This window comes from Dermacentor andersoni, chromosome 11, assembly GCF_023375885.2.
Source record: "Dermacentor andersoni chromosome 11, qqDerAnde1_hic_scaffold, whole genome shotgun sequence".
Taxonomy (NCBI): Eukaryota; Metazoa; Arthropoda; class Arachnida; order Ixodida; family Ixodidae; genus Dermacentor; species Dermacentor andersoni.
The window spans coordinates 35,902,259-36,027,192 of NC_092824.1; the positions used below are offsets into that span (position 1 = coordinate 35,902,259).

At 47.0% G+C, this 124,934-nt stretch overlaps 2 protein-coding genes and 1 long non-coding RNA gene across 6 annotated transcripts; all 3 read right to left on the bottom strand.

The window, feature by feature from the left end:
• Nucleotides 1-21,473: 21,473 nt before the first annotated feature.
• On the bottom strand, nt 21,474-89,988 carry LOC126518156 (solute carrier organic anion transporter family member 4A1-like). Of its 4 annotated transcripts, none has more exons than XM_055064845.2 (11): nt 89,283-89,988; nt 78,165-78,329; nt 57,146-57,342; nt 55,677-55,776; nt 51,721-51,995; nt 49,868-49,957; nt 33,861-34,053; nt 31,520-31,661; nt 24,554-24,738; nt 23,446-23,510; nt 21,505-21,976 (listed from the first exon to the last, which is right to left on the bottom strand). In XM_055064845.2, exons 1-11 carry the CDS (start codon nt 89,636-89,638, stop codon nt 21,741-21,743), a joined length of 2,004 nt encoding a protein of 667 aa, XP_054920820.1. In that variant the 5' UTR covers nt 89,639-89,988; the 3' UTR covers nt 21,505-21,740. The 4 variants fall into 4 exon arrangements, with proteins under 4 accessions (XP_072141790.1, XP_072141789.1, XP_054920820.1 ...); XM_050168005.3 differs by lacking the exon at nt 89,283-89,988 and adding an exon at nt 66,430-66,782 and having other exon boundaries at nt 21,506-21,976; nt 78,165-78,278; XM_072285688.1 differs by lacking the exon at nt 24,554-24,738 and having other exon boundaries at nt 21,504-21,976.
• Nucleotides 89,989-100,751: 10,763 nt separating this feature from the next.
• LOC140214113 (solute carrier organic anion transporter family member 4A1-like) lies at nt 100,752-123,393 on the bottom strand. The gene is made up of 4 exons (XM_072285448.1): nt 123,144-123,393; nt 103,749-103,933; nt 102,660-102,724; nt 100,752-101,198 (listed from the first exon to the last, which is right to left on the bottom strand). Exons 1-4 carry the CDS (start codon nt 123,252-123,254, stop codon nt 100,963-100,965), a joined length of 597 nt encoding a protein of 198 aa, XP_072141549.1. The 5' UTR covers nt 123,255-123,393; the 3' UTR covers nt 100,752-100,962.
• On the bottom strand, nt 108,238-112,490 carry LOC140214191 (uncharacterized). The gene is made up of 2 exons (XR_011891106.1): nt 112,255-112,490; nt 108,238-110,909 (listed from the first exon to the last, which is right to left on the bottom strand). It is a non-coding gene; the product is annotated as an uncharacterized lncRNA (long non-coding RNA).
• Nucleotides 123,394-124,934: the final 1,541 nt, after the last annotated feature.

The window sequence follows — 124,934 nt, forward strand, 5'->3', positions numbered from 1 at the left end:
AACATATTTAGTTTTTTCGGTGTTTAAAGTTAGATGATTATTACGAAACCAGGTCGAGATACGTTGGAGTTCATTGTTAATAGGATTTTCTATTGACTCAAGTGAGTTGCCAGTAAAGATAAGTGCAGTGTCATCCGCATACATCAAAATTTGAGAACACTGTATCACCATCGGTTATCTTCCCTCCTCATTACATGTCCTGCCCATGCCCATTTCTTTTTCTTGATTTCAACTAAGATGTCATTAACTCGCGTTTGTTCCCTCACCCAATCTGCTCTTTTCTTATCTATTAACGTTACACCCATCATTCTTTCCATAGCTCGTTGCGTCGTCCTCAATTTGAGTAGAACCCTTTTCGTAAGCATCCAGGTTTCTGCCCCGTAGGTGAGTACTGGTAAGACACAGCTATTATACACTTTTCTCTTGAGGGATAATGGCAACCTGCTGTTCATGATCTGAGAATGCCTGCCAAACGCCCCCCAGTCCATTCTTATTCTTCTGATTATTTCCGTCTCATGATCCGGATCTGCCGTCACTACCTGCCCTAAGTAGATGTATTCCCTTACCACTTCCAGTGCCTCGCTACCTATTGTAAATTGCTGTTCTCTGCCGAGACTGTTAAACATTACTTTAGTTTTCTGCATATTAATTTTTAGACCCACTCTTCTGCTTTACCTCTCCAGGTCAGTGAGCATGCATTGCAATTGGTCTCCTGAGTTACTAAGCAAGGCAATATCATCAGCGAATCGCGAGTTACTAAGGTATTCTCCATAACTTTTATCCCCAATTCTTCCCAATCCAGGTCTCTGAATACCTCCTGTAAACACGATGTGAATAGCATTGGAGAGATCGTATCTCCCTGCCTGACGCCTTTCTTTATTGGGATTTTGTTGCTTTCTTTATGGAGGACTGCGTTGGCTGTAGAGCCGCTATAGATATCTTTCAGTATCTTTACATACGGCTCGTCTACACCCTGATTCCGCAATGCCTTCATGACTGCTGAGGTTTCGACTGAATCAAACGCTTTCTCGTAATCAATGAAAGCTATATATAAAGGTTGGTTATATTCTGCACATTTCTCTATCACCTGATTGACAGTGTGAATATGGTCTATTGTTGAGTACCCCTTACGGAATCCTGCCTGGTCCTTTGCTTGACAAAAGTCTAAGGTGTTCCTGATTCCATTTGCGATTACCTTAGTAAATAGTTTCTAGGCAACAAACAGTAAGCTGATCGGTCGATTATTTTTCAAGTCTTTGGCGTCCCCTTTCTTATGGATTAGGATTATGTTAGCGTTCTTCCAAGATTCTGGTACGCTCGAGGTCATGAGGCATTGCGTATACAGGGTGGCCAGTTTCTCTAGAACAATCAGCCCACTATCCTTCAACAAATCTGCTGTTACCTGATCCTCCCCAGCTGCCTTCCCCCTTTGCATATCTCCCAAGGCTTTCTTTACTTCTTCCGGCGTTACCTGTGGGATTTCGAATTCCTCTAGACTATTTTCTCTTTCATTATCGTCGTGGGTGCCACTGGTACTGTATAAATCTCTGTATAACTCCTCAGCCACTTGAATTATCTCATCCATATTAGTAATGATATTGTCGGCTTTGTCTCTTAACGCATACATCTGATTCTTGCCGATTCCTAGTTTCTTCTTCACTGCTTTTGGGCTTCCTCCATTCCTGAGAGCATGTTCAATTCTATCCATGTTATACTTCCTTATGGCAGCTGTCTTACGCTTGTTGATTAACTTCGAGAGTTCTGCCAGTTCTATTCTGGCTGTAGGGTTAGAGGCTTTCATACATTGGCGTTTCTTGATCAGATCTTTCGTCTCTTGCGATAGTTTACTGGTATCCTGCCTAACGGAGTTACCACCGACTTCCATTGCGCACTCCTTAATGATGCCCACAAGATTGTCGTTCATTGCTTCAACACTAAGGTCGTCTTCCTGAGTTAAAGCCGAATACCTGTTCTGTAGCTTGGTCTGGAATTCCTCTATTTTCCCTCGTACCGCTAACTCATTGATCGGCTTCTTATGTACCAGTTTCTTCCGTTCCCTCCTCAGGTCTAGGCTAATTCGAGTTCTTACCATCCTGTGGTCACTGCAGCGCACCTTGCCGAGCACGTCCACATCTTGTATAATACCAGGGTTAGCGCAGAGTATGAAGTCTATTTCATTTCTAGTCTCGCCGTTCGGGCTAACGTACTGAATTGCAAATATTTTCAAATATATTCAAATACGTGCACCCGCCCTGGTTGCTTAATGGCCAGGGTGTTGGGCTGCTAGGCACGAGGCCGCGGGATCAAATCTCGGCCGCGGCGACTGCATTTCCATGGGGGCGAAATACGAAAACACCCGTGTACTTAGATTTAGGTGCACGTTAAAGAACCCTCGGTGGTCCACATTATTCCGGAGTTCACTACAGCGTGCCTCATGATCAGATCGTGGTCGTTGCACGTAAAACCCATAATTTAATGATAGTAGTAATCAAATACGTGCCTTGGTAAGTGTCAAACAAGAAAATTTGTTATCTCTCAAACATTTTCACTTACCGACTCATTAAACTAATCCAACCTTACCGGACTTTACCTAAACTGAGTGATTCATTGAACCGTGGGATTTAATGTCCTATAGCTACGGGAGAGAATGTACTGGACGGGTCCAGGTTCGTTTTCACCACATCGAATTCTTTAATTAATAGCACCTATGTATATATACATATATAGTTTAAAGAATAGAAGCATGTTGGAAAAATAACAGGACTTTAGTGACGTTTCGGCCGGGGTCAGGCATTGAGGCCAGATCCCGGCCGAAACGTCAGTAATGTCCCGTTATTTTTCTTAATTCGTTCTATTCCTCCATGTCTGCGCCGAATCATGTGATTCTGTGCACCATATATATATATAGGGCAGCCGGCTCCATAACACGCTTCCTCGGTTATGGAGACGGCCACCCTGCCACTGTCAGAACCGCCCAGCACACCGTCCGGGGACGGCGTCCAAGGTTCTTCGGCGGCTCTAGGGCAGGACTCTACCGGTGATCTCATCCAAGCAATCACCAAGCTGTCACACCAGCTCAAGGTTATGACCAACGCCTTCGCATCCGTCAGCGGTTGCGCCATTGCACCTCACACTGAGACAGCGTTTTGATCTCCCAGTCTTGGACCCGTCCTGCCTGGGAACGCCGTCCACACTGCTTTTAGCGACAATATCTCCTCACGTACTACTTCGGTCTCCAAACCACCGTGGTATGCTGCCGATGCTTCCATGGTGGTAGAAACATCTAAACATCTAAAACATCTAAACATTCGAACAGCTCCGAGCACGCCTAAAGTAGCTTCACTGAACACGGCCTCCCAACCTAAGCCAGTTCTGCCCCACTGAGGATAAATAATTGCGGTTCCACATATACAGCTTAGAAAACTTGACGACGCGGCTTTAGAGACCTTTGTTTCGTCGTAAACACTCTATATTCATTAACAGCTACAACAGCGCACGATCTCACCTTTATAAGTGCGGTCACATGACGCGATTCTCGTGCTAAGTGTCTCCAATATGACATGACATGACAAGAACTTTATTGAGTCCTGAGGGACTGAGATCTTGGGTAGCCAAAACTGAAGGCTCCCGAAGATCAAGTCGGTGGCTCTGCCCACGATGGGACCGGGAGATCAAGTCCCGCCGCAATGTCGTGGGTCCTCTGGACAGCCTGGAGTTAAATGTGGAGATTGCTGCTATTGAGAAAGTCCTGTCATTGTTCTTTCGTGATGGGTGGAGAGGCGTTAAGGGCTGGGCACAGCCAGAGCATGTGGTCAAAAGAGCATGAGTCATGAACACATTTGGGGCACGACTGTGAGTGTTCAGGATCTATCTTGTCAAGGGATCGAGAAGTGGGATACGAACGGGTTTGCAGGACTCTGAGTGTGGTAGCCTGAGGTTTGTTCAATTCGGGGTGAGGGGGTGGAAATGTCCTCCTGCCTAGTCAATAATGGGAAACAATTTCGTGGAAAGTACATAATGGATCTTTGTGGATGTTGACCTCATTCCAAGCCTGCCTACCCGCGACAGGCGCTGAATGGCACGGGGGAAGTTAGCAAGACACTTACTTTATAGGTCATACAAGTTTCCCAAACGGGATTGCTATAAATGTTGTGCAGAATGTATCACAACTGGTTCTCTCTGAGGGAATATGTTTCTGACCGACGGACAGAAAAACCGTCGACAGTCCTAGGCCAAACCATAAGATACTAGGCGAAAAATTGTATTAAGGAGAAATTTTTCTGGAAAGTGTCCGCCTTCGTCTTCGAGATTTCGTGAGTTTCAAAAAAAAAATTGCAGTGGCTTAGTTCGGGTATGCCAGGATATACGTAGCGAAAGCTAAGGCATAGCGTGGTTAGCCTTGATTAATCTTAATTGCAAGTCCAGGTTAGTCTGGTTGTCTAGCTATGTTGCGGCGTTTAGCCAGTTGTTCGGCGCGCTGTTCGTATGTTTCCTGGGCGATTGGTTTCCTCTTCATCTCGTTCCGATGTCGATTCCGGGCCTCCTCCTGCTTATCAGAATTGTGGCCGTCCATACTGCCGCCTCAACTATGGTTGCGGCGCACGCGAGCTCTCCTTTTCAATCCTCCGACATGTTATCAGGCATGCGACGCAGCTGGCGAAGCGAGCGGAGGCGAGTGCAACGACCAGGAACGCGGTGTGACGAGGAACGTGGTATGATGTCATGTGCCTCCTCGGAGCACGGCCACGGCGAAATCGCAAGTTCGCGGCGTGTAAAGCTTTCGCTTTAAAACACTCGAGGCCTTACTTTGGTATGAAAAATGGTCGACTAAAATTGTTGGGGCGCCGTTTGCCACTAATGTCACCAATCTCACTCGTGAAGCCATCGCATGTACAGTGATGTAATATAATGCAATGCAATGTAACACGCAGCTTAGATAACCGCTGGACCATTCGGGCGACAATGAGTACCAAGAGAAGGGAACCGCAGTAGAGGACGCCGTGAGACTAGGTGGAGCGATGAAATTAGGAAATTTGCGTGTGCTAGTTGGAATCGGTTGGCGCAGCACATGGGTAATTGGAGATCGCAGGGAGAGGCCTTCGTCCTGCAGTCGACATATGGTGATGATGATGATGATGATGATGATGATGATTCGAAGACCAGTAAGGTTGCTGTCACATTACCGGCCTAGAATTTAACGTGTCAGCTTCATTGCGTCCATCCAGAACATGTGTCAGTGGACCATTGGTCCGAAGGAGTGTGAAACAAAGTGGGTGCAGGGCGGTATAAGGCAACTGTTAAGAACGGCCTGCTGAGGTGCAAGTTTTGCCAGCCAGTTGCGACAACGGCGACAACTTTTCCTGGAACGCCACCGCAACTCCCTAGCCACACGGCGTCACGATGCCTACTGTGTCCGCAGGAGAATGCGCACGCCCGCCACTCTGCGTCGCGGGATTGCCGAGATGAGTTCGACGAACCACGCTTTGTGACTAAACACGCCAACGCCGACGCGATCTGCCGTTAGCCAGGAGAGGTCTCGAGGGAACGTCTTTGGAGGCCCCTTCCCACGCGCCTGTGAAGACGCAAGACAATGGAGCACCGGCGGCCGCGCTGCGGGGGTCAGCTCGGGGAATAAAATGCGCCTTTCCTGACGTGAGCCCCGAGCTCTGCGAAGACCGTCTGACGTTCTTGGAGGCCGTGAACATGTGCGGAAGTGTCTGTGTGAGTGTCTGTGTGTCCCTCCGGCAGAGAGGCGGCTCGTCTACTGGTCGAACGTTTCCCTCACCTAGGGATCGAGGGAGGACCGAGTGTTTATAAACCGCTATTGTGTGGCTGCTCAGTGTACTTTTCTCTCGCAGTCATGCTAGACTGATCAACTGCAACGTCCTTACCTTATGTATATACTGTAAATATACCCATATTCCTCGTTCTCAATGAGAACCAGTCCTTTCCTTCAACAACGTCCTCAGCGTGGATAAGTTGGACGACGGCATGGGCCAGCTACCATCTAATTCATCTCCGACTCCAATCTTGACAACTGGTTAAGGAACGGTGGGATTGACCTCCCCATCCTCACACAACTAAGAGGATGTCAAGAGATTACGAATGAGCGAGAAGAGGAATATGTTGTGGTGAGGGAGAGGGTGTCGAGAAGAATTCGCGCACCACCAAATACATGCTCACATGCCTATTACCGCCAACGTGATGGTACGCAACGTATGCAGAGGTGGTCACAGCAAAGGCTCCCAGCCAGACACTCGCATAGTGCATTTTTCTCGCACTTTTACCCGCCCTGGTTGCTCAATGCCTATGGTGTTGGGCTGCGGAGCACGAGAGCTCGGGATCGAATCCCGGCCACGGCGGCAGCATTTCGATGGGGGCGAAATGCGAAAACACCCTTGTACCGAGAGTTAGGTGCGCGTTAAAGAACCCTAGGTGGTCCAAAGATCCGGAGTCCTCCACTACGGCGTGCCTCATAATCGGAAAGTGGTTTTTGCACATAAAACCCAAAAATTTTTACTCGAACTCATGACAAATGCGTGGGTAAAAAGCCTGTTTTCCGTCTTTCAGAAGACGGAATTTACGAGTTACAAGTTCCCGTTTTTACGCTCGTCGGCGTTATCTCTTGCGCATTCTGCCGGCGCAACCAATAGCCGTCCGTGTTATCACTCTTGGCAATCGCTCGCCGCGTTTTCGACAAGTGTCAGTACAGAAAGCAGGTATATGTTGTTGGAGGGGGGGGGGGGGGGGGGCATAAAAATCGTCACAAACTTGTCCCAGTAAGCTCCAGTACACGTGAAACTGTCGTCACCACACCACAGCCGAGCTGCTTTTCGGTAGCTGCGTCAAAATGCCGGATGCGGCCACCGTGCTCCAAAGTATGCCTCAAAGAGTAAAGAAATTAGTTAAGATAATGTGTGGGGTCAGAGAAAGCGCCACAAACATGTCCCAGAAAGATTCCGTACAGGACAAATTAATTGGCCATAACGACAGAGCTGTTTTTCGCTAACTGTGTAGTGCCGTAAACGTCTAAAGTGCTTGAAACGCAGCGCAGACGACTTTCAAACAAAATTTCTCACCTTGCCCTAGTCCAGTCGCGCAGGAGTACCACGTGTAGAAGGAACGCAGATTACGCCGGAAGCCCAAGAAACCAGGCTACATTAAAAGAATACAGGCAGGTCGCCATACAGGCGACAGCGCTCATACGTGTAGCTGGCCTCGCTCGCTTCGGTGACGTGTCTGGCCCATGACGCTTGCATCTAGTGCATCTGGCATGTATTGTCGTGTCCCTAGGGAACGCAAGGTAAGTAGGTGGCCAAGTGTAGCTTCTTTTATACGCAGAACGTTTTAGTTTTATCGCGAGAGAATTAAGAAAATATAAAACATTGTCTGTAGGTTCATTTCACACTTTTTTTTTTCATATGCTCGCGTCATCTAACGGACGAGGCGAACACGAAGCGTGACGTGTATCCTGTAGCCAGCTTTAGCCGAGTGTCCCCTCTTGTTGGCATTTTCTATCTATGGTGGAGGGATATATAAACTCACGTGTAAAACCAGCGGGACCTGAAATTTTTCCCATAATCGGGCAATGTTTGTCAAGCATGCGTTCTTTCCTTTTTTTTATTATTTGTTGCAGCGCAATGCCAGCCGCGAAATGGTGGTGGTGGTGGTGGTGGTGAATTGTAGCAACAGGCGGGTTTAGCCTGGCGAACAAGGCCAGCAATTGCTCCGCCTGAGCGTCTCGCACAATACCGCTCAATGGTTTCACCATATGTCCATCAAACCAGTCTCTCTTAAGAAATCGATGAGGAGACGTGAAGTTTCTTTGCGCGCTATAACTGATCCCTCGGGAAACATAAGGTGTTGCAGGCGCGCATGCGGAAGGTCCTTGTTTTGCAGATTCTTCAGGAGAGTGTCTCTTTCATCTTGGAATTGCTGGCAGGACCACGAAAAGTGCTCAATGTCTCCTGTCTCGTTGCATGCCGTACAGTTCGGAGAATTGATTCGCCCCGTTTTAAATAACCAGGCCGGTGTATTAGCAGATCCTGTCCTTATTCGATATAGAAGTGTGGCTTCCTCTCGGTGCAATCTCTTGGTTACGCAGGGCATATGCCGTGGAACCCAAAGCGACGCAAAGTGATTTCGAATGTAAGATTTTTGCACTTGATTACTCTTTGGAGCCTTGATTTTGGGAGGATGATAGAGCGCTGCGTATGCAAGCGCATCAGCTTTTTCGTTTCCTGAGATACCAATGTGGGAGGGAATCCACTGAAACTTTACTGTGAAGCCTTTGTTGTTGAGTTCTTTCACGATGGCTAGTGATTTGCGTGGGAACTTGAGGGATGGCAAACCATGGTATACTTGTTGTAATGCGGCCTTTGAGTCCGTAAGGACAACCACATTCTGCGGAGTCAAAGTCTTCAGTTTGCGCAGAGCAGAAGCTATTGCTACGCCTTCCACAACTGTCGACGAGGCTATACAGTCCAGACGGCCAGACCACGTATATCTTAGAGAGGGAATGTAGAATGCAGCTGCACAGCGGTCTTCGTCTGCCTTGACAGAGCCATCTGTGTATACTTGTAGGTGATTCGCGTAAGTCGTGCTCAGGTGTTCCAGGACTAATGACTTGGCTTCTGCAGATGGAATGCAGCTCTTTGATTGCAATCGTGGTACACTTAAGTTGCATGTGATGTCCTCGAATGTCCAGGGTGGTTCTATCCTTTCTCTCTGTCTCGAGCAGCGCAATCCTAATACGCGAAGCGTGTTCAATACTGCATAAAAATGTGAGCGCGGCCTGTTACCTATACGTCGTAAGAGGGCTCTACCGGGCGTAGACTCACTCAATCGTAGTAGCTGGATCATCAGAGCCTGGGAAGCCTGAAGTCGTAGAGGGCGTGACTCAGCTTCGTAGAGCACTTTCTTGTTTGACGCTGTCTGAGGGACTCCAAGACAAAGCCGGATACCTTTTCTGTGGATGGCTTCTAAGCGCTCGTATTGGCTGACTGAGGGTGGCATCAGAGGTAGCTGATACAGGATTCGACTCGTAACCAACGCTGTATGTAGCCGTAGCATCGACGTCGGGTGGTTGCCCCAGCGTATGCCAGCGACTCGCTTGAGCACATGTAGCCTGGGTGACGATGATGCCCCAACGTGGTCAACACCGCGGCGCCAGAGTAGCCTGTGGTCTAAGGTAACGCCCAGAAATCGGACGTTGGTGACTTGTCGAATCTGGTATCCGTCCAAATTGAGCGTCAAGCGTGTAGATTTTCTTTTCACTCCAGGAAATAGTACGAATGATGATTTCTCTGCTGATAGTGATAATCCACTCGTTGCCAAGTGGCCCTGAATGGCTTGTACGGCTCCTTGGGCTATTCGTGCGAGGCGGCGATGCTGGTAGCCGGAGACCCATATGCAGATATCATGGGCATATATAGATATCTTCACTGGTGTTCGATGGTTTAGTACTCTTGGGAGGCTACTCATGGCAATGTTAAATAATAAGGGAGATAAAACACTCCCTTGTGGCACACCGCGAAATATACGTATTTCATCGCTCAAAGTGTCGCCAAGACGAACTCTGATGCGACGATCATTGAGGAACGTATGTATGAAGCGCAAGAGATGACCCGTGACGCCTATAACTTGTAACTGGCTGATGATGGCTCCTTGAGACACGTAGTCGTAAGCCTTAGAAACATCCATGAAAACAGCAAGTGTCGACAGGCCATCCGCACTGTAATGTTCTATGTGGCTTAGCAGGTCGAGCACATTGTCTTGAGCGCTTAGACGCTGCCGAAACCCAGTCATGCACGATGGTAGTTTTCGACCCTGCTCGACATACCAAGTGAGTCTTGTGCACGCCATCTTCTCCATTAGCTTCGCTGCACACGAGGTCAGTGATACCGGTCTGTATGAGTCCAGAGCTGCAGGATTCTTTCCAGGCTTCAGAACCGGTACCACCCATGCTACCTTCCATAAATGTGGTATAGCCCCACTGGCCCAGACTTGGTTAAAAAATGCCAGCAAATCACGCCGTCTCTCAACCGGTAGGTTAGTCAGCATCTGATTACTGATAAGGTCAGGTCCCACCGCACAGCGACGTCGGAGGCTGCTCATAGCTTGTTCCAGCTCTCTGAGTGTGAAAGGAGCATCGATTAGAGACGACGATAGCGGCGGAGGCGGGTTGGTTGTGCCGGCTGACCGGCCGGAAGAGTATATTTCAGCGAAGGCATTCGCAAGACAAGCGAGTGTCTTGCCTAACTTCAATGCTAGGGCTTCAAATGGCTTGTTTGGTCGAAAGTTTCCAGCAAGGTTATTAACGACCCACCATATCCTTGGAACTGGCGTGAAGACCGATAGGCTTGCACAAAATGATGCCCATTGATCTCTTCTTAGTTTCCTTGTATAACGTCGAATAACTGCGTTAATCCTGTTATATATAGTCTTCATTGGTGGGTCGCCCTTCGTCCTCATCAGCCTCCGTTCCGCTCTTCTACGGGCAGCGCATAGATTTTTGAGCTTTAGATCCGGAGCGGGGAAGTGATCGGGTAGCTTCAGCTCAGCGGTAGCCAATCTCTTGCTACGTAGCATGTCCGCGAACAGGTCTCCAGATGATTCGCTTAGGCCGTCCCTGTACGTATCCCAATGCGTCACAGGACAGGATCTTCGGCCGTTGGTTCTATATCCAGCAATGTTAACGAAGACAGGAAAATGATCACTGCCCATTCTATCTTGACTAGTCGTTGAAGATGCGAGGATGTCCGTTGAGTGTAACGTCAAGTCAATGACACTGTAAGAGGCCGGTGGTCGAAAAAACGTTGGCTGTTTGTCATTTGCCACACAGAGACTCTCGATGTTTAAAGCACTAACAATTTGCTTTCCACGTGCATCAGTCGCCTTGTCGCCCCAGAGAGTATGGTGCGCGTTGAAGTCCCCACATATAATCCTCGGAGCTGGGCAGCAACTGCATAGGTCTCTTATAATTTCTCCCATCGATACCTTCAGGCGAGAGCTCACATACACGGAGGCCACGCTGAGGCTTCGGTTTCCCAGCCGCACTTGTACAGCAGTGACTTCCAAAGCACTGCTGCAAAGGTCTTGTACTGGTAGAACGTAATGTGGTATTTCACGTCTCACATATAGCATGGCGCTTCCATTCGGAAATGTCGGAATACTTTTGTTTCCATGTTCGACATAACCAGCAATTGATCTGGAACTTGGAAGACCAGCCTCGGACAGGGCCAATATTGGCACAGGCATGTTGCGTAAGAAAAGCGACAGTTCAGGTAAATGGCACGCAAGACCCGCACAGTTCCATTGCATAATAAGTGGCACCTGTGGACGAGATGGTGAACATTGTGTCCTGACCGCATCCATATTGCTAGGTGCTTTAAAAAGAGGCGGAGCTTAGAATCACTGACTCGAGCGCCAGGACTACTTCGAGCATTTCCTTCATCGAGCTCGCCGGCATCTTCTCTATGTGTGATCGCAAGGCCTTGAAGAGAGCACGTAGCACCTGCTGACAGTCCTCCTGTGGTGTGTTTTCTTCGCAACGCGATTGGGGTCGCTGCAGTACAGACACATAGCTTCGCTGTTCCGGTTGTTCAGCAGTTTTCTCGTCTACGGGGCGGCCTCTGTTCATTGATTTGACTGCTTTAGCCGGTCCGCTGCGCGATGGCACCACTGTGTCCTGGATTCCTGGAGAAGGCTTCAGGCTTGGAAAATCAGTTTCACTCTTTGAGCTCCATTTGATTTCGTCTGACTCTCTGTGACTTTCTGTCTTTTTCTTTGTCGTATTTCTCTCATCGTTTCTTGTTGGCCCCAAGATAAACGTTTTCTTACGCTTTATTGCCGCTGCCCGCGTAGGACACTTACTATAACTAGCTGAATGACCACCACTACAGTTTGCACATAGAAAGTTCTCGCTGCACGCGCATGTTTTGAAATCGTGCGGTCCTCATCTCTTGCACCGCTGCTCACCACGGCAGTACTTGGCCACATGTCCATAGCGCTGACACTTGAAGCAACGAGGTGGTGTCTCAACGTAGTCGATGGTCTCATGTCTTGTGAAGCCCAAGTTGATCTTCTCTGGGCGGTCTTTATTTGGAGCGAACGTAAGAACCACGGAGCTGGTTCGCCTGAGCCCCCAATCGGATTCGGAAATTTGAACGCGTCGCGTGAGTCTCCTTGCATGGTAAACACCTTGTGGTTTTAGGTATAGCAACAGTTCCTCGTCCGTGTACCACTTCGGTACTCCTCTAATAATGCACGTGTTTTGCAGGTACGAATTGGGCACTCGTGCTGAGATTGCAGTCCCTGAGATTGACTTGCAGCTGAGAAGGGAATTCACATGCTCTTCTGTCTGTACATCTAAAAGCAGGGCTCCTTGACCAGTAAATCGGCTCCTAACTGGCGATGCGCCAAGAATTTTTTCAATTTCAGTAGACAGAACAATGGGATTTACTTTTTTCAGGTCGGCTCCTTCTGTGGCAGGCGTAACAATCACTGGGATTCCGACGGTCCTCCTCTTGCGGTGACGCACAAGCCTGAAGCCTTCATCGTCCAGATCTGTGATGTCAGCTATGTCACAATCGTCAATAAGCGTAGACTCGTCGTCTGTTTCTGTAACCTTGTATCGCTTACAGTCACGGTTGCTCTCAGGGTCAGTCGGTGGCCTCTGGCACGGTGTCAGGTCAGGCGTAGTCATGACGGAGCTCTCGCCGCTACCAGATCGGGCTCTTCTGCAGGCTCCTATCGAAGCGACGGGAGGCGAAGGCTCCCCCGGCCTCCGGTAGGGAAGGTACCTTGGCGAGTCGTCCGACGTCTTCGACAAATCTGTTTGACAAAACGTCGAAAAAATTCAAAACACTAGGGAGCGATGGAGCAGTGCGACTGTGTCAAACCAAACTTCTTCTTCCTCCCCCCCGCTAAATGGAGGCACACCCTCGAGTTCAGCATACTATTTGTAGATAACGCCAGCGGTTCAGCAAGCGCATAGTAGACTTTGAAAACGTCACTACCTGCTTACTTTATGGCGTTTCACTGCGCTTGTTTGTGACAGGCAAAAAAAAACACCCACATGTTTGAATATTGCATGCGAGTGTCTTTTTGTTTGTAAAATGTTGCTCTGTGGGGACGTTGAAGAGAATCCTGGACCTGATGTCAGAGATGTTCGAGAGCCATTTGCAGGGGCAAGCGTAAATTCGTTCTGAAGTTGTAGAATTCAAAACGCGCCTTGATTCGACTGAATCAGCGATTAATAACTTTGCTTCACGTTTCAACAGCCTTGAAATAAATGTCAAGCACATGCAAGCACAGACAGGGTCAACTGAAATTTTACATGCAACTATGAACATTATCCAAGGTACTCAACACGGCAAGCTCGTTGTTATAGAAGGTCGCAGTCTTAGTTCTATGTCGTGCCGATTAGCTCACGTTTTAAGAAAGACACGCTGTTGTAGTAGGAGTAATCATTCTAAATAAATGTGGCTGCACGGTTTTGAATACAATCAAGTAGAAAGGTTGCATCAATGAGGAGCACCAAACTTCGCATGCATATTCTAGTTTAGGCTGTGCAGTACTTAAGTACGCTAGTAATTTTACAGGAGGTGAAGCTAGTTTGAAAGAGCGAAGAAAGTTAGCCAGAACACAGTTAGGCGTGTTAGCTATTCTTCTTATATGCTTTGACCCAGAAAGATGGTAGATTAGGGTGATGCCTAATATTGCAAATATTCAACAGGAGAAATTAGTGTGTTGTTAATAATATATTTGGAAGTATCCTCGAACTGACGTCGATGGAAAGAGACCAGGAAAGTTTCGTTAATGTTCTAAGGCATTAACCACGTATTACGCCATTCTTCTAATATATCCAAGCACTGCTGAAGCATATTAAAGGTGCTATTAAGAGGCCGGTAGATAACACAATCGTCCGCAAACTTAAATTCGTTGGAAAAAATGCTGGCCGGAAGTCGTTTATTTATTTATTTATTTATTTATTTATTTATTTATTTATTTATTTTACCCTCGGGGCAAGGCATTACAGAGGGCAGTGGGTAATACTTAATAACACTGAAAATACAAACAACAGCAGAGAACAATAAATTACCGAGACATAGATAAGTTAGAATAAGTGATCAACACAATATATCATTCAATAGAAGCGGTAAAAGCAGTCCGAAACAACACAGGGTCAGCAATTGTGGCAATTGAGGAAGGAAGGTTGTTCCAGTCATGTGAAGTGCGAGGAATAAAAGAATCCGGAAATGTTTTAGTTTTGCATGTAGAAATGCCTACCTTATGTGAGTGATCTGTGCGGCGTGAAATATATGAAGGGGGAAGAAGTAACTCGTAGCAAATAAACTCATGATGAAATATTTTGTGAAAAAGGCACAGGCGTGCAATTTTGCGTCGTGATGCAAGTGAAGTTAGGCCCAGGGTAGTCTTCATAGTGGTTACGCTTGATGTAGGCCGAAAGTCAGAGAGAATAAAGCGCGCTGATTTGGGTTGTACCATCTCCAGTAGGTCGATCAAACTCTTAACACCAGGGTCCCAGATTGATGAAGCATATTCTAGTTGGGAACGTACGAGGGTTGTGGTATAGAGTAGAAGTTTGATGCTAGTTGGGGCTGCGTGAAAGTTACGTCTCAGATATCCGAGCATGCGATTTGCTTTGTTAGTGATGTGCTCAATGTGCGCATGCCAGTTAAGGTTAAAATTAAATTATGGGGTTTTCCGTGCCAAAACCACTTTCTGATTATGAGGCACGCCGTAGTGGAGGACTCCGGAAATTTTGACCACCTGGGGTTCTTTAACGTGCACCTAAATCTAAGCACACGGGTGTTTTCGCATTTCGCCCCCATCGAAATGCGGCCGCCATGGCCGGGATTCGATCCCGCGACCTCGTGATCAGCAGCCCAACACCACAGCCACTGAGCAACCATGGCGGGTTCAGTTAAGGTTAGACGTAATATGAATTCCGAGGTACTTATATCTTGTAACAGGATCAAGTAACACACCATTAAGACTATATACTGGCGATTCACTATTAACACGAGACACGCATAGAAGTTTGCACTTTTCAGCCTTTAAAGCCATATTCCAAGTTTTGCACCATGTAGAGATAGCGTTAAGGTCAGACTGAATCATGTGCTTGTCACTATCATTTGTTGTTTCCCGAAAAAGGACGCAGACATCGGCAAAAAGATGTACAGAAGAAGAAAGGTTACTGGGTAAGCCGTTGATAAATATTAGAAAAAGCAGGGGCCCAAAGACGCACCGTCTTGGGGCACACCGGAAAGAACAGGGTGAACGGTGGAATTAACATTGTTGACGGCAACAAATTGCTGACGATGGTTAAGGAACACTTCAGGCCATTTTAGGAGGTTAGTGTGGAATCCTACCATGCGCAGCTTTAGCAACACAAGATGATGGGAAACCTTATCAAATGCTTCCGCGTAATCTAGAGATGCAGTCGGCGATCAAGCGGCAGTCTAAAATTGCGTGAAGTTTGTGCGTGAATAAGAGTAGCTGTGTTTCGCATGAATAGGACTTCCTAAAACCGTGCTGAGAAGAATCAAAAAACGAGTTTGATTCAAGGAAAGTGACAGTATGTGAAAAAAGTATGGGCTCTAAGATTTTGCATGGGATGCTGGTAATAAATATAGGTCAGTAGTTAAAAGGTGAGTGTTTATTACCACATTTATGCACAGGAACCACCTTACCTACCTTCCAATCGGCCGGTAGTTCACCGTTTTCCAATGATTGCTGAAATATTTTAGTTAAGGTAAGCGACGAATACATTTTAGTACTTTTCAGGAACTTGATAGTGATACAATCAACACCAGCACGGGAAGATATCTTAAGATTATCATTTATTTTAGCTATACCGTCAGGATGGATGACCACAGGGTACATTGGGAGGAAATTGTTATGAGCCAGTTGAGGGAAATCCGTAGTTTCACCACTTGAAAAAAAGCTCGAAAAAACATCATTCAGTACATTTGCACAGGCAATATCAGATATAAGTTCGTCACTTGAATCCGTTAGTATTATTCTAGACGTTTCGGAGGAGTTAATGACACTCCAAAATTTTCTTGGGTTATTAAGCAACATGCCAGGTAGAGTGCTATTCTGGTAATTTGCTTTAGTGTTCATGACCGCAGAATTGTAAGTGTAAGCCGCAGAGCGATAACGGGACCAATGATGTTCAGTGCGTGATTCATTAGCTGAACAGAAGAAGCGTTTCTTACGGTTAGACAAGCGCTTAAGATGCGCGTTATACCATGGCGCATGCAGGTGATAAGATATTACGCGAGTGGGTATGAAACGGCTGGTGAGATCTAAGATTTTGTTCTTGAATAAAAGACAGTTTGCGTTCACCGATCGCGAGTCAAATTCGTCGAAAAAGGTGGCCAGGAAAGAGCCTAGTTCATTATTAACTTTGTTGAGATCAGCGCGATGATACATGCGTATTATTTTAGTGTGACTAGCAGATTTTTGTATGGGAATGTTCACAGAAAAATTTAGCAAGGAATGGTCGCTTAACTGGGGCATGTAAGTTAATTTTGAACACAGTTCTGGGCATGTTGTTAGTACGAGGTCTAATGTACTTCTTGTAACTTCAGTAATTCTTGTAGGCTGAGTAACAATTTGGGTAAGATTGAACAGTGAGCATAAATTAGTGAATTCCTTGCATAGCGCCAAAGAGGAGGATGGTTGCACCGAGAACCAATCGATGCCCGGAAAGTCAAAATCACCCAATAGAAAGATAGATGACGAAGGGTAACGCGTTACTAAGACATTATTGGTGTCATGAAGCTCGCAACAAATGCAGGAGAAGCATTAGGCGGTCGATAGCATGCGCCTAGGATTATTCTGCGGTAGCCTAGTTGAAGGGATACCCATATAATTTCGATGCTTGACGTTATGTGAAGAGCACATGACTCTATTTTTTTACTGACTGCTATTAGTACGCCACCACCTTGCCGATCTTTCCTGTCACAACGATAGAAGTGGAACTGATTTGATGAATCGAATATCTCAGAGTCACGTATGTGTTCATGCAGCCAAGTTTCAGTTAGGACGACGATCTCAGCTGAGCACGCTCTCATGGCAGAGGAGAGTTCAGTACGTCTTTGATGACACTTCGGATATTAGTAAATAAAACTGATGTTTGAGCTGCGCTTAAACGGTCACTGCCCCTCGGTAACCGTTGGCAGATTTACAAGAGCTCGATGCAGCGGGGAGAGACGAAAGCACGCGCTGGGTTACCGGCTTGGTGCGTTCTACGGTAATCTCAAGTGTTTTATCGTTTACAGGGTCATACATGTACGATCTGTCGTTCACGACCAACTTATTGTATTTTAGCTTAAAACATGGGGAGCCGGGCAGAGATTTGGCGAAGCCGATACGTTTTTTGCGAGCTTGGCGTGTGGCAAACGAGTAATCTTCTGTCACTTGAATGTCTTCTCTTATGTCCTTTTTTACACTTCAGAATTTTTTGTATGGTTTTGAAGTTGAACTTCACAACCACCGGACGGCATCTAGAATCAGAATACCGCCCTAATTGATGAGCCCTATCTATGTCATTCGGCGAGAGTTCGGGGTCAACGTATTTTAACAGGGCATTTAGAAGTTTTTTTTTTTTCCGTTTCATCCCATGCTTCATGGTCATTTTTATCGGCGATACCATGAAAAACTAAATTATTTCTACGACTCTGGTCTTCTAATTCATGAATTCGTGCCTGCAGCAGTTGATTTTGTTTGCATATATCCAGAGCAGTGCATTCGAGGTCCTGCTTTACTTAGTCAATTGCTTCGAGTGTTGAACTGTCGTAAGCCTGGAATTCATATAGGCGAGGGCTGAATTAATACTCTGCTGACCACTCCGTAGTTCTACCATGGTTTTCTTTATATCTTTGTTATTTGCTGAAAGGGCGACTGACCGTGCCTGCAATTACTTCAAGGTACGAAGTATTTCCATGTTTTGCTCCGATTGTGTTAATAGCGGCAAGGTTACTCTCCTCGCTCGAGGTGTCTGTGCTCGAATCACCTTCCGATTATTTGGGTACGAGTGTGAAAAGGGCCTGGATTTACTTCCACATCTCCAGACAATAGCAGAGGAAGATATATTAAGAAGATATATTAGGAAGTTATATTAGAAGGTATATTAAGAAGATATATTAAGATAGATTAGAAGATATATATTAAGAACAGAAGGGTGCCCAGGACGGTGCCTTGTGGGACACCGGAATGTACATGAGAATTAGAAGAGCAGCAGTTATTCACGAACACAAATTGCTGTCGAATAGCTAAACGTTCACATATCCAGTTAGAAACTAGGCGATCAAGATTTAAACGCGAAAGTTTTATTAGTATCCTGTTATGGGGGACTTTGTCAAAGGCTTTTTCAAAATCTAAAAATAACGCATCATTAGGTATGTTGAAGTCAACATTGGAGTTGATGTCATTAATCAAAATGTCAAGTTGTGTTTAACAAGAAAGTGATTTCAAAAAATACATGCCGAGAAGATGTGAAAAAATTGTTGGGCTGGAGAAACACTATAATAAGAATGTGGTTCCTCAGCTTAGAACAAGCACTGGTGAAAGAAATACCTGTATAGTTCAGGCAAGAAGACGGATATGTTTAGGGAACCGAAATGATATTACCTCAATTCCAATGCAGTGTCGCCACTCTAGAAAACAGCCACAGCTCTTGAAATATGGCAGAGAACATGACACTTGTAACCACTTTTGCGTTGCTAAAAGTTTGACGTCACTTCCGTATATTCCAGCAGAAAATGTCAGCTCAAGAGAATCATTGTTTTAATGCTACCGTTAGGTTCAATTTTTGAAATTAAAGTGTAGCGGAAGTTCGGGGAATATGGGAGCTCATCGTCAAGCTTCGTTGTGTATACGGAACGGAATGCAGCATAAAATTCTGAAGCGGCATCTTCGCCGGTAATAGGGGCATTATCTTCATCAAAAGACTATAATTGTTTTTGTGGTTTCGGCTTAAGAAATTTATGAAATTGGCGGGGCCTGTTATGTAGCTTGGCTGGAAGTGTGATACTGAAAAATGCACGTTTAGTCTTGTGAGTGAGTGATTGGAAGGCTTCATCCGGGAGTTCTTACTTTTAGCGAAGAATCGAGCTCTTAGATTGTCTAAGGATTTGTAAGAGCCCTTTCTTCCTGTTGTTGAGGCGTTTAAGCGTGTTTTAAACCTGGATGAAGATAGACGTTCCGTAACAGTCATAACATGAATATACGTTCTTATTACCTGCAGTATTTTATCCTTAAAAAGCAATCAGTTGTCCTAAACTTAACACCTAGGTATTTGATCGAAAAAGAGATACCGGGTATTGTATAATTCTTCGGAAAATGCGGTTAGTCTCCTTTTCGTAAAACGTGTTTTTTTTTTTTTTCTTTCCTAGGATGCGTAAACCTTGAATGGTAAGAACCATGTATTATAGCGTGATCGCTTAGTCTGAGTAAGAAAGGAAGAGGCAGATAGGTTATCTGCATAAGAGGCGAACAGATCGAGAGCGCTCGTGGAATGAAGGCTTTGTCTGGTGTTATAACGAGTGGCGATAATTCGAACATAAGGCACGTGTTGACGAATTCACTTGCGATGTTGTTATTTTGTGGTTGTGTTAGCAGGATTAGACCATGTTAAGCCAGGAAAATCTAAGCCGCCGAGTTGTAGGATAGGAGCCTTTGGGTATGATAGTGTTATTTTACAAAGAGTTCCGCGAAAATGTGACATATGGCTGGTATTAGCATCGGCAGAGCGATAACATACTCTCATATTATTAGGTTCATCGGGACCTTTCGTGATTACAAAAAGAATTTCCGACGGGGAAGAGATGTCAAGTGCGTGGCAGTAGAAATGGCGATTCGTAGCTGTTAACACACCACTGCCGCGTCCTTCCACACGGACGTCACGAAATGTCACATGAAACGTCGAGAAGGCAGTTCCGAATTATCTGTTGATGAGTTTAATCAAGTTTGCGTTAGCATGCGAATGCTGCTATCAGAGGTGCTGATTCCAGTGTAATCGCATTTAGGCAGCACGTTTCTGTTGTCAGTGTAAAGAATAGGCAGCGGACATGAACAGGTTACTGTTCTACTATTAGTAGATAGATATGGTGATTGTGGAGTAAGTTTTTGCGCAGAATGATCATAAATGCAAGTGCAGCTCGCGACTATTTGTTTATCAGAGTGAAGTCTGATTGGTTTCTACTGAGATTTTTAAGTACCGTAGGTTGTTAACGGGCGAGACGAGCGTTTGGTGAATATTCGGGGAGTAGAATGCTAATACCAGAGCTTTTTTTATTTTAGATAAACCTGACAGAACGCGTTATTTTTTTCGCGTTAGAAATCAGAAAATTTTACTATGATTCTTTTATTTACATTACCTTTAAGAGACTCCTCTTCGGCGACCATGTTCAATGTCATCTGATCGAACGACAGTATCAAGATTGATTTTTTAACCCTCGATGTCCAAGAGCCTCAGACTGGACCCGTGTTTAGCGGTTGCAATCTGTTGGACCATAGAACACCACGGTCGACCGACGCGCCCTGTCCTCACAGCTGTTCATTCTCGACGCAAACTCGACGACATTGCCGGCGTTTACTTCAGCTATAGATTCTGAATGTCACACACTTTTAGCCCTATTGCAGCGATTGAAGAACAGCCTTGTCTAATTTTCGCAATACAGTTCTTTATATCTTCGAATGCTGCGTCGTCAAGGGACAATTTGGTTCGGATGGCTTTCATTTTATTCACGAGGGACAGTTGTCCCGCTCCTAATTCGTCGAGAGTGAACATAAGGTCACCTGGAGTTTGCATTGCTACAGAACGAAGGCAATGACCAGGGTTAACTTCAATCTGCTGATACGAGCAACAGTGGGAGGAGGGTATAAGTAAACAATATCAATACAGCAGCATAAGTTCGATATCTCATATATCTGATTAAGGCGCGGGCAACAACACACAATCAGTACCGTTTTTCACATGCCGGTGCAAATTTACAGTTGTGAATGGCTCAACAGACCAATTACTAAATATTTACTACATTACGTTATAAATAAAAACATGTGTTCTTTCGTGTACGAATGTACTATATTTATCTTACTAATATATCTATTTACTATATATATATGTAACTTATATATTAATATTAGTTAATATATTTTACTGTTTTAAGCCGACGCTATGCTTAAACCTGCATTCTTCATCTTCTTGTGTTCTCTATTTCTGGTGGAAACCACCATGCGTAAATTTTAAGTGTCGGAGTTGCAGCATCAATAAATAAATAATTTTTTTCCAGTAAGAATATCAGGTACAATGTCTTGTTTGACTGCGCATAATGCCGTAGGGAACAAAGCCAGTCAGCGGCACACCTGTAAAGGCAATACGGACAGCTACACAAGCTGATTACGATGCCTCGAGAATGCCCCGTCAACACGGCGAGAAATGCCCTTTATCTCCCCCCCCCCCCCAATGACCAGGGGCTAGGCAAAGAAAGTTTTCCTTTATATCGTGCTTTTTAAAGTTGGATCAATTAGAAAAAGAACATTGCTGGTACCTACGAGTATTTCGCGATGTGCTTACACATACATACGCCTGCGCGTTCGTTCTCGCACCGGCGACGCGGCCAGCCCGTCCACTAACTACTAGCAAGAGGATGTCGCACGAGCGCAGTAAACGTGAGCAGCCTGAATGGCGCGCTTCGGCAGTTTTATGTGGGAGACGATGTTGTCGTCGTCGGCTGGTAGGTGAAGCTGGCGCACGCGAAGAGCACCACCGACATGGTCTTCAGCAGCAGGAGCATGGCGGCCATGTTGCGGCTCAAAGCCCCGTTGTCGTAGATGGCGCAGTGGCCGGAGTCGTTCGTGTCGCCGTCGAACACGGACGACCAGATCTCGCAGGCCATGTCCACTGCCTTGCCGAAGATGAGCGGAGCCGGAATGGTGCCTGCGTTTTTAGGGCGGAGGGCGAACCTTTAGTTCAGTTTCCCGTTACACAGAAAGAACGACAATCGATCGAGTCGAGCGTAAATTGCAGCATTCAGTCGAGTGAACGTAAAGTCGGCCTGTCCTTTCGCAGCGTACTTTTTTTAAAGCGCACCACCTAGTCGCCCGTTCCTGCGGCCAGCATCGGCGTAAGCAATCGAACGAGCACAGCGAAGGTTGGAACAACGAACGCGGAGCGCAGCGGGGGATGAAAGACGCGAGGAGGAAAGCGGGAGAGGAGAGTGCAGCGGTACCGTGAGGCAGAAAGCGGAGGAGGAGGCTACGTGCGAAAGCGTGAGAAGAAAAGCGTAGTACGGCGACGATGGAAGCGCGCGTCGTCTGGGAGGTCTGTCGGGGTGGCTGCTGCTGTGAATCGCTCACACGGGTCACCCACGCGTCGCCTCTCGCGATTACCAGAGTAGTGAGGCAGTTCCGCCGCACTTCGCTCCATTTTTAGCCTGCCGCACGAGACGGATTGTTGGCCCCAACCAACGTGTCGCGAAATGAAAGCGCGTGTGGAGCTGCGCTCAAATTTCGCATTAGGGAGCACCGTGATCGCCGATGAAGAAAATTGTTTATTGAAGAGGATGGTCCAGCAGTTTTGGTTGTGGTGGCCTGAGCTGGCGGGTCGAAGTCCTTGGATTCGGCCAGCATCTACGGATTGCCGGACGGCCCAGAGTTGGTCTTCCAACGACGAGCTTTTGAAAGCCATCTCCCAGTGACGGCGACGCCGACAGAGAAGGCCCCCGGCGGCCCCCGCGGCTGGGACGGCGTCGGGAAGAAGCGAGCTAGAGGCTAACCGTACGCTGGCAATGGCCGCGGTTATGAACGCGTCGCGAACGGCGGCGCTTTCAGTACCGTTGTTGCCGGCACATTCGAAGAACAGGTGTTGCAGCGTTGCTCTCTGTCCGCACGTTTTCCACGCATCGGTTGGGTATAATCCTGGGTAGCAGTGGCGTAAAACGACCTGACTAGGGTAGGTGTGTTTTTGGAATAATCGCCGGTGCACCCTTACGGGTCTCCTCGGCATTCTTCGTATACGACAAGCAATAAACATCGCTTTCGCCCTCGCGACACGGTTCGCTGCGTCGGCGTCTAGCACTGCGTATTTGCATAAACTGCTGTTTACATTTCCGGATAGCTTGTGAACTCGATAGTGCATAAACATTGCGTGACATTATCAGTTGCATAGAATCACAACAAAGAAACTTGTACGGACTGTATTTGCTTTCACAGCATTTAAGTGGCCGCTTCACCTTCGCGTTACCTCGATATCAACACGTGCGTTGGATTTTCATAAGTTTTTGTCATCCAGAATGTGTGGGAGGGGGGGGAGGAGAAAAGGGGAGAGTGGTGCCCAGCACACCACAATAATGCCGTCAAGGATGCCCACTTGTACCCTGTATAATGGAGGACAACAAAATGCCTTACCTAGGAGACGTATGCAGGCCCACTGTACACCTAAGGCGAACGACTTCTGCTTTGGCATGACGCACCTGCACATAAAGATTAGCGTGTAGAAAAAGACAGTTTACAACAGCGCTGCACGCCTCAAGACGATTCAAAGTAACCGAATGTCTAGTTAGGTCAAACAGGCTATTTGAACTGTAGAATAACGTGGACTTAGCGTACTTGGTAGTTATTGCATGACTTGTTTATTGCACATATGAAAACCTAGTGGCACCTAGTGGTTTACCCTTCATCAGCAGTAAACACGTCATGCAGGTTGTTCATGGACTGTGCTGACCAACACGTCGCCGACAGTGACAGTGGCCTTAGGTGTTTACTTTCACATTCTGCTCCATGGCAACTACGATCACACCGACCAAACACGACCTTAAAAAAAAAAAAAAATATTATTCAAGCCTGCAGAATGATTATGCACTAAAGCCTAAGCACAACGTGCAAGTAACTACCAAAGGAATTCCCATGTTGCTGGCTACGGAAGACCCTCAACTCTACATGGCCCGGCGTGGAGCCCACGATTGAGATGTGTCGTGCCCTAGTTTGGCAAAAATGCCGAGGAGACCGGGACGACTGCACTAAATGGATACTTTACGAAACAGCATTAAAACGGCCCTTTCTTTAGCCTCGTCTGTTAAATGTAGTGCTGTTTCGTTTTCAAATTATGAACACAAACCAACTTATTCAAGTGTCCTTGTTCCCGAAGTTCTCGATGCAAAATGGTTCAAATCGGGAACGCGTCTTACACTCGCGCTGATGTAGGACACCTGTGTTCTGAAATAAGGAAGTTACTTAATGGTACCTTCGACACTGATTAGCTATAGATGATATCGCTCCTCTGTAGGCTCTCCTTGCGCGCGTTGCCTCGTTAACCTGTCATTTAGGCACGTTCTGGTCTGACCGTTAGAGCATGCGCGCCCCATGCGCACCCCACAGTCTTCTAGCATGCAAAGCACTTCGTACCTGCACGAGGCAAAGTGCGCGGCGCGCTCCTTAAAATTCGCGCGGGAAACGTGTTCCACAATTCTAGCAACTGGCAGTACCGTCTCACAGTATTGGTTGTACGGAAGCCCACCTGATGGTGACGCTGATGCTCGGCGCGCTGATGTAGAAGGTGCTGAAGATGCAAATGAATGTGGCCGCCATGTAGAAGGTGTAGGCGGAGCACTCCTGCGTACAGCGCACCCGCTCGGCCTCCACCACGTGTTCGGTGTCGTTGTGGTCGCCTTCTAGTTCGATGCAGTCGCAATCAGTGTAGAGCTGCAGGCGAGCGTCACGCTTGACTTAGCATAATAGCGTTGGAAACGTGCCACCACTGCAATAAAGGAATTTAACTCACACGTATGACGCATTATAGTTCCACGCAATAACTTCTTTTCGAGGTATTGGGGAATAAATAAATAAATTAATTAATTATGACAGGAGCCATGTCCCGTCGACTGTCGATGGTAATGCGGTAGCATTCAACCAAAGTTGCGACAGCACGCGTTGCCGCCGTCGAAACGAGTTTCTGTATGAGGTGTGTACTGCAGCCGGACTCCTCTTTTGCGCTCGCCTAAGAACGCTTCGCGCCATCTAGCGCCGCCCCAGCGAGGCTTGCGCATGGCCTCAGAAATGCACGGCGCGCCGGTGCGAACGAGTGCTGAGAAATGCGTTATGTGGCCACCGAACTCCTCTCTTGCGCTTCTTTCCCGACACGCTGCGTCATCTAGTCACACTACCGAGTAGTCTGCGTTAGGCCTCCGAGACGATAAGCGCGGTCCGCTTGCGCGTGCGATCGCGGATGTTTGTGTAGCGACCAGCCGTCTCTACGTTGTCACCGCTCCGCGGAAAGCCAGTTTACCTCACTTGCTTCGCCGTGGGGATCACTGCCTCCTGCTCTTTCTTGAAATCGAGGCGCCTCCCCGACTGGGGCGCCACCACAGTCACTCGGCAAGCCCGCTTTTACCTTTGAATAAAGCCAGTCGACTTCCCGTGCTGAAGCTGTCAGAATGTGTATTCCTTGCCTCCAATTGACCGAGCTCGCAACAATTCTTCCCTCGCTTTCTGCACACTCAGTGTCACCCGAAGTTGATAGGAGAGGTACACATAGCCAGTGCATTCATGAAGCATCTCGCTAAGGTGATGGCATGGAAGGCGTTCTTTGGAAAACGACACATGCCCGGTTCCTTTGCGGCGCAGCCCGATAATGCGTCGGGTTGCTGCCCTTGAGGAACCCTTGTGGCGTGGGTTCGATGCCGCTCAGTGTAGGATGAATTTAAAGGATCCTTTTTGTGATCGTACAGCGGCTCATTCCAATTGCATGTACCTATTTACTCAAGTTGGCATCGAAGACGTTCACTAATGAGCGGTGCACACCTACTGGTACTTACCAAGTTACCCAAGTTATCATGGCAGAGGTTGATTGAAGATCAACGCCGACCAAGTGACACATATTAAGCGGTCATAAACCAACCCCCAGTAGTCTGTGGATACAGGTATCATACGCTGCTGTGAACATTTCAGCCAAGTTTCGCTGTATTACGCGGTGCGTGAAGCTCGCGGTTGGGGCGCGAAGTATCCTTTCTCTCAAACACTCTCTTTTCAACAGAAGCCTACTTCTCATTCTCTTCCGGACGCTTTATTTCGCAATAAAGCGGATTCCATACGCGGTTGCTTTGGGCAAGAACTAACGCCAATCAATAATGTTGTCTGGATCAGCGCACTTTTTGCTACTCGTAGTGTGTATATTTATTTACGAAGTTCAATAAACAGGATTAAGTAAGCAAAAATTTGCTTTCGAATGTCGATAATAGTTACGTGCTTCCGGAGGAAGCCGACTATAGCCTGCTCATGTACTCTCGGTCGCGGCCGCCCGCGTAGTAATATATACTTTGGGCATCCTGCTTGAAGGTGTCGTAGCGGGTCTCGCTAATTTCGGCTAGTTTTGAACACTCAACTGGCCTCGAAGCACGCGGAACTAAAGGTTAGACCACACGCGCCTGGCCAGACGCATTGGCAGACTAATTGATGGCTCTTCATAAATGCGCAGTTTGCATGTGGCTACAATCCGTCGGTTAAGTTGGTTAAGTTAAGTTAAACTGGTTAAGTTAAACTGGTTAAGTTAAGCTGGCCAAAACGGGTGTCCGCACCACGTAGCACGGTCAGACTGTAGGATTTCCGCAATAGCCTGTTTTAGCTTCAAATGCATTCCTCCCCTTCGATACAAGTCGGTTCAGGGCTCCTTTAAGTACTCCAAGTCGCTGTTTCTTCGAAAAGCGGCGCCCTCCCAGTCCCGCATCTTACAGTGACCCACTCATTTGCTATTGCAATCGATGCTTCGCCTTTCGGGCGAGACTGCCAATTATTTTTTTACTGACCTGATGTATTTACTGCTGGCGACGAACACGCCCCACAACCGGTTGCGCATGAGCACGCGGCCTTTGTAACGCCGGTTAAATTGCAACCGCCAAGTACCGACTGCGAGAGCGTGGGAAAGGGAGGTACCTAAGGCTGTTAACCTTAAGACACCTTTTGTGCAACTTGGGCGTTCTCTTAAAACGCAAATTTGAAAAGAAGACAGTCCGCATGTTCTCTGTTTCCGACATTGACCCCCTTTGCTTGTGACACTGTATCCAAGATCGGCGCGCCGACCATGGCAGGTCGATTCTGCAGACAGACAGTGCAACTGTAAACGGCACTTTACGTGACCACCAAGCGTAAAACACAAATACCGACCAAGCGGATTCGGAAAATCTTAAACCCTGGGAAAGCCGACAAAGAAGGTTGCCTCATTAAAGGAATTGTGCTCTTGATGACCTATATTTGCTTCAATGATAATTTTTAGGCATTAATTATTTTATCACTGAGTCATTTCGTAAGAACCAAGGCTATGAAGCAGGACACTTAGCAGTATAGCGAATATGATAGTGCTATCCTGCGTATGAGCTATTCAGAAGGACAGCAACACCTAAATATGGTCAGAAAAGGCCGACAGGATTTGCAAAAGGTTTGCTTTTAGAAGTCACGAAGTCGCTCAATGGCAAAAGCGAAATTTCGCGAATCCATGTGCCGATACAGATACAGATTATTTTCCTTTAATGGTATAGAGTTCCTATAGAGCGGACGCTCAGCAAAATGTGCCTTGTTGCAGCCTGAGAACCAGTCAGAGCCCGTGGGCCACACGTTATTCGGACAGGTGCTTTGCAGACCCAAATTACAAAACCGCAGCACCGGTAATTTATTTATTTATGTGTTTTAAATACTGCTCGTCTCATCAGGGGCCATAGCAGGTGAACATACCAAAATAAAATACATGGTAATAAACGTCCACGTACAAACTGCGGGTCAATAAGACAAACAAGGAATGCAAAGGAACAAGGTAAGACTACATTAAAAAAAACAAAAATAAATATCACATATCTAGGATACATGCGCAGCGATATAGAGAATACATAATGAAAAGGACAGAAAACGGGAACAAAAATGACAGTAAACACCTTCACGATAATCAGCATGGCTTACAAGAGTTGCAAAGCATATTATGTAAATAAGACTGCGTTACTGATAGCTTGATATGGATTCTAACCGTGATGTGAACTGAGATATTGAGTCTGCAGAAATTACTGAAGGATCGAGGCGATTCCATTCCTTTATCACAAGGGGGAAATAAGAGTACATGAATGTGTCATTAAGGCATGAATATTCTGTTACAGCGTGTACATGTTTATGTCTCGATCGTCGTGACTGCGAAAAACTTATGTATTTTGTTAGGTCTATCTTACAATAGTTGTGAATCAAGTTAAATAAAAATTTGAGCTGTGCTTGCTTCGCTCTTGATGATAGCGTCGCTAAACCCGATATAGCCGCAAGGTTAGTGGGTGAATCTGTGCGCTTATACTTGCAAATAAACAGCAGCGCTTTTCGCTGTACTTTATCCAGATTCGTTATATTATTTACTGGGCGGCGAAACCAAACTGTGTTAGCGTACTCCAAAACCGGTCTAACGAAAGTAGTATACGCTAGAAGCTTAGTCGACTTTGGTGCGAGGCGGAGACATCTTCGGAGATAAAATAGCGTGCGTAATGCCTTCGAGGTCACGTTGGCAATGTGCGCGTCCCGTCTCAGGTCAGAAGTTAGAGAGATGCCTAAGTATTTATGCTGATGAACTTTTGTTAGCATTGTGCCGTTAATAAAGTGCGGAAAGTCGTAAGGTCGTATTATTTTTTCCTTGTTACCGTCATGCAAACTGATTTAGTTGTGTTTATAGCCATATCGCATTTTTTGCACCATTCATTTAGCTGGTCTAGTGAATTGCTAAGCGAAACATGATCTTCGTAGGCGTTAATTGTTTGCTAGATGATGCAGTCATCAGCAAACAGTTTGATGTTGCAGTCTATACTTCTGGTTATGTCGTTAATGAAAATTAAAAATAACAGTGGCACCAACACGGATCATTGGGGAACGACTGATGTGACCGGCGCTGTCGCAGATTCCACATGCTGAAATAGTACGAATTGTGTCCAGTTTGTTAAGAAATCTGTTACCCCCAGGTCTAAAATTTCTCCCTTCCCAATTAAACCTCACAGTTTTGTTAATAATTTACAGTGGCATACACGATCAAATGCTTTTGAAAGGTCTAATAATATTATATCAGTCTGGCTACACTTGTTGATGTTAAATGCGAGGTCATGCACAACTTCCGTAAGCTGCGTGACGGTTGACAATCCATGGCGGAATCCGTGCTGGTGTGGCGTTAAAAAGTTGTGAGTGTCAAGAAAGTTTGCTAGGTGTTTAAGGATGATATGCTCGAGCATCTTGCAAGCACTGCTAGTGAGAGATATTGGTGGATAATTAGAGGGCAATGACGTATCTCCTGTTTTGTGTGTTGGGATGATTTTCGCATTTTTCCCTTCATCGGGTAAGGTGATTGTGATAGGGATTTTCGAAATATGGAGCCCAAGTATCGGCTGCACCACCCTGCGTATCTCTTTAAAAAATGGTTTGGAATGTCATCTGGTCTGCATTATTTTTTAGGGTCAAGGGTGAGCAACATGTTAAGGATACCCGCGTCAGGTATGATTAAAGGATCCATGCGCGATGTTGAACCGCTGCTCAAGTCTGAAAGATTGCCGTCATCTATTGTGAAGTTCAAGTGAAAATAGCTATTGTAAGCATTAGCATTGTCAGTTTTTTCTTCAGGAGACAAGTCCGATAACGTGTCTTTAGTAGGGTGAAAATGGTTCCAGAATCACTGAGGTCTGTTTGTCAGAAAGTTAGGCAGCGTTACATGAAAATAATGTTCCTTGGCTTCTTTGGCTGTCTGTCGAAAATGTGCTACTGCGCATGCTAGTTTATTAGTTTTGGATGGGCATCGTCCATGATTTTTAATAGAGCTACGTATCGTTTCTACATGACGCTTTGCGTGGATGACTTCCCAAGTTATCCATGGGCTTGTTCTTTGTGGTCGCTTGTTGTTTAACGGAACAAAGTTAGTTACGCAGTAGGAAACCATAATCTTAAAATGAAGCCAGGCTGTGTTCACATCGATTGACGGGTCGGAGGTTATTTCAGTAAATGCTTGAAATTCGTGCGCAAGGTGGGTTAGTATGCTGGCGTCATCCGCCTTCTCGAAGTTGGGTACAATAGATGTACTAGAACGCGTTCTTATCGAGCAGTCCAGAGGCAACAAGCATAGCGGGATGTTATGATCTGAAATGCCTTCAATAATTTCTGTCTGTGCTTGGTGCCCGGAAAAATGATCGCTGATTAGTGTAAGGTCAAGGATAATGTTTGCTGAACTTTGCTTACGCGTAGGTTTCAGGATCATTTGGTGAGGTTTAAATGATAACATGAGGTGAACCAGAATTTCTGAAGAAGATGATGTGTGATGCATAGTTACCCAGTCCACGTCCGGAATGTTAAAGTCTCCCATAAGGATAATTCTAGAGTTGTTAGCATATCGGTGTAGAAACTCATGAATGGCAGAAATGTTCTCATCACCTAAAGAGGGGCTTCTATAGAAGCAACCCACACAAATAGTAGTATTGTTACAAAGAAGTCTGCAAAACGCGCTGACCTGACACATCTGGCATTAAACAAATGTGAGGTTTTTCTTTATCACAAGAGCTATGCCCCCACCACGGGAACCCCGATCTTTGCAAATGACTGAATAGCTCGACGGAATGATTTCATGGCTGGAAATATCTTGTGAAAGCCACGTTTCTGTGACGGCGACTATATCAGGTTCGCGATCAGTTAACAGGTTTTCGAAAGATTATATTTTGTTTAGTAAGCTTCTTGCATTTACATTTATGATTGTTAGTTGTCTTATCGAGCTGTTCCCCGCGTCATTGGTGGGCCGCTTGTTTTTCTTTATTCCGCTCCCTTTTTTTAAGGGGTACTTTGTCATTGGTGTCGTCGTACCAAACAAAGGCGCGACTGTTAATGTACAGTTTGTCAAAGGCGAGGGGGACTTTGTCGTGTTATTCGCGATTTTCTTTGGCATTGTTCCACAGTTTCTTTCTAATGTCCCCAATTTTAGGAGAAAGATCTTCCCCAATGGCGAGTTTTGAGCCTTTAAGTCTAAAACCTTTTTTTCAATATCGCCGATCTGTCGCGGGAATTTAGAAGTTTAAAAATTACCGGCCTAGTCTTTTTCGCTTGCGGTCTGCCTAACCGGTGAATGCGTTCTACGGCAGCTGTGTCCAGGTCTAGGATATCTTGTATGATATCTGTGCTAACTATCTGTTCAAGACTGTCGCTCGTTTCTTCTTACAATTTAGGGATAACAGTAGTTTTCACTATCTGCGCTTTTTCAGGAAAACCTGGTGCACAGAGAAAAAGGTTATAGAGGTGCAATTCCCACTCTGTACTCCGGCCGACACGCCGTACTTAACGCTCCCCTAGAGCACTGGCGCCATTTTTCCTCCTAGCAACATTTGTGCGAAACTACGCTCCGTCCTCTACTTCGGTGTTACGAAAACCGCGGTGCGCAATGTTCCCAAACACGGGTCGGCGAAAGCTCTCCGACAGCGCGCAGTCGTGCGACCGAGCCACTGACCGTGGTCGAGGCCTTGACATCCTGGGTCTCGTTGCGGCAGCCGGCCAGGCACGGTGACGTGTACATCTTGTGGTCCCGACCGCAGATGGGATTGAAGCTGAAGGGACACATGCAGTCGCTGCTGCACTTGGGCGTGAGTACCCTGCGGCGAGGAGGAGGAGGAGGCGACAGAGTGATGGGGGCACGCTCGCGCGATGCTCTCTATAGACTATGGCCTCAGAGATCAGGCGACGCACGGTGACACCGCTCCCCCCCCTGTCTTGAAGGCTATGTATAGAGCACGAAGCCTCCTGCAAAAAATTACTAGACGCAACTCTCGCAGCGCAATGGTTCGGCTGCCACAGATGTGGTGAACTTACATGGATTTGTCTAACCTAACCTTCCTCGAGTTTTACCGAGCAATTTTTGTTGGAAACTGTGCTACCGGCAGTTTCGCATGCGCCTTAGCAGCAGTGACCCTACGGCTCCAAGGATATGTGGATCCCGTGCACTGTCAGCCTGCTATGCAAAAAAGTAATACGTGTTTTCAAGGCGGCTCGCACAAGACATTTCTACATTATCAAATGCTACGTTCCTACAACATCCCCTAAAAGTTACTCAGAAGCCGACGACGATGGCCCAGCCAAACTCCCGGCCCTAACAGCTGAACTGTTTGACTGCGTCGGAGGATGAGGTCTTCGATCGCTACAATTGAAGTGCAAGAAACGTTGATTTTCTGCACCTAAATGTAATGTTACTTCTTTCTGCTAAAATTAGTGAGTGGTAAAAAAGTTTGTTGACGGAAATTGAATGCTTTGAAATGGGTAAGTAAAGCTTGCGTTGTATCATGCCGACCAAGGTGATCTAAGTGCGTCTGATACTACGGTGCGACTTACGCATTACAGACCACGTTTTTTTTTCTCAAATCGCGATAAGTAAGGGGCGTGATCGAGTTAAGCAGAGGTGCGACTTATAGTTCCAAAACTGCGATATTTGTAATTAGCCGCACATGAAGGCTGCTAAAAATCTGTGGGCACCTGCTTTGTCTCATTACTGTCGCTCGTCATGCCTTCCTTGCCAGCTCTATTTCTGTGGAGAAGAAAAAAACGAATATTTCAGATGTGCCTGCAAGCAAAATGGCAAGGTGGTCTATACTCAATCTATTTGTAAAGCCACAAAGAAGTTTGAAGCCAGAAGCAGGAAGTTTAGGGAAATACTTGTACTGTGACCATCCTTCCCATGCTCGCTGAACGACCAAGCTTGTAGCTCCCGTAGACACTAGCGCCATAGTTCCCTCTAGTAATTTTCCTAGGGAAATATGCGCAGTAAAGGGGAAAGTACAGGGACGGAGGCGGGACTTCCATGCACGTGTCACTGCGCCGACTAGTCCGGCAGTTTTAAGCAGTTTAGTGTTGCGGTCACTCGGATCTATACTGATTCAGCGTAGCTCGCTCCTTGCGATGGTACCACATTTTCCGAAACGTGGCAGTGCAAAGCAGAAAATTTAAGTTTAGCGCTCAGTGGTGTTTTGCATTTTTTAACATATGAAATTGGTACATTCAGAGCCGCGATGTTGACGAGCCGGTAATGCATTGCGAAAAGTTTTGCGCTGACGGACACCGGCACACAAAGGGTTCCATGTGTACCTTCTGTGTTGGCGTCTGTCAACGCAAAAGCTTTTCGCAATCATGCAGTGAGGTTGGTAGTGTTCACTGTTCCTCAGCAAGTAGAAATAAATACTGACATATGCTGCACTTATTGCGCGGCACAATTTAGAACCACATCAGAGGACCAAGTGAGCCGAAGGGTGTGCCTGAACGTCGCGATGTCCTCTTCCCTGAGATCACGAAGCATACACATCCTGGGTAGCCAAACGGGAACAGGGCCCGTATTCCCCAAAAAGTGTCCCCTGATAGAACTGTTCATAAGAGAAAATTTCCGCCAGTCCTGATGCTGGGCATATTATTAGAAAAAAACGGCCAGCCAATCAATAACAGCACTTACAAACTAAAAGCCTTGTGAATTCGGCCCCGGTTCGTAGAAAATCTTTTTTTTATTAAATTGTTAACGCCAGTTCATGGCTTGTCAGTATTTTTCTGTGATTTGCAGGCCCATGAGGTTCAATTCACGTGAGCAATAAGGAGTTGAAAATGCCGTCCCAATACTCCTTCAGACAAACGCGTACGACATTGGCGATCCTAGACTGAATACGTAGAATGAAACCTCGGGACTATTTTCAGGAGCGCTGTCGTGCGTGTGCTTCTCCTCCCGTAAGTTTCCCTTCGTAGCCGCAGGAAAGACGTGCGGGAGTATTAGTGGCCCTCACGCAATCTGCGCTCGCAGAGGGACCCGCAGCACTCACATCTTCTTCTCAATGTCGATGCCCTCGAAGCGCTGGTTGGGGCAGGCGACGAGCAGCGCGTAGAATACGAACCAGTTCATCACCGAGATGAGTACGCACATGCGTATGATGTTGGAGCAGCTGAGGTTCAGCTTGGAAACCACGTAGCCGCCCATGAAGCAGCCCAGGCTAGCGCTCGGAATACCGATCATGCCTGCAAACGCCGTGACAACGCCCCTGTCAACTGCATGCATCGTTTTTCCCAGCCCTAAATTTAGATACCAACTTAGATAACATATGTTGAACTTAGATGATGCAAGCGAAGAAAACTGAAGCTGTGCGAAACATTGTCGGCACTGGAAAGAACAGCCGAAGCCACTGCTTCGACTTCATGATGCTAGAACTGCTGTATACAGTACGTACCAGTTCTGCTGAAGGCGGAAAAAGGGGACAGGCGGTTCGGTTCTTGTACACACACGTAATAGCGGCGTTCAGCCGTCGAGCGAAAAGATTGTTTGCCAGCTCGAAGCAATAGCGGCATTCCATAATGGCATCATCAATGCGCGTACAATTCCGAAATATCAAAAGCCTTGCTATGCAATAAGCTTGTCCTTTCAAGACGTTCCCAATCTTGTATCATTCTCGCCTATCCCTGTCTACCTTAAGGCAAAGAACAAGTCTCGTAGTAGTATGTGTAAGACATCTTTCTGCGTGTGGCCAGTGCTTTGCATTAATATGTTGTTTCATCGAAATTCTGAAATGGGAACTTGTAGCTGTTCAAGACTTGAGGACCATCTTCGTGGTCCTTACTGCCACATGTTTTCGCCTTTATCATGGCAAGCCAGCAAATCAAGACTATAAGAAAATCATAGGCGAAATTACTTGTACTTCTGATTGAATTAGGGTATAAATTATGAATTATTATTATTAATTAAGGGGGTGTAGAGGTGGCGTAGAGGTGCTGACGTAGAGGTGTGGCGTAGAGGTGCTGGCGTAGGTGTGGCTTAGAGGTGTGGCGTCGATGCTAAGGTTAAGGTAAGTATGTTAATGCATGATGCCCTACGTAGGACAGTAACTAATGTGTTTATTTTATGGTTATGTCAAAGTTTATGACAATGTTGTGCTTAATATTGTTTTGTAAAAGTGTACGACCATGTGAACAAAACGTGTGTGCCTCTGCTGTTGTCTCTGCCAGTATGGGGGCAAAGAACTCCCTCAAGCCATCCTTTAATGGCTTTTCCCTTCGCCTCCCATCACATGTATATGTGATAAAGCAATAAAGAATCAATCAATCAAGGTAGAACATCCACCTCGCGTGCAAGAGGACGGTGGTTCGAATCCCGGTGCCGCGCAATTTTCCACCGGATAAAATACACAGGCCTGGAGTGCGGCCTGATCCCGGTGACCAGAACCAGTAACGCACTCCCTCACCAGAGCACGATTGGCCACCCTGGTGCAGTACTTGGCCACAGCCTCCCATATGAATACAGTCAAACACCGGCCCGCAGTCCCCAGCAGCTGCGAAGCAACTGACCACGGCGGCGGTCAGACCTGTGACGCAGCAGAGGGTGCTAAGAATCTCTGGATGCGGACAGGCCGCCATTGGAATCTGAACCTGACAACGTTTAACGCTAGAGCGTTATGTAGTGAGGCGAGTCTAGCAGTGCTATTGGAGGAATTAGACGGCAGTAAATGGGATATAATAGGGCTCAGTCAAGTTAGGAGGACAAAAGAAGCATATACAAAGCTAAAAAGGGGGTACGTCCTGTGCTACCCGGCTTAGCTGAGAGACGAGAACTAGGAGTCGCCTTCCTGATTAATTAGGATATAGCTGGTGACATACAGGAATTATATAGCATTAACGAGATGGTGGCAGGTCTTGTCGTCAAACATAATAAGAGGTACAAATTGAAGTTCGTACAGGTCTACGCCCCTACATATAGTCATGATGACCAGGAGGTCGAAAGCTTCTATGAAGACCTAAAATCGGCGATGGGTAAAGTCAAAACAAAATACATTATACTGATGGGCGACTTCAATGCCAAGGTATGCAAGAAGAAGGCTGGAGACAAGGCAGTGGGGGAATATGGCATAGGCACCAGGAATAACAGGGGAGAGTTATTCGTAGACTTTGCAGAACAGAATAATATGCGGATAATGAATGCCTTCTTCCGCAAGCGGGATAGCCGAAAGTGGACGTGGAGGAGCCCGAATGGCGAAACTAGAAATGAAATAGACTTCATACTTTGCGCTAACCCTGGCATCATACAAGATGTGGACGTGCTAAGCAAGGTGCGCTGCAGTGACCATACGATCGTAAGAACTCGAATTAGCCTAGACCTGAGGAGGGAAAAGACGAAACTGGTACATAAGAAGCCGATCAATGAGTTAGCGGTAAGAGGGAAAATAGAGGAATTCCAGATCAAACTACAAAACAGGTATTCGGCTTTAACTCAGGAAGAGGACCTTAGTGTTGAAGCAATGAACGACAATCTTGTGGGCATCATTAAGGAGTGTGCAATAGAAGTCCGTGGTAACTCCGTTAGACAGGATACCAGTAAGCTATCGCAGGAGACGAAAGGTCTGATCAAGAAACGCCAATGTATGAAAGCCTCTAACACTGCAGCTAGAATAGAACTGGCAGAACTTTCGAAGTTAATCAACAAGCTTAAGACAGCTGACATAAGGAAGTATAATATGGATAGAATTGAACATGCTCTCAGGAATGGAGGAAGCCTAAAAGCAGTGAAGAAGAAACTAGGAATAGGCAAGAATCGGATGTATGCGTTGAGAGACAAAGCCGGCAACATCATTACTAATATGGATGAGATAGCTCAAGTGGCAGAGGAGTTCTATAGAGATTTGTACAGTACCAGTGGCACCCATGACAATAATGGAAGAGAGAATAGTCTAGAGGAATTTGAAATCCCACAAGTAACGCCGGAAGAAGTAAAGAAAGCCTCGGGAGCAATGCAAAGGGGGAAGGCAGCGGGGGGATCAGGTAACAGCAGATTTGTTGAAAGATGGTGGGCAGATTGTTCTACAAAAACTGACCATCCTTTAGACGCAATGCCTGATGACTTCGACCGTACCTGAATCTTGGAAGAATGCTAACATAATCCTAATCCATAAGAAAGGGGACACCAAACACTTGAAAAATTATAGACCGATCAGCTTACTGTCCGTTGCCTACAAACTATTTACTAAGGTAATAGCAAATAGAATCAGGAACACCTTTGACTTCTGTCAACCAAAGGACCAGGCAGGATTCCGTAAAGGCTACTCAACAATAGACCATATTCAAACTATCAATCAGGTGATAGACAAATGTGCGGAATACAACAAACCCTTATATATAGCTTTCATTGATTATGAGAAAGCATTTGATTCAGTCGAAATCTCAGCAGTCATGGAGGCATTACGGAATCAGGGTGTAGACGACCCGTATGTAAAAATACTGAAAGATATCTATAACGGCTCCACAGCCACCGTAGTCCTCCAAAAAGAAAGCAACAAAATCCCGATAAAGAAAGGCGTCAGGCAAGGAGATACGATCTCTCCTATGCTATTCACAGCGTGTTTAGAGGAGGCATTCAGAGACCTGGATTGGGAAGAATTGGGGATAAGAGTTAATGGAGAATACCTTAGTAACTTGCGATTCGCTGATGATATTGCCTGGCTTAGTAACTGAGGGGACCAATTGCAATGCATGCTCACTGATTGGAGAGGTAAAGCAGAAGAGTGGGTCCAAAAATTAATCTTCAGAAAACTAAAGTAATGTTTACCAGCCTCGGAACAGAACAGCAGTTTACAATAGGTAGCGAGACAATGGAAGTGGTAAGGGAATACATCTACTTAGGGCAGGTAGTGACCGCAGATCCGGATCATGAGACTGAAATAATCAGAAGAATAAGAATGTTCTGGGGTGCGTTTGGCAGGTATTCTCAGATCATGAACAGCAGGTTGCCATTATCCCTCAAGAGAAAAGTGTATAACACCTGTGTCTTACCAGTACTGACGTACGGGGCAGAAACCTGAAGGCTTACGAAAAGGGTTCTACTTAAGTTGAGGACGACGCAACGAGCTATGGAAAGAAGAATGGTAGGTGTAACGTTAAGGGATAATAAAAGAGCAGATTGGGTGAGGGAACAAACTCGAGTTAATGATATGTTAGTTGAAATCATGAAAAATAAATTGGCATGGGCAAGACATGTAGTGAAGAGGGAAGATAACCGACGGTCATTAAGGATTACGGACTGGATTCCAAGGGACGGGAAGCGTATCAGGAGGCGGCAGGAGGTGAGGTGGGCGGATGAGATTAAGAAGTTTGCAGGAAAGACATGGCCACGATTAGTACATGACCGGGGTAGTTGGAGAAGTATGGGAGAGGCCTTTGCCCTGCAGTGAGCGTAACCAGGCTGATAATGATGGTGATGATAAATTATTGGAATTGAAAGTGAATGAAAAAACAACTGACCGTACACGGGGCACAAACCCACGTCTTCACAGTGCGTGTACGATGCACTTACCAGTTGAGCTACCACGGCGCCACTTTCCCATCCACTTTCTAAGGTATTTATGTGGATCTACTAAAAATAAACCTGGGAGTGTTAGCCAGCGCCACACCTCACGGCCTTGACGGCGGATGTGAAGCATGGTATTTTGTCGTAGGCGTCACGTGTACGTGATCTTTTTGGATGAAGGCAACTGGTTAATAATTACATGCTATCTGAAGGCAAGAATGCCTCCGGATTCAACGCCTCGCTATGTATTGAAGGAGAAGAAAGGAAACTGAGGGCCCGATATTTATTAGTCATAAGAAGCCAACAAACAGACATCAAGGACAGCATAGGGGAAATTACGTGTACTCTAATCCTGACAAAGGACAGGACAAGACAGCAGCAAGCAGCGTTGGTAGCATATAAACCGCAGTAGCCCCGGGCGACCTCGAGCTCGCGCCTCCGACGACTGGCGGTGAGCCGGCAGCGCCGGGCATCCTTCTTCACTACAATCACCCCTCCCACAGTCGGAAAAGGATCCATCCTAGCAACTCATGGTTAACATATTATGAGTGGGTCGTGATACGGCTTAAGGCCTTGTACGTGGACGGTTTCGCGACAACGACAGCGTGTGCCCGCAGATGGCGGGACAGGCTCGACGATATAGTTCACAGGCGATGTCTGCGCTCGGACACAGTAGGGACCTTGATATCTAGGGACAAGCTTGAAGGAGAGGCCAGCAGGGACAGCTCGAACCCAAAGCCATACACGGGAGTTTGGAAGAAAGTGACAAGGCGTGTGGTCATGATCACGTCGAAATTTTTTAAGCCAATGATCAACGGTTGTGGCGGAGCGGGCGGGCGAACTGACGGCATTCCTCAGCGTGGCGGGAAGCTCGAGATGGGTCGGCATCAGATGAGTCCCGTCGGTGCGGAATAATGGTGTCGTGTGTGGTCGAAGGTTCGAGGCCATACAAGAAAAAGTATGGGGAAACCTGTGGTCCCCTGTGCCATAACGTTGCAGGCGTACATCATGACCACCAAAATAAGGTGTCAATCAATGTGATCAGAGAGGATGTACTTGAAGAACCTGTCGCCAAAAGTCTGGTTCAATCTTACCATGAAACCATTATATTGAGGATGGTAGGCGCTGGTGGTGCGATGAACGATGTGACATTCAGCAAGGAGCGCGTTTAGGACTTCGGAGAGGAACACGCCCTCTATCGCTCAAAAGTTCGCGAGGTGCGCCGTGACGGAGAATGAAGTTTCGCAGAAGGAAGGATGCCATATTACGAGTTGTGACAGCAGGCTGAGCGGCTGTTTCTGTGTGTAGTGTCAGATTATCGATGGAAACGACTGTGCAGCGGTTTCCGGAAGCCGTGTTCGGAAGTGGTCCGTACAGATTAATGCCTAAGGCCTCGAAGTGCCTGGCAGGGCACGGAATTGGTTGGAGTGGACAAGAAATATGCTGAACAGGAACCATGCGGCGTTGGCACTGAGGGTACGTTCGAATGTACTTGTATACGATGGTGAGCGTGCCATGCGAGTAAAACCTGGAGCAAAGTTGGGCGTACGTTTTCAAGACACACGCGCGCGCATTCTGTGGGTCAGTGTGATAGGCAGAACATATTTCACCACGAAGATGTCGGTGTATGACCAGCAGCCACTTGCGGCCATCAGACAGGTAGCTCCAGCGATAGAGAATGTCATCCCCCAACTCGAAGCGAGAAGCTTGACGGCGAAAAGCTCGGTAAGGTGGAATAAGAGTCGATTAGTTTGCAAGTAAACGAAGAAGAGGGCTTATTCAGGCATCCTTGTGTTGCTCCAAAGTCATGTCGCCGCCTGCTGGTAATGAAAGTACTTCGTGAACGGCAGACAGGCAGGTAGCCCCTTCGGTTGTCACAAGCGAACGTGACAGCGTGTCGGCATTGGTGTGGTGGCGGCGAGACCTGTGGTCAACGCGCGTGTCGAAACCTTGCAACTGGAAAGCCCAGCGTGCTGATCGGCCTAAGTGGTACTTCAACATGGACTGCCAGCAAAGCGCATGGCCGTCTGTAATTACGCCGAACTTAGGGTCATAGAGCTCAGATATAAATTTACCAAGTGCCCAGATGATGGCCAAACATTCCTTTGCCCTAACGAAATAATTCATCTCTGTTTTGGGGAGGGTGCGGCTTGCGTATGCAATGGCGTACTCGTCGAAGCCAGGCTTGCACTGCGCAAGCACAACGCCGAGTCTAACACCGCTGGTGTCGGTGTGTACTTCGATGGGAACCGTGATGCAGTATCGGCGGCGAGGTTAGTAGATGACGCCACTCTTGGAAGGCATTGTCACTGGCGGACGACCAGGCGTAATTGTTCGAGACGCTCCGTGGAAGCTAATTCAAGAGACCGTTGATGGAAGCAAAGTTCTGAATTAAGCGACGAAAGTAAGAACAGAGGAAGCTGCGAAGTTCTTTTACGGAGGAAGGTTTGGGAATATCAGCAACTGCAAGAGATTTGGCGGCGTCGGGAAGGATACAGTCTTTACATACCGCATGGCCAAGGAAGGTGAGCTGACTGGTGCCAAATCGGCATTACTTCAGGTTGCGCTGAAGGCTGGCATCAGTTAGGCTCTGCAACACTTTTAGCCTACAGAGATGTATGAAAATCTCGAGTGGAAAAGTAACCGCATCATCGAAGTAGCAAAGGCACGTTTCCCACATGAGACCACGCAAAAGCTTGTACATCAGACACTCCAAAGTCGCGGGGGCGCTGCAAAGCCCGAAGGGCATGACGCGAAATCCATAAAGGACACCCGGCATGACAAAGGTCGTTTTAGATGTGAAACTTGGTGCCATGGTGACTTGTCAATAGTCGCTGCGTAAGTCGATAGACTAGAACAACTGTGCGCCTTAAAGGCAGTCAAAGGTATCGCCAACTCTCCGGCAAATTGTAAACATCCTTGCGTGCGATTTTGTTAGGTCGACGGTAAGATCCATCAGACTTCTTAACAAGAACAACTGGCGCTGAGCAGGGGCTATTCTAAAGCTGGATGACGCCGCGCTTAAGAATATCGGCTTCTTCGTCATCGATAACACCGCGCTCTGTCACGGACACACGGTATGGTCTTTGTCGCAGTGGTACATGGGCACCCGTGTCGATGCGGTAACAAATTGATGACATGCGGCCCAGGGAAACAGGCCGGCAGTGAAAAGAACCACGGGGATTGTAGCTGGGCGCATTGGGAAATAGACAATGGGTTGGCGATGGAGCTATTTAGAACATCGTTCGAAGTCGGCTGTTGCGCGGGCTTCCAGGTCACTCTGGTGGCCTCTTGAGTGGTGATGGAACCATTTGGCATGTCAATGACGGCAGCGACATACTGAAGGTGGCCAGCGCATTCCCCACTAAGCAAAGTCAGGGGACATGACAATTTGTTGGGTACGAGCAGTCTGTTGACAGACTTCTGACAGTCTGACAGCAGTCACAGACTTCTCAAAGAGCAAAAGGCAGCGGGGAGCATTTGCGATGAAGGAAAATGGTGGATGGCGTGAAAATGGCATTTCTATCAGCAACAATGTTGCATGACACCACGGTAAATTGGCAGAGGAGTGCGATGCAATTGCAACGTCTTCTGCAACAAATACTTTAGCTTCCCGAGGCGTCAAGAAACGGGACGTCTCAAAGCGTTTGAAATTACACTTCAGCACGAGAACAGTCGATTACAGCCTTATTAGAGGAAAATCCCAGCCAAAAATAAGATCAAGACATTAAGAGCTTAGCGCTAAAAATTCGACGATGTAGAGGAGGCCTTTGATCACAATGCGAGCAGTGCATGCAGCCGCCGGCGTGATGCGGTCTGTGCTGGCAGTACGAAGTGACACTTAGAACGACAATAAGCTTAGGTACTTGGTAAGGATTCATAATGCAAAGAAGAGCTAAAGCGTGCAGACGCAGACACTCTTGTGTCCGTGTCTGCACGCCTTAACATTTCTGTGCATTACGAAGTGACACGTCTGACACTGGCGTCGTAGCCTTTCTGAGCAAACGGCAAAGTTTGACACTAAGAACTGAAACTGCTGCGCCAGTGCCGATGAGGGTGATTGCAGCGACACCGTCCACATATACATCAATCACATTAGTCGAAGAAGGGAGAATCCTTGGACATTTCGTGGGTGTCGCAATTCCTGCCTAAGGAATTGCGGCGATTAGTTTTCCCTTTCCGGCGTAGAAGGACGGCGATGCAAGGGTGAAAGCGAGCGGCGTTGAGGCGATGGCGAACGGCGATCAGCAAGAGGGCGGTGGTCCGAGTATCAAGATCCCTGGCCGGGATTCCGAGATGCCGAGGACAACGGGTACAGTGAAACATATGGATCGTAGTCGAAGCTACGGCGCTAGGATATCGCGCTGCGGCGGCATAATCATGCAATATGGTCACACGCAAAACGTACTGGCTCGTTGTAAGGAGTATGCCACTGATGTGTGGGTACGTTGGGGAAACGGAGTGAGTGGCACGGCTGATGGAAATGGCACACGTGTCTGAGGTGGTGGCAATGCGATAGGTTCGGCATAGCTGAGAGGTTCATTCACCTCAGTATAGGCAACGGGAGGCGGCACTGATGGAGTCTCGCGGACAGAAGGCAGAGCTGTGCAAACTTGCTGATGTATAATTTGGCGAAGGTTGGCAGTCAAATGCGAAGCTGGTTGCGCGGCTTAGGACAGCACCAAAAACTGACGAGCGACCTCAGAACGGACGAACTTCTTTAGATAGCAAATCAAGGAGTCAATGTCAGGAGGGGTGACCTTGCTCGCGCGGGTGTCGTCGGACACAGGTGGGCGCCGCTTGAGTTGACGCTGTCTGCAGAGCTCGTCGAAACTCTGGCAAAGCTCAGTGACCTCAGAAACAGTACCAGGGCCTTTTTGACAACATATGAAAGGTATCGTCAGAAAAGCTTTTCATGATGTGACGCACCTTGAACGCCTCCGCCTTTGTCACGTCGACACACCGGCAGAAGTCGACGATGTCCTCCATATAGCTGGCGAACATTTCGGCAATTTGCTGGGATCAGCTTAGTAGGCGTTGTTGAATGCGAAGCTTGCGCACGTCAGGGCGGCTGAAAACTTCCGCGATGCTGGTAGACCACGTGCGGAGATCGGCGTCGTAGTTTTTAAGCAACAGCTGGGCGATGCCCAATAAATGGAAGATCGCGTTGCTGAGCATTTGGGGATCGTCCCATCGGTTGGTGGTGCTCGCTCTTTCACAAAGTGCCAGCCAACCCTCAACGAGTTTCTAATTGGTGCCGCTGAAGATGTCAAGATCCCGCTGACGCTGGGAAACGACACATAAGATGGCGGGTGAAACTGGTGGGGATGTCTGGCTGGCGTCGTCAGGCATGATAGACGGCAGAGTTCGATTGCGTAATTGCAGGGTGGGGAAAACCGCATAACTCTACCAAAACCTAATGCGAACAAAGTACAGGACAAGCGAGCAGCAGGCAGCGTTGGCAGCGTTAAAACAAGAGCAGTCCCGGCAATCTCGAGCTCGCGCCTCCCGGGCGACTGGCGATGTGGCTGTATCGCCCGGCATTCCTCTTCACTGCAGTACTTATTATTTGAAATAAAGAAATTACAAATTAGTGGAAATGAAAGTGGATGAAATAACAAATGGGTGCAGGTGGGCCACGAACCCAGGTCTTCGCATTACGCGTGCGATGCTCTTACCAAATGAACTACCGCGGCGCCGTTCTACCCTCCACTTTTTGGGGTATTCACGTTTATCTACTAGAACTAAACCTGCGATTGTTAGTCAGCGCCACACCTCACGACCTCGACGGCGGCTGTGGAACATCCATTTTTGTTGTAGGTGTCACGTGCATGTGATCTTTTTGGGTGAAGGCAACTGGTTAATAAACCCACAGATGCTGCCTGGAGGCATCAGTGCACCCGGATACGAGGACTCGCTATGCAATGCGAGGCCTCGATGTCATGGGACGAAACTTTATGAAAGAAAAGAAATATCGTATACATCAGGGTAGAGCGAAGCTACTAAGAAAAACCATACATATTTCTCGGAACGAAAACTTTGAAGTTGCAGAAAAATTTGTCCTTGTCCGTGGTTGGACTCCGGAACAAACGCCTTTCCGGAGCCGTCGCTCTAAGATATGAGTTAACTGAGAGTCTAGGAAGTTTTAGAGTGAGGGTGAAATAATCGCCTGCTGAAAGCACACGAACACTTGAAGCAAAGGCGTTGGTCTTGGGTTCGACATCCATCCAGGACGAATTTTCGCTCGGCAAAGGGAAGTAAAACTTCATTAATATTTGCTTTCAGCTGGGGCCGGGAATACACTGAATAAAGTGGACGTGTTTTTAATAAGTTGTCTAGAAAAGCACAATCTCGCCGTTTATAATAAGTGTGACAGCGATTTGCCAGACCATTGTGAAATATGTAGTTGTCAGGCGCTGCTAAGCAAGACAGTATTCTTTAGAAGGCAAGGGGTCAGACTGGGAGGGGTACATTAGAACAGCTGTGTGTTCGTAATGTTTGTAAACATGCATAGAAATCACTACAGCACTGGCACACAGAGACAAGAGGAATATGGTGTTGCCCGCGTCTATCTGCCAGCGCTGTAATTCTTTCCACGCAAAAAAAAAAAAAAAATGCATGCGTGCTAGCACGCCTCGTAAGTTTCTGTGAGACAAAAAAAACGTTTCTTTATGGTTCCACATCCGTGCTTCTGCTTTCAGAGTATATACATAGTTTTCGTTTCCCATACGCAAGCATATACTATTCTTGTAGGCCATGAATGACTAAATCAAGCTACGATGAGCATAACGAGAACAAGGTGAAAGCAGCGGTCATCGTTTCGACAAGTGGACCTGCCTTCTTCAAGGTGTTTCAAGTCCCCTTGTCGAAACGTTGGCTCACGCTTTCAACTTGTTCCCGCTTTGCTCATCCTCTTGCATTTCCATCAAACCACCTTCCCCCTGTTTTCCCTAAATCAAGTTATGAAACTTATAAATTCATGGCGTGTGTCTTGTTCGTTGTTGTTACAAGTATTTGCTTTTATTATGCGGCATTTCTTATAGTAATTGTATTTCTGATAACCTTTTCGTTTTTGAAGTGGTTCTCTCGTCTTGTGTAGCGCTGGGATTAGATTCTCAAATACTTAAGTCTATAGCGGCACCGTGGCACATATAGCTCCTGCATTTTGATGCCAATGTGTATTTAAAAAGCACGAAAGAAAAACTGTAACGTTATACCTGGTCATTGTGTCTGGGGATAAAAACAAAGAAGAGAGTTCCATTTGGGAGTCGGGGGCCGTGGCTTTCTTTCTATAGTTTGCTGATACGTGCGATAAGGTCGCCTGCGTCCGTTGACTGATGCTTAGTTGTTAGTGCTCAAAGTGCGCAGTGCGAGTGGTACTCAGTACAAGGTGCTAACTGCGCCAGCGCCCCGTCGATTACTCTGAGCAGAGATGAAAGTGCATATCTGGAAAATGTTAGTTTGCGCGTGCTTCGATTTCTACTCGTCTTGTCGCTACAGTACCATGCTCTTCGGAAATAAAATAAGTTGGTAGTTAGCGCACGACCTGTCGTCTTTTCCGTGTGAATCCAGCGCTGTGACCTCAATCGTTCCAGGTACAGAGTTCGGGCTTGCGAACACGGCAGGCACTCGCTGCTCGTTGAATTTCTCAAAAACCAAGTGAAACGCGGGAAGTGAATAACAGCCAATCGGACCAAGTTGAGTTTCTTCTGAGAGGTTTTCGAAATTTACCGATGGTTTTCTTTTGGGCAAAGTCACTTCTATTGCTGTAAGTGCACGACTTGGAAACGAATCAAATCAGTCGTAACTGAATTTATCTGTGTGCACGGCGTCGGGAAACACACTATCGGCGCTGTTCAGAAGTCTACCACTCCGAAACTCGAACGAGCGCTGTTTGCCCTCGCTTCTAAAAATCTTGCGCGCAAATCAAATGACAACTCCGCTACCTGAATGAAAACACAGTATCTTCCGCTTGCACGGCTAAACTAAAGCACGCTATGAAAACGATATGCCGCCTCGTGGCATAACATTTGCCATGATCAACTTCAGACGTCCCGAGGCAGTTATCCTTCTTGCTACCGTGTCTGCAGAGAAAAGTACGTTAGCAAGAATAATCCTGCGTTTTAGAGCACTAGTAACTCTGATTCTAGGGCCGATAGTTAGAAACGAAGAAAACCAAATGAATCTTAAAAATTAAAGTACATCACTATACCTTTTCAAAGTTCCTGCCTAAACATTTGATTTGAAACGCCAGCAAGATATTGAAATCAATGTTCTGCTTCCCGGGAAAAAAGAAGACCGGAGTGAAGTGTTCCGAGCAAACCGGTGTACCGCCAGCAGTCGCCACCTTTTCTCAAGGCGAAGTTTCTTATCCAAGTCACACTCCGATGCGCGTCGTCTGCTTCGTTAACGAAAGTATGAAATCACACATTGCTGTCATTCCACCGCGATGACACGCACAATGGCACGCAACAAATCTTTCGGCATCCACATTTTCTTTTCAGCGTATTCCATCGTAGGAGGCCCTCTTTTGCTTCAAGCGTCAACCTGGATGAGCTGTTATCGGTGCGGCCGCTAGTGGTCGAGCATTTAGTTGTAGTCGCCAGACAGTAGGCTACAAAACAGAATGAAGTTAATTTACAAAGATAAGGGGGAGAAATATGAATTCACTCGTATAGACCTTGACCATTACATCGGTCATATACAGGATAGCAATGCAGTCAATCAAATTAAAGCTGCAAGCATGGGCAGAGAATAATGGCATTCTGGGAGCAGGTCAGATTGGCTTCACAATAGGTAGGCGTTTAAATGGGAACTTATTTGTTCACACTCAGTGCACTAAAATATCAAAAGTAGAAAGCAGACCGTTATATGTGACGTTTTTAGACATTACGGGAGCCTATGACAACGTAGACCGCAACATTTTGTGGCATATTCTGAAAGGGGAAGGCTTAGGTGACGATTGTCTACAGCTTTTGAGAGAGATTTACCTAGAAAATACCGCTTGCGTTGAATGGGAAGGGAGGACCGAGGAGAAAATTGATATCAACAATTGACTGAGGCAGGGGTGCCCTTATCCTCACTGCTGTTTATGATGTACATGGTGAGGATGGAGAGGGTGCTAGCAGGAAGTAATATCGGGTTTAATCTCTCATACAAACAGGTGGGTACAGTAGTAGAGCAGTAGCTTCCAGGTTTATCTTATGCGGACGACACTGTGTTGCTAGCTAACAAACAGTGATTTCCAACGTCTGGCTAATATCTGTGGACAGGAAGGCAACAATTTATGTTTGAAATTCAGTGTTAGAAAATCAGGTGTTATGGTATTCAATGAAAACAGTGAACAGACAGTGGCAATACAGGGCCAGGAAATATCTCGGGTAACAGAATATAAATACCATGGTATATGGATAAACGAAGGCATTAGATATATGGAAACACAGGAAAAAACAAAAACAGTGAAGGGGAAGAGAAACGCAGCCATAATGAAGCAGAGAGCGCTATGGGGATACAATAGGTACGACATGCTCCGAGGTATGTGGAAAGGTGTAATGGTTCCAGGATTTACTTTTGGAAATGCTGTTGTTTGCTTTAAATCAGGGTTACAATCAGGACTCGATGGGAACCAAAGGTCAGTGGGACGCCTCGCATTGGGCGCTCGCGGGAAGACTACAAATGAAGCTGTGCAGGGTGATATGGGCGGGACTAGTTTTGAAGTGAGGGAAGCTTGCAGTAAAATTGAGTATGAGGAACGACTGAGGAATATGGAAGAAAGTTTATGGGCTGGGAGAGCGTTGAGGTATGTGTACAGGAAAAGCATTGTGTCACAGTGAAGGAAAAGAACTAGGAAGCTTACGAAGAAGTATGCGGCCTGTAGGGTGTGCAACACAGAAACAAAGAACGTCAAGCGGAGAGTTAGAGAGGCTGAAAAAAATCTCATGGGTGCCGGCGATGGAAAAGAAATCTGCCACGAGTAACTACTTAAGATGAAAGAACGAAATCAGGAAAGAAACAATTTATGACAACTCAAAGGAAAGCTCATTACTTTTCGAAGCGAGATCGGTATGCCTTAGAACACGCACCTATACAGCGACATATAAGTAGGAAGAAGAATCATGTGCTTGCTGCGGTAAAGCTAGAGAAACTATGCAGCATGTTTTATTAGAATGTGAAGACGTCTTCCCAGCGGTCGATTTAGGCGCCACTGGCCTCCTTGAAGCCCTTGGGTTCAGCGAGAGCAGTGGAAAAGTAAACATGTCCGCAATAGGCATTAGTTAGAGGCGATTGGAGGATTGGTGGAAGAAAAGTAGGGAAACAACAAAAAACGGAGACGTACAAAAGCAAAGTTAGCAATAGGGGATCAGAAAATTTTGTAGTGGGAGTTCATAGTGTTTTTTTTTCTTGTTTAACCTGGGTAGGACATTAGGCAGTATAATAGCAAGAGCTTGGTGGCGCAACCCACCGCCCCATTCAAAGGGGACGCTCATAACATCCATACATACATCCATCGCCAATGGATTTTTTAAAAAGAAGAGGTAACATGCATTTTAGAGAAGATATTTTCATAGCTTTTACGCTGATCCCACTCCTCAACTTTTGACACCAGAAAAACAGTTACCGTGTTTACAGTCAAAGTATATCATATGAAATAATCGAACTCACTGAATTCATAGAGCGTAGGCGATTAAACTCTGGCGCCGCTTTTCTGTTGCATTTCAATTCAAGGCAGCCTTGGGCAGAATGACGAGGCAAAGTGCATTGTACGCTTGATTGTTTTTTTTTATTTTCTGGTGGCATGTCTTCCCTTACCACAGCTTCTATCCCATAGTCTCCATTATCTCCCTGCTCATTCATTCCAAGGCCTCAGCCGGTTTTTCACGATAAGAAAACGGGGAAAGTCGGAGGAAAGGAATGAAACATGAAAAGAAAGCTACGTTCTTCGAAGCATACATGCTCTTTCTTCCGCTAACAACTGCTAACAGGCATCGTTTGCAGAAGGGGTGGCGAAATGAAGTTCGTCGTGGACACGCTCTATTAGTTCCTATCACGCTGCTGCCTTATTGTTCGCTGCCTCAGGTTTTGTCTTAGCACTTTTAAGGCTTTAGTCTGCGAGTTAGGCTACAGTGTGTACACGTCCCAGTGCTCCTCCTATTTCCAAAAAAACTCCGAAAATGGCTCCCTCTTGCCGTATTTCAATGGCCGCCTTTACAATGCCGTAATCGAGCGGCCAAGTCGAGCTACTTAAATAACGATTTGAAGAAGATCTTGTCTGGGCGAAAAAAAAATTGCGTTATAAACTGGAAATCGCGTTAGAAAATTGACGTTTCGGCTTCTGGACGGAAGCCTCTTTTACGCAAGTCACGGGAGTGAATAAGGCTTCTGTGTGGAAGCCGAAACGTAAGCCTCCTTTCGCAACACTGCCTTGGGCCGCATTTAGTGTTCGTATAGGTTATATGAAGGCATGGTTGCTCGTAATTTCAGAGAGAATCTACTGATTGCTCTCACCAAGCAGGAGTGCTGCTCCGGACGAAGTCATTCCGAACTGGCTTTCGAACAGTTTGGTGACGAAGTTCGAGTAGCCAGAGCCAATCATCACTGCAGGGAAAATGGGCGACTCCTTGTAGATTTTGATGACACGTGAAGGACAGCAACATAAATAAAATTAAAAATGTGTCCTTGTTGCTTGCAAAATAACACTGACTCTGACTGACTGATCTTAACTTCCCGGCATATAGCTCTATTAAAACTGACACGCATACTCTTTATCTGTGTCCGGTGACCGCATTTTAAGGGCTAACAGGTGTAAAATTTTGTCGCACGGTGCAGGAGGCGCCTACATGAATCCGAATTTTGTCGAGTGTTATTGATGGTTCTATCCGTTGCATGTAGTCACCGAGACTTGTGTAACCTGATGGTATACGCGACACAAATTGTGTAGTACTTTCTGGAATACGCGTGGGCACCAGCGATTACGCTGGAACGTTCGACGATTCTTCTATAAAAGCCGATGCGCTTAACGCACAGATCAGATTATCGACGATCGTCGACTGTGTTCACCGCCACCGTTATGCTACTAATGTTATTTGCTTTTAGGGGCATAAGCTCGCTCTATAGAAAGTTAGTTCCGTGATTCTCAGTTTTGCTGCAGCGTTCTTGACCGTCCCTACAACGTGACAATACTAGCACACTGTCGGCTGTATTCGTCGCTTAATAGGGCTCTGCGGTACATATCAAGCAAACCAAGTAAATCACTAGACAAAGCCACCAAGAGAACCCGAGTTTGGTCGTTTTCGCATGGGTCTCGTACGCTGTGCCTTTTAGCATAAAGTTACTGTATATGCTTTCCGCCAAAAACCGACATTCCAGTATTCTAAACTACATTTCTTCGGGTATCTGAAGCAGACGTTAAGTTTGCAGCATGGGTGACATGCTTACATTATTCCTTTTTTTTTTAATTACAGCGGAAATAAGCAACCGGCTCCTTAATAAACGGTAGACATTAGGTTTTGCTTGTAATTGCAACAAACCTAATAAAGTTAACTGTATTGAATCCCGAGCAAAGCAATTTCTCCTTCCTGTGTAGTTAAATGGCAACTCCCGACGTAAACCCTTCTTTTAGACTGCCAACGCATCTTACGGGCTGTATAATGCACCGAAACGTGGAGTGACCGGGTGGGGGGGGGGGGGGGGGGTTGAGAGAGGCTCGAGAACTAAACCTCGACCACACGAGACTGTTCAGCGTGCCCAGAAAGGGCAGTACACGAAAGTGCCGCTGGTTTCCTTCCATTAGAATGCAGTGGTCACGGGTGGGAAGACAACCCGCTATGTCGTGCTCGGCCAGCAGAGCACCGAAAACCGATGGGCCACCACGTCGGCTGGCTTTTACTCGAACAGCCTCGACTAAGCAAAGGTCGGCATACTCACTCACATCTGCGCTGAGTGGATATATTAGAGTGCACTAGTGGACACTCACGAGTGGTATAGTGTGAGTGAGTGAGGAAGGCTCTGAGTGGAAGTCAGAATTAACAGAAGTGAGGGCCGAATAATGTCACTAAGAACGAAATTCGGTGACAATCACGTTGCGTGGGCGACAGCATCGGCGTGAGTGACTGTAAATTAGTGATAGTGGTCGTAATTACGTATGTCAGTAAGTGCAGGCTACTGAACGCAAGTATGAGGGTGACTGCCTGCCGGTGAGTGTGAATGGCAGGAACTGTGAACGCGAGTCAGTGCCGTCAAGTGTGAGAGCACGTGATGGAGCGTGATTACGCAGCTTGCGAAAATATTGATCAGTTATGAGCGAAAACCGGCTTGGGCCGGCGGCCTATGTAGCCAGCGGCTTCTCGAACTCGACTCACTCTCGACGGTGGTGGCCAGGCTGATGAACAGGAACGTGTAGTTTTGCACCAGGTAAAACACGGCTCTGGGCATGTCGGCGAGGCGCACCTGCAAAGTGTCGCCCTTCAGCGCGCGGAAGTCCACCTCGTGTGCCTCGTGGGTGTTCACGGCGTCCGGAAGTCTCTTTGGAAAGCCAAACGTAGGCAAGCTGATGAGCAGCGCCGAAAAGCCGGTAATCACGAAGCCGATCCACCAGGCGCCAATCCACACGTTGCTGGACGGCGACATGCCGATGCTGCACAAGCCACAACAGCGCATCTGGCTATTTCAAAATGTGGCGTTGACAAAATTGGTCTACGGCGGTAGAACGGGGCATACCTCGGCCGGGAGCCACAGAAGCGGTGTCGTAGTCTCAGGTTTATCGAGAACAAGGGCTGGTCAACGTGGTACCCAGACATGTGATCCTACTCCCCACAGAACGATGAGCCGAACACCTTCACAGACTACCACTGTTTTTCACTGTGTTCCGACACGCCTGTACCCAGGAATGTCTGAGGCTAGACGCTAGCACCGCTTATATTATTGCGACGGTAGCGTATGGCATTTCTTAGCGAATCACGGCAACGTTGTGCGACATCGTTTCAATGGGGCGCATTTCGCTTCGTCCAAAATAACCCGGACCCGTCTCCCGGGATTTGCGTTGCGCCGGTGAGTGAAGGCGAGTGCATGGCGGCAGCCCGTCTCACTTTCCCTCACTGCCTCAATGCGATATGCGAGGGTTTACATGCAATCCACAAGACGACTCACTCCGTCTCGAACTGTAGCCTCTCCTGTAGCAATACTCTCATGCACCTTCCTAGCACATTACCGCTGTTTACACGGATGCGATGCGCTAGATATGCGACGCCATGTGGCACTTGTCACATTTATGTGAACGTCCCTACTAAGACATCCCTGGTTAGGCGACTGGTAATCGTTTTTGGGTCTCCTTCTTCCTTCGTGTGGATCATCGTCTGCTCTAGAAGTCGCTGTGAGAAATACTCATCAAGCATGAACTTTGCTTCGGTGTAAAGCCAGTGAAGTGGACGTCGACAAAGTAGGCGCCTCAATGTTACGTGGCAAGCAGGATCACATCTATGCGTATTATGATGCATGCATGGAATGTTTAGTGTGTGACATGTTTAACAGACCTACACTTAGCACAACCTTTCATATATATGCGAAGGGAACGAAACAATTTTTGTTGTTGTTGTTATTGTTGTTGATGTTGTTGAACAGAAAAAAAACTCGATAAGAGAGGTGTAAATACGCGACAAACAATAGCAGAACGAAGATAGCTGCCCTAGGAACTCGGACCACAATAGGAGATTCCATAACAGAGACTTAATAGTTCCGTATCCCTTCATTACATTGCAGTATTATCGGAATCAAAGTTCAAACTTCTGTGCTAAACGGGAAGAAACGTTTTCTCTCAATAGAAAACATTTTACGTACTTCCGCACGCCTAAATCTATTAGTTATTTGGGCGAAACACAGACTTAGTATTTTGTAGCCGAAACAGGCTCTCAAGCAAAGAATTTCTCAGCGCCTGTTCAAGCGTAAATGGCGGGCGTGTTCTTTCGTTTTCAGTTACACTAACTGCTGAAAAACAAAAAGTTCTTCCGAGCGGCAAGCATAATTGACAAAGTTCTGCAGTATTAAGTCGCAGCATACGGTGGGGTACCCAGAAGTAACCCGAAATCTTTGGAAACAGCTATGTATTTATTTATTTTTTTACGAAACAACGCTGTCACCCCGGCAGTACTCTCCATTAAACATAATACATTTGTCCATTCTGCGATTCCATTCTTCGAAACCGAGATTACCGGACAACGCGGCAGGCATCTAGTAAAGGAGGCATTGATCCAGATCATTCAGGGAAGCTCGTGCTGATAGGTTTGTCATCAAAAATTCGACTCAAGACCTTCGTTTTTCGTAAAATTAAATCATTCCTGACGAGATCCAAACCCATAACGAATTGTTGGTGAGTCAGTGGTTCTAAGCGCTGCACCACTGCATGCAGCCATTTTTCTTTTTTTTTTCTGTGTATCCTTAGAAGCCATGTACAAACGTTATATCAATACAGCATTCCAAATAAGTTCTTAAGTTGGGTTGTGCAGCTATCGGCTGACATCAATTTGGAAAGAAATATCATGGCGATCAATTGATTAATTAGTTCTCTGAATATCGTCCTCACAGCTTTTCGCGCGTAAGATTTCGCGCAATTTGTACTTCTTCTACGCAATATGCTCGCCGAAAGACTGTGCACACGAATCGCAATTCCTTAATGCCACCAGTCTTATCTGGACCTCTAAGCACGGCGGCCTGCTTCATCTCATCCCTCTTCGACGAATGATTATATCATGTATCTATAGGTCACGATAAACCTTAATATAGTGCGTGCGATCAGTCAGTGGCAATTCTGTATTAGCTTTTCCCCGGAGTACATGTCAAAACAATATTCTCTTGCAGCAATTAGAAAACACATCCTCAATGATCTCATGCTTCATAAGAAGAAAGTAGTTGGCGCTCCAATGAAGGAATACGCGCAACTACTCCATACAGCACTTCACTGACAAAGTGTGTGAGTGAAGTTTAGAGAAACTATGTGTTAACTTAGGCAAGAACCATCACTCCATTTATTCTCTGAATCACATCTTTCTGTGGCCTCCAACTTTGAGCAAGTTTAGATATACATAAAAAAATATTGAATTGGCTAAACATTGATTTAACCATCTGCACGTCAGAATTTACAGGTATTCTAATAAAAATAGAACCCTCAAAAACTTTTACGAAGAAATTACTTCGCTTAAGAGAGCACTTATTGAATAAGACAAGCTCTTGAAGGCACCACAGAGCCGGATAAAGTGGAAGACAGACAAATGGGAATTATTTTTTTCTTTTCTACAAAGGCCTACTGATCTCTAAAGAAAGAAAGCTACTAACAATGTTTAGCTAACGAGTGTGAAAAGGGGCTTTCAACAAGCACGAAGCATCCTGTATACCGTTACTGTTTTGCCAAAAAGAAAAGCTCCGAACTTTGTGACTTTCTTATGTTACTGCAATGACAACAAATAACCTGTAATAAATGGCATAGTTGGTGAACCAAAAAATTCCACATTGAGGCACGTGCCAAATCAATAGCTCCAGGCTTGCCCGCTTTTTTGATGAAAACGAAAATTTCCGCATCTTCCGTCCCCAAATATTTGTTGCTGCTTTACTGTCTGGCGGTAACACGGAGACAGATTCTTGGTGTCCATACGCAGTGCGCCCAGAACAACAACACGTAACACTGCCGAACACCAGAGAGAAAATTGGAGCATCATGCAAGCTCGCGCACGTGCACTGAGGTAATTAGACGCGCTACTTGACGAGTGATGTGCGTAGGCCTGTGCCTATAGCACTGCAAGCATTGAGACACTGTGCGCGACAGTAAAAAGTCAGATTTCTTTCTGTGCGCGTCACATTCCCTGCGTAATGCATAGGTGCTGAACACTTGACGGTGGGTATTTTGATAAGTGAGTAGACTCTAGATGTCATATTACGGTGTCAATGCAATTTCAGTTACATAAGAGCATCGCAACGATGTGCTTCGCTGCACCTATTTATCTGAGGAAACGTGAGAGTCTCTCCGCCACCGCTTGAAACGCGAACTTCGAGGTGCTTAGCGTTCTTTTTTTGCGCAACCTAGTGAGTAGCAAAGGGCCCAAAAGATGCGCCACAAATTCTGATACGTCACAGACGCGTCAAAGTTGGTCGCACATCTATCGCGTCCTTTGCTTTTCGCTAAGTTTCGCGAAAGCCCTGCACCCCGATATTCGCGTATCAATCGCTGAGCAGAGTACATCGCCTTCACCCCAAAAGCAAAGAGTGTCTCCGATGTACCTCTATCTACAAGCAGCATTCAGCATTAGCATATTCGTGCTGCGAGATTCACCTCGACGGGTCTACGCTGACGTCAGTATAGATGCCGAGAAACATGCCAGCCAGGATGAAGCCGACACCTGGCCCCATGATGGCTGCGGTGTAGTAGATGCCTGCGAGTGGCCCAGTCAAATCACTGCAGTAAAATTATGTTAAGACTGATTCTTGTTCTAAAGCATGTTGGATACATATAAAAATTCTAAGTACTCTAATCCTTGCATGACACACTTTTATACGATGAGTTCGGTGCACACTGGGTAAAATAGAGCTGCGAGACAGTGCTGAGTCCCCTCCTAGAGACCTGGCCATGGAGAATGAAAAAGGACAGGAGGGAGCGTATCACAACGCGATTTAAGCCAAACCCGTCGACCCAACACGTGATCGCACGTTGAAGTGCGTGGTTGATTTTAGTGTTTCCGCTCTGCAGGCACAGCCATGGCAGGGCCGCTGAGCAAGCGCGCACCGAATAGAAACTGCTGGCATAGCTACTGGGAACCAAACGTCTCAGCAGATACCGATTCTCGCTCCGCGATCTCGACGCAAGAAGTCACGTGTTGGACCACCACTGTGGCTTCACGGAGCATTCGCTTGCCAAGACTGAATGGGTGGCGTAATGCTCCCTCCTATACTTTTTCTTCCTCCATGGACCTGACCTTCGCAGCAGCACGTGTATGTAACGCAGCAAACTTGGAGGACCCAGATCCTCTATCTGTTTGCAACGCTCCCCGTCACGTCCGAACATGCTGCCAAGCATGCTCAGTTGCATGATCAGGAAGAAACATGTTTGAAAAGCATGCGCGCGGCAAGAAAATTAATAAGTAGGTTGTACAGGCACTGAGAGTTGAATATCCCCAAATTCTTGTTTATTTTTTATATATTTTGCATAATAGGGGCTTTTTATTTTGCATGAATATCGCTCTGAAATGTTTTTGCGGGTTGGGTATGGATTGGGTTGGGTAACGCGGGTACTTTTGTTGCGTTTCAAGATCTATCTAAAGACTGCTTAGTAAATTCATATCTCAATGCCACCGCTTTTTATCGTAGTAGTATGCTGTGCTTCCGAAAACTTCGTCTCTTATGGTACTGATGTATTGTCCGTGTGACTATTGTCGGAGTTTCTGAAACTTTGCCTTCTACGCTATATCGTTGCTTCTTATTTCATTTAACTTTCATCGAGGGTACTGGTACAGACGCTGAATATGGGACCCTTGTCTGCCTATATGTATGAAAAAATTTTATATTCTTAAAGCACAATACCAATTTCATTGATTGATTGCATGGACTCCAACAGCGGTTGAAGATTGATTGATTGATTGATTGATTGATTGATTGATTGATTGATTGATTGATTGATTGATTGATTGATTGATTGATTGATTGATTGATTGATTGATTGATTGATTGATTGATTGATTGATTGATTGATTGATTGCATTCATGGGCTTCAACAGCGGTCGAATACCCCAGCTCATGCGGCCGTACCGATATACCAGCTGGACTTCTGGGGCGTGAGGTTGTCGTCCATGTAGGCCACTGACAACGTGTAGAAAGGTACCGTGGAACACCCATGCACCAAGTTGGCGAGCATGAAGATGAAACGGTAGCTTCGGAGCCCGCTGCCTGGGGGCAACGTTGGTCCGCTGACGAACGGGCACAGGTCCTTCAGCGAGTGGCTGAACCTGGGGTCCCACGATGAACGAAGAACATCTGAATCGCAGGCCCTCTTTTTGGCAAATCCATCATCAGCCTATTCATGTCTGCTGCGGCACGGAGGCCTCTCCCAGAGATCCCCCAACTACCTCGCTCTTGCGTCAGCCGACTCCATATCCTGCTCGCAAATTTTCTCATTTCATCCAAACAATTCTCTGCTGTCGTCGACTGCGCTTCTTTTCTCCTGACATCCATTCGCTAACTCCAATAGACCCTCGCTTATCCGCCCCAGGCACTACATGGCCTGCCTAGCACCATGTCAAGCATGAAATGCTTTTAGCTCCCCTTGCTGGCGACATTTAAGTGACCTTGAGCCAAAAACAAGCGCCGTTATCCGGGCTAGTTTGCTGACAAGGAAACTTATTGACCCGTAGGCACGCTTACAACTGGGGTATGAACGAAAAGTACAATATAAAGTACATCACATGTAATACATCATACCTGATGTAAACAAAACAGATTAAGAAATGAAATAATAAATGGTGTCTACTTGACACTGGCTTTGCCACACACAACAACAACAACAACAAAACTCATTATCGCATCCACGCAAAAGCATTATTGTCAGCCTCGAATTTATGAAAGGTTCCCGGGGCACATACAGATACAGTCTGAACTCAGGCAACAGAATCGAGCATTATTCTGGCTATAGAAAGACTTTGCCTCGGGAGACGGTTAAGTACCGCGTAGACCAGCGGCGAAGAAACTCGGCTTCACCGAGTTTGAACAACTGTTCTTCAAGCTGACCCCATATTATCACCCGTAGTTTCCACATTCTGGGGTACATTGCTCTATTTGACTGCCGAGATCGTTCTGCGATGTTACGGAAGCACCACAAAATGTAGCTAGCGCTGTAGTAGACGAGACTCGCAAACCGATCTCGGCGCTTTGGTGGCCGCACGATGGATATTCCGAACATTCTTGCAACTAGCTTCCAGAAGGTGCGTGCTACAACGCAGTTCTTTACTACATGCGCATTGGTCTCTGCTTGTGCGCAATATATGCATTTATCATTCGCTACCATATGCCAGCGTTCAAGCCTGTCTCTTGTAGGTAGAATGCCCCACTGATATTGCCAATGAAAATCCTTCACTTGAGAGGGCAAATCAGGTGAAAGCACAGCTGTCCATGTCTGTGTAGTAGCTGTCCGTGGAGGTACAGCTGTCTCACACAACACTTCACAAAGCCTGGAAACTGGTGTCGCACACCACTTTGTAATTCTTAGTTGTACAAGCTGGCTTTGCAAGCGCGCAGCCGCCGCATACTGCGGTGCTGTCGTTACCGCCGTCGGAAGCAAGTTGCCTGTACTCTGCGGCATAAGCGTTCGACGGTAATGGCTCAGCCAATAAAGGAGCAGAGGCCTACCAGGGTACTCATCATCATCAAGTAGATCGCATGTACTCTTAGTGCACAATAGCCTACCGAATGTAACTATGCACGGCAAGCTCCATCCTCCGCTGGATTTGCGAGAACAAAACGAGATCATCTGGGTAACCCGCTAAAGATAAATTATGCTGTCACTGGTACCCAACCCTTCGAAGAGGACCGCAATACATAGGCTAGTTACTGCCCAAATAAGTAACAAATACTATTGCTTCTGGGTTCTTTCTAATGTCTGTTCACAACATCACTCTAGCTGGAACTTCTAGTACGGTGAAGTTTTATTTGTCATTTCCAATGGCGACGTTCAAATGGCAGATATAGGGCACATTTGTCTACACGCTAAGTTTACACACTTTGTAATGTATATATTTTTTTTTAATTCGAAAGCATGCCCTTAGGCATAATACAAAAGATGCTATAAATACACGAATAGGTTCGACTCGTGCAAAAAATCTAGGAGTGAACGATGATGGGGTCCATGAATCCAACGTTCAAGGTCGGGTGGGTGGCCAGGCCGGAGGCCTGTTGCCCGGAGATGGCGGAGACGGCTTAGGTGAAGCCCTGGGCACGTCCATAATAGGTGTGTCACTGTCACATTTTGGATTCCTGCGTTGCAAAATGGGCACGATGAGCCGTAAGGACCATGGTATTGTTGTGGCCAGAGAGCGGTCACAGACGGGGTGAGCGCGACCCCGACACGTAGCCTCCTAACGTAACCTCTTCTCGGCGGGTTAACCCACCAGGGAGGTCTGACCCACACGGAGGTATGAGAGCTCGTGTGGTACGTCGGAGGTTTTCCTTTTCCCGGATCAGTCGTCCACAGGCGTCTTCAAGGAAATGTGGAAGTGGGTATGTTGTAATCTGTGGGTGGGTTGCCATGTCTGCTTCAAGGAGACCCGGCAGGGCTGCTCGAGGCACCCACTGGCCGCGTATGAGGATATTCGTAGTGGCAGCAAGACGGTGAATGCTATCTGGCAATAGAGTGGACCGAGATACCCTACGTATGTCGTGGATGGCTTGAGTCGAGTGTGTGCGAATGATGAGTTGAGAGTATCGATCATCTTGAACAGTAGGTAGCAACGCGGCCAAGCCGTCTCGTATGGCAGCAAGCTCGGCAAGGTAGGCCGCTGGGGCAGGATCGGCAACATATGAGCACGTTTGGCCTGCCTCTGGTATCAATGGACACACGAGAGCTGCGTGAATTATGGTGCCATTAACACTGGCATCAGTGTATGCTACAAGAGTCGCATCGTCTTGATTGTCATCGGCACGGTGAAGGCAGGAAACATGGGCATTCGCCTGACGAGGAACCTGACTATACAGACGACCAAGAGGCTTATTGTCACTTAATTGTACCCTTTTCCACGGAGCTACATCGGGTCTCGTAGATGCTGGATTGTTTATTTCGTGTCCCATGTACCGGGCCAGTGAAGCAGCCGAGCCGAAATATGATGGCTTTAGGGCGCGCGCGCATCGACGTTGGTGTACGAGTTGGTCAATAGTGTTGAGTTGGGACTCAGCCTGTAGGGTTGGCAACGGAGTGAGACGTGGTAGTCCCGTTATGGCCCGCATAGCTTCGTTATTAATGGCCTCAAGGCGAGCCCATTGTGCTTTCGTGATATGATGAAACTGGGCTCTGTAGACGAGTCGTGTTTGCAATACAGAACGGACAAGAAGGCGAGCCATGTTGGTGCTCGCTCCGCCAGGTTTTTTCGCAATCCGACGTATCAACTGTATCGTTTCTGCAGCCTGTTGCTTTGCATTCTTGACCCATGGTCCCGCAGGTCCGGAGCAATCCATTTCAAGGCCGAGTACACGGAGAGTTGAAGCCTCGTGTAATGGTTGCTGATCCAGAGTTAACTGATGAGGCCGGAGTGCCAGTAGATGGCGCCCATACTTGTTCGCTACTGACATGTACGTCGTCTTGTCCTTGGAAATGTCAAGGCCTATCTGAGCACACCAGTTGTGCGTCATGTTTAGGGCCTCTTGGAGGGCCTGTTCTTGGTGGCAGATTTCAGGATCAACTGACCAGACAGTGATGTCATCTGCGTACATTATGTACTGTGCGTTATGTATCATGGCTAGCTTCCAGGCTAGTGGAAGGAGAGCAATATTGAAAAGGACTGGTGCGAGCACAGATCCTTGTGCGACACCCCGATGTGCGACGAACTGACCTGCTGCTTGGCCAGCCAGGCGAATGGAGAAGGTGCGAGCGCACAGGAAGGCTTCAACGAATGTGCTGACACGGCTAGGGAACTCAAGCCAGTGGAGAATTCCGACAATTGCTTCGTGACTCACATGATCGTATGCTTTACGAATATCCATTGCCAGAACCGTGCGAATTCTTCGGGAGCGGCCTCCGATGAGAATCATAGAAGATAGGTACGCAAGGCCATCTTCTGCGCCTAGATCAGCACGGAACCCGATTTGGCCAGGAGGATACCATGAGTACCGCTCGAGCCACCATGTAATACGTGTCGCGAGCATACGCTCCATCAGCTTGCCTAACCTTGAGGTTAGTGCTATTGGGCGCATATGAGCGATATTATCTTGGGGTTTTCCAGTTTTGGGAATAGGGACCATTTCTGCATGCCGCCAAGAATCGGGAATGACTCCTGTAGCCCAGGCTTCATTTATGGCCCCCAACAGCACTTCGAGAACCTTGCCTTCCGTATCTTTATAAAGTTCATACGGTATGCCATCCGGTCCTGGTGCCTTGCATGGCTTCGACAGGTCGATTGCCGCTAAACATTCCGCCATAATGAAGGCAGCTTGTATACCCTCGATGTCAGAGAGCGTAGGCGGCGTGCCTGCGTCCGCGGGAAGGCAGTTTTGAACAACAAAGGGAGGCGGTGCTGTGTCCAAAGCCGGAAAAAAGGTGTGGGTGACAGTTTCTGCGATTACTGCTGGTGTCTGGCCCGATGCTAACAGGGCGCCGGCTGCGGGCTCTGGAGGGCGCCGACCACGTTCCATTACCCGGAAGGTGCGCCAAATGGAGGCATTGGACGACGAAGGTCCGAGAGAAGAGCACCAGTCCATCCAGCGGCCACGTTCTAAGCGGTGTTCATGGCGCCGAGCTACTGCAGTAAGGCGTTGGGCCTCTAAGCGAAGGGTATTTGATGCAGGGTCACGTTTTGATGCATGTTCTGCTTGGCGGCGCGACGCCCAAAGACGCAGAAGTTGCAAATCAGGAGCGGTTCGCGATTCATCAACCAACGACGTACGTGTCGCCTCAACTAATGCCGCCTTAAGACAATGGGACGGGTCCACCATGAAGTTGGATACATTGCTTTCTGATACCGCCCTGTATCGATCCCAGTCCACCACTCGACATAGTCGGCGGAGGCGGCCTGTTCCTCCCGAAGATAAGCCAAGGTGAATCGGATGATGGTTGCTACCCCAGCAGTGGGGTTCACATGACCACGAGACGGTCGTCCTTCCTGGCCACCAAGATAAGTCCGGTGAGTGTGGCGGCGCGCGAGGGTGGTCTCGCCGACGAGTAGGCACTGACACATTATTAAGCAGAGTGAATTGGGCGTCCATAAATGTGTCCAGCACACATGTACCACGCGCACTGGAAATAGCGTATCCCCATGTGGTGTGGGGCGCGTTAAGATCTCGTGCGACCATAATGGGGCAACCAGGATGTTTCTGTCGTAGGTGTCCCAGCCAGCCGAGACACAACCGAGCCGCACGACCGCTGTAGGGGCGGGCATAGTATGAAACGATGATAACGTCCGTCCGTTGGAGACGCACCAATACGGCCATGACTTCTTGCCATAGAGTACACCACCGTGAAAGATCAACGCGAGTCTGATGAAGAGTGCAACTTACATACGCTGCAGCCTTTCCTGGACATGCCTTTCGGGACATCGGTTCCCCACGGTTGACATACCTTCCAAGGCTCTGTTTTGTTTGCGATAGCCCTTAATGACGTCGTCGGCGTGAACGCACTCCACCACCCGCTCTACTCTCCACAATGCCCTCGGCGCGCTCGGCTGCCTGAAACTGCCACCTCCCTACCACATGCTCAGCGTCTATTACCCGTGGTATTTTCCTGTGTATTTTTGTTGCGGTAGCAATTGTGGAGACGCCGCCCTGGCGTGAGCGTGATGCCCAGCACAGCGCACATCGCACAGCGCACACAGCTGAGAAAGGGAAATATCGTCACCCAGAAACAAGAGAAGGCCTGACGACGTGACGTCACTCGGCGAGTGACGTCACGGAGAAGAGGCCGGCGGCGCGCTCCGGGATACGGGTTGAATGAATGGATCGTGGCCTTATGGGCAACGTTAACTAGAGCCCAGTTATTGTTTTCCTTTAGGCATAGTTGAGGAGATGGCCCGCAGAGAACCGAAGGAGTTCCACTATTATTTTATTTATGCAAAACTATTTGCGCGCTGCATTATAAAAAGCCCGTTCACAAAAAATAAGCTGGTTCAACCTTAGGATTGAGAACGAACTTCTGGTAAATGATGGCAGGGAGCATGGCGTATATTGAAAAGTAACAGTGCTGCCCTCTTCTTCACAGTGACTTCATTGCATTGATTTATCGTCGGCGTCAAAGAGTTTGCCGTTCATGCAACCATGAAAGTCCTTCAACAAAATGTTAGCACTGCACCATAACACATATCCTTTAACAACTTCACTGGTGTGCCCTTCTTCACATTTGGGACACATGTATTTATTCCAGTCTAGATTAGGCCCTAAACGAATAATTTGGCTTTCGAGGCGTTATTTTATACAGTGCCGCAGTCCATGTACTTACAACACCTCAAATGAGTTCAGCAATGGAGATACAAAACATTCGTGCGACTATATACAAAGAAACAGCTGCCTTAATCCGCATAATTCCAGCTTTCTTCCTCTTTGCCTTAGCACTGGCACCCAATATTGCCAGTGATCTTGCAGAAACATGAACGCATAATTTTGCGGCCCCGATTTGTAATTTCTCCAGCAAGTGGGCACGCAGCACTTATTAGGCATATCCTGGCATGAACGTAATCCAGATTCCGCAGCAATGAACGCTTGCCGGAGACACAACCACAATCGCAGCATAAGCGCAGAGACTGCATGCACGGTTCACGTCCAGAAAGAAAGTGCACTCGGAAGCACGTAGCACCATGCCAGGACTTTTCTAAGCCCGCAGCTATCCAAGGAGCGGCAGGGTTCCCGGAACTAATCCAATTGTTATCGCCGTCGTCGCCCACTCGGTCTTCCGCGTCTCATTTTCAACACAGGTGCGCCGTACGTATCTTCGTAGCACGCTGCACGGAACTTCTATGTGGGCCTCTTTTGCGTGACGTAGCTCAAGCGGAGAGGGTACAGCCAGAAAGTCTTACGTTCTCTAGAGGGTGTTGCACCTACCCAACTGAACCCTTTCACGATCCTTCCTCCACCTTCCGGGCCTCCGCACGACAGATTTTCCACACTGTAATGTGGTGCATAGACCACTCTGAGCGAAACGAACCGTAAATGTCCAGCCGAGTTTATCTAATCCGTTCTATGGGCACTGACAAACAACAATGGTTTTTAGTCGTTCGGGGGGGAGGGGGGGTCTCATTTCGTGCGCAACCGAGGTGCGACGTACACGACGCCGCTTGCAGCATTCGCCATCACGTCGACGTTCTGAGACGCCTTATGCGCAACGCTAAATCTTGCTTTCATTTTCAGAGTCTCGTCTAGGGGTAAAACTACCACATCTGTTCATGAAACTTCCCCGAGAATTTTATGTAGGGACAAAAGGTGGCACCAGAGGCGCTGGCGTAAGTAGAAGGTGATGGCGTAAGTAGAAGGCTCATTACTTTTCGAAGCGATATCGAGATGCCTTAGAACACGCACCTTTAAAGCGAGATATAAGAAGGAAGAAGAAGCATGTGCTTGCTGCGGTAAAGCTAGGAAAACTATGGAGCATGTTTTATTAGAATGTGAAGACGTCTACCCAGCGGTCGATTTAGGCACCACTGGCCTCTTTGAAGCTCTTGGGTTCAGCGGGAGCAGTGGTAAACATGTCCGCAATAGGCATTATTAAGAGGGGATTGCAGGATTGGTGGAAGAAAAGTAGGGCAACGACAAAAGACGGAGACGTACAAAAGCACAGTTCCCACTAGGGGATCAGAAAATTTGGGCGTAGTAGTTCATATTGTTTTTTTTCTTTTTTATTTGTTTAACCTAGGTAGGACATTAGGCATTATAATAGAAACAGCTTGGTGGCGCAACCCACCACCCCGTTCCAAAGGGGACGCTCATAACATCCATCCATCCATCCATGCAGTGAGCAATCTGGACGGGCTGCGCGATCATGCAAATCTTTCACGAGGAAAGGCGCCTCTCGCACATTCATTTCGGAATACTTGTAGAGTGAGAATGCAAGGGGCACTTTTGGCAAAATAACTTAACGTGCGATGCCTTTGTGTTTAAATTATACGTGGCACCTCCCCCCTAGTAGCCTTCCTTGCACAAGCTGTTTCGCTCGGCTGTCTCTATTCGCACTTCGTCTTGTTAATTAGTTGGATATGTCAGTTATGCTTGGTTAGCTAGTTCACTGTGCCAATTATTAGTTGATTAGCTGGTAAGTTAAATATATTTGCTTGGTTATTATAGTTAGGCCGGTTATAAGTGAATAATTTTGCTATTTCAGATAACTTAGTTAATCGGTTGGTTAACATTGTTAGATTGGTTATTTAATTAGTTTATGTAGTTCACTTATTTACTTAGTCAGTTTAGTTGGTGTATTTGTTATTCTGTAATTAGTTTATTCGTTGAGTTGGTTTTGTTATTGTAGTTTGTTCCGTTACTTATTCTTGAGTTTATTTACTGTAGTGGTTAGATTATTTAGTAAGTTAGGTTAGTTATTAGTTTTATATATAGTATAGTAATTACCAGTTTGTTAGGTTAGTCAGGTGGCTAGATTTGTTAGTTTAGTAATTAGTTGCTAATTATTTTATTGATCATACTAGTTATAATTTGTAATAATCCAGTAATAATTTTCTATTAATATAGACATAAGTAAAAATAACTTTAGTAATTTCGTAATAATTTAGTTATGACCAATTTATTTATTAGTTATTCAGTTGTTTAGCATTGTTAGTTTGAAACGCAGGTTGTCTTTACGCGCATTTACATAAAAGTGCGACGTGAACTTCCTCTGTAGTCGGTTATACTAACGATGGAGCAGTCCTAGTGCGCAATTTGAATTATAAGTTAAGCCGCTGTTGGGAACGCAGTTGAACTTGTAATGAATTAAAGCGTTGTAGTCGTTTCAAAAGTGTTCGCTTTTAAGTTTCTGACCACTGTGTAGAAACAGGGCGGCAATTTGCACGCTGTGTCGACAATATTTACACGCCGACACAGGCAGTCGACCATTGCGCAATAGCGAGCGTACGCACAGAACGCTTGTGACGTCTGTTCGGCGTCTGCTGCAGTTTACCTTCTGCCTGCGCCAGCGCGGCAGTACGTCGACGGCGGACGCTATGCGAAGCTTTCCCATAGCGTTACGCAGAAGTTTCATGACCAGATTGCTATCACTATACTATAACTGGAATTTGTCACGTGACGCTCAAGAGAGACTTTTTCTTACTCAAAGGCGTAAAACGATCAGTCTCTTTCTTTTTAAGTCTTCCTGCATGACAGCCGGGACATTTGCACAGGGGTTACACGGCGACCTATCGTACTTGTACTGCGGCGCGATGAAGTGGGGCAAGCTGTAGATGAACGAGCCGACGCCCATCATCGCGACGCCCACGGCCATGATGCGCGGTTTGTGCCTCTCGCTCCCGAAGAACGTGACGGGCGCCATGAAGAGCAGCGAGCCCACGTTGTACATGGACACGATGAGGCCCGACTCGACGCTGCGCAGGTGGAAGCGCCGCTCGAGCGTGGGCAGCGACACGTTGACGAAGCCGCTGATCACCATGCCCTGCACGAAGCCGGCCGCGCAGAAGCACGCCAGCACCCACTCGGACCTGGCGAACCGCTGCGCCACCGACGGGGAAAAGCCGAACCAGCCACACCGGGTGTCCTCGTCCTGCGCGGTATAATGTACCGGCAGTAATTATCTCCTCCTGTTGAGGCGTATACGTCCTTGCAGACTACTTGTTTATCCCAGTTCTGTCCAGCAAATATCACTTGCTTTAAGCTGCCGGTAAAACTAACTCTGCTTACCCACAGTGACTGCATTTTTTCTGCAGTATGCAGCGTGTTCCGAAACGTACGACTGCATTATGTATGCGAAAGCACCAATCAAGTGGCCCGTTGAGCAACAAACCTGGCGGCTGTCGTCTGTAGCAGCGAAACGGCACCTAAATTCCCATTGACTGCGACGCAACGTCACGAGCGGGCCTCGACGCAGCAGAGCTAGCGAAAGGGAACACCTGTCACTGCAAGAGCGCGCCAGATGTTGCGTGAGGGGAGAGGACATTGCCGCTATACCACTTCACCCTCACTCTCAGAAGGCCGCGCGCGGTCCGTATCTCCCCCTCTCTCCCTCCCACTGAGCTGCTGCGCACGCCTGCCGGCCTTGGTGGCCGCTGCTGCTTCCTCGGTCTCTCGTCGCGCAGGACATCGGTGGCATGCGGCGTTGGCACCGCAGGCTGCTCGCTGCTGCTTGCTGCCTCGGGCAGCACATACCACTATGGTACATTACCCGTACCGCAAAACTCGAAGAACCATTCAGCGGCGTTCAATTAGACGTTAGTGCCTTCGCATTCATAACTCATAAGAGGTGCTTAGGTGTCCTCGGATTTTCGAAAGCACAACCACCTTCAAAGGGTCGAACCTGCAACGTTTCGTCACCTAAGGGGAAAGAATAATTATTTCTTTTCCCCTGATGCCTCCAGCCAGTAGTTGTGCACAAACTTTCAGCCGGGGATTCAGCTTTTCATGCGAAAAAAAAAACGTGACAAGAGTGGCTGCACAAAGAAGTAAAGGTTCAATTACTCTGGAATTACGAGGACTCACCTGAAAGAGTACAAATGATCTTCCTGGCACCTTGACTGTCATTCATCGCCGTCTGCATTATGTTAAAGAAAAATTCTACGCGGTTGACACACTTATCAAAGTACATCATATTTCACTCTTCGCTCGCTTCGTCGCCGGCATGTCATGCGTATGACGCTGCGCGCGAGACCCGCGCGACGAGTAGCACGCGATCTGCCGAGAGCGTCATCATACCAACCGAACAGTGAGAAGGCTCATTGCTTGATGCGCGCTCCCCACCTCCAGTGTTGGAGACCGCGTAATCAGCTCACTTACGGAGGCGCGGCAGAGTGAAACTTAAATTAACGCGACGCCACGCAACGTTCGCTTTCGAATAAACGCGTGCGCTTTTCGCTTCCGGAGCTGCTCGTCGCGTCAGCTTTGCGACCGCGAGGGCTCGCGCACGCCCACCGAACTGCTAGTGCGCCCGATTCACGAAAATACACCGGAAGGAAGACCTCCGCAGTCGTCTACCACCCAACTTTTAGCCTGTCCCGCTCATTTTCGGACGACACGCGAGGTCCGTACTTCGCCGTCTGCGAAATTGCAGGGCACAAATGCCAACACCATCCGAGAGCGTCCCAAATACTATGACCAGGCGTTACGAACAAAAATATTTTCAAGGCCGCGAACGGCGGGGGAAAATGCGGTTATACGCACGCTTCTCGTCCGCCATTGCATATGGCCGCTCATTAACATAATTCGCGCGGTTCGTCGCACCCCAAATCATGGCGGGAAATCTCCACAATGGTGCCCCAGCGCAACGTGAGGCAACGTCAAATTGACGCTTACGAAAGGGCCCCTCCTCTGACGCTCTTCACGGGATATTCCTTCAGCCAATCAGCAAGCTAACATGGCGGCTATCTTTAACCGCCAACCCTATATTCGTGAAATTGCAGGTGCATTGCACGGACTCCTGAACGCTACCATCCACATCCTTATTAAATCGCTAAAGTGCAGTATAGTTGCCAAGGACGTGCAAAAAAAGTATTACTCGATTAATTTTGCAATCACGTCACGTCATTTTGATGAAAACGCACAATTGCATTTTGCAAAACTTCTGTTTCTCGGCACAAATTTAAAACACGTGAGCTCTCGACAGCCAATCAGGGAGTCAACATGGCGGATAATGGCAGCCGTGCAGCCGCCATGCATGTCGAGAAATCCCAGCATTGGAGACCGTCTGCATAGATAGCTAAGGAGACAGCCGAAACAGCTTCGATGCCAAGTAATGGAACGCATTTAGAGCCGTCTGGAAGACGCTTCTGCGACCTGACGCCACCTCGCGATGACAAAAAAAAGAAGTTCAGAAAAGCACATTTAAGTCTGCATTTTAAGTATTTGCGCCTGCGAACCTATGAAAAAAGGTCGCAGTTTCGCCCGAAAGGAAAAGCATCGATTGCGATAGCCAATTAGTAGACAGCTATACGAAGTACGGATAGTACTTTTGTCGATCGTATGACCTTTGAAACAATCGCTTACTAACTGAATTAACAAGCATGGTATAAGCGCGTAGAAGCAAACATGAACACATCACACTCTATCCGCACAGGCACTTACTGTCAATTATATATAAACACTGGTGTAAGCAAGCGCGGTCGCAGCAACGAGCGAAGTGACCTTCGTGCTGTCTAGCGCTTCAACGCAAGAGCGACTAGAATAGAGCGCGCACAAAAGTATGAGCCTCCGCAGATTCCTATAAAGATACGGCGCACGCGGCGCAAGATACGCACTTCTTGGTGGAGTCGAAGCCGCCCCCACCACCATTCCCTCCCATCATGCCTTCATGCTTTCCTCCCAATCGCACGCGAGATTTAACCGCGATCGTCATTCCCCTTGCGCCCGGTCGCGAAATACGCAGTAGCTGCCACTGCCCAACGGCGCGTACCGTGGTTTGGGCTGAACTTAACGGACACTACGTCAAACTACAAACGCCGACGGTTTTAATGCGATAGTGTAAAGGTCTACCTTTTCGCTGAAAATCCGGCGTCAGTCACAGTGCCGGCAGCGATGCCCGTACAAGAAAAATTATCCCGAACCCCGCATCCTGATCCACGCAGGCCCTCCGCGTGGCGCAGAGGCGTTACTGAACTATATAATTGACTTTCTCAAAGTGCCTCAGAAAATTCGTAAAGATCAACTTGCACGCAACCTACTGACATGATGGCATCGAATTGTAATTTCAATATTCGAGGAAACATAATTCTGTTACGCGAAAACCCAAACACAAACCCCTTTTTCAGCTTCTGTTTTAGGTCTGTTTTAGCAGGAAGGGCGCACTCCGCTCGGTTCCTTGCAGCACTATCCAGATGGCGCTCGCCTCCAAGCATCCACGTAAAGTAAATGGGCTGGGAGAGTGTTCAGGTATCTGTACAGGAAAAAAATTGGAGGGCGCTTAAGCTTCGCCTTGAAGAGTGAAACGCGACAGCGTTCCCGTCGACCCGCCAAGGGGTGTAAGACAATGCGCTACGGCGCAGCGATCACTTACGAGGCGCCCCGCATCGGACTTTGCACCCACCAATCACGCGGTGAGCGTCGAACAACGCAGCGTTCGGCGCGGCAACGAAACGTGCGCCTGAGCAAGCGGAATGAACCAAAGAACTCGGTGTCTCGGAGGGGGCAACGATCTACGCCAGCCAAACGTCGTGATCGGCACGGGCAGAGAGATATATAGATAGTGATCTAAAGAAAGGAAGGACGCTTGATTCTGCAACCCGTGAGAGAGGACGGCGAAGCGTCGTCAGGGGAGAGGGAGTCGGGGCCGCGACGCACCTCGCAGCGGTCCCCGCACAGCGCCAATGAGCGCGTGGCGCGCCACCTGTCGGGGCAGCGCCGTACATTGAGAGGAGGGGGTCATCTGTGTTTGCCGCAAGATGGCTCTGCGTGTGCGGAAAACGCAGAAATGTAGCGCAAACGTACTTCGCTACTCGTGTAACTGCAACTTCTGTAAGTTACATGCTCATAATTACCCATATACACCCTAGTATACCTTTCTACGGCACGTTTCTAAAACAACACCGCATTCACTAAAAGCGCTTTTGTACCGCTTTGAAGCATCGAACTCGTGGCTGAGTGGTAGCGTCTCCGCCTCACACTCCGGAGACCCTGGTTCGATTACCACGCAGCCCATGTTGCAAGTTGTTTTTATTTATGAATTGCCTGCCGGGATTTTTCGCTCACGGCCAACACCGCGGACGCCGACGACACCGGTTTTTCTGCGACACGAGCTCCTTAACGCTGTCGCGTTAAAACATTGATTCACAGTGGAGGAAAAGAACTACGAAGCTTACCAGTAAGTATGCGGTCTGTAGGGTGGGCAACACAGCAACAAAGAAGGTCAAGCGGGAAAGTCAGAGAGGCTGAAATAATCTCATGGGTGACGGCAATGGAAAAGAAACCTGCCATGACTACTTAAGAGGAAAAGGCCAAATTAGGAAAGAAACCATTGATCATAACTCAAAGGGAAGCTCATTACTTTTCGAAGCGAGATCAGGATGCCTTAGAACACACACCTATAAAGCGACATATAAGTAGGAAGAAGCATGTGCTTGCTGCGGTAAAGCTAGGGAAACTATGGAGCATGTTTTATTAGAATGCGAAGACGTCTACCCAGCAGTCGATTTATGCACCGCTGGCCTCCTTGAAGCCCTCGGGTTCAGCGGGAGCAGTGGTAAAGCAAACATGTCCGCAATAGGCATTAGTAAGAGGCGATTTGTGGAAGAAAAGTAGGGAAAAGACGGAGACGTACAAAAGCACAGCTCGCAATAGGGGATCAGAAAATTTTGGTGTGGTAGTTCCTAGTGTTTTTTTTTTTCATTGTTTAACCTAGGTAGGGCATTAGGCAGTATAATCGCAAGAGCTTGGTGGCACAACTTACCGCCCCGTTCCAAAGGGGATGCTGATAACATCGATCCATCCATTCATCCATGGCAGCGGTGGCACCCGCCGTAGAAGAAAAACAATAAAAAAGAACCAGAAGGCTAGCCTTCATGCATAGCGTTCGCTGTCAGCGCTTCCACGAAAACATAACGATTACATAAGCTGCAGTTATCGGGGAGCGTCAGAGGCAGTGAGGGATCTTTTAATGCTGTCACGTTCCGCTTTTAAGGGCGAAGCTTAAGCGCCCTAAAGCCCCTTAAACTTCTTAAGGTAGCGACACTCTCCTCCTCCGCCTTCACTCCTCCTCATTCCTCCTCTCTTTCAAGCTCCCTCCTCGACCGTGGCGCCGCTTACACGGCTCGAGCGTAGCAACGGCGCCAGCATGCGCTCCTCGCCACTCCGTAGACACTTCTCGAGCAAAAACGGCGCTGACGCACGGCGCGAGGGCCCACGTGATGATATTAGGCCAATAGCGACGCGGCGTCGGCCAGAGCACGCGAGGAGGAGGCAGCATTCTTCAAAGCGTGTCACTACTTTACGAAGTTTAAGTGGTTTTTCCTTCCGTCTCATCTCGTGCACCACAGAAGCACGGTACTCGTCGTCGCGCCAAGATTGCGACACGCCTGGTGGCTGCCGGGGCGCCGCTCTTGCTGTGCAGCAGCAGCTGCCTCACGTGCTGCGCCGCGACATGTCGCCCCCACGTGTATGATTAGAAAAAAAAAAATCCGGGATTTCACGCGCCAAAACCACGATATGATTATGAGGGGCGCCGTAGTAGGGGACTCCGGGTTAATTTTCACCACCTGGGGTTCCTTGACATGCATCCAATGCACGGTAGACGAGTGTATTTTTACATTTCACCCTCCATCGAACGCGGCCACCGGGGTAGGAAAAACAAACCTGCGACCTCGTGCTTAGAAGCTCAACGCGATAGCCGACAAGCCACCACGACGGCTGTATGGTTGGAGCACCGTCCGATGAGCTCCTGCAAAACGCGAGACCTTCTTTCTTTCAGTGTTTCGCCCTTTGTGTTTAACTACCAAATTACACTAGTACGGTTACACTATTCTTTGCTCGCCGTTTTGGCGCGTTTCGAGAGAGTTAGCCCTTTCGTCCTACTCCTCAGCTGCTGAGGCATCACGCTTTTCGTCGTGGATGCTCAGACGAAGCGGTTGTGGAGACCCAAAGAAAGCACGGTGCTTTCTCTTCAACGTGTCAGTTTGCATGACGGTTGACGCCATCACTGAGGTGGCAGAGGATTGCTGCAGCAGGGCGGCAACAGGTTATTGGTAGCTCTCTGCACTGCGCCTCGGGCCGCCAGGATTACGACAGATGTCTATCTTCTGCTACTGAAGAGTATATACCACTGGAACGCACGGCTACACTCTAGTCTACTTGACGAAGTGCTGCCTTGCACCTTCTGCCAGCACCGACTCTCTGAAGCTGGTCTACTTGCACCGCTTGGTAAGTGCCGCTGGATTGTGAAGCCCGACTTGGTGAAGCATCATCATCATGATCATTGTTTCATCATGGTGTCTGGCTTTCGGCTAATGCTAGAATACAAAGGAATGAAGAGCGGGATTCATGTGTGGTGCACAACGCCATTTTAGGGCGGCTTGCTCAACCACTAGACGTGCGCGAGGTGTCATTTTGGGCTGCAAGACCACGACGATCCCTGCATCGTGCAGCCGCCGTTGGAGAAGTGCGGTCACGCTCGTATATGCCGCTGCTGTAACACCAGAAACGCGCGCCCTGCCATTTTTTGAAGACAAAACACTGAAGCGACAGCACTGACGCGAGCCGCCGGTCAGCCCGAAGCGGAGTCGAGTGTACAAGAGTGGCGGACGCTAGCTTTCCCGAGAAACGAACGGCGCTGATTCTTCTGGCTCTTTTGACGGGAAGAGTAACTAGACGCCGCTGAACGTAAAGTTTTTGTCCACTGAGCATAATGAAGGGAATGTATTCGACGCCCAGTCAAGGCCAGCTCAGCGACAACGGCATCTCAAAGGCGCCGCACTCGGTCTCTTCGATCTGTCACCCTGGACGGGCAAAAGCTACCGGAGCCGCCCAATACGCCAACGCTCAGTCGCATCTTCGAATACCACTGACCAGTCCGGGACGACAAGTAGAAGAGGTCAACCGAATGGAAAGTTGGAAGCCATTTGTGTCCCCCTCCTTCCTCCCTTCCTCCCTGATGCGTTGGCCAGTTCACTAGTTATTGTGCCCGTTGTCAAGACAAGAAAGGTGCGTAGGATTTGCACGTGTGGTGCGAGTGCAGTGATGAACTAAAAATGCACGAACTCACAGTTTTAAACTTGGGGGACGCCAGGAAACGACCGTTTACTTCGGATAGGGATGCGTCGCCGAAACCAACCGAGACGCCCGTTAATATATGCGCCACACTGCCCCCAGACGTGACAAGCAAAGATGTGCGTCCCATGCAGCAATGTGCTGACCTTGAGATATGAAACCGCTTTCGAAAGCATATATTATGAAACCACAGAATATGACAATAAATATATTCGTACATTTGTTCAATATTCTGGATCACCTCTGTGTCGTGCGCTAGACAGTCTTCGTTGGTCGTCCACCTCCACAGAGTGCAATGGCTCATGAACTTTTGTTCAAACCCTTCGCTACGGCGCTAAGTCAGCACTGATGAATCATCGCATAGGCGCTGGCTGAAGCAACGCTAAGTGGCCACCGCGCACACTATTTCCTGCACGAGCGTCTGCCACTAGTTTACTAGAATTCTGCTCCCTTGTTGCTCATTCTTGTACAATACTCACGCGCAGTGCTGGTTCTACGTTCGTTATTGTAGTATTCCCCCAACCCGCTTGTGCCTCATGTTAATACGTCGCTTCCCGGGGGTTGCAGCGATAGAAGTCACCGAAATACTTGTGTAACATGTCCGTGGCAAGCCAACTGTCTCCGTCTATTTTCTTACATATGTAACTCATTCAATCATCGTGCATTTTCCCACAATGACGTTGAACGACCAGGCCTTTTCTACCAGAAATAAATTGAGAGCAATGGTTCATTTAGTTCACAAGAACAAAATTGTGCAGAAACCACCTAAGGTGATTTTCAAACGAAGCGGACCATAGAAATCACACACACTAGAAAAATTCCGAGGTATACTGCTGATGGCGACAGCGGTATTTGATGATGGTGGCAGAAATTATCGACGACATGCATTGTTAGATGGCATGTTAGCGTGACGACAATGGCATCAAAAGAATGATGCTGCGACGATGACCGCAGTATGACAAGAAGGAATCGCGCCGGAATCATGACAGCGAGACGACAACGGCACGAGGGTAGCGGCACGACAACAACGGAATCCCGACAACGTTGCGAAAATGGCGTCACAGCGGCTGCGTTAAGTCCCCTGCCTCCTCCTCTCGGTTACTCCACAGAGGCCATATACTCCTCGACACTATTTACTTTGGTATCACGCAAATCTTGCTGACTCTATGAGTTTGCGTAAGTGAAGCTGTGGTGAGCTGGCAAGATGTAACGGTGCATCCCGACAAGGGATACACAGCGGACTTCGGCGATGAACGCTCTCCGCAACCACCTGCCCAGGCGGCAACGACTTGTGACTCAGCCGTCATCACAGACTGCACAATTGAAACCTTGGGACGCCCCAAAGTTATCGCGAGAGGGCTCGCCAGTCTCAACAGTTGCGTAGTTTGCGTTATGCGAAGAACGGGCCCCATAAGTATGTGTGTCGCGCCAGAGCACGTGCCCTTTGCGTCGGTGTCTTTGCATCTGCGCAGAAGGTCTGGCCGACGATCACGAGGACGGGCGAATGAGCCATTGAAAGTTATGCCCTTTAGGATTCATATCCCATCACCACTGCTGTCATATTACTACTGTCATCGCTGTCTCACTGCTACCGCCATATCCACGCTCGCGTCAGGGCCACAATTGATCGCCTTACACAAACACGTTGGTCTATCCGATTAACTTGCTGAAACCCAAACGTTGCGAAATCATCCAGCTACCTGCACAATTGTTCGCATAACATCGATTTCCACAGCGCGTGGGATCTGTACACTGTTCTGTTTATTTCTTGTCCGTCCGTCTGTCGGTCTATTTTACTCCCATACGTCATCAATTCTTGGTCGTTTCATTTGTATCCTACTCGGCCTGTGTGTGTACATTGTTTTCGCTTTATTCTACGTGTGCCTTAACTGTCTCTCTCGGCTGCCTCCTTGCTCAAAGATTTATGCGGTTCCTGTTTACGGAGAAAACCAAATTGAAATTTATTACTCAGGCAAACTTTCTCGACATTTCGGCCTCGAGCGTGTGCGCCCGTCTTCTAGTCGGTGGACGTGCGTCGATCTGCTGCCTCAACGTTAGGACAACGCGCACAGTACTGGCTTTAGTTCTTAAGGGGAAGGTTTAACTCGGGACCGGCGTTTATTGCCCTATTCAAATGCATTTGAAACGCATGAATGCTCGTATCAGACAACCGCTGTTGTCTGATGGTAGTAACTCTAGGAAGCAGAAGTACACTATAGCAATCCTAGGAAGCAGAATTACGATTTAGAACGTAAATTTTTTCAAAAATTTCGCCGGAAATTGGTAAGTTTCAAGAAAACTAAAAACCCACACTTTACACATCTGCTACTCCGCACTAATAGCAGGTATTGAAGTTCTGGAAACTGCACCTGTGGGAGCTTCTCAAGTGTAGAAATGTGATCCGTGACTTTACTGCTTCTGTGGAACCGTTGCATTGTTCACGAGGAATCTGCAACAGTCCTACTGACAAACAAGTCGTGTATTTATTAGTGCTGCGAAATAAAACAATTTTGTACGCCTAAGCCTTTTCCAACCTTGTAATGGGAAACTGCATATACCGAAATAATGGATATTACAAAGTGAGTGAAATCCTCCTTGACGTAACCACAGAGATTGATATTGCATTACGTGCACTAATGGATCTAACGAAGTAATCGATACAACGAAGTAACTGTGCCTTCCCCTTGAACTTGGTTATGGCTAGGTTTCCCAGTTTTATCAGATGAAGATCGCAGAATTGAAGTTGAAAGTTGAAGAAACATCACCGCTAATTATTGTCAATAAACGCGAACAGCACAGAAGGCTTCTTTTATATTGATTCCCACAGTGCGTGGGATCCGCATACCTTTATTTTGCAATTTTTAAGAATTAGAAATTGTTATCATAATTATAGTATGTACTGACTAGTGCTACTTGACTTCACCTTCTTTTAAAATGCAATAAGCCACGTCAAAGTCAGTGAGGAAGAATTGCTGATAAAAATTATTTATCCGTTCCCGAGCATATATATAGGAACTCCCAAGCAAAAGCTTCCTCTTGAGAACTGTGGTACTTCATTCTTAGAAAAACATCACCTGTACAGTTAACCCGGCTTTACGCGTGAAAAATAAAAAAATAAAAGAGGAGACACCCTCAATCAGTCCAGTTCACTGCAAGACTTTTTCCGAAAGAAAAACTCGCAGCGTTGATATCCTTCTGACATGAGCCTGATGTCTGTTCAGTGAATCTTAAATTGCGTGAACCAGTGATTCTGGGTGATTGAAACACTTCATTAACATAATTTATCGCACTGACAGGAACCATCACTGTTTCCATCTGCTTAACTGTCTCTTTAGTGAAAACCTGCAACTTTGCTTGAAAACAAGCTCCGAAATAATATACAAGCTATGTCGTAACTGTCTATGGAAGCAAAAAAGAGAAGTAACAGTTTTGTCCAGTGACACTAAAAAAAAAAAGATTAGCTTTTACGTCCACGTAATAACTGTTCATGGAATACTGCGTTACCGGGGGCATTAACGTGAGCAGCCTAGAGTGACTCTAGAGCAGCCGGGTTGGTGGCGTTACCTTGTGACGCCATCTTGTGGCTCAGAGTTTCCATAGAAAGCAGACAGAGTTATTATTAGAGTAACTGACCATACGTTACTCATCGGCTCGAGTAAAGCGTCGGCAACATTGCTACCCATGACATGCAGTCCCTTTAGCTTTTAATTGCTTCGACGAGATCGCCAGTATTGCACAAAAACACAATATTGCCGCTGAGTAATCATCATCATCATCATCATCTGCCGTGCTCGTTTACCGTAACCCAGTATTTCTGTAAAAAGTGGCCAGGCTTAACCTTTTTGGCTCTCATAAAGGAACAAGAAGGAAAAGAAAGAACCGAGGTATTCGACTTTTTGTTAGATATAACCGCAGTGGCACTAATACTTGCAGAGCTCATCATGGGCAATACACAACTAACTGCCCAACAGAATTGTTTGTATGACGTCCGTCACGGTAGCTTAGAGCATTGCACAGGGGATTTCTGTATACGTGAGCTAGGCTTTCACCTGTCACGAGTTCTCTTTCTGTCCACATTGATTTGCACTTTCCTTGTTATTCTTACGTCTCAATTAAACGCGTAGCCATTGTTTTCCCTGCGCTTCAGTTGGTAGTCTCTACACAGCAGGCACTGGATCAAAAACCCAAAATGCTTTAGCGCGAGGACAGCCGGAGTGAACGAACAGACTAAATTTGTGCATACCCGCGTGCTCGTCGACTGCTTCTGCTCCTCCATGGTCGTCCTGTCGCTGCTTTTGTTGACACCCCGTCCGTCTGGGCAGGTCGGTCACCTCGTCTTCCTCTTCTTAGTCCGCAGGCCATAGTTTCATTAGGAAGCAGCCCAGGATTACTTCTCAAACCTAAACGACTGCATAAAGAAAAAAAGTTGATTCAGTCGCATCCAGAGTGAAGTTTACGGTGAAAGTAACTGGCCGTATAATAAATTGCACAACTTTATTAATTGGACAAAGTTATCTTGTTATAATTCACATCCTGTACCTCTCAAAACAAAGCAGCTGCTGGTTTGAAAACTGTTGCAAGATTTATCAAATCAAATCTATTTTCTTCCATCCACAAATATTGCGGGAAGGGTCTGAAAGAAATTGGATCTATCCACTTGAGAAGCTTCGAGCCCCCGCTTACACGGTAGTAACTGAGAGTGTGGAATTGGTTAACGTGTTGTACGTACGCCTCATTTATATACTAACCACGTCATATGAAAAGAAATATTAAAAAACACACAGGGGACCCTTTGAAGTTTTCTGTATAACTTAAGTAAATACTGCTCCAGCTATACGACACTTTTCACTAGGCACTTGGCTTGTTCATCGTAGTGGGCTTGCGTCTGAGTTATCACCGATCGTCGATCGCGCGGGCTGCAAAATCGGTGGAGTGTTCGATGCAGCGATACGCCATTTTGAAGAAGCAACAATCCGGGTGATTTCGCTCCTTTGTAGGCATCTTTTACTACGTTATTTTGTGAACGCACAGAACAATCTCCTGCAAAAAGGGCTTTCTTTCGTGAGTCAGGGCATATTACGTACCATGTTTACCTTCATATTCAACAGCTCTCGTGCCAACAAACAAAGCACGGCCACTCTGATTGCGTAGGTACCCGTACCGCAAATGACAGCGACGTCACGTGATCGCACTGCAAGACGTACAGCGAACGTACCAAGATCGACGAGTCCGCGCTTAAAGAATATAAAACCACTTGCCGAAAGTCGGTCAGCAAGCCTTATGTGATGTAACTTGTTCGTGATTCTGTGGAGTACCCCAGGGAAGTGCATTGGGCCCCCTGTTATTTTTATTATTTATCAATGACATGCCGCAAGACATTACAGTTCCCATCAGACTCTTCGCAGATGACTGCGTACTGTATAACCCTATTGAATCGCCTGCCGATCAGACCGATTTAAATTCAAATTTGCAAAAGGTAAAAAATTGGTGTGACACCGGGCAAATGGTTTTGAACTCTGAAAAAACGGTTTACATGTCTATCACTAGAAAACGAAGTATTATTGATTACGCTTATTCCATTGAAGGTGTCTTGTTAAAAAAAGTATCAACATTTAAATACTTGGATTTAAAGCTTACCTCGGATTTGCGTTGGAATGAACACGTTGATTACGTATCTACGAAGGCCCAGAAAGCCTTGAGGTCGCTTAGAAGAAACGTGCATAATGCTACCCCTGAAGTAAAATGCCCGATTCGAGCGGTTATGGACTACGCAAAAATTGTGTGGGAAACATACACTTCTTCTAATCAGTCTAAGCTGGATAAAATTCAGCGGCTTGCTGCACTATTTATTTTTAACAAATATCGTCGTTCTCACTCTCCTACTCAGTTATGTGAACTTGCTGAACTTCCCTCTCAAGAGTATAGAACTGAGTATGCCCGTTTGAAATGTCTTTTTTCTTATTATTCATGGCCATGTTAAAATTTATAAAGATGACTATTTTCAGTTCTCTCCTAGTAGCTATTTTCCTAATCGCCATGGCATGTATATCTCTCCTTCTACTACTCGCAATGATTGTTTTAAATAGAGCTTCTTTCCGTGAGCAATTAAGGAATGGAATCTATTATCAGACTCAATCATAAGGACGTCATCTATACGCGACTTTCTTGAAAATGTCAAAAGCACATGTGCACACATACCATAACACGGCCAAATGTTAATACTGTAATCACCTTGGCATTGTATTACAAGCTGTATTTGCCATGATATTTCTGCCAGTGCATTCCCCAAAATGTACTCTTATTTTTTTCTTTATCGTGTAAATATAGTGTTGCTTCTATTGTCACCTACCACTCCTGTAACAGCCCAAAGTTGGGCTGACAGTATCAATAAATTAAATAAATGAAATGAAAAATAAATTTATGCAACTCTAAATGACTCTGTCAACTTGATGCATATAGATGAAAACATTTATTATCCTTATTGCTTGATGGTATGGCCGTCAACCCTCTAATTACGCTACTTAGCTTCCATTCTCCGAGAGCGCTACAAATAATTATCCACGTTACATTTCATTGCCAACCGTTTAAAACGCTTGCCAACTGTAGCGAGGCTTCGGGCTTGAAAGAGGAGACTCATCACGTCGTGGAAACCTTTTGTGGCCGTCTTGTGGCACAAGACACCACTGACGCGTTCGCACACTCTGTGGCAATGCCGGCAAATGGCGAGCCCATTCGCGAACCGACGGGACAAGAGGGATGAGTGTGTTTCACGGCATTTCCAAGAGAAACGAACAATTACAAGGGCCCATTTCGCAGCTTCAGGTGACGCGGCCATTGCATGGCCTTCAACTACCAATGCGTGTTCGCCGGCATACGCTTAATTAAGTTGCTCTTGACAGCACGTGGTCGCCACCTGTTTTTCGCCACGTGATGAGCCTCCTTTGTCATATTCGAAGCCGCTCTGTGTTTGGTGAAGGTTTCGAGCGCGCGGTGTTAAAGCTGCTGTAATCGAATATTTCTAGCTATTTCGAAAAAAATTGGCTCTGTAGAGTGAGCATGGAGTTGACAGCTGGCTAAGAAAGCAAAGGAAGAGAGATGCGAAATTTTCATCTCAGTACTCCTTTTTTACCGGAGGATCCCCACAGAGAGAGAGAATAAACATTTTTATTGGGTGAATGCAGCTTTGGAGAGGCGTCCTCATTCCAGAATGCCTTGAGCTCGGGCCGCGTCCTGGGCCCTCGCAATTAGCCGTTGCTGATCCTCGAGGTCGGAGCTGGCCCAGGCTCTCCCCCAAAGCTCGTCAGTGGGGTAAGGGTTCGGAGGATTTAAGGGTGCCGCTCTGCAACCCCCTACTATGTGCCTGAGGGACCCGGGCTCTCCGCAGAAGCGGCATTGCGGAGAGAATTGTGTAGGGTCTATGAGGTGATTTCTGGTTGGGTGGGGAAATGTATTAACCTGTAGAACTCGGAGGAATCGCTCCTGCTGTCTAGGTTGTGACTTGTGTGGGGGTGCATATGTTCTGCGGGTTAGCTTGTAGTGTTGTGTGATGTCTTGGTACGAGACTAGAGGGTGCATGCGCTCGGGTTCAGATTCCTCGGCGTCTGCTAGGTGGATCAGATCTCGAGCCACGTGGTTGGCGACCTCGTTGCCAGGAATGCCTTGATGAGCTGGCGCCCAGATGATCATGACTGATCTCGTTGGCGGCTTTTGATTGATAATCCGGAGCGCAGTGGCATGAATTCTGCCGCTAGCAAAGTTGCGGCACGCCTGTTGGGAGTCGATCACTATGACTTCAACCTCTGTTTGGGAGAGCGCGAGGGCTATGGCCGCGTCCTCGACTAGAAGGGGATTGTTTCGTGTGAGCGAAATGCTGCTCCGATGTTCTGTGTTGACGACTACGGTGGCTGTTGTGGCTGCGCGTCTGGAGTAAGAAGCCGCGTCCGTGTAGGCTGTAGAGGGTAAAGTCGCGTATCGCATGTGTATGGCCAGGGCGCGGGCCTCCCTTCGCTCTGCGTGGTGCACTGGGTGCATATTGCGAGATAGAGGACGTACGGTGATGTTTCTCCGGATGGCATGGGGTAAGCTCACAGTCTGAGGCGGCGGATGGCTCAGAGGGGCAGAGAGCCCCAGGCGTAAGAGAATGGACCTCCCTGCTTCCGTAACCGCCAGCCTTGCTCGCTGACTGGATAAATGTGCATCGATCCGCTCCTCGGCTGTGTTGTGCACACCTAGTCGTAGTAGGCGTTCTGTGGACGTACTGGTTGGCAGGCCCATCGCCTGCATATATCCCTTTCTGATCATTCTGTTGATTTTCTTCAGTTCCGTCTCGTTGAGTAGTGCGTATCGAATAGCGTAAGTTATTCGAGACACGACGAAGGCTTGGACAAGCCGAAGCGTGTCCGCCTCCCCCATGCCTCTTGTCTTGGTTGTTATTCGCCGTATCATGTGCGTAACTTGGGCTGTTGTATTCTTAAGCTTTTGAATTAATATTGTATTGGTGCGATCCGACTGGAAAACCATCCCCAATATCTTTACGCTCTGAGACGGAACGATGGTGTGTCCCTCCAGTTGTATTTTGATAGTGGGCGAGTCGGATGTGTGCTTCTTTCGCGGTGAGACCAGGAGTAGCTCCGACTTTTGGGGGGCGCAGCTGAGCCCGCATGACTTAGCATAGTCGCTCACCACGTCTGCAGCCTCCTGCAAGCGGTTCTCCATTTCCCCGATGGACCCTGTGGACGACCAGATGGTAATGTCGTCGGCATATAGGCCATGCCGGATCCCTGGGAAGTTATCGAGGAGCGGTGGTAGGCCTATTAGGGCGATATTGAAAAGGAGAAGGGATAACACTGCGCCCTGTGGTGTGCCGCGCCCGCCCAGTAGGAAGGGGTTTGTGGCTTTGTCCCCGACCTTTAGGATGGCTTTTCTATCTGAGAGGAAATATCTGATGTAGGAGTACGTCCTGGCCCCACAGCCCAACGCGTTTAGCCTCTGTAAGATTGCTGTATGCTTGACGTTATCGAACGCCCCTTTAAGATCTAAGGCGAGGATAGCCGTGGGGGAGTTGCGTGTCGCTGGTACAATCACCTCCTCTTTCAGCTGAAGTAGGATGTCTTGAGTTGAGAGGTGTGGACGGAATCCTATCATCGTTGTTGGAAGTTTCCCCGAATCCTACAGGAATGGTTGTAGCCGGTTGAGAACGATGTGCTCTAGGAGCTTTCCTACACACGAAGTGAGGGAGATCGGTCGTAGGTTCTCAATGGCTGGTGGCTTGCCTGGCTTCGGTATCAGACGAACCTCGGCTATTTTCCAGTCCTCGGGAAGGTTTCCTTTCCTCCATACTTCGTTAAAGTGAGCGGTAAGCTCTACTAGCGAGGGGCTGTCAAGATTTACAAGTGCCCTATTGGTAATTTGGACCATTCCCGGGGCTGTGTGGCGTCCAAGCCCATTATCGCCGCTGTTACCTCATGTAGATGAATGTCCTCATCTAGGAGCTCGTTAGGGATGCCGGTGTAGGGTGGCAGAGGCTCCGATGTCTGTGTGGGGAAGTACTGGGCTTTTAGAGTCAAAAGGAGGTCCGCCTCGTTTCCAGGAAATTGGTGAATTACTCAGGCCATATTGTGGTGGGATTCCGTTTTGCTGCTGGCCGGGTTGATTAAATACCTGAATAACTTCCACGTCTTGGAAGTACTCAGTCTTCCTCTCAAGCTGTAGCAGAGGGATAGCCAATTCTCTCGACATAGCGTGGTAGCGTATTCCGCAGCCTCTTGTGTGAGTAGTGCTATTCGCCTCTTGAGCTTGCGATTTAATCTTTGCATTTTCCAACGTTTCAGCAGGCTACGCCGGGCTTCCCACATGTGGAGCAAGCGAGCGTCCATGCTTGGAGTGGTGGTGGATGTTTCAAGCATTTTGGTGTGCGCCTTCACATCCTGGTGAAGCTGAGTGCTCCAGTCCTTAATTGAAGGAAGCTGTTGGCTCTGTTCGTTCGCAGCTCTTTCTTCTCTTACCTGCCGCAGCCTGGTACAATCCGTGAGGCGAGCCGTGCCTATCCTGGCTTTGCATTCGAGCCCATGGAGAGTGGTGGCTAGCAGCGCGTTATCGCTGCCTAGGTACTCCTCCAGATTGGTCCAGCAAGCTTGGGGGATACATCTGGTGAGGGTTAAGTCGGGGTTCGTGTCTCTTTGAACACTTGTGCCGAGCCTCGTGCTATTCCTTGGATCGTTGACGAGCGTGAGATCCATGTCCTCAATAACTTTGTGAAGCACGTTTCCCCTGGGGTTGGTGTACGTTGTGGGGATGCGCGACCCTCACGCGTCCCCTGATATGTTGGTTTTCCCGCACGGCTCGCGTGGCCTGGCGCCCGCGGCGGTCGGAGTGGTTGAAGCGCAGCGCGAGAGATGGCGCGAGTGTTGCGCTGCTACCGGCGGGGTTACTTGGGTGCGGGGCGGAAGGCGCTTCCTCTGGGATTTGGGACAGCAAGCGGGACGGATTTGCCGTGCCGCGCGTGCGCCGACCCAAGCTTCTGCGAGACCGTCTCGCGTGGCCGCCTTTGAACGCGCCACCGTTCGCGTGACCGTACACGCGAATGACCAGGCGTTGGGATCCAGCATGGGACGAACATATTCGCTCGCTATGCGGTCGCGGTGAGTCGGACTTCTAGATTTGTCGCGCGCCCATCGGCATGTTTTGTGGATAGCAACTCGGCTAGCAGGCATTTATCTATGGAAGGTGCAATAAATGTCCTTGTGATTGTTTTCACTACTGTACTGTCGTTCCTTTGTCCTAAGAGCACGGGAGGAGACCACAACAAGGTATTACCCCAGAAGGGGTGGGCGGCATTAAAGTCGCCCACAATTAGAAGCGGATGGTTGCCTGCTGCGTGCGTGGCTTCCTCCAAAACCAGCTTGAGGACCGATGGCGCGCTTTTCGGCCGACAGTAGACGTTTAGAACAAACATGGGTCCCTTTTTCTTTGTTGCCTGTGGGATAATTTCGACCAGAATGCAAAGCGGTTCGGATCGCTGGAGATGATGTTGAACGGCCACTAGCTTTTTACTGACCAGGGTGCGAAGGCTGCTCCCTGTATCGGTGCCATAAGTGACGTATCCGGGTAGGCGGACGTGTGTGTTCGTTTCTTTCAGTGCGATGATTTCAGGTGGTCTTGTTGATGTAGCGATGTATTGTATCAGTGATCCATACTTGTTCTTGTAGCCCCGGCAATTCCACTGCCACACCGTGATTTCGCCTGGGGAGCCCCCGCGCTTACTGCATATATGTTGAGGCGGAGCCATCTTGGTTATCAAGGGGTGGTGATGCGTGCACAAGATGGGGTTCTGGGGAGCCCAGAGAATCTGGCAATTCTGGTAGGGTCTGATGAGCTGTTTTCTTGGGGCGCCGGCTTTGACGAGCTTCCAGTGGTAGTATGCGTTCCTTACGACATCACTGCAATCAGCCAGTTGGCTCGAGGCATAATACGGAGAAAATACTGAATTGCAAATATTGACACGTGTACGTATATTTATCGGGCGACCACGTTTCGCCACCTAACAAATCTTATCGCACAGCCCGGGACGCGCCTGCATGTATCCGAAGTTTCTGGAAAGTTATCGATGCTTCTATCCGCTGTCTAACCTTGTGAAGATAACCTTGTGTTATCTGATTTCATCGCGTGACGCGAATGGTGTAGAACTTTGTGGAAGGCACGCAGGTCCCAACGATTAGACTGGAACATTCGATGACTACAGTATAATAGCCGACGCGCTGGACCCGCTGATCAGATTTTCGACGATCGCCGACCGTGTTCGCCGCTATCGTTGTGCTATAAGTGTAGCCTGTTTTTATGGGCGCAGGTTCACCCAATAAAAGTTAGTTTTGTCCTTTACAGTATTGCTACTGTGTTCTTCAACGCCACCACCACGTGACAATATTTTCAAATATATTCAAATACGTGCAGAAGCCCTGGTTGCTTAGTGGCCAGGGTGTTGGGTTGCTAGGCACGAGGTCGCGGTATCGAATCCCGGCCCCGGCGGCTGCATTTCGATGGGGGCGAAATCCGAAAACACCCGTGTGCTTAGGTTGAGGTGCACGTTAAAGAACCCCAGGTGGTCCACATTATTCCGGCGTTCACCACTACAGCGTGTTTCATGATCAGATCGTGGCACGTAAAACGGCAAAATTTAATAATAGTAGTAATAAAATACGTGCCTTGGTAAGTGTCAACCTAGAAAATATGCAATCTCATACATTTTCACTTGCCGACTCATTCAACTAATCCAACCTTATCCGACATTATCTAAACTGAGCGATTTATTGATTCGTGGGGTTTAATATCCAAGAGCGGCCCCATAACTACGGGAGAGAATGTACTGGATGGGTCCAAGTTCGTTTTCGCCATATCGGATTCTTTAATTAATGGGCACCTATGTATATACACATATATAGTTTAAAGAATTGACGCACGTTGGAAAAATAAGAGGACTTTAGTGACGTTTCGGCTTTGGTCAGGCGTTGAGGCCAGACCCCGGCCGAAACGTCACTAAAATTCAGTTATTTTTCCTACGTGCTTGTATTCCTCAAACAATTTCTGCGCTGAATCCTGTGATTCTACGCTGCATTGACTATATACATATATATATATATATATATATATATATATATACATATATTGTGAAGATGAAGTGCACTAGGCATAGGGCGCTCGCAAGCGAGCACAACGAGAAGACGAGGGGAGAATAGAACAGCCGGCATAAATTAATGGTTATTCTCTGTGTTCTCCTAATTTTAATGGCGCAGCCTACAACGAACCTGCCTTCAGGTGTTTCAGCCTTAAGCGTGTCCTCGCGGTTCTTTGGTTTGCCAGATCCCTCCTGCCAGGAACGCCGTACACGGTTCCTAGGTTTTGGAGCCGGCCCCCCTGCCACAGTCAGAACCACCCAGCGCACCGTCCGGGGACGGCGTCCAAGGCTTGCACTGCGCCGTAGCCTTCGCAGTGCAAGGCATTGAAGAAGGAACGGGAGCGCAGCGGAGGCCGTGCTTGATAGCCAACAACTCCACTTCTCCTTAATGAGTTGAAGTATTATCGCTGCAAAGTAATTCTCAAATGGCCTATTTTCACTTCAAATGCCTTTCTCCCCTGCGATAAAGAGTGGTTCAGGGTCCTTTTAAATAAAATGGGAACGTTTCGCACTCTGACATACTCTATTCAGCCAACAGCGTCTATCCATGCCTACTTGTGTTCGTTTCCATACCATTTACCAGGAAAAATGTAGAACTTGACAGGCGGCTCCAGGTCCGGGTGTTCTTGTTGTGGCAGTTCGCAATGCAACATTACCACGTTGCTTGGCTACTCGACCGCCGAACCATCACGAAACAAAGGCTAAGCGAGGAGCAATGTTGTAAGATCGCTGGCATCGCGAGCGCCTCACGGTGCTGGTGAGTTAATAGATAGTGACGCCACTCTCTGCGAAGGGAAGGACTAGTGCTGGCGTCTGTTGGCAAACATCGCATTGGAAGGCCTGGTAGACTGAGCAAGAAGTTTAACAAAGCATTAAAAAACATCACACTGGTTTGCACTGAAAACAACTAAACATTCGAACAGTTCGGAGCACTCCTAAAGAAACTTCCCTAAACACAGTCTCACAACCTAAGCCAGTTCTGCCTCACGGAGGATGTATAATTGAAGTTCCACATATACTGCTTGGAAAACACGACGACGCGGCTTTTGAGACCTTTGTGTAGCGAAGCTTTTACATTCATTAACACCTACGATAGCGCACGATCTCATCTTTGTAAGTAAATTGCGGTCACATGACGCAACTAGCGCGCTAAGTGTCTCAAAGCGCTGAATGACACGGGGGAGGTTAGCGAGGCACTTCTTATATAGGTCATACAAACTTCCTAAACGGGGTTCCTGTATATATTGTGCAGGACGTATCACAACTGGTTGTCTGTGGAGGAATAGCTTTCCGACCGACGGACAGACAAAGCGTCCACCGACCAAGGCCAAACCATGGAATGGTAGGCAGAAAAGTGCACTAAGGAGAAATTTTTCTGGAAAGTGTCCGCATTCGTCTTCGAGATTTCATGAGTTCCGAAAACATTCGGGACCTTACTTTGGTATGCGAAAATGGTCGACTAAAATGTTTAAGGCACCGTTTGTCACTAATGTCACCAATGTCGCTCGTGAAGCCATCATATGTAGACAGTAGAAGCCCAGTAAGGTTGCTGTCACATTACCGGCCCAGATTTTAAAGTGTCAGCTTCATTGCGTCCATTCAAACCATGCATCAGTGGACCATTGGTCCGAAGGAGTGTGAAGTCAAGTGGGTACAGTGCGGTATAAGGCAACTAAGAGGATGTGAAGAGATCGACAATCAGCGAGAAGAGGGATATGCTGTGGTGAGAGGGAGGGCGTCGAGGAGAAATCGCGCACCTCCAAATACATGTTCGCATGCCTATTACCGCCAACTTGATGGTACGCCACTTATACAGAGGTGGCCACAACAAAGGCTCCCAGCCAGAGGCTCGCATAGTGCCTTCTACTCGCGCTTTTACCAGCCCTGGTTTTTACCAGGGCGGGTACCAGGGCTGGTATTCGATCCCGAGCACGAGAGCTCGGGATCGAATCCCGGCCACGGCGGCCGCATTTCGATGGGGGCGAAATGCGAAAACACCCTTGTACTGAGATTTAGGTGTGCGTTAAAGAACCCTATGTGGTCCGATTTTCCGGAGTCCTCTACTATGGCGTGCCTCATAATCAGAAAGTGGTTTTTGCACATTAAAGCCGCAATTTTGTACTCGTACTCATGACAAATGCGTGGGTAAAAAGCCTGTTTTCCGTCTTTCAGAAGACGGAATTTTCGAGTTACAAGTTCCCGTTTCTACGCTCGTCTGCGTTATCTCTTGCGCGTTCTGCCGGCGCAACCAATAGCCGTCCGTGTTATCACTCTTGGCAATCGCTCGCAGCGTTTACGACAAGTGTCAACACAGAAAGCAGGTATATGTTGTTGGGGGGGGGGGGGGGAGAGGGGGCATAGAAATCGTCCCAAACTTGTCCCAGTAAACTTGTCCCAGTACACGTGAAACTAACTGCCGTCACCACACCACAGCCCAGCTGCTTTTCGGTAGGTGCGTCAAAATGCCGGATGCGGCCGCCGAGCTCCTAAGTGTATCCCAAAAAGTAAAGAAATTAGTTAAGATAATGTGTGGGGTAAGAGAAAGCGCCACAAACATGTCCCAGAAAGATTCCCTACACGACAAATTAATTGGCCATAACGGCCGACCAGTTTTTCGCTAACTGTGCCGTGCCGTAAACGTCTAAAGTGCTTGAAATGCAGCGCAGACGACTTTCAAACAAAATTTCTCACCTTGTCCTAGTCCAGTGGCGCAGGGGTACCACGTGTAGAAGGAACGCAGAATAAGCCGTAAGCCCAAGAAACCAGGCTACATTAAAAGAATACAGACAGGTCGCCATAGAGGCGAGAGCGCTCATACGTGTAGCTGGCCTCACTCGCTTCGGTGGCGTGTCTGGCCGATGAAGCGTCCATCTAGTGCATCTGGCATGTATTGTCGTGTCGCTAGGTAACGCAAGGTAAGTAGGCGGCCAAGTGTAACTTCTTTTATACGCAGAACATTTTAGTTTTCGCGCGAGAGAATTAGGAAAATATAAAACATTGTCTGTAGGTTCATTTGACATTCTTTTTTTTTCAGATGCTCGTGTCATCTAACGGATGAGGTGAACACTAAGCGTGACGTGTATCCTGTTGCCAGTTTTAGCCGAGTGTCCCCTCTTGTTGACGTTTTCTCTCTATGGTGGAGGGATATATAGACTCACCTGTAAAACCAGCGGGACCTGAAATTTTTCCTATAATCAGGCAAGGTTTGTCAAGCATCGTTCTTGCTTTTTTTATTATTTGTTGCAGCGCAATGCCAGCCGCGAAATGGAGGCACACCCTCGAGTTCAGCATACTATTTGTAGATAACACCAGCGGTTCAGCAAGCGCATCGTAGACTTTGAAAACGTCACTACCTGCTTACTTTGTGGCGTTTCACAGCGCTTGCTTGTGATAGGCAAAAAAAGAAACCACATGTTTGAATATTGCATGCGAGTGTCTTTTTGTTTGTAAAGCGTTGCTCTGTGGGGACGTTGAAGAGCATCCTGGACCTGATGTTAGAGATGTTCGAGAGCCATTTGCAGGGGCAAGCGTAAATTCGTTCTGAATTTGAAGAATTCAAAACGCGCCTTGATTCGACTGAATCGGTGATTAATAACATTGCTTCACGTTTCAATAGCCTTGAAATAAATGTCAACCACATGCAAGCACAGACAGGGTGAACTGAAATTTTACATGCAACTATGGATAATATCCAAGGTACTCAACACGGCAAGCTCGTTGTTTTAGAAGGTCGCCGTCTGAGTTCTATGTCGTGCAGATTAGCTCGAAGTTTTAAGAAAGACACGCTGTTGTAGTAGGAGTAAACATTCTAAATAAATGTGGCTGCACGGTTTTGAATACAATCAAGTAGAAAGGTTGGATCAATGAGGAGCACCAAACTTCGCATGCATATTCTAGTTTAGGCTGTGCAGTAGTTAAGTACGCTAGTAAGCTTACAGGAGGTGAAGCTCGTTTCAAAGAGCGAAGAAAGTTAGCCAGAACGCAGTTAGGCGTATTAGCTATTTTTCTGATATGCTTTGACCCAGAAAGATGGTGGATTAGGGTCATGCCTAATATTACAAATATTCAACAGGAGAAATTAGTGTGTTGTTAATAATATATCTGGAAGTATCGTCGAACTGATGTCGATGGAAAGAGAGCAGGAAAGTTTTTTTTAATGTTCTTAGGCATTAACCACGTATTACGCCATTCTTCTAATATATCCAAGCACTGCTGAAGCATAATAAAGTTAAAGGTGCTATTAAGAGGCCGGTAGATAACACAATCGTCCGCAAACATAAATTAGTTGGAAAAAATGATGGCCGGAATTCGTTTATTTATTTATTTATTTATTTATTTATTTATTTATTTATTTATTTATTTATTTATTTTACCCTCGGCGCAAGGCATTACAGAGGGTAGTGTGTAATACATAATAACACTGAAAATACAAACAACAACAGAGAACAATAAATTACCAAGACATAGATAAGTTAGAATAAGTGATCAACACAATATATCATTCAATAGAAGCGGTAACAGCAGTCCGAAACAATACAGGGTCAGGAATTGTGGCAATTGAGGAAGGAAGGTGGTTCCAGTAATGTGAAGTGCGAGGAATAAAAGAATCCGAGAATGTTTTAGTTTTGCATGTAGAAATGCCTACCTTATGTGAGTTATCTGTGCGGCGTGAAATATATGAAGGGGGAAGAAGTAACTCGTAGCAAATACACTCATGATGAAATATTTTGTGAAAAAGGCACAGAAGTGCAATTTTGCGTCGTGATGCAAGTGAAGTCAGGCCCAGGGTAGTCTTCATAGTGGTTACGCTTGATGTACGCCGAAAGTCAGAGAGAATAAAGCGCGCTGATTTGTGTTGTACCATCTCCAGTAGGTCGATCAAACTATTAACACCAGGGTCCCAGATTGATGAAGCATATTCTAGATGGGAAAGTACGAGAGTTGTGGTATAGAGTTGAAGTTTGATGCTAGTTGGGGCTGCGTGAAAGTTACGTCTCAGATATCCTAGCATGCGATTAGCTTTGTTAGTGATGTGCTCAATGTGCGCATGCCAGTTAAGGTTAGACGTAATATGAATTCCGAGGTATTTATATCTTGTAACAGGATCAAGTAGCACACCATTAAGACTATATAATGGCGATTCACTATTAACACGAGAGAGGCACAGAAGTTTGCACTTTTCAGCCTTTAAAGTCATATTCCAAGTTTTGCACCATGTTGAGATAGCGTTAAGGTCACACTGAATCATGTCCTTGTCACTATCATTTGTTGTTTCCCGAAAAAGGACGCAGTTATCGGCAAAAACATGTACAGAAGAAGAAAGGTTGTTGGGTAAGTCGTTGATAAATATTAGAAAAAGCAGGGGCCCAAAGACGCGCCGTCTTGGGGCACACCGGAAAGAACAGGGTGAACGGTGGTATTAACATAGTTGACGGCAACAAATTGCTGACGATGGTTAACGAACACTTCAGGCCGCTTTAGAAGGTTAGTGTTGAATCCCACCATGCGCAGCTTTAGTAACAAAACATGATGGGAAACATTATCAAATGCCTTCGCGAAATCTAGAGATGCAGTCGGCGATCAAGCGGCAGTCTAAAATCGCGTGAAGTTTGTGCGTGAATAAGAGTAGCTGTGTTTCGCATGAATAGGACTTCCTAAAACCGTGCTGAGAAGGATAAAAAACGAGTTTGATTCAGGGAAAGTGACAATATGTGAAAAATTACGTGCTCTAAGATTTTGCATGGGATGCTGGTAACAGATATAGGTCGGTAGTTAAAAGGTGAGTGTTTATTACCACATTTATGCACAGGAACCACCTTACCTACCTTTCAATCGGCCGGTAGTTCACCGTTTTCCAATGGTTGCTGAAATATTTTAGTTAAGGCAAGCGACGAATACATTTAATACTTTCAGGAACTTTGTAGTAATGCAATCGACACTAGCACGGGAAGATATCTTAAGATTATCAATTATTTTAGCTATACCGTCAGGATGGATAACCAAACGGTACATTGGGAGGAAGTTGTTATGAGCCATTTGAGGGAAATCCGTAGTTTAACCACTTGAAAAAAAGCTCAAAAAAACATCATTCAGTACATTTGCACAGGCAATATCAGATATAGGTTCGTCACTTGAATCCGTTAGTATTATTCTAGACGTTTCGGAGGAGTTAATGACGCTCCAAAATTTTCTTGGTTTATTGAGCAACATGCCATGTAGAGTGCTATTGTGGTAATTTGCTTTAGCGTTCATGAGCGCAGAATTGTAAGTGTAAGCTGCAGAGCGATAACGGGACCAATGATCTTCAGTGCGTGATTCTTTAGCTGAACGGAAAAAGCGTTTCTTACGGTTAGACAAGCGCTGGTGAGATCTAAGATATTGTTCTTGAATAAAAGCCAGTTTGCGTTCACCGATCGCGAGTCGAATTCGTCGAAAAAGGTGGCCAGGAAAGAGCCTAGTTCATGATTAACTTTGTTGAAATCAGCGCGATGATACATGCGTATTATTTTAGTGTGACTAGCAGATTTTTGTATGGGAATCTGCACAGAAAAATTTAGCAAGGAATGGTCGCTTAACTGGGCCATGTAAGTTATTTCTGAACACAGTTCTGGGCATGTTGTTAGTACGAGGTCTAATGTACTTGTTGTAACTTCAGTAATTCTTGTCGGCTGAGTAACAATTTGGGTAAGATTGAACAGTGAGCATAAATTAGTGAATTTCTTGCATAGCGCCAAAGAGGAGGATGGTTGCACCGAGGACCAATCGATTCCCGGAAAGTCAAAATCACCCAATAGAAAGATAGATGACGAAGGGTAACGCGTTACTATGACATTAATGGTATCATGAAGCTCTACAACAAATGTAGGAGAGGCATTAGGCGGTCGATAGCATGCGCCTACGATTATTCTGCGGTAGCATGGTTGAAGAGATACCCATATAATTTCGATGCTTGACGTTATGTTAAGAGAATATGACTCTATTTTTTTTACTCACTGCTATTAGTACGCCACCAGCTTGCCGATCTTTCCTGTCACAACGATAGAAGTGGAGCTGATTTGATGAATCGAATATCTCAGAATCACGTATGTGTTCATGCAGCTAAGTTTCAGTTAGGACGACGATGTCAGCGGAGCACGCTCTCATGGCAGAGGAGAGTTCAGTACGTCTTTTGATGACACTTCAGATATTAGTAAATAAAACTGATGTTTGAGTTGCGCTTAAACGGTCACTGCCCCTCGGTAACCGTTGCCAGATTTACAAGAGCTCGATGCAGCGGGGAGAGACGAAGGCACGCGCTGGGTTACCGGCTTGGTGCGTTCTACGGTAATCTCAAGTGTTTTATCGTTTACAGGGTCATACATGCAGGATCTGTCGTTCACGACCAACTTATTGTATTTTAGCTTAAAACATGGGGAGCCGGGCAGTGATTTAGCGAAGCCAATATATTTTTTGCGAGCTTGGCGTGTGGAAAACGAGTAATCTTCTGTCACTTGAATGTCTTCTCTTATGTCCTTTTTTACACTTCAGAATTTTTTCTATGGTTTTGAAGTTGACCTTCACAACCACCGGACGGCATCTAGAATCAGAATACCGCCCTAATCGATGAGCCCTATCTATGTCATTCGGCGAGAGTTCGGGGTCAACGTATTTTGACAGGGCATGTAGAAGTTTTTTTTCCGTTTCATCCCTTGCTCATGGTCATTCTTATCGGCGATACCATGAAAAACTAAATTATTTTTACGACTCTGGTCTTCTAATTCATGAATTCGTGCCTGCAGCAGTTGATTTTGTTTGCATATATCCAGAGCAGTGCATTCGAGGCCCTGCTTTACTTAGTCAATTGCTTCGAGTGTTGAACTGTCGTAAGCCTGGAATTCATATTGGCGAGGGCTGAATTAATACTCTCCTGTCCGCTCCGTAGTTCTACCATGGTTTTCTTTATACCTTTGTTATTTGCTGAAAGGGCGGCTGACCGTGACTGCAATTCCTTCAAGGTACAAAGTATTTCCATGTCTTGCTCCGATTGTGTTAATATGACATTAGCGGCAAGGTTACTCTCCTCGCTCGAGGTGTCTGTGCTCGAATCACAGTCCGATTATTTGGGTACGAGTGTGAAAAGGGCCTGGATTTACTTCCCCATCTCCAGACAATAGCAGAAGAAGATATATTAAGAAGATACATTAGGAAGTTATATTAGGAGGTATATTAAGAAGATATATTAAGATAGATTAGAATATGTATATATTAAGAACAGAAGGGTGCCCAGTACGGTGCCTTGTGGGACACCGGAATGTACATGAGAATTAAAAGAGCAGTGGTTATTCACGAACACAAATTGCTGTCGAATAGCTAAACGTTCACATATCCAGTGAGAAACTAGGCGATCAAGATTTAAACGCGAAAATTTTATTAGTATCCTGTTATGGGGGACTTTGTCAAAGGCTTTTTCAAAATCTAAAAATAACGCATCTTTAGGTATGTTGAGGTCAACATTGGAGCTGATGTCATTAATCAAAATGTCAAGTTGTGTTTAACAAGAAAGCGATTTCAAAAAATACATGATGAGATGATGTGAAAAAATTGTTGGGCTGAAGAAACACGATAATAAGAATGTGGTTCCTCAGGTTAGAACAAGCACTGGTGAGAGAAATACCTGTATAGTTCAGGCAAAAAGACAGATATGTTTAGCGAACCGAAATGATATTACCTAATTTCCAATCCAGTGTCGCCACTCCAGAAAACAGCCACAGCTCTTGAAATATGGCAGAGAAAATTACACTTGTAACCACTTTTGTGTTGCTAAAAAGTTTGACGTCACTTCCGTATATTCCAGCAGAAAATGTCAGCTTAAGAGAATCATTTTTTAAGGCTACCGTTAGGTTCAATTGTTGAAATTAAAGTGTAGCGAAAGTTCGGGGAATATGGGAAGTCATCGTCAAGCTTCGTTGTGTATACAGAACGAAATGCAGCATAAAATTCTGAAGCGGCATCTTCGTCTTCTCAAACACTTGCTTGACGACTCCGGCACCAAGTCAAACCAGAGAAGTCTCCTCGCTAAAGCGCTCCACGAAGCCAAGAAGTCGTCTTCGGAAAAGGACATGCTGGAGATGTTGGCTAAGAAGTACCTGCCGCTCAAAACTGTGGCCGATGAGGCGGCATACCCAGTATACAAAGGGAAGCCGTGAAATCCGCCGCGCCCTACACGACCTCAATGGTAGGTCAGCACCCGGCCCGGATCACATTAACAACAAGGCTCTCAGAAACCTAGAGGACGCATCGATCGAGTTTCTTACAGATGAGATAAATCGGATTTGGGGGCAGGGAATTGTACCTGAAGAATGGAAGTTGGCGAAGGTCATACTAATCCCAAAGCCCGGTAAAAACCGCGGAGCCTGGACAACCTCCGCCCAATCTCACTGACGTCATGTGTAGGGAAGGTGGCCGAGCACACCATCCATAACAGAATTGCCGAGTATATCGAGACCAACGACCTTTTCCCTGACAACATGATAGGTTTCAGGCCAGGCCTCTCCACCCAGTACGCCATGAAGCTTATCAAGATCCAAATCCTGGAACGCTGCACTCGGGACACGAGAGCCATCCTTGGTTTGGACCTGGAGAAGGCCTTTGATAACATCCGTCACGAGTTCGTCCTCGACTCCATCTCCAAGCTCGACCTGGGCTCTTCCTTCCATGCCTTCGTGAGGTTTTTCTTGAGCAAACGATGCGACATCCCCAAGGCTGGAGATTTGGAATCGGAGAAAATGGAGCTGAGCAGAAGAGGCACCCCCCAGGGGTCAGTCATCTCACCACTCCTCTTCAACATCGCAATGGTCGACCTCTCAAGGTATCTAGGCAAGCTCCAGGGCATCGGTCACACGATCTACGCTGACGACATCACTGTCTGGTGCGCGGGTGGCAGTGACGGACAAGTCGAAGCCGCTCTCCAGGAAGCCGTCGACAATACCGAGCGCTTTCTAACCGACACGGGACTCCGGTGCTCCCCAAAGAAATCGGAGCTCCTTCTCTACAGCCCAAGTAGAAAGGGCCGCATGCCACATAACTGGAAACCCCCCACTGAAATTGACATTAATCTCTACACCAATTGCGGAGATCCCATTCCCAAAGTCGCGTCCATTCGAATCTTGGGAATGACACTCGAAGGGGCGGGAACGAATAGCATCACCATTCACAAACTAGCCAAAAAGACGGATAGCGTCATCGGTCTAATCAGGCGGGTAGCTAACAGAAGGAGAGGCCTGAGCGAAAAGAATCTGTTAAGGCTAGTCCACGCTTTCTTGTTGTGCCATTTTACGTACGTATCGGCCATGCACGTCTGGAAGAGGGTCGAGCGAGACAAGCTAAATGCCATGATAAGGAGGGGGATCAAGAGCGCGCTCGGACTACCAAACTACACACGCACCGACCGACTCCTGCAGTTGGGTATTCATAATACCCTGGAAGAGATTGCAGAAGCACAAGAAAGGGCACAGATTCTCAGGCTCTCCGGCACCAGGGCGGGCAGACGACTCCTAACTGAGATGGGCGTACCCCGGCCACTGTCGAAGACGCCTACCAGGGCCTTCCGAAAGAGCAGAAAGATAACATCATCATATCGCGCGCCCCGCGCAATAGCATCCCCAGCGCAACGTAGAAAGAAGGAAGGCCAGAGCGGTGGCGCTCCTACGCCGCGCAACAGAACTCCCTGGCGGCAGCTGCTTCGTTGACGCGGCCCAGTATGGCAACAGCAACAATTTCACGGTAGTGTCAATCAACCACAGGGGTTCGACCGTTAACGCCGCTTCGGTACGAAGCACGTCGTCGCGTGCGGCCGAGCAAGTGGCCATTGCCTTGGTCCTCCTGGACGACGGACATGCCAATATCTTTAGCGACAATATCCGCGCCTTCAGCGTTGGCACCGTGTGTAAGGAAGCCTGTCGCATCCTTGACGGCAAAAGCATCGCCACCCACACTCTCACGTGGTTCCCCGCTCACATGGGATCCATCATGGGAGGCCCCACAAACATCAACGAGCTGGTCCACTCCAAGGCACGAGGTCTCGCTTTCCGCGACCATGGAGAACCCCAACGCCGGCCCGCAGTGGTGGAGAACCGAGATCAACCGACAACATACAACGAAACTGTGCAGCACTTTTATCTCGGCAGGAGAGACTTTCCCCTTCCGCACAAGAAGTTATATAGAGCGCAGGCATTGACCCTCAGATTATTGCAAACAGGCTCATATTCCAACCCGGCTTTATTTTACAAAATTTATCCCGACACCTATGCCACTAGTTCTTGCAGGCACCGCAATGACATCGCTAGCCTAGACCATATGCTCTGGCGTTGCCCCTCGTTACGAGGCACAGAACAAATCAATGAGGACAACTGGCTCTCCTCTATCAAGAGCCCCGATTCCGGGGCGCAACTATGGGCTGTCCAGAGGGCCCACGATGCGGCGGTCGGGCAAGGCCTGACTATCCCAACGTGGGAGCGGCCCGCAGCGCGCTGAATCGCGTACCTCAGGACCTTATAAAGTTTTGCATCCATCCATCCATCCATCCACCCATCCATCTTCGTCGGTAATAGGGACATTATCTTCATCAAAAGACTATAATTGTTTCTGTGGTTTCGGCTTAAGAAATTTACGGAATTGGCGGGGCCTGTTATGTAGCCTGGCTGGAAGTGTGATACTGAAAAATGCACGTTTAGCCTTGCGAGTGAGTGATTGGAAGGCTTCATCGGGGAGTTCTTACTTTTAGCAAAGAATCGAGCTCTTAGATTGTCTAAGGATTTGTAAGAGCCCTTTCTTCCTGTTGAGGCGTTTTCGCGTCTTTTAAACCTGGACGAAGATAGACGTTCCGTCACAGTCATAACATGAATATACGTTCTTATGAGCTGCAGTATTTTATCTTTAAGAAGCAATCAGCGGTCCTGAACATAACGCCTAGGTATTTGATCGAAAAAGAGATAGCGAATTCTTTATAATTCTTCGGTAAATGCGGCATAGTCTCCTTTTCGTAAAACGTGTTTTTTTTTTACTTTCCTAGGATGCGTAAACCTTGAATGGTAAGAACCATGTATTATAGTGTGATCGCTTAGTCTGAGTAAGAAATGAAGAGGCAGATAGGTTATCTGCATAAGAGGCGAACAGACGATAGCGCTCGTGGAATGAAGGCTTCGTCTGGTGTGATAACGAGTGGCGATAATTCGAACATAAGGCACGTGTTGACGAATTCACTTGCGATGTTGTTATTTTGTGGTTGTGTTAGCAGGATTAGACCACGTTAAGCCAGGAAAATCTAAGCCGCCGAATAGTAGGACAGGAGCCTTTGGGTATGATAGTGTTATTTTACAAAGAGTTCCGCGAAAATGTGACATATGGCTGGTATTAGCATCGGAAGAGCGATAGCATACTCTTATATTATTAGCTTCATCGGGACCTTTCGTGATTACAAAAAGAATTTCCGACGGGGAAGAGATGTCAAGTGCGTGACAGTAGAAATGGCGATTCGTAGCTGTTAACACACCACTGCCGCGTCCTTCCACACGGACGTCAAGAAATATCACATGATACGTCGAGAAGGCAGTTCCGAATTATCTGTTGATAAGTTTTATCAAGTTTGCGTTAGCATGCGAATGCTGCTATCAGAGGTGCTGATTCCAGTGTAATCGCATTTAGGCACCACGCTTCTGTTGTCAGTGTAAACAATATGCAGCGGACATGAACAGGTTACTGTTCCACTATTAGTAGTTAGATATGGTGATTGTGGAGTAACTTCGTGCGCAGAATGATCATAAATGCAAGTGCAGTTCATGACTATTTGTTTATCAGAGTGAAGTCTGATTGGTTTCTACTGAGATTTTTTAAGTACCGTAGGTTGTTAACGGGCGAGACGAGCGTTTGGTGAATATTCGGGGAGTAGAATGCTGATACCAGAGCTCTTTTTATTTTACATAAACCTGACAGAACGCGTTATTTTTTTCGCGTTTAAATCAGAAAATTTTACTATGATTCTTTTATTTTCATTACCTTTAAGAGACTCCTCTTCGGCGACCATGTTCAATGTCATCTGATCGAACGACAGTATCAAGATTGATTTTGTAACCCTCCATCTCCAAGAGCCTCAGACTGGACCCGTGTTTAGCGGTTGCAATCTGTTGGACCATAGAACACCACGGTCGACCGACGCGCCCTGTCCTCACAGCTGTTCATTCTCGACGTAAGCTCGACGACATTGCCGGCGTTTACTTCAGCTATAGATTCTGAATGTCATACACTTTTAGCCCTATTGCAGCGACTGAAAAACAGCCTTGTCCAATTTTCGCAATCCAGTTCTTTATATCTTCGAATGCTGCGCCGTTAAGGGACAATTTGGTTCGGATGGCTTTCATTTCATTAAGGAGGGACAGTTGTCCCGCTCCTAATTCGTCGAGAGTGAACATAAGGTCACCTGGAGTTTGCATTGCTACAGAACGAAGGCAATGACCAGGGTTAAGTTCAATCTGCTGATACGAGCAACAGTGGGAGGAGGGTATAAGTAAACAATATCAATACAGCAGCATAAGTTCGATATCTCATATATCTGATTAAGGCGCAGGCAACAACACACAATCAGTACCATTTTTCACATGCCGGTGCAAATTTACAGTTGTGAATGGCTCAACAGACCAATTACTAAATATTTACTACATTACGTTATAAATAAAAACACGTGTTGTTTCGTGTACCAATGTACTATATTTATCTTACTAATATATATATTTACTATATATATATATGTAACTTATATATTAATATTAGTTAATATATTTTACTGTTTTAAGCCGACGCTATGCTTAAACCTGCATTCTTCATGTTCTTGTGTTTTCTATTTCTGGTGGAAACCACCATGCGTAAATTTTAAGTGTCGGAGTTGCAGCATCCATAAATAAATAAAATTTCCTTTATCCCAATGCGCGTGTATTTTTTTCCAGTAGCAATATCAGGTACAATGTCTTGTTTGACTGCGCATAATGCCGTAGGGAAGAAAGCCAGTCAGCGGCACACCTGTAAAGGCAACACGGACAGCTACACAAGCTGATTACGATGCCTCGAGAATGCCCTGTCAACACGGCGAGGAATTTCCTTTATCTCCCCCCCCCCCCAATCAACAGGGGCTAGGCAAAGAAAGTTTTCCTTTATATCGTGCTTTTTAAAGTTGGATCAATTAGAAAAAGAACATTGCTGGTACCTACGAGTATTTCGCGATGTGCTTACACATACATGCGCCGGCGCGTTCGTTCTGGCACCGGCGATGCGGCCGCCCGTCCAGTAACTACCAGCAAGAGGATGTAAACGTGAGCAGCCTGAATGGCGCGCTTCGGCAGTTTTATGTGGGAGACGATGTTGTCGTCGTCGGCTGGTAGGTGAAGCTGGCGCACGCGAAGAGCACCACCGACATGGTCTTGAGCAGCAGGAGCATGGCGGCCATGTTGCGGCTCAACGCCCCGTTGTTGTAGATGGCGCAGTGGCCGGAGTCGTTCGTGTCGCCGTCGAACACGGACGACCAGATCTCGCAGGCCATGTCCACTGCCTTGCCGAAGATGAGCGGAGCCGGAATGGTGCCTGCGTTTTGAGGGCGGTGGGCGAACCTTTAGTTCAGTTTCCCGTTACACGGAAAGAACGACAATCGATCGAGTCGAGCGTAAATTGCAGCATTCAGTCGAGTGAACGTAAAGTCGGCCTGTCCTTTCGCAGCGTACTTTTTTTAAAGCGCACCACCTAGTCGCCCGTTCCTGCGGCCAGCATCGGCGTAAGCAATCGAACGAGCACAGCGAAGGTTGAAACAACGAACGCGGAGCGCAGCGGGGGATGAAAGACGCGAGGAGGAAAGCAGGAGAGGAGAGTGCAGCGAGGAGAAAGCGGAGGAGGAGGCTATGTGCGAAAGCGTGAGAAGAAAAGCGTGGTACGGCGACGATGGAGAAAGCAGCGCGCGTCGTCGGGGAGGTCTGTCGGGGTGGCTGCTGCTGTGAATCGCTCACACGGGTCATCCACGCGTTGCCTGTCGCGATTACCAGAGTAGTGAGGCAGTTCCGCCGAACTTCGCTCTGTTTTCAACCTGCCGCACGAGACGGATTGTTGGCCCCAACCAATGTGTCGCGTAATGAAAGCACGTATGGAACTGCGCTCAAATTTCGCATTAGGGAGCACCGTGATCGCCGATGAAGAAAATTGTTTATTGAAAAGGATGGTCCAGCAGTTTTGGTTGTGGTGGCGTCAGGTGGCGCGTCGAAGTCTTTGGATTCGGCCGGCATCTACGGATTGCCGGACGGCCCAGAGTTGGTCTTCCAACTACGAACTTTTGAGAGCCACCTCCCAGCGACGGCGACGCCGACGGAGAAGGCCCCCGGCGGCCCCCGCGGCTGGGACGGCGTCGGGAAGAAGCGAGCTAGAGGCTTCCCGTACGCTGGCAATGGCCGCGGTTATGAACGCGTCGCGAACGGCGGCGGTTTCAGTACCGTTGTTGCCGGCACATTACCAGAACAGGTGTTGCACCGTTGCTCTCTGTCCGCACGCTTTCCACGCATCGGTTGGGTATAATCCTGGGTAGCAGTGGTGTAAGACGACCGGACTAGGGTAGGTGTGTTTTTGGAATAATCGCCGCTGCACCCTCACGTGTCTCCTCGGCATTCTTCGTATACGACAAGCAACAAACATCATTTCGCCCTCGCGACACGGTTCGCTGCGTCGGCGTCTAGCACTGCGTATTTGCATAAACAGCTGTTTACATTTCCGCATAGCTTGTGAACTCGATAGTGCATAAACATTGCGTGACATTATCAGTTGCATAGAATCACAACAAAGAAACTTGTACGGACTGTATTTGCTTTCACAGCATTTAAGTGGCCGCTTCACCTTCGCTTTACCTCGATACCAACACGTGCGTTGGATTTTCATAAGTTTTTGTCATCCAGGATGTGTGGGAGGGGGGGAGAAAGGGGGAGAGTGGTGCCCAGCACACCACAATAATGCTGTCAAGGATGCCCGCTTGTACCCTGTATAATGGAGGACAACAAAATGCCTTACCTAGGAGACGTATGCACGCCCACTGTACACCTAAGGCGAACGACTTCTGCTTTGGCATGACGCACCTGCACATAAAGATTAGCGTGTAGAAAAAGACAGTTTACAACAGCGCTGCACGCCTCAAGACGATTCAAAGTGGCCGAATGTCTAGTTAGGTCAAACAGGCTATTTGCACTGTAGAAAAACGTGGACTTAGCGTACTTGGTAGTTATTGCATGACTTATTTCACATATGAAAACCTAGTGGCACCTAGTGGTTTACCCTTCCTCAGCGGTAAACACGTCAAGCAGGTTGTTCACGGACTGTGCTGACCAACACGTCGCCGACAGTGACAGTGGCCTTAGGTGTTTACTTTCAGATTTTGCTCCATGGCCAACTACGATTATACCGGCCAAACACGACCTTACAACAAACAATATTATTCAAGCCTGCAGAATGATTATGCACTAAAGCCTAAGCACAACGTGCAAGTAATTACCAAAAGAATTCCCATGTTTCTAGCTACGGAAGACCGTCAACTCTACATGGCCCGGCGTGGAGCTCTGTCGTGCCCTAGTTTGGCAAAAATGCGAAAGAGACCGGGACGACTGCACTAAATGGATACTTTACGAAACAGCACTAAAACGGCCCTTTCTTTAGCCTCGTCTGTTAAATGTAGTGCTGTTTCATTTTTAAATTATGAACACAAGCCAACTAATTCAAGTGTCCTTGTTCCCGAAGTTCTCAATGCAAAATGCTTCAAATAGGGAACGCCTTTTACACTCGCGCTGATGTAGGACACCTGTGTTCTGAAATGAGGAAGTTATATAATGGTACCTTCGACACTGATTAGCTATAGATGATGTCGCTCCTCTGTAGGCTCTCCTTGCGCGCGTTGCCTCGTTAACCTGTCATTTAAGCACGTTCTGGTCTTACCGTTAGAGCAGGCGCGCCACATGCGCACCCCACAGTCTTCTAGCATGCAAAGCCCTTCGTACCTGCACGAGACAAAGTGCACGGCGCGCTCCTTAAAATTTGAGCGGGAAACGTGTCCCACAATTCTAGCAACCGGCAACACCGTCTCACAGTATTGGTTGTACGGAAGCCCACCTGATGGTGACGCTGATGCCCGGCGCACTGATGTAGAAGGTGCTGAAGAGGCAAATGAATGTGGCCACCATGTAGAAGGTGTAGGCGGAGCACTCCTGCGTACAGCGCACCCGCTCGGCCTCCACCACGTGTTCGGTGTCGTTGTGGTCGCCTTCTAGTACGATGCAGTCGCAATCAGTGTAGAGCTGCAGGCGAGCGTCACGCTTGACTTAGCATAATAGCGTTGGCAACGTGCCGCCACTGCAATAAAGGAATTTAACTCACACGTATGACGCATTATAGTTCCACGCAATAACTTCTTTTCGAGGTATTGCGAAATAAATAAATTATGACAGAAGCCATGTCCCGTCGACTGTCGATGGTAATCCGGTAGCATTCAACCAACGTGGCAAAACGGGTTTCTGTATGAGGCGTGTACTGCAGCCGGACTCCTCTTTTGCGCTCGCCTAAGAACGCTTCGCGCCATCTAGCGCCGCCGCCGCGAGGCTTGCGCATGGCCTCCGAAATGCACGGCGCGCCGGTGCGCACGAATGCTGAGAAACGCGTTATGTGGCCACCGAACTCCTTTCTTGCGCTTCTTTCCCGACACGCTGCGTCATGTAGTCACACTACCGAGCAGTCTGCGTTAGGCCTCCGAGACGATAAGCGCGGTGCGCCTGCGCGTGCGAGCGCGGATGATTGTGTAGCGACCAGCCGTCTCTGCGTTGTCACGGCTCCGCGGAAAGCCAGTTTACCTCGCCTTGCCTCGCCGTGGGGATCACTGCCTCCTGCTCCTTCTTGGAATCGAGACGCCTCCCCGAGTGGGGCGCCACCACAGTCATTCGGCAAACCCGCTTTCACCTTCGAATAAAGCCAGTCGACTTCCCGTGCTGAAGCTGTCAGAATGTGTATTCCTTGCGTCTAATTAACCCAGCTCCCAACAATTCTTCCCTCGCTTTCTGCACACTATGTGTCACCAGAAGTTGATAGGAGAGGTACACATAGCCAGTGCATTCATGAAGCATCTCGCTAAGGTGATGGCATGGAAGGCGTTCTTTGGAAAACGACACGTACCCGGTTCCTTTGTGGCGCAGCCCGATAATGCGCCGGGTTGCTGTCCTTGGGGAACTCCTGTGACGTGGGTTCGATGCCGCTCAGTGTAGGATGAATTTAAGGGATCCTTTTTGTGATCGTACAGCGGCTCATTCCAATTGCACGTACTTATTTACTCAAGTTGGCATCGAAGACGTTCACTGAAGAGCGGTGCACACCTACTGGTACTTACCAAGTTACCCAAGTTATCATGGCAGAGGTTGATTGAAGATCAACGCCGACCAAGTGACACATATTAAGCGGTCATAAACCAACCCCCAGTAGTCTGCGGATACAGGTATCATACGGTGCTGTGAACATTTCAGCCAAGTTTCGCTGTAGTACGCGGTGCGTGAAGCTCGCAGTCGGGGCGCGAAGTATCCTTTCTCTCAAACACTCTCTTTTCAACAGAAGCCTACTTCTCATTCTCTTCTGGACGCTTTATTTCGTAATAAAGCGGATTCCATACGCGGTTGCTTTGGGCAAGAACTAAAGCCAATCAATAATGTTGTCTGGATCAGCGCACTTTTTGCTACTCGTAGTGTGTATATTTATTTACGAAGTTCAATAAACAGGATTAAGTAAGCAAAAATTTCCTTTCGAATGTCGATAATAGCTACGTGCTTCCAGATGAAGCCGACTATAGCCTGCTCATGTACTCTCGGTCGCGGCCGCCCGCGTAGTTATACAAAACTTTGGCCATCCTGCTTGAAGGTGTCGTAGCGGGCCTCGCTAATTTCGGCTAGTTTTGAACACTCAACTGGCCTCGAAGCACGCGGAACTAAAGGTTAGACCACACGCGCGCTTGCTGCGCGTGCTCACTCCTGGCCGTACCTGGCCAGACGCCTTGGCAGACTAATTCATGGCGCTTCGTAAATGCGCAGTTTGCATGTGGCTACTATCCGTCGGTTAAGCTGGTTAATTTAAGTTAAACTGGTTAAGTTAAGTTAAGCTGACCAGAGCGGGTGTCCGCACCACGTAGCACAGTCAGACTGTAGGAAATAACCGCGAGCACGCACTCAAATCCTGTCACGCAAAAAGCAAACGCTGCGCATACGCACTGCAACTGCGTGTAGCTGCGTAGCTGCGGTCTTCCACGCAGCATGTACGCAGTGTAGATACCGCGGCCGCCGCTGTGTGTCGCCACGAGTGCACTGGCAACGCCGGCTAAGTGCATTGCGCCTCGCTGAGGGCAACCACGTTTGGCTTACGTCAGGCGCGTCGTGGGCACCAAAATGGGAAGGAGTGGCGCCTACGTTAACATCCAAAAGCAAACTAGAACTGCGTGCCACGGTGACATTTAGAAGGCGGGGCGCTGTGGGCGTGCACCGCTACGCCGTAGTCTTCGCAGTGCAAGGCATTGAAGAAGGAGCGGCAGGACAGCAAAGAGTGTGTTCGATTATTTGCCAATAACTTCGCTTCTGCTGAATGCATTGAAGTACTTTTTTGCGGCAAAGTATTTCCGCAATAGCCTGTTTTAGCTTCAAATGCATTCCCCTTTGATACAAGTCGGTTCAGGGCTCCTTTAAGTACTCCAAGTCGCTGTTTCTTCGAAAAGCGGCGCCCTCCCAGTCCCACATCTTACAGTGACCCACTCAATTTCTATTGCAATCGATGCTTCGCCTTTCGGGCGAGACTGCCAATTATTTTTTTACTGACACGATGTATTTACTGCTGGCGACGAACACGCCCCACAACCAGTTGCGCATGAGCACGCGGCCTTTGTAACGCCGGTAAAATTGCAACCGCCAAGTACCGACTGCGAGAGCGTGGGAATAGGAGGTACCTAAGGCTGTTAACATTAGGACACCTTTTGTGCAAGTTGGGCGTTCTCTTCAAAAGAAAACTACCAAAAAAAGACAGTCCGCATGTGCTCTGTTTCCGACATTGACCCCCTTTGCTTGTGACACTGTATCCAAGATCGGCGCGCCGACCATGGCAGGACGATTGTGCAGATAGACAGTGCAAGTGTAAACGGCACTTTACGTGACCACCAAGCGTAAAACACAAATACCGACCAAGCGGATTCGGAAAACCTTAAACCCTGGGAAAGCCGACAAAGAAGGTTGCTTCATTAAAGGAATTATGCTCTTGATGACCTATATTTGCTTCAATGATGATATTTAGGTATTATTTTATCACCGAGTAATTTCATAAGAACCAAGGCTATGAAGCAGTACATCTAGTAGTATAGCAAATATGATAGTGCTATCCTGCGTATGAATTATTCAGAAGGACAGCAACACCTAAATATGGTCAGAAAAGGCTGACAGGGTTTGCAAAAGGGTTGGTTTTAAAAGTCACGAAGTCGCTCATTTGCCAAAGCGAAATTTCGCAAATCCGTGTGCCGATACAGATCCAGATTATTTTCCTTTAATGGTACAGAGTTCCTATTCGCCACTCAAATCAACATTAGGGGGCGCTGCGAAGCCTGGCCCGGTCTGGCTACACTGTGCAGTATGGCGGCTTTACGGAGGTCCCCGCGTACGCTGTCCTTGGTGAAAATATTAAGTTTCTTGCAGTGCGATGTTAATTCACGCTATTTTGTGGAGGGAGAACGGGTAGTGGACGCCGAGCACCTCATTTTAGTCGGTACCAGTGGTACTGTGAGTGATGAAGTAGAAGTGGTCGCGCGTGTGTGCAAACCTCCGGCGTGACAGCGGACCTGCACGAGATCGTGGTGAGAATCACCGACGCATTCCGGGACCCATCGATCGTGGAGGCTAAGTGCTCGTGCATTGCTGGATTGTCGCAAAAGTGCAAGCACATCTCGGCTGTTTCTCCTGGCCCCTTATCCTGGCACATTTGGTGTAGTTGTCAGTCCCTTTAATGTTTCATCTCTACATTGCGTTTCAATGCTGTTCATATTGCAAAGATTGTATGAAGTTCTTGTGCGTGCACCGTTGTACCCGTACAAAAAATTATTGAGAAGGCATTGAATTATTATTGGTCAATGTTGAGTTTTTCATTGAGGAATTGTGGAAATTTTGTTGAATTGTTGGGCTAACTGTTGAGTGGCCTTGAATATTGGCCACTGAAATTTAATTGAAACACCATTGGGTACCTCAATGTTGAATAATTGTTAAGTTACCATTGAAAGTCCATTGTGCTTAGACGGCCCGTTGCGTTCGTTTTGTTGAATGGTTGTTGAGTTACCATTGATTCTGCGTTGCACTAACGTTGTGGTAGTTCTGTTGACCTGTTGTTGAGTTGTTATTGCCCCAGCATTGAAAAGCACATTGTGGCACAGTTGAGATGGCATTGAGATTTCAGAAGTCGCCATTGAAATATGATTGACGTTTTGTTGGGCTAGTGGATTTTTATTCATATATTGAAATTTCTTTGCTGTTCACACTTGCATGCCCTGGTGCCTGCTCATAACTTTCCCAAACACAAACAAAATCAAAGCAGATACTGGTCCAACTTGAAGTACCTTTATTTACACTAAAGATGCGTGCACGTGAAACATTATTACAGTACATAAGGCACCACTACATCGAACCTGGAGACTCTACCAGTGTAAATACATCTGAAAAAACCTATACATATGAATGAAATCAAAACGATCATTGTGGTCTTTACTTTCGACTTAAGCTTATGACTAGAAGGCAAAGCGACTCAAAAGGCAGGGCTTAAGCATACCCTTGTAACAACCAACTTTGAACACATGAACACTTGAAGCTGCTTGCGTGTGGATACACACAAGACATCTGAATACGTTATATTAACATGTTTGGCACACTAACCCATCACAGGAAAAGTTACGGCTGACTGTGAGAAGGCAAAATAACAGACTTGAAACAAATGACTTCACGTAAATATATACAAGCTTTAACACACGTCTTTCATCGCGACTAAAATTTAATGAAGTACCAAAGTAGACTTGTCTGAGCTTTTTGTCTTCGAGATGTATATATTTTCAGGTTGCCCAATTATTTTATAAAATAACATCACTCAACTTAGCTATTAATTGATGAAACATCATTTAGAAAGTTGTCGGGCATGGTGAACACCTGTATCATGTTTCTGACGAGCCAGGTTTGCAAGAACAGTACACCATTTGTATATGTTAAATTGAGGTACAGAAGAGTTTGTTGGTGGTATTTCCTCAATTTAGTGAGCTCATTTTCAGTTAATTTTTCTGGACTTGCAGAAAGCTAATTAGAGCACTTTTTGGGGCTTTTTTCACTACACCCAGCAACTAAGTGGTTTAAATAATTATTTAGCACAGAAAATTGGTAGTAACACACGGCTAACACAATTCCAGAGCCAAATAGATGGTCACCTGCACTTGCAGTATCAAGTAGCCCAGAAATAGTCATAAAGGATGGGAAAAGGTTTCAATGACTGGACAGCCAGATTGGTGAGACAGTGAAAAACGCGAATAAATGCGTATACGAAAAGCCAATGACCTCAATTGTGCAGGTAAAATATTATTAAAATGCTACCAGAATTTTATTGCATAAAATACATAAAAGTTGCATAAAAATTGGGACAAAGCAATAAGAAAGACGGAGGGAGATACAGCACCCGTGTTGAAAAAAATTACAAGTGATATACATGCATATTTAAGCTAGAGACAATTGTTTCTCCAATATATACAAAAAGAACCCATGCACTGACGGCATAAAAGAAGGTTCCTGCGCCTGGAGAATGCAGCACAGTACAAAGCAGCGTCATGAGAACCGAAAACTAGAACTTAGTATGTTTAAAAAGTACGAATACTTGCATACCTACAGGCATGTGACATGTCATGCCTTGACTGGATGAAATTCATAAATCTTACACAAGTGAAGTTACCATCACTCTTATTGGCTTCCTCAGGGGACTCCTTGAAGTTGAACTAGAAAAATGTACATCAGTGTTAAAAACAGAGAAGATAAGACCCTATAGCGTTCTTCCTGGAATAAACAGCGCAAATATTTCATGTTTAAATTGTATGGACACTTCGCCAATTCGGTGTACATTAATATTTGACAACCACACAAACAGAAACGAGAAGGATGAATTAAGGTAGGAACACACATGAACGCTGACTCAACTAGAAGTTTATTCGTGAAGACAAAGATTTTAAACAAATTGGCCAACTTCACAAAGAAAAAGCCATGGATGTGCAGCAGAAACAGCCCGGCACAACAAAAAAGGACCGAAAGACATGTCCGGTAGAACAAACATATGCGTCAAAAACAAACAAAAAACACATGAAAACTGAAAGGTTTGTCCTGTAAGTGATATTAACGGGAAATAATGCAACTCTTTCCCACTTAGTCACAGAAATCTTGCTTATGAATTTTTCTTCGTGATCAATAAATAATTCTTCCATAAGTCCTCTTGTGTTCTGGTCTTTGTGATGAAACAACCGTTATTTCTGCTCTATACCTCAACACCAGAGGAGTTCCAGCAGCAATATTTATTGATCACAAACGAAACAAATACATAAGCAAGTTATCTGTTGCCCTTAGTGGGAAAGACTTGCAGTTCTCAAGAGTATTTCTCGTTGGGTAGTATCACTCATCGAACAAATATTTCACTTTTTCGAAAGATTTGTCCGATAGTTCTCGTTTTCCACGCACGTTTATTCTACATGACATGGCTTTTTCATATTTTTTTCTTGTCGCTCGTGGCTATTTCTGCCACACATGCACGGCTCTTTACCTTTGTCAAGTTGACCAGCGTCTTTAATACCTCTGTCTTCAAAAATAAACTTAGTTGAACTTGCGCTCGTGTGTGCTCCTACCTATTTCGTCGTCCGCCTCTCTTCGCGCTGCTGTTTCCAGTACGCACGTATCACTTGGTTAGGCTGGTAAACATTCCCGCAAGCAAAAGGAAATACCTTCCCTCAAAAGGTAGCCCATCCTTTACTACTACAAGCCAGAGCAAATCGAAAGCCTTCACAGCGTCCATGCGCGGCAGCTAGTACACCACAGAGCAGCAGAAAAAATAGTTAAAAATCCCACTTGATGGAGAGTGGCAACAGAGACGCGAGCTTGCTAGTGAATCAGCCACATATCAACGGGTGTCTCCTGCATGACGCCAAGCTGCTCTTGACGTAGAACACTTCAGCATCTCGGCATTTGCTGCATGCGTAACCTGCGAGAAGGGAATGCGGACAGAAAATGAGATTGCGCGGATTCAGAATCTGCCACACACTGCACATAACTACGCACAAAATAGAAGTACACACTATACTGGCAAGTAAAAATTTGCGACTCTTTACGAGTGCTGTCTAGAAAAGGAAGAAATAGGTTGCTACGGTAAATGTTAGCTAAGACACGCACAGCGATGTTTCACAGCGGGGAGAAATATTCCCGGCTCCCTCACAGAACCGAAGACCACGCGACGGTGCATAGCCGATCCCAAGCAGATATCGAATCTTTGGGTAGAAGTCCAGCAGCAGGAATGACCTAAAGATACGCCGAGAGCGATGCGAGCGGTGAGCTTGCCTGTACAAGTGAGAACATGCACCGTTTCTTTGACGCTAGCCGCTCCGGCGTGTCTCCGATCATTCCACGCGATTTGTGTGCAGAACGTCGCGTACACGCCCTTGCGCGTTTTGCGCGGTAGCGTCTGCGCAGTGAGCTAGCTTCATGACGCGTCACTGCGCAAACGGTGCTCGAGGCGACAACGCGCCTAGTGGCGCTCCTTTCGCTTCTGCAAGCATCGCACATTCGGATCGGCCCAGCTCAAAGAGGCAGCAGAGAGCGGTGGCATGTTTCGGTTACCGCCAATTGAAATTGTACAGTGCGCCTTCAACAGAAACGCGCCGCGCTAGATAAAGATGGTTACTGCGGTAGTTTTGGCGGTGATAGGCGATAGGGCGACCCCGTCGGCGGCTGTGTTCTTTGCCGAAGTCGTCACCACACCTCTGTTCATTTGCGCTGTGTATCTGTGTACAGTCACCGCGCGGAAGCTGTGACTAATCGGTTGGCCGTTCTCCGCAAATCCCAAAGAGGCGAAATATATTTTGCGGTGCGCCGCATCATTAGGCGCAAGCTAAATCGAGGCGCGCTTAACCGCTACGGCACAAAAGGTGATCACACTAACCGTATGGTATACAATGAGCCACTACGGATTAAAAAAAAAATAATTATGATGTCCTTCGTGCGAAACCAACGATCTGATTATGAGGTAGGTTGTAGTTGGGGACTTCGTATTAATTTTGACTTCCTGGAAATTTTTACGTGCATACAATGCACAATGCACGAGCGTTTCTGCATTCCGCTCCTTTGGCATGCGGCCGCCGCAGGGATCGTATCCACGACCTCGAGCCCCAAATTGCCACGGCGGCCGCCATAGTTACGAAATGCGTATCGCGCGCTTTCGCTCCGGGGCATACGGTTTGCTTGAAGAAAGTGAACGGTGTGATTAACATCTTACGCTTGTCAATGTCAAAATAGAAAAAAGGCTACGTGCCCAAGAAAACGAGATTACTTACCTATCTGCAGAAGTTCGGCTGCGACTGTTTCGGGGTGCCTTCTCTCCAACAGGCATCATGACCTCTGCCGCGCAACTCATCAAAACAGCCAGGCTCGCACATCAGTCGAAGACTAGTAGCTGAGTCAGCCAACGACTTCAACGGATAAACGTCCCACTTATCTTCGTTACAGCATTTCACTAGAATGTGCGTCATGATGACCGAAAAGAGAAAACCACTTTCATCAAAAAGCACGAGGCGCGAACCACCACGCAACGGCAAGCAACTAACGGAGTCCGAAAGCCGTTCACAGCTTCACTATCGTAGTCAGTTATAAAAACATTTCAAACACAAAATAACGGCACTTAAAAACCGCTAAATAATTAGCAATAATTTTTCATCAACTAACCTTCATAAATTTTTAAGAACCGCCTAATTTGTAGCGTAAACAATAAATACTACGACCAAGAAATGCGACTACGAAACTAGCGGTAACGATGTATACTGTTGAAAAAGTGTGCTCAAACGAAGCTACAACGGTTGCAACCGCGCGCGCGCACATACACACACACTCGAACGCTACCTTGACGTTGGTAGCGCCACCTAGGAGTAAAAATTATTACTAATTTTATTACCTTTACAAAAGTAACGCTACTAGAATAGTTTATTGCACCTTTGCAGATGACGAGGTGACAAGTAAGGTATGATAAGAGTCCGCTACCTGTATTTCTTTCATTTCCCTTTGGTGTTCTTCTATTTAACCGAACATACGGGACCTGTCCTGCGGACGACAGTTCGGCCAGGTTCAAATAAATCGCATGCTTCTTGCAAGGCGAGAGTTGGGAGCAGCCGCAGATACAGCGATTAGCTGCGATACTGTTGCGGCTGTTTCTGAATCAGAAGATCTTTGAAGTCAATGGTTATAGCGGCTGCGCGCTGCGATCTCAAAGCGTGTTCGTTGTTTGATCTCTAGTACCACGGCCGTTGGATAAAAAAAGCTATATTTACTTTCCGGACGGAGGGTGCGTCGCAGGAAATTCGAAGATCTCTCACTAGTATGTTTGCAGCATGTGCGCCGCTTGGATCCTACGGTTCCCACAGCGCGTCGGATGCTCGAAGGTAGTAGCGTCGTCGCGTGTCGGCGCCTGTCTTATCGCCGGCCGCGCTGCCGCCGTGTCTACTTTTGGGGAATTCCACATGCGCGTAGTCGCCGTGTTTGCGAGTGAACTTCGCATTCTTCTGCTCCCTGAAACGTGCTCATTTTGGATCGTACCAATTGCTATGTCATCTAGTGTATGTTAAAACGACGATGGCGTTTCTGCACCGGCAAAGAAATAAATCGTTATGAACTTGGGCGGTCATGAAACTAGTCTAACGCTGCAGTTTTTACAGAGAGAAAACGGCTACAAAAGTGGGGCAGTCCCGGAGATAGGCGCTTGAAAGCGCCAGCTTTAGCGACAGCACGAGGAAGTGGCACGCTGCGCACGCGCCAAGCCTTTCAGAACTTACTGGCTTTCGAACGAGAGGAGCATGCGCGCGTTCATGGCCTAATGGTTAGAGCACCGGGCTTGACGGCCGACGTTCAATGCCACCCCATCGGTCACACATTATTTTCTGTTTATGGAAACGAGGCGAAAGAAGAACCTACCTGCCGCAAAGTGACAGCAATGAGGTTGGAACGCTTCGCATTTTAATTTTTGGTATGTCTTCATATGCGAGTCCTAATTATTGATACTGGACTCAACTGCTGCACAACAAAAAACAACTACAAGAATCAACACAAATTACCCAATAAATTGTTTATTGAGAACACTCAACGGTAATATTGTTGTGCAACTGTTGAGCGAACTTAATTGCTTTTGAAAATTTGTTGAAGTCCGTTGTTTCAACAATTCCCCAATAATATATCAATGGTTAATCAACAGTCATTTTTGTACGGGTAAGCAGAAGAGATCCTATTATGTGCTATTATGTGCCAAACTGAAACTTAGCTTCACCTTGTGCTGTGGCGCTTGAGATTACCTATCACAATACATATCCTGCTTTTTTTTGCCAACATAACTGTTCGTTTCCTATGGCTTATACGTTATTGTTTCACAAGTTGTGCACGAGCAACTGCATAATATCAGTGGCGACTCAGGCAGAACTCATGAAACCAACTTTTGTTGTCTTTGTTTGTGCCCTTCTCAAAGGGGCCCTGAAACTGGCATGCTGCATAATATAGATACCACGACCACCACAAGCCCTGTTCGCAGGACGATCAGACAGCCATGTGTATTGATTGGTCTCAAAGTGATGTAGCTCCAGGCGTCCATCTCGCGTTTAGAGAGTGCCACGCGTGCCTGAACCACAAGTAGCAATGTGTCAAAAAAAAAAGAAACTTGAGCAGGACCTTGCTCCCTTGCCATGCACCGTGTAGCTTCCAGCACACTAGCTGAGACGAAAGGAGAAAGCAATGCATCGGTGCAATAACTACTAATTCCGCTTACACTTCAATGATACGAAAAATTTTTGCAGCAGGCGATGTCCTTTTGTAGTGAGGTCACTATGATCAGTCGGAAGTCTTTCAGTGCCCCTTAAAGTGTTTGTTAAGTGCTTTAAGTGCATGTTAAACATTTATGTCACTTACTTTCCATTTATTGATATGTTGATAGTAAGGACAGCTCTATATGCTCTTTGGAGGTCAATAATTATCATTCACTGATGTTAAGTCTGCACAAGTGTCTCCCCATCTTGTATTACCGGTGGTTTAGTTATGCTTCCCAGGACAGCCATTCGCACTGTATTCAACAAATTGGGAAGAAGCATAAATTATGGTACATATACCAGCTGGGGTCATTTGAATCAAACCATTCTTTCAGGGTACTCAACTCTGGTGGCCAACCTTTTTAAATACTCATCGTATGCAGGTTTGACGCTGTTCCTTGATACTTCTCATGTTCTGTTTGACAAGATATACCCTCATATGCTAAAAAGTGCAACAAAAATGGGCTGGAGTAAAACGTATGAGGCAAACACCTTGACACTGAGTACAGTGAACAAAGTATTGAGTGCATGTGGTTTATTTTGTGAAAGAATACAAGTAAGGCAAGGGACAACAAACAGCCATTGAAGAATAACCACAACTCTATGCACAGACTGTAAGTGAACTGCAAATATCTCGGAATACCATAAGATGAAAACTTGCATCAGAATGTGTAGCGCAAATTAGCACTTCAATGAAGAATACAAGTTGCAAAAGAATGTGCATTGCTAATTTACAAAAAGTGTGTTGAAGTCGAAGTCTGCAGGTTTGGCCAATGCAAACAAGTGCAGCATGTAGATCACATGGCAACGATCGTGTCTCAAAAGTATGAAATGGCTGAGTGGCATAAAAAATGTTGGATTTCCAAACAGAAGACCGCATGCCCTTACTCTCAAGGCCGCCACGCTTTGACGGAGCCAAGGACACATGCACAAATGCCTCTATGCAATGCAGGCTACTTGCAATGTCGCCAGCCATGGCACATCGAATGATGGCAAGCCTGTGAACGTATTTACGTTGCTACTATTTATCGTGTTCACAAACTTCTGTGGAAAAGTACCCGATATCTCTTGGACAGCCTTGCTTTCTGTAAGCCTTGTCCCTGAAGCCATTTCTAGTAGGAAATTTGCCACGTCTTTTTCTTCTCTTGAGTACTCTGCCATGAATGTCCGGGGGCCAGGTTGGCAAGCACATTCCTGTCACAAAACAAAAGCAAGGGTTATAATGTCTGACATATCTGACGCGAGATCAGCTTCCTTTTTGTCATTCCAATAATGCACGTCAATGTGTTAAATTCAATGTTGGAAGTAGGAAAGCCAGGGTTTTTGCATAAGTGAATTTGCACCCATCACACACCACAATCCTTTCACGAAGTTAACCCAGAAAACATGCTGCCGGCTAGGTAAAGACAGCTACCACATCACAAATATATAGAACAAATAAATTGCCATATTTGCTATGTCCTTGTCACTTATGGTGTTTGCAAGGCTTTGGTCCATGCTGTTAGGGGATGGGAAATCGTCCTGCAATGTCAGATAGAGTTCAGTCCAAGGAACCAGTGGTTAAGCAATGTGTCCACAAGTTGCAGTTAATGTGCACCCATCACACACCACGTGCTACAATGCTTTTACGATGTAAATCCAGAAAGCATGCCACCGTTTAAGTAAAGACAGCTACCACAACACATACATATACAAAAACAAATTACCATATTTCCTTTGTCACTTATTTGGTCCATGCTGTTGCTGTCAGGGGATGGGAGATCGTCCTGCAATGTCAGAGTTTAATCCCAAGGAATTAGTGGTGAAGCAATGTGTGCACAAGTTGCAGGCAGCCAATTTACCATGGTGGTCGTGCCGACAGGTGCATGGGGCAACACCTTTGCTTGATTCATTCTGTAATGCATTAAAAGGTGTTGACATTTATTGAATGCTTGTAGCCATGGTGTATGTACCATAAGCATATAAGTGCTGCACCATGCAGTCAAATTAACTTACTCTGGCTGACCGATATGCACGTCAGCGAAGTCTTGCCAGTGAAAGCTCTTTCATATGAGCATCCTTGTTCTCATCATAACATGACGTCCTTGGCAGGTTTTCAGTTGGTATTGCATTTTTTTTCAGCCGCCGTCTTTGACATGCTACATCTGAAAAAATAAATGAATTGTTTGTTTTATTGTGCGTCAATATGGGCTGCAGCCAGAATTTTTCTTTTTACCTCAGAAACAAGGCGACAATATTTATAAAAAAGCATTTGCAAGGAAATGAAGCACGCTTTGAGTGTGCAAGGCTATGCAACGTTGTACACCGAATGTAGCATCTGCAAAATGTAGTCGAAATCTGCTCATAACACGAAGTACACAGGTGCAAACACCACCACATGACTGGAGTAGTTTTGCCACTGGCTTGGGGATGATATAATAATACAGATAAAGCTAGTTTAGGTACTAATACTGATCATATATATGGGACACGTCAGTAGACGGCGGACGCCGTAAATTTTCCTCGCAACTAGCAAACGCGTGTAAAATTTACATGTGGCTGTCGCGTAAGTGGCAAACTTCTGCAATGAACGTGATAGGCTCGCCGTCGGTGCGAAATACCAGTGCCATATGGGCACTCTTGAGCGCGTCGGAGATTCTCATGTGCAAGTGGCAAATTCGTAATCAGTCGCGCTGGGAAGTGCCCGTGTGCAGTGCGCCTGTGCTGCAAGTTCATCCGCGCCACGCATGATATTTATTCCGCTTTAACATGCCACATACGTGGCACGTTTACACTCAACACTTCCCGAACTTGCTAGTGCATCATTCGTAAACATTTGAATCTCCGACGCCCGTATAAGATGCGCGAGACGTGCTGGGCATCAAAAGCCTCCCGAGTTACGGCCTGGTGTAGCCAACGAGTGCAGAGGTGACGTTCCTCGCCGAAACCGCAGTGAAGCGTCGAACATGAGCTCTAATTACAGCCAATGTGGTCAACGAGTGCATAGGAGACGTTCCTCGGAGAAACCGCTGTGACGGTCTCGAACCTGTGCTCGAATTTCGCGTTGCGGCTAACATATGCAGCAAATATGCATAGCCCAATCGCCAGTCCTCGCAATGTGAAACGTGTTTACATAAGGTGACCCAGCGACATGTATAATGGCCATGGACAATGGTCATGCATTAGGTTCGATTTCACAAGTTCACAGTAGTGTCTCACCTGGTAAGAAGAAATTATCCCGTGCAAAATGCCGTGAGCAAACAGTCATTGTCAGCGTCACAGCCTTGCCGATGCGGAGGCTAGCGATCCACCTGGTTCTACGGCTTCAGCCTTTCGACTAGGAGGGAAATGCGTGAACGGAAATATCGCTCTCCTTCCATCTCGCTGACACGCACCGAGGAACACAGCAGAACTGCTTGGCCGTTCGCTTTTTCTTTGCTAGCAGCTCCATTCTTCCGTCCGCGACAGCAGCCTCTACGGCTTACACGGCGACTGGACCTCTGTATGACGTTTCTCCCTACTGCCGCTAGGTGTCGCATGAATTGCTGGAGTTGCGAATAGAGCGGACGCTCAGCAAAATGTGCCTTGTTGCAGCCTGAGAACCAGCCAGAGCCCATGGACAACACGTCATTCGGACAGGTGCTTTGCAGACACAAATTACAAAACCGCAGCACCGGTAATTTATTTATTTATGTATTTTCAATACTGCCAGTCCCATCAGGAACCATAGCAGGTGGACATACCAAAATGAAATACATGGTAATAAACGTCCACGTACAAAGTGCGTGTCAATAAGCCAAACAAGAAATGCAATGGAACAAGGTAAGAATACATAAAAAAACAAATATAGATATCACATATCTAGGAGACATGCGCAGCAATATAGAGAATACATCACGAAAAGAACAGAAAACGGGAACAAAAATAACAGTAAACAACTTCACGATAATCAGCATGGCTTACAAGAGTTGCAAAGCATATTACGTAAATAAGACTGCGTTACTGATTGCTTGATATGGATTCTAACCGTGATGTGAACTGAGATAATGAGTCTGCAGAAATTACTGAAGGATCGAGGCGATTCCATTCCCTTATCACGAGGGGGAAATAAGAGTACATGAATGTGTAATTAAGACATGAATATTCTGTTAAAGCGTGTACATGTTTATGTCTCGATGATCGTGACTGCGAAAAACTTATGTATTTTGTTAGGTCTATCTTATAATAGTTGTGAATCAAGTTAAATAAAAATTTAGGCTGTGCTTGTTTCGCTCTTGATGATAGCGTCGCTAAACCCGATATAGCCGCAAGGTTATTGGGTGAATCTGTGCGCTTATACTTGCAAATAAACCGCAGCGCTTTTCGCTGTACTTTTTCCAGATTCGTTATATTAGTTACTCAGTGGGGAAACCAAACTGTTAGCGTACTCCAAAACCGGTCTAATGAAAGTAGTATACGCCAGAAGCTTAGTCGACGTGGGTGCGAGGCGGAGACATCTTCGGAGATAAAATAGCGTGCGTAATGCCTTCGAGGTCACGTTGGCAATGTGCGCGTCCCATCTAAGGTCAGAAGTTAGAGAGATGCCTAAGTATTTATGCTGATGAACTTTTGTTAGCACTGTGCCGTTAATAAAGTACGGAAAGTCGTAAGGTTGCATTTTTTTTCCTTGTTACCGTCATGCAAACTGATTTAGTTGCGCTTATAGTCATTTGGCATTTTTTGCACCATTGATTTAGCTGGTCTAGTGAATTGCTAAGCGAAACATGATCTTCGTAGGTGTTAATTGTTTGCTAGATGATGCAGTCATCAGCAAACAGTTTGATGTTACAGTCTATACTTCTGGTTATGTCGTTAATGAAAATTAAAAATTACAGTGGCACCAACACGGATCTTTGGGGAACGCCTAATGTGACCGGCACTGTCGCAAATTCCACATGCTGAAATACAAAAACAAGAAAGGGGCTGACAGATGGAATAGCACACTGTGGTATAAAGTTTGTAAACAGGGATGAAGTGCCTCAGACAGGCTGGCCAACGTTTCGATAGGAGGACCTATCTTCGTCAAAGGCGGCCTCGTCATCCTCGACGTGTTAGTTTTAAAGGGTTAGTGCAGTGACGTCACGTGCGGGTGTTGTCGCTGGCGGCTGGTTTTAAAGAGAGAGATTACAAGAGGAAGCAAGCGCTGTCGTCCGACGTCTGTGAGCTTCATTCTCAAGACGAGGGGACAAGAGCGTGAGAGTGGGCACACGGGGCGAAAAGAAAAGGTATAGAAGCAGAAAAAAAGAAAAAAAAAGAAAAAAGAGGGGGGGGGAAGCCAGGGCGGCACCAAGACAGACAAAAAAGGGGAGGAGTGAAAGAAAAAGAAGGAGAAAAGTGAAATCTAAGAAATACGGGGGCTTGGGAGCGTGTTGGGGATGCGAAAGGTTAGGAGGTATTCAGGTATTTCTTAGATTTCACTTTTCTCCTTCTTTTTCTTTCACTCCTCCCCTTTTTTGTCTGTCTTGGTGCCGCCCTGGCTTCCCCCCCCCCTTTTTTTTCTTTTTTTTCTTTTTTTCTGCTTCTATACCTTTTCTTTTCGCCCCGCGTGCCCACTCTCACGCTCTTGTCCCCTCGTCTTGAGAATGAAGCTCACAGACGTCGGACGAAAGCGCTTGCTTCCTCTTGTAATCTCTCTCTTTAAAACCAGCCGCCAGCGACAACACCCGCACGTGACGTCACTGCACTAACCCTTTAAAACTAACACGCCGAGGATGACGAGGCCGCCTTTGACGAAGATAGGTCCTCCTATCGAAACGTTGGCCAGCCTGTCTGAGGCACTTCATCCCTGTTTACAAACTTTATACCACATGCTGAAATAGTACGAATTGTGTCCGGTTAGTTAAGAAATCTGTTACCCCCCAGTCTAAAACCTCCCCCTTCCCAATAAAACCTCAGAATTTGGTTAATAATTTACTGTGGCATACACGATCAAATGTTTTTGAAAGGTCTAATAATATTACATCAGTCTGGCTACAGTTGATGTTAAATGCGAGGTCATGCGCAACTTCCGTAAGCTGCGTGACGGTTGACAATCCATGGCGGAATCCGTGCTGGTGTGGCCATAAAAAGTTGAGTGTCAAGAAAGTTTGTTAGGTGTTTAAGGATGATATGCTCGAGCATCTTCCAAGCAGTGCTAGTGAGAGATATTGGTCGATAATTAGAGGGCAATGAGGTATCTCCTGTCTTGTGTATTGGGATGATTTACGCATTTTTTCCCTCGTGGGGTAAGGTGATTATGATAGGGATTTTCGAAATATGAAGCCCAAGTATCGGCTGCACCACCCTGCGTATCTCTTTAAAAATTGTTTGGAAAGTCATCTGGTCTGCAAGACTTTTTAGGGTCAAGGGTGAGCAACATGTTAAGGATACCCGCGTCAGGTATGATTAAAGGATCGATGCGCGATGTTGAACCGCAACTCAAGTCTGAAAGATTGCCGTCATCTTTTGTGAAGTTCGAGTGAAAATAGCTATTGTAAGCATTAGCATTGTTAGTTTTTTCCTCAGGAGACAAGTCCGATAACGTGTCTTAAGTAGGGTTAAAATGGTTCCAGAATCACTGAGGTCTGTTTGTCAGAAAGTTAGGCAGCGTTACGTGAAAATAATGTTCCTTGGCTTCTTTGGCTGTCGGTCGAAAATGTGCTACAGCACATGCTAGTTTATTAGTTTTGGATGGGCATCATCCATGATTTTTAATAGGGCTACGTATCCTTTCTACATGACGCTTTGCGTGGATGACTTCCCAAGTTATCCATGGGCCTGTTCTTTGTGGTCGCTTGTTTTTTAACGGAACAAAGTTAGTTACGCAGTAGGAAACCATATTTTTAAAAAGAAGCCAGGCTGTGTTCACATCGATTGACGGGTTGGAGGTTATTTCAGTAAATACTTGAAATTCGTGCGCAAGGTGGGTTAGTATGCTGGCGTCATCCGCCTTCTCGAAGTTGGGTACTATAGATGTACTACAACGCGTTCTTATCGATCAGTCCAGAGGCAACAAGCATAGCGGGATGTTGTGATCTGAAATGCCTTCAATAATTTCTGTCTGTGCTTGGTACCCTGAAAAATGATCGCTGATTAGTATAAGGTCAAGGATATTGTTTGCTGAACTTTGCTTACGCGTCGGTTTCAGGATTATTTGGTGAGGTTTAAATGATAACATGAGGTGAACCAGAATTTCTGAAGAAGATGATATGTGATGCATAGTTGCCAAGTCCACGTCAGGAAATTTAAAGTCTCCCATAAGGATAATTCTAGAGTTGTTAGCATATCGGTGTAGAAACTCATGAATGGCAGAAATGTTCTCATCACCAGAAGAGGGGCTTCTATAGAAGCAACCCACACAAATAGCAGAATAGTTACAAAGAAGTCTGCAAAACACGCTGACCTGACACATCTGACATTAAACAAATGTGAGGTTTTTCTTTATCACAAGAGCTACGCCCCCACCACAGGGAACCCCGATCTTTGCAAATGACTGAATAGCTCGGCGGAATTATTTCATGGCTGGAAACATCTTGTGAAAGCCACGTTTCTGTGACGGCGACTATATCAGGTTCGCGATCAGTTAACAGGTTTTCGAAAGATTATATTTTGTTTAGTAAGCTTCTTGCATTTACATTTATGATTGTTAGTTGTCTTATCGAGCTGTTCCCCGCGTCATTGGTGGGCCGTACCTTTTTTTTTTAATCCGATTCATTTTTTTAAGGGGTACTTCGTCATTGGTTTCGTCGTACCAAACAAAGGCGCGACTGTTAATGTACAGTTTGTCAAAGGCGAGGGAGACTTTGTCGTGTTATTCGCGATTTTCTTTGGCATTATTGCACAGTTTCCTTCTAATGTCCCCAATTTTAGGAGAAAAATCTTCCCCAATGGCGAGTTTTGAGCCTTGGTGTCTAAAACCTTTTTTTCAATATTGCCGATTTGTCGCGGGAATTTAGAAGTTTAAAAATCACCGGCCTAGTCTTTTTCGCTTGCGGTCTGCCTAACCGGTGTATGCGTTCTACGGCAGCTGGGTCCAGCTCTAGGATATCTTGTATGATATCTGTGCTAACTATCGGTTCAAGACTGTCGCTCGTTTCTTCTTACAATTTAGGGATAACAGTAGTTTTCACTATCTGCTCTTTTTCAGGAAAACCTGGTGCCCAGAGAAAAAGGTTATAGAGGTGCATCCCGACTCTGTACTCTGGCCGACACGCCGTACTTAACGCTCCCCTATAGCACTGGCGCCATTTTTCCATCTAGCAACATTTGTGCGAAACTACGCTCCGTCCTCTACTTCGGTGTTACGAAAACCGCGGTGCGCAATGTTCCCAAACGCGGGTCGGCGAAAGCTCTCCGACAGCGCGCACTCGTGCGACCGAGCCACTGACCGTGGTCGAGGCCTTGACGTCCTGGGTCTCGTTGCGGCAGCCGGCCAGGCACGGCGACGTGTACATCTTGTGGTCCCGACCGCAGATAGGATTGAAGCTGAGCGGGCACATGCAGTCGCTGCTGCACTTGGGCGTGAGTACCCTGCGGCGAGGAGGAGGAGGAGGAGGAGGAGGCGACAGGGTGACGGGGGCACGCTCGCGCGATGCTCTCTATAGACCATGGCCTCAGAGATCAGGCGACGCGCGGTGACACCGCTCCCCCCCCCCCCCCCCTGTCTTGAAGGCTATGTATAGAGCACGAAGCCTCCTGCAAAAAATTACTAGACGCCACTCTCGCAGCGCAATCGTTCGGCTGCCACAGATGTGGTGAACTTACATGGATTTGTCTAACCTAACCTTCCTCGAGTTTTACCGAGCAATTTTTGTTGGGAACTGTGCTACCGGCAGTTTCGCATGCGCCTTAGCATCAGTGACCCTACGGCTCCAAGGAAATGTGGATCCCGTGCATGGTCAGCCTGCTATGCAAAAAAGTAGTACGTGTTTTCAAGGCGGCTCGCACAAGACCTTTCTACATTTTCAAATGCTACGTTCCTACAACATCCCCTAAAAGTTACTCAGAAGTCGACGACGATTGCCCAACCAAACTCCCGGCCCTAACAGCTGAATGGTTTTACTGCGTCGGAGGATTAGGTCTGCGATAGCTATAATTGAAGTGCAAGAAATGTTGATTTTCTGCACCTAAATGTAATGTTACTCCTTTCTGCTAAAATAATGGCTGGTAAAAATGTTTGTTGACGGAAATTGAATGAATTGAATTGAAATTGAATAGAAGTAAAGCGTGCGTTGTATCATGCCGACCAAGGTGATCTAAGTGCGTCTGATGCTACGGTGCGACTTACGCATTACAGACCACGTTTTTTTTTTTTTTTCTCAAATCGCGATAAGTAAGGGGCGTGATCGAGTTAAGCAGAGGTGCGCCTTATAGTTCCAAAACTGCGATATTTGTAATTAGCTGCACATGAAGGCTGCTGAAAATCTGCGGGCGCCTGCTTTGTCTCACTACTGTGGCTCGTCATGCCTTCATTGCCAGCTCTATTTCTGTGAAGAAGAAAAAAACGAATATTTCAAATGTGCCTGCAAGCAAAATGGCAAGGTGGTCTATACTCAATCAATTTGTAAAGCCACAAATAAGTTTGAAGCCAGAAGCAGGAAGTTCAGGGAAATACTTGTACTGTGACCATCCTTCCCATGTTCGCTGAACGGCCAAGCTTGTAGCTCCCGTAGACACTAGCGCCATAGTTCCCTCTACTAATTTTCCTAGGGAAATGTGCGCAATGAAGGGGAAAGTACAGGGACGGAGGCGGGACTTCCATGCACGTGTCACTGCGCCGACTAGTCCGGCAGTTTTAAGCAGTTTAGTGTTGCGGTCACTCGGATTTATACTGATTCAGCGTAGCTCGCTCCTTGGGATGGTACCACATTTTCCGAAACGTGGCAGTGCAAAGCAGAAAATTTAAGTTTAGCGCTCAGTGGTGTTTTGCATTTTTTAACATATGAAATTGGTGCATTCAGAGCCGCGATATTGACGAGCCGGTAATGCATTGCGAAAAGTTTTGCGCTGACGGACACCGACACACAAAGCGTTCCATGTGTACCGTCTGTGTTGACGTCTGTCAACGCAAAAACTTTTCGCAATCATGCAGTGAGGTTAGTAGTGTTCACTGTTCCTCAGCAAGTAGAAAGAAATACTGACATATGCTGCACTTATTGCGCGGCACAATTTAGCACCAC

Bases quoted from the DNA above. Each gene is read 5' to 3' on its own strand.
- LOC126518156 (XM_055064845.2), bottom strand. From the start codon at position 89,638: ATGACACGAGCATCTGAAAAAAAAAGAATGTCAAATGAACCTACAGAC. The intron at 55,777-57,145 runs GTACGGCCGCAT...GGCCACTCGCAG, and splicing joins GAAGTCCAGCTGGTATATCG to GCATCTACTACACCGCAGCC. The intron at 51,996-55,676 runs GTGAATCTCGCA...TGGCTTGTGCAG, and splicing joins GTCAGCGTAGACCCGTCGAG to CATCGGCATGTCGCCGTCCA.
- LOC140214113 (XM_072285448.1), bottom strand. From the start codon at position 123,254: ATGTGCCCGCTCAGCTTCAATCCTATCTGCGGTCGGGACCACAAGATG. The intron at 103,934-123,143 runs GTCAGTGGCTCG...GCTCGCCTGCAG, and splicing joins ACGTCAAGGCCTCGACCACG to CTCTACACTGATTGCGACTG. The intron at 101,199-102,659 runs GTAAGGCATTTT...CTCAAAACGCAG, and splicing joins GGCGTGCATACGTCTCCTAG to GCACCATTCCGGCTCCGCTC.